This window comes from Sciurus carolinensis, chromosome 11, assembly GCF_902686445.1.
Source record: "Sciurus carolinensis chromosome 11, mSciCar1.2, whole genome shotgun sequence".
Lineage (NCBI taxonomy): Eukaryota > Metazoa > Chordata > Mammalia > Rodentia > Sciuridae > Sciurus > Sciurus carolinensis.
In genome coordinates this window covers 21,055-156,452 of record NC_062223.1, presented here as the reverse complement: position 1 = coordinate 156,452, position 135,398 = coordinate 21,055, and the positions used below count along the sequence as shown (strand labels likewise).

Genomic DNA, 135,398 nt, shown 5'->3' with positions numbered 1-135,398 from the left:
TGGCCCAGGACAAAGTAGGAGCAAAGAGCCAAGCTGCACCTGAGGCAGAGTGGCCTTTGGGGCACATGGAGCCCTTCCTGGGGGGAGGGCACCCAAGAAGCCCCGTGGTCCTGCTGGCTGGGGCTCTGCTTGCTGCTGAGGCTAGATGCTTGAAGCTGGGACATTCAGCGCTGTGCCAGGGCCCCCGCCTGGCCTGGCTCCAGCCTCCTCCCCCTCAGAGGCCGGAGGCAGGTCCTTACTGCTCCCTCCTCAGGCCTCCCTCACCCGGGATGGCACCCTGCCTTTCTTCAATGCAGGGGAGCTGCCCTGGCCTGGGGAACAGCCCCACTCAGCACACCCACTGTGGGTCCCCCAGCTCTGTGCATGCATGGTAGCAAGTCCCCGGCTGCAGTGCCTCTCCCTCCTTTGTTCACACTCCACCTCCTCAGGGGTCTCTGGTGCCTGCCCATAACCTGTGACTCTCCTCTTAGCAGCTACTGTGCTGGGGTCTGGGTCCTGGCTCATGACTCACAGACCACTCTGTGACCAGGATGGGCTTGTGGCACCTCTGGGCCTGAGTCTCTTCCTCTGTGCATGGACAGTTCCTGTTTCTTCCAGGGGCTGTGAACTTGAAGGAAGTGATACTGGGATAGGCAAAGTGCCTGAATGAACTCGGACTTCCTACCACACACCACATAAATCAACTCGCAAGGACCTACATTCAATAGTTAAAATCATAAAACTCTTGGTAAAAAAAATAAGCAAAAATCTTCAGAACCCTGGATTTGGCAATGAATTCTTAAACTGTGATGGGCTGACGGATCTGGCTCCATGAGAATGTTCTAGGCCAGACTCTAAGGGAAATGACTAAACAGACTCCACTTTGCTCTGAGACCCCATGTTATGTAGGAAATAAGCTTCTTCCATGGGAACACCCTCAGTACCCATCAACAATTGCTTAGCTTCTCCCATGGGAACACCCTGCCTCTGTCCCCATCATCAGTTACTTAGTGTGATGTTTAACAATATAAAATGACAATTCCTATATAATGAAAAATTGCTCTCTTTTGATCTCTATTGCTCCTAACCAATGTACCATGTAAATGTAATGGTGTGGTTATTAATAATCATTCTTTGGTTTGTACCTAGGTGACCCACTTCCCCCTCTGTTGATGATCTCATAATGTTAATGTGTAATTTCAAATCATAGCAACAGACACTTATGATTAATGTAATTTTTGGTATAAGAACCCCTACAACCCTATGGTTGGGCCTGTTCTCCCAATAGCCATTTTTTGGGGCATTGTGAGAGACAGTCAGTCCGCCGGCTCAATAAAGACTCTCAAATTTGGACTTCTCAGTGGTGATCGGTCTGTTCTTAAGTTGTGCCCCATAACAAGACATGATATCAATAGTGATACTGGTTTTACTGATGATAGGGACTGAGTTTGTGTTCCATGGAGTCAAAGAATGAAACTGTAACAGGGTCCACTTTATGCTTTGAATGTAACCCTTGCTGCTCTGCCACTGGGACTTAGTTTTATAAGGACACATTTCTTTCTCTTCCTCTCTCCCTGCTCCTCCCTAATCTCTCCCCTCCCTAGTCACAGGGGAAACAGGATCACCTTTCCTCCCCATCCTAGGTAGAGCGATCTGTCCTGAGCCCTCACCCACCACAGGAAAGAAGTAATATAGACTTTGTGTGTTATGCGGCACAACTTAATAACAGACCCATCACCACTGACAAGTTCAAGTTTGAGAGTCTTTATTAGTCAGCCGGCTGACTGTCTCACACAATGCACCAAAAATGGCTATTGGGAGAACAGCCCCAACCACAGAGTTGCAGGGGTTTTTATACCATAAGTCAGTACATCAAGCACAAGTGTCTGTTTCTATGATTCAGCATCACAAACTAACATCATGGGATCTAGAATCATCAGCAGAGGGGGAAGTGGGTCAAAGTGACCTTACTTAGGTGCAAACTAAAGAATGGCTACTAACATCTAAACCATCACTGTTGACATCACTGTTGACACGGTACATTGTTCAGGAGAAATAGGAATCAAAAGAGAACAATTTTTCATTATACAAGAATTGCCATTTTGTCATTTGTGCTGCCAAACATGCCATGCTGAGCCACTGATGATGGGCACAGAGGCAGGGTTCCCATGGGGAAGCATTTCCTGCATGACATGGAGTCTAGGGTAAAATGGAGTCTGTGTAGTCATTGCCCATATAGCCTGGCCTGTAACATTCCCATGGAGTCAAATACGTCAGCCTGTCACATTCCCCACTGGTTTTATGTACATAATCAAATCATTGATTCATTATTAGGATAGAGGTGAATGTAGTGGATACGTAACACTATTAGTTTAACAGATTGGATTCTATCTCTAACATATTTAGTTAAACAGTTTATCATGCATGGCCCGATTAAAAGCCCCAACATCACTAGGCTGAGAGGTCCCACCATTGAGGTTATTAGAGTAGTTAACCGGGGACCAAGAGAACAAATTTTGGTACCAATTTCCTCAGGTTTTTGACTTTCTCCCTTTTTTTGAGACTTTTCCTAATCAAAGATAAAGTATCACAAATGGCACCTGAGTGGTTAGTATAGAAACAATAGGTTTCTCCTAAGGCCATACATAATTTTCCTTATTTTAAAAACAACAAATTTAACCCTCTTTTGTTTTGTAAAACTCTGTAAGTGAATCAGGGGATTTTTAAAAATGACTTACAGAGTTTTTAAAATCACTTAAGTTTAGATCTGTTTGTGGGCTTAAGGTCTTGAAATTTTGGTCTCCCGTAATGAGTGCAGTGGTCCCTACGGCAGTGGGGCCAGCTCTACCTAATCCCACTAGGAGGGGAACTAATGAGGGGCCGCTCGTTTAGATCAGGGTATTAGCCCCAGGTGTTCCTTCCTCCCCCCCCCATCACAATAGTGCACCTGGGGAAGGATGTGAACAGTGACACAGGATTCATATCCTTTGGTAATCTCAAAAAGTTGAAGGGCCAGGCTTGGAGTTACTCCTGACGTACAAGTAAACCATGTTCCCTCAGGGGCCACAAGATGGTTGTCATATGGGCCCAAGGAAGTCCCAAGTACCACAGTAGAGGGTAAGAATACTTGATCTACCTTCTAAATTAGGTAAGGGGTTTCAGTGACCATGCATATAGATTAATTTGACCAATGAAATATGTCATTGTAGTAGCTCAGACCTTATAACACAGTAAGTAAGAGAAAAAACATGATTGACACTTTCCAGTCTTACCTTTAGAGGGTGGTTGGGGTCTCCGAGGGCTGTCCATTTTTCCGTTGTCTTGACTCAGATGTGATGAATCAACATTGTGAGTAAGTTCCCCTCCATCGCAGCCGGGCGTTAGTCCTTTTTTCCAGGAACCATTTAATGTAGATGTAGTCTTCTAACTGAAATGGGTGTAGGAAATCAGTGGTCCTCAGGGCTGGTTCTCTCATAAGCTGAACCTGTTGGAGAGACTTAACAGGTGGGAACAGGAGCAGGTTCTTGGTAAGGGTGGAGGAAGGGCTCTGAAAGCATTAACATTTTAATCTCTTAGAGTTCGTTGGCCTCCAACTTTCTGGGCCCAAACTGGCCTTTATTTTTGTGATTTAACCCAATTACCTATCTATATTGACTGTCTTTTTAAATTTTATATCGACCCTTTAATTTTAGTGACTTTTTACTGATGTAGGGAAAAGGGCGATGACTGCTCTTGCTGCTTTGAGCTGAAAAGGGGCAGCTTGGGATGGAGCAAGCAGTTCAGAGTCCCTTTTTAGAATTTGGGTCTATCTAGGGGTAAAAAATCTGAACAATGAAAGAAACAAAAAACCATGAGTACAGAATAAATAGTGTCTGGAACATGTCAATGAATATCATGAAGATGATAGAAATCAATAATCTCTTACCAGGAAGTGGAAGAGCTGAGACATTGTTCCCATAAAAAGACCTAACAAAGTCTAACAAGGCTGAAGAGGATAAGATATTTATTTGTAAATATCTAACATTGTTGGAGTTATCAGGAATGTAAACACAATGTTTAGTTAAATTACCTAATGTCATCTGTTTTTTGTAGAATAACTTTTTATTGGTATGATCTCTTTGTTTGGTAGAGATCCCTTTATTTTTGTTACTTAGGACTAGAGAATCATACTAGCGAACATTGATTAAGTCTACCTATATCAGAGGTTAGGAAGATCTGTAGGCCTTAAACTGTCTAAAAACTTATAATTCTCGCAGTTTCTCTTGATAGTTATCAGGCATTTTTGTGTAAGAATCTTTTTGTTACCTCTAGTTTTACTTATATTGGGGGGCTAATATAAGTGTACAACTCAAGTTACATTAAAATAACTATTTTTCTTTTTAAAATGCTCAGGAATGACTGTGTTTTGGTTTTAGCTGTTTTGCTAGGTGTTCAAGATCAAGTTGGTCAAATTGACCTTGTTCCTATCTGTTGTTAAGGGTCAGCTGAGTTCCCACAGGGGTCACTCATGGGGAACTTGAGAGCAACTTCTTAGCTCCTTTAGTGCCATCTGCTAGGTAGGGTCTCCTTGAGGAGGTGACTGTCTTTGGAAGCATCAGAGATGTCTTCCTTTTCCAATGACCCTCCTCTGCAGCAGGTGCACTGATTGGCTTCTCATCCTCTAGTGGTTTCATCAATCTCCCTGATTGGGAGGTTGTGTGGCCCAGAGTTGCAAAGCTCCTTAGAGAAGTTCTCTTGTTCCCTGGATTCAAGCTGACTCTGATGGCAAGAGCCAAATACTGGTTTTATTGGCCCCTTTATTTTAATCACAATCCTTAAGTCTTGATCTTAAACATCTAGCAAGTCAGTCTCACCAACCATACAATAAGAGTACTGGGCTTTAACTTTAATGTCTATGACTTTACAGTCATTTATCCACATTTATTTAATTGGGGTCTATATTATCTGTCCTATAGGTGATGGCTTATTATCTTAAATGAATTCAGATAGTTTGTTCTTCAAGCAGTACATCTGCAAAACATTAACCAGGCAACAGTTATAGAGTTTACAAGGAAAATTCAAAATGTAATTAACAATAGTAAAAACATATTTAGTTGTGTAACAGCTATCTTAAATTTTGGCTGAGCGCTATATCATATCCCCTGTTTGAGATCACAGTAATTTTACAGCAAAAACCCCCACAATCTTTCAATATAACTTTAAATGAACTGGTCTGGTTTATTTTGGAGCCAATGGAACATGTAGTGGGAGGCAGACCCTTATCTCAGGTAAGGCCAGACTCTTCATAAATCTTAGGTAAAGTGGTCTAGTTAGTTTTGAAGCTGATCTTTGTCTTCTTTTTAAAATATCATTTTATAAAGTTTACATATATTGTTTCCTAAGTCTACGTGAATGTTACTTAACACAATATATTACATCTAAAACATGAATCAAAGAAAACTGAGAGAGTGTTTAACTTTCCTTTTGTGTGGTAAAGTGGCAAAATGTTTTCCTGTTTCATGATATTAACCTTTGAATAGATCAGGTTTTCATTATTATTTACATTTTTATCCCAGTGTAGAAGGTAACATAAAATTCAGGTTCAGTTACAGAATATTAAATGATATAAATAAATCCCCAATAAAATTTGTGATTCTAATAAGTTTAAAATTACCATTACAACTTTAGGTTGGAGAATACCAGCTTGATAAAATGTTCTTTTAAACCTTTTATTTTAAAGACTTGTATACCTGAAAGATATGAACATATTTAATATATAAAGAAGAGTAATAGAATCATAATTACATTGGTGCTTTTATATTAACCAAGTTTAGTTTTTGAAGGAAATTTGTAGACTTTGTAATGTAGTACAATACTCTCAAATAACAGTTGTTTAACCACAGTTGTACAAACCCCCAATTTTTAAGACTAGTTGGTCTAGAGAATAGAACTTTATAGACACAATGTTAAGAGTAAATTAATGTTTTAAGAATTATTGGTCATTTCAGCATATAGACTGAACTTTGGTTTTTTTCAGTACATTAATATTTGACCTTAGGAAAAAACCTTGAATAGTTTTAACTGTTGTATTATTTAAATATACACATAAACTTTTAAAAATTTACCTTAATTTACACTTTTTAAAATCTCTTAATTAGACCTTATTTTTGTTTACTTAGATGTGTTACAGCTTTATTTTATCACATAAAGACATTTTTACCTAGAAAGATTGTTTTGCTAAATATATTTTTATATCTAGAATGTTTTAATTTTTAATCTGTTCATTCCCTTTTTTTTAAAATTTATATTCTGAAACAACCCGTGTAAATTTCTGAATTTAGAGAAATTACTCCATTTTAATAAGATGAAATACTGTTACTTATAGAACTCTATTTAAACATAGTTGGAATTTTTGGACCCCTTTATATAGAATAATACTTGTTGAGACTTTTAGTAACCTTGTTTTCAGTGATAACATAAAGTAATTTTAAATACTCTTTTTATTTACTAATTTATGAAAACACCAAAAATGTTTTAAGCATATTACCCTATGGAATTTAAGGAGTTAAGAGTACTTGATGTTATATTTAAGTTAGCATTTTAACTCTCCAAACCAATCAGATGTTTCTAACAACACATCCATGATCAATCCCATATATGTTAAATCTAATTTAGTTGTTTTTTAAAATTAATATATCAGAGAAGTGTATCGGGTCATCAGTCATTTCTTCAATGTCAGTCATTTCTTCCCTGTTGAATAAAAATGTAGAAACAATGAATATTAGAAATTTTATAAAATTAACATTTTATTATTTTTGACCACCTAGAAACAAAACTGTTGGTAACTCGAAAGTTATACTTTTGTTTACCCAATTTAAAAAACTTTTAAATCATGTGAATCAAAGGCATTTTGATCCATTTTTTTAAAATTTTAATTTATGAGTTCATATGTCAATTTTGGTACCAAACATGTAGACATGACAATACACCAGTGTACATATACATAAAATAAACAGATGGACAAAGGCCTTGTAGTTATTTTTAAAAACCCATTAGATTGAGAGTTAACCCTTGTACATTGGCCTCTGAATGAAACAGAGCATTAGAAAGACTTTATAGTTGGATAAAATAGGCCTGATCAAAAGATTAACCTAGGCACACCAGATCAAAATGATGAACTTAAAAAATAGGATTTTAAGTCTTTTTGGCCTCCATCCTGATGTAGACTGTCTCATTAGAGATGAAAAGAATTAAGAGCACATAGACAAAGTTTATGCCCCATCTCTCCCTGAAGGAGTTTCCTGAAGAGACAGCAAGGGAGCTGCTTCCATTGGTCTCCTTGGGAGAGCCCCCTCAGGTAGGGGTCTCATTCTAAACCGGTTTTCCTGGTCTCTTGGATAGTAGCCATCAGAATGTTAACCTGGCATTTTGGTGGGCCAACTCCAACAGTTGGAAGTTCCTGTTGGCAGCAGTTTACATTTTAATGTAAGTTTCAGTGAACATGGTTAAAAACTCTTTAAATAATTTTTTAAAAAAATTTGAATGTAAGACATTTGATCAGGATGTCCAGGCTGCCCAAAGACAATGGTGGGCAACTGTGAAAGTTGGCCATTCTCTCTCACAGCATTCAGAGAGAGAAAATATGTCACAGTGGGTCCTGTCATCAGTGGCCCTTCTCTGGAATTCCTGGAAATTGGTCAATATGCTTTGAAGTGGGTACATGACAAACATGAGGGAGATTGACCCATGTTCACACTCAAGGGCAGAAAAAGACAAACAAACAGAACAGGTAAGACACCAAAGACAAGGACAAGTGGCCACTCCTGATTCCTGACCTGAGGGCTTGGGCAACATCTTGCCAGTCCCAGACTCGGAAAGTAATGCTCTGTCCAGCCTTCTTCAGAGTCCCAAGAAACAGAATTACCTGTCCCCCGGGGGTGCAGAAACAGTGACTCTCAGAGAATTTAGTTCAGTCTTGGGGTGGGGCTCCACAGACCCTGCAGCCTGGGGCTGAGGAACATCTCTCAGAGGCCTTCCCCTGGGAGAAATGGTTCTTGTGGCCTCTCCCCTCCACAGGAGTTTCCAGGTCAGTGGTGAGCAATGGTTACTCACCAAGTAGCAAGGGGCCTCCAAATGCTATGGAGTGCAACTTAAGAACAGACCAATCACCACTGAGAAGTTCAAGTTTGAGAGTCTTTATTAGTCAGCCGGCTGACTGTCTCACACAATGCCCCAAAAATAACTATTGGGAGAATAGCCCCAACCATAGGGTTGCAGGGGTTTTTATACCATAAGTCAGTACACAAATCATAAGCATCTGTTGCTATGATTCAAAATTACAAACTAACATGATGGGATCTGAAATCATTAGCAGAGGGGGAAGTGGGTCAAAATGACCTTACTTAGGTACGAACTAAAGAATGGTTACTAACATCTAAACCATCACTGTTGACATGCTACATTGTTTAGGAGAAATAGGAATCAAAAAGAGAATGATTTTTCATTATACAAGAATTGCCACAGATCCAAGATGGTGGACTGGAGGGAGGTTGCGTTCCTTGTCACTCCGTAACTCGGATTTCAAGCAGAGGATATCTGTTTCTTGGTGAGGCAGTTTTTACTACTTACCTGCTGTTTATCCCATTTGTCTACTGCGATCACCTGCAGTCTGCCAGCATATCAACACCTTTTTGAGTGCAGATTGCTCACTGTCAGGTGCCTACCATCCGCCATTTGCCTGCCTCTTGCCTGTCCATTGCCTGCCTTTCAACTATGCATCACACACTGCCTGAGGTTCATCTCTCTATTGTCCAACAGCAGTCAGCAAACTGATCACAGACAGCCATTGGAGCACCAGCTGCCTGCTGCTGCCTGGAAGTTCACTGTCCCAGTACCTGCAGGTTTGGTTACATGTGGCTGCCACCATTTTGAGATAACAGCCAGGCCCCATAGGATCCCTGGCTGGACTGATTGCACCCCACCTCCAGGATCCTGCAACCAGACCGACCACACCCCACCTCCAGGACCCCTGTCTGACCAACCGAACCCTCCCTCCAGGACCTCCAGCTGACCATTTGCCAACATATTTGGAAGGCACAATGGCCATCCTGGAAGCTGTATCTTCCATCTTTAGGTGGGGCAAATCCCATCCTGAGATGCCTGCTGGAGACTGGAAGCTCATTGTCAGGTACCTCTCATACATCAGGCTACTGAAGACTGGGAGGTTTGAATACTATATGACTGTTGTAGTATAGATTTTCTTTTTTTTCTTATTGAAAAATTTTAAGTTTTTATTTCTTTACTTTTCTCGCTCTTTTTTTCCTTTTACCTGTTCCCTCAGAGTCTCTTTCTCCCTTTTTGCATGCTAACAACCAACTTCTTTTGATTACAGTCTCACTCTTTCTATTAACTAGAACTTCTATATACTCTTTTCTTATCCCATTAACAGTTACATCCTACACCCCTCCACATCCTCTTTGTCCTCCATTAGAAACTGCAAACCTTATTGCAAATATATTTGTTATACTGATGATAATAATTGAACTCATTCTGTTTATTATGACAATATTGTTAATGTCCTCATAGGAGTTATTTGGTCTAGGTTTGCATACTTTCTGAACTGGGCACTGCTAATATTGATCTCCCCCTTAAAGAAAAGGTTTTGAAAACCTATAGGGTCACTATAAGCCTATAGGGGGGGAACTGCAATATCCCAGATCTGCACTGCTAGAGGGGAAGATACATGAACAACATGAAAAAACAAGGGAAGAAAATGATCCAAGCAAACCTAGATTCTATATTAATAGAATCCAGTGACAGTATTATAGAAGAAATGTTGGAAAAGAACTTCAGATTATACATGATTAAGATGATTCATGAAGCAAAGGATGAGTTAAGAGAGCACATGCAGGCAATGAATGATCATACCAATAAGCAATCGAAAGAGCAACTGCAAGAAGCAAAAGATCATTTCAACAAAGAAATAGAGATTCTCAAAACAAACAAACAAACAAAAAAACAAACAAAAAATGGAAATCCTTGAAATGAAGGAAACAATAAACCAAATAAAAAACTCAATGGAAAGCATCACCAACAGATTAGACCACTTGAAAGACAGAACCTCAGACAATGAAGACAAAATATTTAATCTTGAAAATAAAGTTGCCCCAACAGATAAGATAGTAAGGAATCATGAACAGAATCTCCAGGAACTATGGGACATCATGAAAAGACCAAATTTAAGAATTATCAGGATTGAGGAAGGCACAGATATGCAAACCAAAGGAATGAACAACCTAGTTAATGAAATAATAGCAGAAAATTTCCCAAGCCTGAAGAATGAAATGGAAAATCAAATACAAGAGGCTTACAGAACACCAAATGCACGATATCACAACAGATCCACACCAAGGCACATTATAATGAAAATGCCTAACATACAAAATAAAGATAGGATTTTGAAGGCTGTGAGAGAAAAGCATCAGATTACATATGGGGGAAACCAATACGGATATCAGCAGATTTCTCAGCCCAGACTCTAAAAGCTAGAAGGGCCTGGAACGACATATTTCAAGCTCTGAAAGAACATGGTTGCCAACCAAGAATCCTATACCCAGCAAAGCTAACCTTCAGATTTGAAGATGAAATAAAATCCTTCCATGATAAAAGTTAAAAGAATTTACAAATAGAAAGCCTGTGCTACAGAATATTCTCAACAAAATATTCCATGAGGAGGAAATGAAAAACAACAACATAGGTCAGCAAAGGGAGGAACTACCTTAAAGAAAAATTCATTCAAAGGAGAAATCAAGCCAAGTTAAAAACCAAAAATAAGCCCAAATGACTGGGAATACAAGTCATATCTCAATAATAACCCTGAACATTAAGGGCCTAAAGTCATCGGTCAAAAGACATAGACTGGCAGAATGGATAAAAAGAAAGACCCAACAATATGCTGCCTTCAAGAAACTCATCTCATAGAAAAAGACATCCACAAACTAAAGGTGAAAGGATGGGAAAAAACACACCACACACTTGGACTCAGTAAAAAAGTGGAGGTTTCCATTCTTATTTCAGATAAAATGGACTTCAAGCCAAAGTTAGTATAAGGGATAAAGAAGGACATTTCATACTGCTTAAGGGAACCATAAATCAGGAAGACATAACAATCGTAAATATTTATGCCCCAAACAATGGTACACCCATGTACATCAAACAAATCCTTCTCAATTCCAGGAATCACATAGACCACAACACAATAATTCTGGGTGACTTTAACACACCACTGTCACCACTGGATAGATCTTCCAAACAAAAACTAAACAAAGAAACCATAGAACTCAATAACACAACCAATAACCTAGACTTAACAGACATATATAGAATATTCTATCTGTCAATGAGCAAATACACTTCTCAGCAGCACATGGAACTTTCTTGAAAATAGACCATATGTTATGTCACAAAGCAGCCCTTAGTAAATGCAAAAAAATAGAGATACTGCCTTGTGTTCTATCAGATCATAATGGAACAAAATTAGAAATCAATGACACAATAAAAAACAGAAATTACTTTGACACCTGGAGACTAAGTAATATGCTATTAAATGAAGAATGAATAACAGAAAACATCAGGGAGGAGATAGAATAAATTCTTAGAGGTCAATGAGAACGACAATACAACATATCAAAATCTCTGGGACACTATGAAAGCAGTACTAAGAGGAAAATTCATTGCATGGAGCACATTCAAGAAAAGAATAAAAAGTCAACAACTAAATGACCTAACATTATACCTCAAAGCCCTAAAAAAAGAAGAACAGAACAACACCAAAAGTAGTAGAAGACAGGAAATAATTCAAATCAGAGCTGAAATCAATGAAATTGAAACAAAAGAAACAATTCAAAAAATTGACAAAAAAAAAAGTTGGTTCCTTGAAGAAGTAAACAAAGTAGACAAACCCTTAGCCACACTAACAAAGAGAAGGAGAGAGAAAACTCAAATTACTAAAATTCATGATAAAAAAGGAAATATCATGACAGACACTGCTGAAATACATAACATAATGAGAAGCTACTTTGAAAATCTATCCTCCAACAAAATAGAAAATATCAAAGACATTGACAAATTTCTAGAGACATACGCTCCTCCCAAACTGAACCAGGAGGACATACACAATTTAAACAGATCAATTTCAAGCAATGAGATAGAAGCCATCCAAAGCCTACCATCCAAGAAAAGCCCAGGACCAGATGAATTCTTAGCCGAGTTCTACAAGACCTTCAAAGAAGAACTTATTCCAATGCTTCTCAAAGTATTCCAGGAAATAGAAAAGGAGGGAACCCTACCAAACTCATTCTATGAAGCTAATATCACCCTCATACCCAAACCAGGCAAAGACACATCAAGGAAAGAAAATTTTAGATCAATATCCTTGATGAATATAGATGCAAAGATCCTTAACAAAATTCTGGCAAACCATATCCAAAAACATATTTTAAAAATTGTGCACCACGATCAAGCAGGGTTCATCCCTGGAATGCAAGGATGGTTTAACATCCATAAATCAATAAGTGTAATCCATCATGTCAATACACTTAAGGATAAAAATCATATGGTTATTTCAATTGATGCAGAAAAAAGTTCAACAAACTACAACACCCCTTCATGCTCAAACTAGAAAAAATAGGGATAGTAGGAACATACCTGAACATTGTAAAGGCTATTTATGCTAAACCCATGGCCAACATCATTCTTAATGGAGAAAAACTGAAAGCATTCCCTTTAAAAACTGGAACAAGACAGGGATGCCCTCTTTCACCACTTCTATTTAACATTGTACTTGAAATACTAGCCAGAGCAATTAGACAGACTAAAGAAATTAAAGGAATATGAACAGGAAAAGAGGAAATTAAGCTGTCATTATTTGCTGATGACATGATTCTATATTTAGAGGATCCAAAAATCTCCTCCAGAAAACTTCTAGACCTCATCAATGAATTCAGCAAAATAGCAGATTATAAAATCAATACACATAAATCTAAAGCATTTTTATACATAAGTGATGAAACATCTGAAAGGGAAATGAGGAAAACAACTCCATTCTCAACAGTCTCAAAAACAACAACAACAAAAAAATACTTGGGAATCAATCTAGCCAAAGTGGTAAAAGATCTCTACAATGAAAACTACAAAACATTGAAGAAAGAAATTGAGGAAGACTGTTGAGGGCCATCTTGGACAAGATGGCGCCTGGCAGTGAGCCAAAGGGCACTGGCTACCAAAATAAGGAAGTACCCAAAAAGGCTGCTTGTTTACTAGTTCCTTGGAAACTTATGATGTGTTAACGCCAAGCTCAAGGATTGGCTATCTAATATCATGCCACGTGTAGACAGCTCATGATTTATATAGTGTTATGCTGACATTCCTCTGCATGCTCTCCTGTGTGCGAGAAAGCTTTGCTATAATTGGCTGATAAGCTAGGAGCCTAGGGGAGGAGAGAGGGAGAGGGAAGAAGAAGGAAGAAAGAGGAGAACAAAGGAGACAGAGAAACAGGGAGGACGCAATAAATCTTGTCAAACTAAAGATTAGTGGTGTCTCCTTTCTCCGCGCCTGTTCCGCTGGAGGGAACAAGTGGTGGCCTGTACGGGGAACTTCTTTCTCCTTCTGCATCCTCCCAGGTAAGTAACTGAAGGTAAGCTATAGGAAAACTAAGTAACTTAAGGTAAGCTATAGGAAAACTAAGTTACTTAAGGTAAGCTATAGGAAAACTGTAGGATAACCTCCTGGGAATCTCTGGCCAGAGTGTATAAGGGGGAGGTCACATAACCCTGGTGGAAGAGGTCACATAACCCTGGTGGAGGGGTCACATAATCATGGTGGAAGGGTCACATAACTCCAGAATGGGGACACAAGTGTCAAAGAATCAAATGATAAGAATCATACAAGATGTGCTTAAGGCTAATGGGACTGCTGTAAAACAATCTACTGTAGCAGCATACGTAACCACACTGACCAAGGTGAGTCCTTGGTTTTTGGAAGAGGGAGTCCTAAATATTTCACAATGGGAACTTCATAAATAGGATCTTATCAAAGCAGAAAAACAATCCCTGTTACCTAGAGGTACATTTCCCATGTGGCAGCTCATTAAGGAATGTTTAACATCTGAGAAAGGCAGAATAAAAACTTTAGTAGAAGAAGGAAATATGTGTCTGGAAGAGATAAAGGAACAACTAAGTGTAACTTCTCATAAAGAGGAAGAAGAGGAGGAGGGGCTTACCAGGGAGGAATTAGAAAGAGCATCAGGGACACAGTCGCCCCCACCAGTTATGTCAGGAAGGAACACCAATCCCTTCCTAGAGGCAGCAGCCTGCCCCCTACATCCCCCAAAGTACCCTTGGGAGGAGTTAGCTCATGCTATAAATCAGATGGGCTTTTCACCGCGGGGAGAAGAAACCCCCACTAAGGAAACCTCAGCAGTCCCACAATTCTTCCCTGTGCTAGAGGACCAAAATAGACAAAGATTCCACCAACCTCTAGATTTCAAAACAGTAAAAAAATTTTAAGGAAGCAGTAGCTACGTATGGTCCTCAGGCCCCATTTACAATTAGTATGTTGGAATCAGTAGTGGGGCTAAATCTAGTGCCAGAAGATTGGAAAAGGCTATGTAAAGCTGTGCTATCAGGGGGGCAGTACCTAGTGTGGAAGACTGCATGGCAGGAAGCCTCATTAGAAACGGCATGCATTAGAAACGCTGCCGCAGGCTTTCCCCAAAGAAATGTAGAAATGCTAACAGGAGAAGGAAACTATGAAGGTATTCAACAGCAGATTATTTACGATCCTGGGGTGTACGCACAAATTGCTGCTGCTGCCACTAAAGCCTGAAAATTCATTCAAGGGATAGGAGACCTGCAGGGACAGTTGTCCAAGGTGATTCAGGGAAGTAACAAACTGTTTGCAGATTTTGTTGATAGATTAATCCAAACTGCTGCCAGAGTATTTGGAGATTCAGAACAAGCAATGCCCTTAATAAAACAATTAGCTTATGAGCAAGCAAATAAATGGTGTAAAGAAGCTATAAGACCATGGAAAAATAAAGATTTAAGTACCTATATAAAGGTCTGCAGGGATATCAATGATGCAATCATAACAGGACAAGTAATAGCCGCTGCTCTTCATGGGCCAAATCAGGGGTCACTGAACCATTAAAGATAACATGAAAATCCTATAATCCTATCTGGGTCCCCCAGTGGCCCCTTTCTAAAGAAAAAATAGAGGCGACCCAGGAAATAGTCAACAATTAAAGGAAAACCATATCATTCCTTCCACTTCCCCTTGGAATACACACATTTTGTCATAAAAAAGAAGTCTGGGAAATGGCGACTCTTACAAGATCTGAGAGCCATAAATTCCAGTATGCAGGTTATGGGCCCGGTGCAACTTGGTCTCCCCTCATTAGCTGCTATTCCAAAACATTATCATATCATCTCTATAGACATAAAAGATTGTTTCTTTTCCATTCCTGTTCATCCCGAGGGCAGCCCTCGATTTGCCTTTTCCGTTTCTTCTTTAAATAATGAAGGGCCTAATACTAGATACCAATGGGTGGTCCTTCCCCAGGGAATGGCAAATAGTCCCACTATATGTCAAATATATGTTGGCAAGGCTATATCACAGATTAGACAGAATTATAAAGAACTTTATTGTCTCCATTATATGGATGATATTCTTTTGGCTCATAGGGAACAGGAGAATTTATTAAGGGTATTTGACAATATTATTGAAATCCTAGGAAAATGGGGGTTACATGTGGCCCCAGAAAAGGTGCAAACCTGCAGCCCTATTACCTTTCTAGGACACCAAATATTAGATACCTGTGTTAGGCCACAAAAAATTCAATTAGCCACAGAAAAGCTTAAGACTCTAAATGATTTCCAAAAATTATTAGGTGATATAAATTGGATAAGGCCAAATTTGGGAATCACCACTGGTCAACTTAAGCCTCTGTTTGATATTCTCCAAGGAGATTCAGACCCTACATTCCCCAGAAATTTAACTCCTGAAGGGAGAAAAGCCTTGAGGTTAGTAGAACAAGCTTTAAAAAACGTTCATAGTGATAGAGTTGATCTAGCCTTGCCTTTTAGCCTCATAGTGTTAGATTCTAAATATACTTCTACAGGTCTATTGTGGCAAACTGGACCCCTGATATGGATCCATTTGCCAGTGTCCCCCACTGTCCTGTGATGGTGGCAAATCTAGTTGCATTAGGACTTAAGACAGCCCTTTGAGTTTTTGGAGTTCATCCTCAGACAGATATTGTCCCATATATGACAAAACAAATTGAAATACTAGTTAACAATAATGAAGATTGGGCAATTGCCTATTGTTCCACCACGGCCACATTTGATAATCACTTGCCAAGTTCACCTATTGTCAGTTTCTTCAAAAGACATCCTGTTATTTTCCCTCAGGTTGTTAAGGTTCAACGTATCCCAGCAGCAAAAACAATCTTTACAGATGGCTCCTCCTCTGGTACAGCTACAGTAGTTTCTGACAAAGTACAGACTATTATTACTTGTCATAAGTCTGCTCAAAAAACTAAACTAGAAGCAATAATAACTGCCTTACAAACATTTCCTGAGGAACCTTTAAATATTTATACTGACAGTCTCTATATTGCCCAGCTTGTGCCATGACTTGAGACAGTTGGACCCATTAGTCCTCAATCTACCTTACAACAATGCTTTTATCAAGTACGAACTCTTCTGTGGGCTCACAAAGAACCTTTATATATAGGCCATATCAGAGCACATTCAGGCTTACCTGAGTCTTTAGCTCAAGAAAATTCTACTGCAGACTCAGTTACTCGAGATCCTCATGTGTTTAATATTGTACAAGAAGCAATTAATTTCCATAAAGATTTTCATTTCAATCCTATTACCCTCAAAATAAAATATAACATTACAAAAGAACAAGCCAGAAATATAATAAAACAGTGTCCTATCTGTGTGCCTCATTTATCTGTTCCTCATTTTGGAGTCAATCCTAGAGGACTCCTTCCAAATCATCTGTGGCAGATGGATGTCACCTATATCCCTGAATTTGGTACTTTAAGATTTGTACATGTAACTGTAGATCCTACTCAGGATATATATTTGCTACCACCCATACAGGGGAAAAGACAAAAGATGTAATCAGTCATTGCCTTCAAGCCTTTGCTACTATGGGAAGGCCAAAATCATTTAAAACAGATAATGGGCCTGCATATACTTCTTCTTCATTTCAACAGTTTTGCTCAAAGTTTAATATCTATCATTCTACAGGATTGCCCTACAATCCACAAGGACAAGCTGTCGTGGAAAGGGCTAATCAAACATTAAAAGTCTACTTAATGGGGGGTTTCAAGATGGTGGACTAGAGGGTGACTGCATTTCATGTTGCTCCAGGACTCAGGATTCAAGAATAGGAGATATTGAGACACTTGGGACCAACTCAAAGTCACCGGGTGAGTCTCTCCCATTGGGGAGGCGTCCTGGACGGGGCCGTAGTACTGGAATGCAGGGAACTTTGTGAAGTAGAGCTGCCCCATGAGACACCCCTCCCCCCGCTGAAGCAGTGAACTCGGACAACTGGGAGAATCATAGAGGAGGCCACTCAGCACGACTCTTGGACTTGGAGCAACCCACCGGGGCTCCAGGCAGCTGCCCCCAGAGGAGGAGCTGCACAGTGAGCTGTTTGGACTCAGAGCAACTGCTCCTGAACACCAGGGAACTGCCCGGAGGAGGAGGAGGAGCACGGCGGGTCGCTTGGACTCAGAGTGACCGCATCAGGGCTATGGGCGGCTGCCCAGAGGAGGAGCTGTGTGGCAAGCTGTTTGGACTCAGAGCAACCGCTCCTGAACACTGGGGAACTGCCTGGAGGAGGAGGAGGAGCGTGGTGGGTCGATTGGACTCAGAGTGACCGCATCAGGGCTATGGGCGGCTGCCCAGAGGAGGAGCTGTGTGGTGAGCTGTTTGGACACAGAGCGACCACTCCTGAACACCGGGGGACTGCCCAGAGGAGGAGGAGGAGCGTGGCTGTTCACTTGGTCTCTGGGCGGCTGCCCGGAGGAGGAGGTGTGCGGCGGGCACTTGGACTCAGAGCAACCACTCCTGAACACCCGGGGGGCTTCCCAGAGGAGGAGGAGGAGCGCAGCGAGCTGTTTGGACTCAGAGCAACTGCTCCTGAACACCTGGGGGGCTGCCCAGAGGAGGAGGAGGAGCGCGGCGGGTCACTTGGACTTGGAGTGACTGCACCAGGGCTACAGGTGGTTGTCGGGAGGAGGAGGTGAGCAATGAGTTGCTTGGACTCCTAGCGACCACACCGGAACACCAGGTGGCTGCCCGGAGGAAGAGGCATGCGGCGGGTCGCTGGGACTCAGAGCAACTGTACGGGGCTCCAGGTGACTGCTCAGAGGAGGGGCCGCATAGCCAGGCGATTAGGTGCAGAGCAGGGTCCCAGGACATAGGAGGCTTCTTGGTGGAAGAGCCACACAGAGACACATTTAGGGGCACAGCGAAGGTTCCAGGACTGCGGGCAGCTTCTCTGAGGAGGGGCAGCCTAAGGAGACTCGTCTGCAAAGGGCAAGGCTCCCAGGCCCAGTAGGTAGGTCCAGGCCCCTGGGAACATTGAAGAGGAAGGCAGCCCAGCTCAGGTGGTAGTTGTGGATTGAGGGGAACCTCTAGGAGGGGAACTGACCAGCGAGACCTTCCCATCGGGTGAGCCTTCCCTGTTGGGTGAGGTTTTCCCACAAGGACGGTAAAACCACAGACACAGGCACAAACAGGCCTTGCCTCAGCCCACAGCCTAGTTCCCCTTTGGATGACCATTGGTCAACAAGTGGAGGCACCTCTGCCCACTAGCAGGGAAAATACCCCATCTGAAGGCCACCACCCCTAGAGAGGCTGCTTCCTTGTGGAGCACCGCATTATCAACTTCCTCCAAGTCTGCAGGCTACTGAAGGATAAGAGGGGATATACTAGCAATCTTCAGGGACATTATAAGTCAATAGAGGAAATCTGCAATATCTTAATGACCCACTGATTCCTGAACAATATGAGAAAACAAGGGAAGAAAATGCCCCCCAAAATCTAGATGTTACATCAATAAAATCCAATGACAGCATGGCAGAAGAAATGACAGAAAGGGAGTTCAGAATGTACATAATTAAAATGATCAGGGAAGCAAACGATGAGATGAAAGAGAAAATGCAGGCACTGAATGATGAGATGAAAGAGCAAATGCAGGCATTAAATGATCGTACCAATCGACAGTTAAAAGAGCAAATACAGGAAGCAAAAGATCATTTCAATAAAGACTTAGAGATATTGAAAAAAAACCAAACAGAAATCCTTGAAATGAAGGAAACAATAAACCAAATTAAGAACTCCATAGAAAGCACAACCAATAGGATAGAACACCTGGAAGACAGAATCTCAGATATTGAAGACAAAATATTTAACCTTGAAAACAAAGTTGACCAAACAGAGAAGATGGTGAGAAATCATGAACAGAATCTCCAAGAACTATGGGATATAATGAAAAGGCCAAATTTAAGAATTATTGGGATTGAGGAAGGCTTAGAGAAACAAACCAAAGGAATGAACAATCTATTCAATGAAATAATATCAGAAAATTTCCAGAAATGGAAAATCAAGTTCAAGAGGCTTATGGGACTCCAAATACACAAAATTACAACAGACCCACGCCAAGACACATTATAATGAAAATACCTAACATACAAAATAAAGACAGAATTTTAAAGGCTGTGAGAGAAAAGAACCAAATTACATTCAGGGGGAAAACAATACGGATATCAGCAGATTTTTCAATCCAGACCCTAAAAGCTAGAAGGGTCTGGAACAACATTTTTCAAGCCCTGAAAGAAAATGGATGCCAACCAAGAATCTTATACCCAGCAAAACTTACCTTCAAATTTGACGATGAAATAAAATCCTTCCATGATAAACAAAAGCTAAAAGAATTTACAAAGAGAAAGCCAGCATTACAGAACATTCTCAGCAAAATATTCCATGAGGAAGAGATGAAAAACAAAGAAGCAAATCAGCAAAGGGAGGAACTATCCTAAAGGAATTGTCAAATAAAGGAGGAACCAAGTAATGTCAAAATAAATAAATAAAATAAAATAAAATAAAATGAACCAAATGACTGGAAATACAAATCATATCTCAATAATAACCCTGAATGTTAATGGCCTGAACTCATCAATCAAAAGACATAGACTGGCAGATTGGATTAAAAAGAGAGATCCAACAATATGTTGCCTGCAAGAGACTCACCTCATAGAAAGAGATTCCCATAGACTAAAGGTAAAAGGATGGGGAAAAACATACCATGCACATGGACTCAGCAATAAAGCTGGAGTATCCATCCTCATTTCAGATAATGTGGACTTCAAGCCAAAACTAGTCAGAAGGGATAAAGAAGGACATTTCATACTGCTTAAGGGAAGCATAAATCAGCAAGACATAACAATCATAAACATCTATGCCCCAAACAGTGGCTCATCCATGTATGTCAAACAAATCCTTCTCAATTTTAGAAACCAAATAGACCATAACACAATAATACTAGGTGATTTTAACACACCTCTCTCACCACTGGACAGATCTTCCAAACAAAAATTGAACAAAGAAACCATAGATCTCAATAAAATAATCAATAATTTAGACTTAATGAACATTTATAGAATACACCATCCAACCAAGAGCGAATACACTTTCTTCGCAGCAGCACATGGATCCTTCTCTAAAATAGACCATATATTATGCCACAAAGCTAATGTTAGCAAATACAAGAAGATAGAGACACTACCTTGTATTCTATCAGATCATAATGGATTGAAATTAGAAATAAATGAAAGAGTAAAAAACAGAAACTACTCCAACACCTGGAGATTAAACAATATGCTATTATATGATGAATGGATAACAGAAGATATTAGGAAGGAAATTAAAAAATTCTTAGAGGTAAATGAGAACAAAGAAACATCATATCAAAATCTCTGGGACACTATGAAAGCAGTACTTAGAGGAAAATTTATTTCATGGAGCGCATTCAATAAAAGAAGTAAAACTCAACAAATAAACGACCTAACACTACAGCTCAAAGCCCTAGAAAAAGAAGAACAGACCAACACCAAAAGTAGTAGAAGACAGGAAATAGTTAAACTCAGAGCTGAAGTCAACAAAATTGAAACAAAAGAAACAATACAAAAAATTGACAAAATAAATAGTTGGTTCTTCGAAAAAATAAACAAAATTGATAAACCTTTAGCCACACTAACAAAGAGAAGACGAGAGAAAACCCAAATCACTAAAATTTGAAATGAACAAGGAAATATCACAACAGACACGAGTGAAATACAAAACATAATTAGAAGCTATTTTGAAAATCTATACTCCAACAAAATAGAAAATTTCGAAGACATCAACAGGTTTCTAGAGACATATGAATTGTCTAAACTGAACAAGGAGAACATACACAATTTAAATAGACCAATTTCAAGTAATGAAATAGAAGAAGTCATCAAAAACCTACCAACAAAGAAAAGTCCAGGACCAGATGGGTTCTCAGCCGAGTTCTACAAAATCTTTAAAGAAGAGCTCATTCCAATACTTCTCAAAGTATTCTATAAAATAGAAGATGAGGGAACCCTCCCAAACTCATTCTATGAAGCCAATATTACCCTGATACCTAAACCAGACAGAGACACACCGAGGAAAGAAAATTTCAGACCAATATCCTTAATGAACATTGACGCAAAAATTCTCAACAAAATTTTAGCAAATCGCATAAAAAACATATTAAAAAGATAGTGCACCGTGATCAAGTGGGTTTCATCCCAGGGATGCAAGGTTGGTTCAACATCAGGAAATCAATAAATGTAATTCACCATATCAATAGACTTAAAGTCAAGAATATCATGATTATTTTGATAGATGCAGAAAAAGCATTTGATAAAATACAGCATCCCTTCATGCTCAAAACACTAGAAAAAATAGGGATATTGGGAACATTCCTTAACATTGTAAAGGCCATCTATGCTAATCCCATGGCTAATATCATTCTAAATGGTGAAAAACTGAAAGCATTCCCCCTAAAAACTGGAAAAGGCAGGGATGCCCTCTTTCACCACTTCTATTCAATATCGTCCTTGAAACTCTAGCCAGAGCAATTAGAAAGACCAAAGAAATTAAAGGGATACGAATAGGAAAAGAAGAACTCAAACTATCCCTATTTGCTGATGATATGATTATATACTTAGGGGAACCAGGAAATTCCACCAGAAAACTTTTAGAACTCATAAGTGAATTCAGTAAAGTAGCGGGACATAAGATCAATGCACATAAATCTAATGCATTTTTATACATAAGTGATGAATCTTTGGAAAGAATAATTAGGAAAACTACCCCATTCACAATAGCCTCAAAAAAAATAAAATACTTGGGAATCAATCTCTCAAAAGAGGTGAAAGACTCTACAATGAGAACTACAGAACACTAAAGAAAGAAGTTAAGAAAACCTCAGAAGATGGAAAGATCTCCCATGTTCTTGGATAGGCAGAATTAATATTGTCAAAATGGCCATACTACCAAAAGTGCTATACAGATTCAATGCAATTCCAATTAAAATCCCAATGACGTACCTTACAGAAATAGAGCAAGCAATTATGAAATTCATCTGGAAGAATAAGAAACCCAGAAAAGCTAAAGCAATCCTTAGCAGAAAGAGCGAAGCCGGGGGTATCGCAATACCAGATCTTCAACTCTACTACAAAGCAATAGTAACAAAAACGACATGGTATGGTACCAAAATAGAAGGTGGATCAATGGTACAGAATAGAGGACATGGACACAAACCCAAATAAATACAGTTTTCTCATAATAGACAAAGGGGCCAAAAATATGCAATGGAGAAAAGATAGCCTCTTCAACAAATGGTGCTGGGAGAATTGGAAATCCATGTGCAACAGAATGAAACTAAACCCCTATCTCTCACCCTGCACAAAACTCAACTCACAATGGATCAAGGACCTTGAAATCAGACCAGAGACCCTGCATCTTATAGAAGAAAAAGTAGGTCCAGATCTTCAACATATCAACTTAGGACCAGACTTCCTCAACAGGACTCCCATAGCACAAGAAATAAAAGCAAGAATCAATAACTGGGATAGATTCAAACTAAAAAGCTTTCTCTCAGCAAAGGAAACTATCAGCAATGCGAAGAAAGAGCCTACAGAGTGGGAGAAAATCTTTGCCAATCATACTTCAGATAGAGCACTAATCTCCAGAATCTATAAAGAACTCAAAAAACTCTACACCAAGAATGCAAATAACCCAATTGACAAATGGGCTAAGGAAATGAACAGACAGTTCACAGAAGATCTACAAGCAATCAACAAACATATGGAAAAATGTTCAACATCTCTAGTAATAAGAGAAATACAAATCAAAACCACCCTAAGATTCCATCTCACCCCAATTAGAATGGCGATTATCAAGAATACAAGCAACAACAGGTGTTGGCGAGGATGTGGGGAAAAAGGTACACTCATACATTGCTGGTGGGGTTGCAAATTAGTGCAGCCACTCTGGAAAGCAGTATGGAGATTCCTCAGAAAACTTGGAATGGAACTACCATTTGACCCAGCTATTCCACTCCTTGGCCTATACCCAAAGGACTTACAATCAGCATACTACAGAGATGCAGCCACATCAATGTTCATAGCTGCTCAATTCACAATACCCAGATTGTGGAACCAACCTAGATGTCCTTCAGTTGATGAATGGATAAAGATACTGTGGTGTATATATATATACAATGGAATATTACTCAGCCATAAAGAATGATAAAATTATGGCATTTGCAGACAAAAGGATGAAATTGGAGAATATCATGCTAAGTGGGATAAGCCAATCTCAAAAAACCAAAGGACGAATGATCTCGCTGATAAGTGGATGATGACACATAATGGGGGGTGGGAGGGGTTAGTGTTAGGGTTAGAGTTAGGGTTAGGGAGGGGGGCAAGAATGGAGCAAGGAAGGACTGTATAGAGGGAAAAGAGGGGTGGGAGGAGTGGGGGGAAGGGAAAAAATAACAGAATGAATCAAACAACATTACCCTATGTAAATTTATGATTACACAAATGGTACACCTATACTCCATGTACAAACAGAGAAACAACATGTATTCCATTTGTTTACAAAAAAAGTAAAAAGAAAAAAACTTTGTAAATATAAGCTATTATCATTGTTAAGAAAATTTAAAAGATTTTATGTCATTCACTCACTCTGCTTGGATGGACAGTGGCCGTTTTCCCAGTTGTGGCAACCTTGCTGCTGGGGCTGGTCCTGACTGTTATTTGAGCTGGTCCTGGAATGAGTCTGACTGTCCAGGCACGGCACGGCCACCCCACAAAGAGCTCCTTGCCTTGCCACACAGGGTCCTCTCGGCAGCTGGGTTTTCCAGCTTGAACCCTCTGGGTGCGAGAGGCTTGATGTCTCAGGGTTTGCTCTGGTTTTGAGGCTGTATTGATGGTTTCTGGCCACCTGCACCTTTGCTGCTGGGTTGTCTGAAACTCACCCACTACCTAGTGTGCCATGCACTCATTTTCCTGATCTGTTTATTGGAATGATTTCCTTGTCATTAGTAAAGATAGCAAATGTTTTCTCTTACCTGGGTTTTTCTTGGCACTCTCTTGCTGGAGGCTTTTAGTAAGTAGATGCTTCTAGTTGAATGAAATACAATATATCAATCTTTGCCTCTGGTGCCCTATTTCAGAAATCTTTCTCTATCCCAAGGCCACGAAGACAAGGTCCTATTGTCACAGAAAGCTCGGTCCTTGTCTGATGTCAATTCAGTAAAGAGGACAGTTTTGAGAAGAGGGGAAAAGTTTTCTTGCTTTGCTAGCAAAGGAGAAGCACAGGGACTCCCGTCCCAGAGGCTGTGATTCTGCCCATCAGCAGGAACAGGGACCTTTTAAAGGGGTGACTCAAAGGCCACATTCCTCGTGTTCTCTGCTGGAGTTGCGATGCACTTGTTCATCTGGGAGATGGTGACTGCCCAGAACTTCTGGTGCCATCCCCAAGTCTGGATACTTCTTTCCTGTGGGGGGTGAGTGCTCAGGACAGATGGCTCTGCCTAGGATGGGGAGGAAAGCAATCCTGTTTCCCCTGACACTAGGGAGGGGAGAGATTAGGGAGGAGCAGGGTAGAGGAAAAGAAAGACATGTGTCCTTTTAAGAATAAATTGTGGGGCTGGGGAGATAGCTCAGTTGGTAAAGTGCTTGTCTTGCAAGCACAGGGCCCTGGGTTCGATCCCCAGCACCAGGGAAAAAAAAAATTGTAGTGCCTGGCACTGTGGCACACTCCTGTACTCCCAGCAGCTCGGGTGGCTGAGGCAGGAGGATTGTGAGTTCAAAGCCAGCCTCAGCAATGTAGGGAGGAGCTAATCAACTCAGTGAGACCCTGTCTCAAAATAAAACAAAAGGGCTGGGGATGTGGTTCAGTGGTTAAGGCCCCTGGGTTCAATCCCTGGTACAAAAAAAAAATTAGATATGGAAAATGACAGAAACCCCAAAAAGAGTGAGATCTGGGAAAAGGGGAGTAAGAAAGAAAGCAATACACTAAAGCATTGATCCTTTCCTAGTGATAAAACAAAACCTGGGGAGGAAGTGTCCATCAAACCCAGAAAGGCAGTCTCTGGGGAGAGGCCAAAACATTGATCCTTCCCTAAACAAATCCTTTCCAGATACCAACCACTGACTCCCGGCCCTCCAGCCAGTCCTGTAAGATGAATCCCAGAACTGACCACTGACTCCACACTCCCCCCCAATTCTTGAGTGCCCAAGTGGACATGCTCACTAACCAAGTCACCTCTCAGTGTGCCCTACACAGCCAGGCCCCTCCTCTGTTCAGTGCTCATTTGCCACCAGGAAAACGGGTCCAACAGCATCACCCTGTTCCTGCCCACCCCATTCCTGAATAAAAGGCTAAAATGACTCGTGAAGTTTGCATCCAGCCCGGTCCTTTTGAGCTAACAGGTGGCATGGTCATTTTGACAACATGAATTCTGCCTGTCTAGGAGTATGGGAGGTCTTCCATCTTCTAAAGTCTCCTTCAACTTCTTTCTTCAGTGTTCTGTAGTTTTCATTGCAGAGATCCTTCACCTCTTTTGTTAGATTGATTCTCAGGTATTTTATTTTATTTTTTTGAGGCTACTGTGAATGGGGTAGTTTTCCTAATTTCTCTTTCAGTGGATTCATCACTGATGTATAGGAGCACATTTGATTTATGGGTGTTAATTTTATATCCTGCTACTTTGCCGAATTCATTTATCAGTTGTAGGAGATTTTTGGTGGAAGTTTTTGGATCATCTAAATATAGAATCATGTCATCAGCAAATAGTGACATTGAGTTCTTCTTTTCCTATCTGTATCCCTTTAATCTCTTTCTTTTGTCTAATTGCTCTGGCTAGAATTTCAAGGACAACATTGAATAGAAATGCTGAAATAGGGCATCCCTGTCTTGTCCAGTGTTTAGAGGGAATGCTTTCAGTTTTTCTCCATTTAGGATGTTGATTTGTTCTTTTTCTAGGGTTGTGAGATGATATTTTAGGTCATTTATTCGTTGACTTTCTATTCTTTTAAAGAATGAGCTCAGTGCAATGAACTTTCCTCTTAGCACTGCCTTCATAGTGTCCTAGAGATTTTGATATGTTCTATCAGTGTTCTCATACCTATTTACCTCTAAGTATTTTTTTATTTCATCCTTAATTTCTTCTGCTATCCATTCATCATTAATTTCATTCTGCTATCCATAATATGCTAGTTAGTCTCCAGGTGTCACAGTAGCTTCTATTTTTTATTTTATTGTTGATTTCTAGTTTCATCCTGTTATGATCTGATAGAATACAGGGTAGTATTTCTATTTTTTTGTATTTGCTAAGAGTTGCTTTGCAGCATACAATATGGTTTATTTTAGAGAAGGATCCCTGTGCTGCTGAAAAGAAAGTGTATTTGCTCATTGATAGATGAAATGCTATGGGGCGCAACTTAAGAACAGATGATCACCACTGAGAAGTCCAATTTGAGAGTTTTTATTAAGCCGGCTAGCTGACTATCTCACACGATGCCCCCAAAAAATGGCTATTGGGAGAACAGCCCCGACCACAGGGTTGTAGGGGTTCTTACACCAAAAATCACATCAATCATAAGTTTCTGTTGCTTTGATTCAAAATTACAAACTAACATCATGAGATCCTCAACAGAGGGGGAAGGAGTCAAAATGACCCTTACCTAGGTACAAACTAAAGAATGGCTACTAACATCCAAACGATCACTGTTCACATGGTACATTGTTTAGGAGCAATAGGAACCAAAAGAGAGCAATTTTCATTACATAAGAATTGTCATTCTGTATTGCTAACCATGTCACGCTAAGTAACTGATGATGGGTACAGAGGTGGGGTGTTCCCAGGGGAGAAGCTCATTTCCTACATAACATGGCGTCTCAGAGCAAAGTGGAGTCTGTCCAGTCATATCCCCCACAGTCCGGCCTATAACATTCCCACGGAGCCAGATCTGTCAGCACATCACAGAAATATTCTATATATGTCTGTTAAGTCCAAATTATTGATTGTATTCTTGAGTTCTATAGTTTTTTTGTTTAGTTTTTGTTTGGAAGATCTAACCAGTGGTGAGAGAGGTGTGTTAATGTCACCCAGTATTATTCTGTTGTGGTCTATTTGATTCTTGAAATTGAGAAGGTTTTGTTTGATGTATGTAGATGCTCCATTGTTTGGGGCATATTTATTTACAATTGTTATGTCTTGTTGGTGTTTGATTCCCTTAAGCAGTAAGAAATGTCCCTCTTTATCCCTTCTAACTAACTTTGGTTTGAAGTCCCCTTTGTCTGATATAAGGATGGAAACCCCTGCTTGTTTGCACAGTCCATGTGAGTGAGACATTTTTTTCCAAACTTTCACTTTCAGTCTGTGGATGTTTTACCTATGAGGTGAGTCCCTTGGAGACAGTATATTATTGGGTCTTGTTTTTCAATCTAATCTGCCAGTTTGTGTCTTTTTTTTTTTTTTTTTTTTTTTTTTGGTACTGGGGATGGAACCTGGGGCACTCAACCACTGAGCCACATCCCCAGCCATTATTTAGTATTTTATTTAGAGACAGGGTCTCACTGAGTTGCTTAGGGCCTCACTTTTGCCAAAGCTGGCTCTGAACTCACAATCCTCCTGCCCCAGCCTCCCAAGCCCCGAGGATTACAGGTGTGCACCACCGTGCCCAGCCCAGTCTATGTCTTTTGATTGATGAGTTTATGCCATTAACATTTTGATATTTCTGATGTTTGTAAATGTCATCGCCTTTTTTTTTTTTTTTTTTGCAATTTCTGCAATGAAGGCAGGCCCATTGTCTGACCCGATGGATAAGGGCAAGCCATACCTGGCAATGATCTCTCTTAACAGGGCTTTAGTCACTTCTCAGGCCACTCTGTCCTCATGGGTATGGCCTCCAGTCACCCTGAGTAAGAGCACACATTACCAGCAGGTATTGATATCCCTTGCTTGGTTTGACTTCTGTGAAGTCCACCTCTACATCTTCAAAAGGTAAGGGTCTGAACCCCTGGAGGCTGGGCTGGCTGCTGACTAGCATTATTTTGGACACAAGTTGCGCCTCTCCAGTTGATCTGGTTGCATGGTCTGGGGAGTTTAGCTATGTAATAGTACCTGCTAAGCAAAGAGTCCAGTTTAGTTTTTCCTAGGTGACCCATTTCACGGTGTTGAAGCACCACCTGATACCCCACACTCTGGGATGGAAACCCGGTGGTCTGGCAGTACCCACCATCCTTCTGGTGTTTTCTGTCTTCATTCACATTCACATTCTTCTCTGGTGTACTCAGGACGGTCCAGGAGCCTAGGGGCCGCAGTATTTGAGCTGCCTGGGCCACTTTAGGGGTCGGGTCCTGACGCAGAACTGCTTCCTTGGCTGCCTGATCAGCCATTCTGTTTCCTCGGCTTACCAGGTCTGTTACTTTCTGATGTCCACGACAGTGCAACCAGGCCACGTGGGTGGGTTTCCAGACTGCTTCCAGGAGTCTGAGTATTTCTTCCTTGTTTCTTATTTCTTTACCCCCTGCAGATAGAAGTCCTCTTTCCTTACAGATGGTCCCATGTACACGTAAAGTGGCAAAAGCATATTTTGAAGCTGTGTAAATGTCGACTCGCTGTTCAGCAGCATACTCTACGGCCCGTCAGTGCCCATGACTCAGCCCGTTGGGTTGACCGCCCTGAGGCAGTGCTCCTGCTTCCACCATGTTTCTCTGTAGTCACTCCGAAGCTGGCCCTCCTCTGTCCACTCTGTGTGAAACTGTTCCCATCCATGAACAGGGTGCGATCCAGGTTGTGCAGTGGCCAGTCAGCGCGATCAGGTCAACTAGAGTAGACTTCACTATCAGGTCCTGGCAGCTGTGGTTGCCCGGCTCTGGCCCTCTGGGTCCTGCTGCCAGGAGGGACAGCTTCTGTTCCAGGCATTTGTCTGCCTCTCTGTGTGTCGTCTGATCCCTGTTTACAAAGAGTTTGTTGGCTAAGACTGGGGGGAGTTCATACCCGCGAACCCCTCTAGCTTCCGGAGTTCCTTTCTGATATCTGGACTGCCTGGGCCACAACACTGAGAATGTGTTGGACTTCTGGGTCAAAGGTCAAAGGTGTGAAGATTCAAAGACTTCAGGAACCTCTCATAAAACTCCGAAGGAGGCTCTTCAGGCTTCTGGAGTTCTGTAGCTATTTTACACATGTTAGTGGGCTTCCTTGAACCTGCCCGGACCCCACGGGGGAGGGCATTTCGGCACTGCTTCAGCTGGTTGCATCTCTCTTCGGTGTTGTGATCCCAGGCTGGATCCTCCTCTGGGGCTGCTCTTCGTGCCCAGACTTCAGCATCTATCTCTTGGTCAGGGGTCTGTTTTTGGAGCCATTTCTGGGCCTGCCTCAAAATGCATCTTCTCTCCTCATGAGGAGGATCTGGTTGGTTGCTGGGTCTGGAAGTTTGACTTCAGGAGATCTATATGTGCTTGTGGCTTTTCTGAGTATGAAGGGGTATGGCGCTTCCAGTTCAGGAGGTCAGCAGTGCTGAAAGGCTGACAGTAAAAGATGGAGCGCCCTTTGTGAATGGTGCCATCTGCCCTGACCTGTGGGGGCCTCGAGTCTCACGCAGGGCAACTGCAGGGCTGTGGCTGCTGAGCAGACCTGAGTTGACTCCCCACAGGTTCTGGCTTAGGGTCTTCTGGCAGAGGGGGCACAACAGCCTGCAAGACAGATAGTGGCAGGTCATCAGGCAGTGAGGCTGGTCGTTTGGGGGCCGGTTGTGTAGCGGAGGGTAAGTAGGGTGGAGGGGGCATGCCCCCTCTTCAGAATCCCCTTGACGGGTGTGCTTGGGGTCACTGGGTTTTGGGCTAACATAAATCTATACTGACCCTTGGAGTTAACACCAAACCGCACCCATGGGGGCAAAGCCTTGGATTTCTGGAGCCAGGAGTCTCTGTAGGGAAATTAATCTGGACAACCTGTGGCCTCAGTGACAACATGGTGCACTGTGTTGGCAGTGGGGAAACGGAGAGTGCTTTCTGAAGGTCAGTCAACACCAAAAGCAGGCCATTCAACCTCACAGAGAGTGTGGAGTTGGCCCTTTGTGAGCTTAATACTGTAAGCCTCAGAGAAGCCCTTCTCAAAATCCTCAGAATTGGTAATCATGCAGTCCAGGACTGTAGGCTCAGACTGTGTGCCTCCCACGTTCCACCCTGAGCTGGTGTCACAAGACAGACCGTGTTGGTGGGGGCGTCACACAGGGCACCCGCCTGGCCGTGTCCTGAAGGGAAGAAGTGCTTCTTGGCTGAAGGCATAGCTGTATAAACCCTGGGCTGGGTCAGAGGCCTCACTACAGGGCTTGAAATGCCATTATGCTGTATGAAGCCACCACGGAGCCGCAGGTTAGGACTCACTCAGACTCCTTGGCACCAAGCCGTGGAGCGACAAACAAGCAGCCTCACATCCACTCGCACCAACGCAGACGCTCAAGAGTTAAAGCATTTCCTCCCCGGCCCCCTTCTGTCCTTACAGACAGGCCTGTCTGTGGTCTTGTGTCCCGGGACCTCACCTTCTCCAGTAGACTGCACAGGGGTTTTGTCCCACTCTCCAGGGCATCTGGGCACTGGCAGACCCTCCGGAGGTGCAGGCCTGGCAGGTGAAGGATACCCCAGAATTCCAAGGTAGCACCGTCCTATTCTGTCTGAGGGGCATTGGTGTGGACACTGGTTACACTGGTGGCCCCAAACCAGCACGATCGTCGCTTCCTGGCAAATGCATCAGAAATGTTGTGGGAAACCAAAGCCGCACTTGAAGTGTGGGGAAACCAAGCTTTGTTTTCCACAGTGGGCAGATATCAGCACTCCAAAACCCTGAGCACCCCTGACCAACTTCCCTGACATTTATAGGCCATCTAATGTCATAATTTTTCTGGTCTAAAACAGTACATAAAGGAACACAAGTTTTCAAAAAGCAACATATGATTGTGTATGTGTTTTAGGTGGGAACTGTTCACAAAAGAGACTGTGGTAAGGAGGCTGGCTCACAAGGTCCTCTGTATCCCCAGACTTGAGCCTTCAAGGGGTCATTGCACTTCAAAGAGATGTGCTTAGGTCCCAGGGAAAGGCCTTTACATTCTAAAAGGAAGGAGTAAATTGTGCTAATTAGCTTTCCTGAAGTACAGTAGGCAGGAACAGTGGGTGAGGAAAACTCACTCTCCTGGGAACTGTCCAGGCCTGGGTCAGTTACCCACTACAGTTTGTCTGCTCTTCCTGTCTGTGCTTACATCCAGGCCTGGGTCAGTTACACACTGCAGTTTGTCTGCTCTTCCTGTCTGTGCTTACATCCAGGTCTGGGTCAGTTATACACTGCAGTTTGTCTGCTCTTCAGGTCTGTGCTTACATCCAGGCCTGGGTCAGTTACACACTGCAGTTTGCCTGCTCTTCCTGTCTGTACTTACATCCAGGCCTGGGTCAGTTACACACTACAGTTTGTCTGCTCTTTCTGTCTGTGCTTACATCCAGGCCTGGGTCAGTTACACACTGCAGTTTGTCTGCTCTTCAGGTCTGTGCTTACATCCAGGCCTGGGTCAGTTACACACTGCAGTTTGTCTGCTCTTCCTGTCTGTGCTTACATCCAGGTCTGGGTCAGTTACACACTACAGTTTGTCTGCTCTTCCTGTCTGTGCTTACATCCAGGCCTGGGTCAGTTACACACTGCAGTTTCTCTGCTCTTCCTGTCTGTGCTTACATCCAGGTCTGGGTCAGTTACACACTGCAGTTTGTGTGCTCTTCAGGTATGTGCTTACATCCAGGCCTGGGTCAGTTACACACTGCAGTTTGTCTGCTCTTCCTGTCTGTGCTTACATCCAGGCCTGGGTCGGTTACACACTGCAGTTTGTCTGCTCTTCCTGTCTGTGCTTACATTCAGGCCTGGGTCAGTTACACACTACAGTTCGTCTACTCTTCAGGTCTGTGCTTACATCCAGGCCTAAGGTCAGTTACACACTACAGTTTCTCTGCTCTTCCTGTCTGTGCTTACATCCAGGCCTGGGTCAGTTACACACTGCAGTTTGTCTGCTCTTCAGGACTGTGCTTACATCCAGGCCTGGGTCAGTTACACACTACAGTTCGTATGCTCTTCCTGTCTGTGCTTACATCCAGGCCTGGGTCAGTTATACACTGCAGTTTGTCTGCTCTTCAGGTCTGTGCTTACATCCAGGCCTGGGTCAGTTACACACTGCAGTTTGCCTGCTCTTCCTGTCTGTGCTTACATCAAGGTCTGGGTCAGTTACACACTACAGTTTGTCTGCTCTTCCTGTCTGTGCTTACATCCAGGCCTGGGTCAGTTACACACTGCAGTTTCTCTGCTCTTCCTGTCTGTGCTTACATCCAGGTCTGGGTCAGTTACACACTGCAGTTTGTGTGCTCTTCAGGTATGTGCTTACATCCAGGCCTGGGTCAGTTACACACTGCAGTTTGTCTGCTCTTCCTGTCTGTGCTTACATCCAGGCCTGGGTCGGTTACACACTGCAGTTTGTCTGCTCTTCCTGTCTGTGCTTACATTCAGGCCTGGGTCAGTTACACACTACAGTTCGTCTACTCTTCAGGTCTGTGCTTACATCCAGGCCTAAGGTCAGTTACACACTACAGTTTCTCTGCTCTTCCTGTCTGTGCTTACATCCAGGCCTGGGTCAGTTACACACTGCAGTTTGTCTGCTCTTCAGGACTGTGCTTACATCCAGGCCTGGGTCAGTTACACACTACAGTTCGTATGCTCTTCCTGTCTGTGCTTACATCCAGGCCTGGGTCGGTTACACAAGTGCAGTTTGTCTGCTCTTCCTGTCTGTGCTTACATCCAGACCTGGGTCAGTTACACAAGTGCAGTTTGTCTGCTCTTCCTGTCTGTGCTTACATCCAGGCCTGGGTCAGTTACACACTGCAGTTTGTCTGCTCTTCAGATCTGTGCTTACAATCAGGCCTGGGTCAGTTACACACTGCAGTTTGTCTGCTCTTCCTGTCTGTGCTTACAATCAGGCCTGGGTCAGTTACACACTGCAGTTTGTGTGCTCTTCAGGTATGTGCTTACATCCAGGCCTGGGTCAGTTACACACTGCAGTTTGTCTCCTCTTCCTGTCTGTGCTTACATCCAGGCCTGGGTCAGTTACACACTGCAGTTTCTCTGCTCTTCCTGTCTGTGCTTACAATCAGGCCTGGGGCAGTTACACACTGCAGTTTCTCTGCTCTTCCTGTCTGTGCTTACATCCAGGCCTGGGTCAGTTACACACTGCAGTTTGTCTGCTCTTCCTGTCTGTGCTTACATCCAGGCCTGGGTCAGTTACACACTGCAGTTTCTCTGCTCTTCCTGTCTGTGCTTACATCCAGGCCTGGGTCAGTTACACACTGCAGTTTGTCTGCTCTTCCTGTCTGTGCTTACATCCAGGCCTGGGTCAGTTACACACTGCAGTTTGTCTGCTCTTCCTGTCTGTGCTTACATCCAGGCCTGGGTCAGTTACACACTGCAGTTTCTCTGCTCTTCCTGTCTGTGCTTACATCCAGGCCTGGGTCAGTTACACACTGCAGTTTCTCTGCTCTTCCTGTCTGTGCTTACATCCAGGCCTGGGTCAGTTACACACTGCAGTTTCTCTGCTCTTCCTGTCTGTGCTTACATCCAGTCCTGGGTCGGTTACACACTGCAGTTTCTCTGCCCTTCAGGTATGTGCTTACATCCAGGCCTGGGTCAGTTAAACACTGCAGTTTGTCTGCTCTTCCTGTCTGTGCTTACAATCAGACCTGAGTCAATTACACACTACAGTTTGTCTGCTCTTCCTGTCTGTGCTTACATCAAGGTCTGGGTCAGTTACACACTACAGTTTGTCTGCTCTTCCTGTCTGTGCTTACATCCAGGCCTGGGTCAGTTACACACTGCAGTTTCTCTGCTCTTCCTGTCTGTGCTTACATCCAGGTCTGGGTCAGTTACACACTGCAGTTTGTGTGCTCTTCAGGTATGTGCTTACATCCAGGCCTGGGTCAGTTACACACTGCAGTTTGTCTGCTCTTCCTGTCTGTGCTTACATCCAGGCCTGGGTCGGTTACACACTGCAGTTTGTCTGCTCTTCCTGTCTGTGCTTACATTCAGGCCTGGGTCAGTTACACACTACAGTTCGTCTACTCTTCAGGTCTGTGCTTACATCCAGGCCTAAGGTCAGTTACACACTACAGTTTCTCTGCTCTTCCTGTCTGTGCTTACATCCAGGCCTGGGTCAGTTACACACTGCAGTTTGTCTGCTCTTCAGGACTGTGCTTACATCCAGGCCTGGGTCAGTTACACACTACAGTTCGTATGCTCTTCCTGTCTGTGCTTACATCCAGGCCTGGGTCGGTTACACAAGTGCAGTTTGTCTGCTCTTCCTGTCTGTGCTTACATCCAGACCTGGGTCAGTTACACAAGTGCAGTTTGTCTGCTCTTCCTGTCTGTGCTTACATCCAGGCCTGGGTCAGTTACACACTGCAGTTTGTCTGCTCTTCAGATCTGTGCTTACAATCAGGCCTGGGTCAGTTACACACTGCAGTTTGTCTGCTCTTCCTGTCTGTGCTTACAATCAGGCCTGGGTCAGTTACACACTGCAGTTTGTGTGCTCTTCAGGTATGTGCTTACATCCAGGCCTGGGTCAGTTACACACTGCAGTTTGTCTCCTCTTCCTGTCTGTGCTTACATCCAGGCCTGGGTCAGTTACACACTGCAGTTTCTCTGCTCTTCCTGTCTGTGCTTACAATCAGGCCTGGGGCAGTTACACACTGCAGTTTGTCTGCTCTTCCTGTCTGTGCTTACATCCAGGCCTGGGTCAGTTACACACTGCAGTTTGTCTGCTCTTCCTGTCTGTGCTTACATCCAGGCCTGGGTCAGTTACACACTGCAGTTTCTCTGCTCTTCCTGTCTGTGCTTACATCCAGGCCTGGGTCAGTTACACACTGCAGTTTGTCTGCTCTTTCTGTCTGTGCTTACATCCAGGCCTGGGTCAGTTACACACTGCAGTTTGTCTGCTCTTCCTGTCTGTGCTTACATCCAGGCCTGGGTCAGTTACACACTGCAGTTTGTCTGCTCTTCCTGTCTGTGCTTACATCCAGGCCTGGGTCAGTTACACACTGCAGTTTCTCTGCTCTTCCTGTCTGTGCTTACATCCAGGCCTGGGTCAGTTACACACTGCAGTTTGTCTGCTCTTCCTGTCTGTGCTTACATCCAGTCCTGGGTCGGTTACACACTGCAGTTTCTCTGCCCTTCAGGTCTGTGCTTACATCCAGGCCTGGGTCAGTTAAACACTGCAGTTTGTCTGCTCTTCCTGTCTGTGCTTACAATCAGACCTGAGTCAATTACACACTACAGTTTGTCTGCTCTTCCTGTCTGTGCTTACATCAAGGTCTGGGTCAGTTACACACTACAGTTTGTCTGCTCTTCCTGTCTGTGCTTACATCCAGGCCTGGGTCAGTTACACACTGAAGTTTGTCTGCTCTTCCTGTCTGTGCTTACAATCAGGCCTGAGTCAGTTACACACTACAGTTTGTCTGCTCTTCCTGTCTGTGCTTACATCCAGGCCTAAGGTCAGTTACACACTACAGTTTCTCTGCTCTTCCTGTCTGTGCTTAGAATCAGGCCTGGGTCAGTTACACACTGCAGTTTGTCTGCTCTTCCTGTCTGTGCTTACATCCAGGCCTGGGTCAGTTACACACTGCAGTTTGTCTGCTCTTCCTGTCTGTGCTTACATCCAGGCCTGGGTCAGTTACACACTGCAGTTTGTCTGCTCTTCCTGTCTCCGCTTACATCCAGGCCTGGGTCAGTTACACACTGCAGTTTGTCTGTTCTTCCTGTCTGTGCTTACATCCAGGCCTGGGTCAGTTATACACTGCAGTTTGTCTGCTCTTCCTGTCTGTGCTTACATCCAGGCCTAAGGTCAGTTACACACTACAGTTTCTCTGCTCTTCCTGTCTGTGCTTAGAATCAGGCCTGGGTCAGTTACACACTGCAGTTTGTCTGCTCTTCCTGTCTGTGCTTACATCCAGGCCTGGGTCAGTTACACACTGCAGTTTGTCTGCTCTTCCTGTCTGTGCTTACATCCAGGCCTGGGTCAGTTACACACTGCAGTTTGTCTGCTCTTCCTGTCTCCGCTTACATCCAGGCCTGGGTCAGTTACACACTGCAGTTTGTCTGTTCTTCCTGTCTGTGCTTACATCCAGGCCTGGGTCAGTTATACACTGCAGTTTGTCTGCTCTTCAGGACTGTGCTTACATCCAGGCCTGGGTCAGTTACACACTGCAGTTTTCTCTACATGTCTGTGTTCGACTCTGTTTCCTTATTCTCGGAAGACCCTGTAAGAATGATGCTTCTTACCTAAATGTTAGTGAGCCTTGGTGGGTTCAATTTCTTTACTAGTACTGTCCAAACATAGAACGATCTATATTTTCTGCTAATTTTCATGACAGTTTTTTTTTTTAATCAGTCTTCTGTAGGTCTTAAGCTGTTGATAGAAATGTACCTTATATTACTTTATTTGGCAGTTCAGGCTGCTGGTGGTATTTTTTGCTGACTGCTTTCTTTGGGGATCTGGGCTACCCTATTCATTCCCCATCTTGTCTATCTCTACCCTTACTTTTCTTGACTAACCACACCTGGAACAGCTGGATTTTTTCAAAGATTTTTTTCAATTTTTTGTTAACTTTCTCTATGCTCTTGTTTTTAGCTCCTCTTCGCCTTAAGGAGTTTAATTTTCTACCCTCTCCCTGAAATTTTTAAAAATATATTTTTAGTTGTTGATGGACCTTTTTATTTTATTTATATGCAGTACTGAGAATTGAACCCAGTGCCTTATACATGCTAGGCAAGCGCTCCACTACTGAGCCACAGCCCAGCCCCCCCTCTGAACTCTTGAGGGTGATGCTTAGCTCATTAATTTTCAGCTTTTCTTTTTGTAATACTTACTTAAAACTATAACTTTCCCTCAAGGCATGAGGTTTGCTGTTTCCCGCAAGTGTGTGTATGCCATATTTTTATTTTCATTTTTAACTTTTGCACATATTCTTATATTTTTAACAACAAAACCCTTTAAAACTGTAAAAGCCATATTGTGCATACACCGGCCCCAGACGCAAGATGTGGGCTGGCTCTGACTCCTGGGGCCACGGCGCCCAGACGAGGCCTGCCGGGCGAGGGCCTGCGCCCTGGCGGCTTGGCGAGCGAGGGCGGGCTGCTTCATAGCTCTGTCCTCTCAGAGCTATGAGAACAGTTCCTTTTTAGAAACAGTGCTTATTAGCCATAGTCACCGCTGGGCGGGATGCCCTGATGGGCCGCACTTGACCTCCGCGCCCGCCCTGCTCCACTTGCAGGTCTTTGTTTTTCTGCTTGCTGTTCTCCCTTTGCCTTGCTTTGTTTTCAGTTTCCACGTGCGAGAGGAAACAAGCCACGCCTGTCGCGCTGCGCCACTCGGCGCCCTGCGCTGCCGGCCGCGTGCCCGCTGCCCGCCTAGGCCCGGGCAGAGAGATGGTCCGGTCACGCGGTCGTAGGACTTTCCCTTTCCTGAGGACCTGGGTGCTGGTTTTCACACTAGCAGGCTAATTCACATTTTCACAACGGAAGGGCTCCCTTTCCCACCTCCTCACCAGCTACAGTTGTTTTTGTTTTTGAGGTAGTGGCCACTCCAAATGGGGTGGGATTCTATCTCACTGCAGTTTTGATTTGCATTTCCTTGATGACTAATGATGCATTTTTTTCAAATATGCATTACCTTATTTACATTTCTTCTTTTGAGAAATGTCTATTCAGGTCATTTCCCCGTTTTAAAATTTTGATCACTTGGTTTTTATTAAGTTTTGGAGCTCTTCATATATTCTGGATATTAACCTGTTGGATGAAGAGCTGGAAAATATTCTCTCCCATTCTGTGGCTGTCTCTTCACTCCACTAGTTGGTTCTTTGGCTGTGCAGAAGCTCTTTGGTATGTTGTGATCCTGTTTGTCAATGTTTGCTTGTTTCCTGTGCTTTTGGAGTCCTATCTAGAAATCATTCAGGAGAATTGCTGGTTTGGGGGCAACCTCAGAGTAGCCAGAACGGTCTCTATTTCATTTTTCTTCTCTATTATTTCTTTCGTTCTACTGATTTTGGGTTTGGTTTGCCTTGCTTTTCTAAGACCTTGAGGTGCATTATTAGGCTATTTATTTGAGATAGTTCTTTCCATTTTTTTTGCCCGGTATGGGTACTGGAGATTGAACTCAGGGGCACTCAACCACTGAGCCACATTCCCAGCCCTATTTTGCATTTTATTTAGAGACAGGGTCTCACTGAGTTGCTTAGTGCCTCACTTTTGCTGAGGCTGGCTTTGAACTTGCTATCCTCCTGCCTCAGCCTCCAGAGCTGCCTGGCAAGATATTTCTATTTTTAATACAGGTGTCTATTGCAATAAACTTCCTGCTTAGTGCTGCTTTTGCTGTGTCCCACAGATTTTGGTATGCTGTGCTTCCATTTCAGTTCAATTCAAGGATTATTATTCTTATTTTTTGGCAGTGCTAGGAATCAAATGCATGCAGGCCACGTGCTCTATCACTGAGCTAAACCCCAGCCTTCAAGGAATTTTTAAATTTCCTCTCTGACCCACTGCTCATTCCAATATCCATTTTTCAGTCTTTGTGTATTTGACTAATTTCTACAGTTTCTCTTGTTGATTTCTAGAGTTATCAGAGAAGATACAGGATATTATTTTAGTTTTTAAAAATTTGTGGAGACTTCTTTTGTGACCTAATATATACTCTATTCTAGAAAAAGTTCCTTGTGCTGATGAAAATGTGTATTCTGCAGATTTTGGGAATATTCTGTAGATGTCTGTGAAGTCTATTTGATCTATAGTGAATTTAACCCTGCTTCTTTGTTGATGTTTTTATCTGGATGATCTATCTTGGAGACACTGGGATATTGAAGTCCCCTGTGTACTGGGGCCTCTCTCTCTCTTTCAATCTAGTGGAATTTATTTTATGAAATTGGGTTTGTCAGCATCCAATGCATACAGGTGTGTAATTGTTGCAACTTCTGGGTGAATTGATCCCTGCATCATTATATAGTGGCCTTCTTTGTCTCTTCTCTTTTTGCCTTCAAGTCTATTTTATAGGATGGAAGTGTAGCTACTTCTCTTTGCTTTTTGGATTCCATTTGCTTGGAACATCTTTTCCATCCTTTTGATGCCAGTCTCTGTGTGTCTTTACAGTTGAGGTGAGTTTCTTATACACAGGAAATTATTTGGGTTTGTTTTTTAATCCATTCAGCCAGTTTGTGTTTTTATTTGCAGAATTAAGACCATTGATATTCAGAGTTATGAAAAGGTATAGACTTGTTTCTGCCATTTTGTTGATTTTTTTCTACTTGTTTTGACTATCCTTTGTTTCTTTCTCTCTTATTCATCTTTGTAGGTTTGATGGTTTACTATATGATAATCTTTGATTATTTCCTGTATCTCAATCCACTCTTCTAGTGAAAGTTAGTTTGTCATGAGCTCTTGTGATTACTTCTTCCTCTTCTAGGTGTAGGATTTCCGTAAGCATCTTTTGTAATGGTAGTTTTGTGGGAATAAGGGAATAAATTCCCTAATTTATGCTAATCTAGGAAAGTCTTTATTTCTTTTTTTCCCCAATTCTGCAGAGTAGGCTTGCTGAGTTTAGCACTCTTAGTTGTCAGTTGTTTTCTTTCAGGATATGAAAAATATCATTCCATGTGCCCCTGGCCTTTAGGGCTTCTTCAGAGAAATCTTAGTTTAATCTAATGGGTTTGCTTTAAATGTAACGTGGTACTTTTCTCTTGCAGACTTTAATATTCTTTCCTTGTCCTATATGTTTTACACATTGACTATGTTATAGAAATGTTCTTTTCTGGTCATGTCTACTTGGGGTTTTAAAGGCCTCCTATATCTGACTATCCATGTATTTCCCCAAATTTTGGGAAATTTTCTGTTATAATATATAACTGAATAAATTATAACAATTTTTAGTAATTATGTTATAATTGAAATCTATGCCTTGACTTTTAATTATCCTTCTTCAGATATGCTGGTTTTACAGACGTTTAATCTCTTTTTAAAAAATTGTTTTTAGTTGTAGATGGGCATAATACCTTTATTTTTATTTATTTATTTTTATGTGGTGCTGAGGACTGAACCCAGTGCCTCACACGTGCCAGGCATGCACTCTGCCACTGAGCCACAGCCCTAGCCCCAGACATTTGATATTTTAATGCTGGCACAGATTGAAAGTTTCTTTCATTCTTTCTGATTTTCCCCTTTATTTCTGTCTTAATGTATTCTCTCTAAAGACTTATCTGAGTCTCACTTGTTCTTTCTTCCACTTGTTCTAGAATGTTGTTGAGGATTTCAACTGAATTTTTAAATCTGACATTAAACTCTTCACTTCCAAGATTTCTGTTTGATTACTTTTTCAATACCTCTGTCTGCTGAATTTCTTATTCACATCTTGCATTATCTTTCTTATTTCATTCAACTCTTTATCTGTATTCTCTTGGATTTCATTGAACTTTTAAAAAATCATTGTTTTGAGTTCTTTATCAGGTTTTCCATCCACTCTGATGCTTTTAGAATCTGTTGCTGGCAAGTCATGATCATTAGATGGTGTGGTATGACCTTGTTTTTTGTGTTTCTTGGGTTCCTTTGTTGGTGTTTGTGCATCTGTTGGGATGGATTGTCTTTTCTGCCTTTATATGACCCCCACTTCTTAATAAGTGACTTTCTCCCGACTATGTGTCCTGGGTTATATGTTTGTGGTGTAACGTTGGACTTATTTCCAGTTAGACACTGCACTGTATCTTCTGATGGCTTCTTTGACCATGATTTTGGATTTGGATGCCTGTATACCCTACTGGATTCTGAGAGACCCACTGTGTCTACAGGTGTCATGAGTGGGGTCACTTTTAATTCAGGCAGGTGTAAGGTAGATGGCATAAAGTGAAGGGTTCACCCTCTGTGGTTGTTCCTACAATGTGAGTGGTGTTCTTTACCAGGTAATGGGGGTCCCAGGGGCCATGTTGCCATAGGGTCTGTTACTTGAAAACAATTCTGATGCTGATTGTCAAGTTGTGGCAAAGGGCCATAAGCTCTTGTGCTTTGATTAGATACTGATGCGGATTTCTGGGAAGAAGTGGGGGCTGGGATCACAGCCTCCTCTGTGACCCTCATATCCAGTCTTGTCAGAAATGAATGATCTGACAGGCGTGGGTGACCAATGCAGCATACTCGTTTAGGTGTGATGTTAGCAAAAGTCGTCTTATTCCTCTCTGCTGCTACCATGGGACCTCAGCCTCTGCCCCCAACTGTGCCCACCTAGGGCCCAGGTTGATGGCTGGGAGCTGTTGTCCCCCTGGTGTCTGCCATGGTTCAAGTGGGACTGGGCACTGGCTGGATCTGGGCACGGTTCCTCTCAGCTGGGCTGGGGACATAGCTCAGAGGCAGAGCACCCACCCCATATGCCCAGGAAGACAGCTGCAGTCTGCCTCTCATTCACATTTCCCTCTGTGTTATCTTTCTGTTACTAATTTGCATGGTAGATAGATGATAGATGATGGACAAGACAGGAAAATGTGACAGAACAGATGATAGGAAGATAGATGGCAGATTGAAGGTAGATAGATGTTGGAAAAATACATAAAATAGATGAGAATAGGTGATGAACAGATGACAGATAAATGGATAGAGAGACCACAGAAAGATGCCATAGATAGAAGACAAATGATTGTCTGATAGGCAGGTAAGTAGGTGGGTACATAGACATACACACTGCTCCAGAAAAACACTTACCAAGGGAGTCTGTGCAGTTCCTTTGCCTGTGGTCTTCTCGTCTCCACCACGTCCAGTCAGATAGCTGCAGAGGCTGAGCCGTCCTAGGTTACTGCTGTCCCTTCTGTGAGATTGTTTCATACATTTATGACTCTGTCAGGTCCTTTCGTTGTGTGTTGCCTTCCATCCTGGGATTCCCTGATCCTCAACAACAGTTTAAAAACTGCATCCTTAGTGCTCACTTTGTGAATCTGACAGGTGCATGGTGTCTTGGACCCACCTAGTGCCCAGATCTGGGTTTCTTGCACCTTCGCCAAGAAGAGGAATCAGGGCCCTTTGGCTTGTCTAGGTCTGGGGCAGGAAACAAATAAGGCAAGTCTGGAGCATTTTATATGCCAGAAAGTAAGGAAGTGTTCAAAATAAACATGTTAAAAAACACTACAGTTACAAGGATACACCAATGGGTGCAGGTCTGAAAGGAAGAACTTCCAATACACAGAGCCAGGACAATTTGAGCAACAAAAAAAAGCTGAGTCGATTATAACCCAAAGTATGAAATAAGTACCAGGACTCCATGCTGACCTAAACGAGTGAATAAATAACAATAATGAGGGAGACACAGTCTCCCTGCACAGGAACCCACAGGAACTACACAGACACACCTGCAAGGAGGTACCACACAGCGCTGCCCCTCAGTGGGGCTGTGCAGCAGTTCCCTCCCAAGAGCACTGTCCCAAAAGGGCCCAGTGTGGGCTGTCCTGTCTTCACAGCTTTTCTAAAGGAAAAGAAAATCTTCGTGACAAGCCCAGAGAGTTTGAGGCAGGATGGGCTCTCTCGCTTGTCTTGAGGTAGACAATAGCATGTGGGAGCCACTCTGACAGGGACAATGGGGCAAATTTCTGGGTGGCCCCCAGGAGCAGGACAAGCCCACCAATAGCAGTCAGAAAACAGGCACTTCAGACCTTCCACCCTAGAGATTCTGCCAACAGGCAGAGCTTGGAAGAGGACCTGAGCTTGAAGGAAGTGTGGCCCACCCAATGCCTTGAAGTCAGCTGGTGGGACCTGAGCAGAGGACCCTGCCGATGGGCACTCAAGACTCTGACCAGCAGAAACACCGAGATAATGAATGTGCTGCTCCCAGTGACTGAGTCTGTGGTGCCTTGTCATATAGCACTGGAAACAGCACATGGGGAGCCGTAGGAACGCCAGGGAACATGCCTTAATCACAATCGACGATGTGCCAGGGTCGCATCATCTGACATAGCAAACATCAGAGGAAAGGAAGCTTGATAAATGTTATTTCCACTGCAAAGGTGAAAGGTCAGGAGAGCTTGTCTTCTTTTATGGCTGGGTTTTGCCAACTGTGTGTCAGGAGTCTGCAGAGAAGGAAAGCAGAAGAGAGAGAGAGAGAGAGAGAGAGAGAGAGAGAGAGAGAGAGTTGTGCGTGCATTTGAGTATGAGAGCATATGTGTGCGTGAGAATGAGTGAATATGTGTGAAAATGTGTGTTATTTGAGCACATGTGTGTTCATTGTGTGTGAAGTGAATGTGTGTATGCATGTTTGTGTGGATGTGAGATTAAATGTGTGTGATTATGTGTGCATGTCTGTGAGTGTGACTGTGTGTGTATGGGAATGCGTCAGTGTGTGTGTGTAAGAACCCCAAGACTGTGGAGCCTGACAGGGAGACAGGCAGGCTGGACACCAGGCAGAACAGGCGCTCAGATGGGAGGCTGGGGAGGCAGAATTCCTTCTTGCTCAGAGGGATCAGTCTTTGTTCTACTTAGTCCTTCAATTCAGTGGGACTGAACAAGGCCCACTCACATTACAGGGGTTCATCTACTTGACCAAAGTCCACTGATTTACTTGTTAATCTCATCCAAAAACTTCTTTGCTGAAACATCCAACCATGTCAACAAACAAAATCACAGTGCACCACAGCACTGTGAAATGCAGTCAGTCTCTTATGCCAAGGGATTGGGTTGCCTTTCAGTTTCTAGAGGGCAATGCAGTAGGACAGGGCAAGGACAGGCTGGAAGGCCACGTCCTTTACCCATAAGCCCCAAGTTCTAGTCAATTCTACTAAATAAGAAATACTGCGTGGGAGCGTGGTTTTGTAAATAAAGGGAAGGGGCTGGGCCTTGCAGCTTGGTGAGCTTTTAATTTTCTGGAAGCGGCTGTCTAGTTTTGAATGAAAATGTGATCCATTCTGTTTTTTAAGTATATTTTTTTAGTTGTAGATGGACACAATGCCTTTACTTACTTACTTACTTAATTAATTTATACATGGTGATGAGGATCAAACCCAGAGCCTCACACATGCCAGGCAAGTGCTCCACCGCTGAGCCCCAGCCCAGCCTGTGCATTCGGTTTTTATATGACAAAGTGATCTCAAAGTTGACAGTCTCAGAATCACAGCAGGCCACCCTAGCTCTCTGTCTCTAGCCAGTTCCCATGCACTGTTCCAGGGACCACACTGAGAACCGGCCTTCTGTTGAAGAGGACATCCAGCGCCATGAAGGAGACACTGCAAGTGCTCAGAACATGTGCACCCTTTCTGGGCCCTGGGGCTGCCAGCACCACCTAGGGGCCCTGCCCCCACTGAGGGCCCACCCCTATCCTCTGCTGCCCTTTCTCCAGCAGCTCTGTGGTTCCAAGTCTGGACACTGGGTGGTGCCCTGCGCCCATGGTGTCCACTTAGCTCTCCCAAGGTTTTCTGCAGGTTAAGGTGGCCTGGCAGCTTTGCCAGGGAGCATGTGCAAGGTGGCTGTCCCCTTTGCCCAGGGGCACCAGGGGCATATCCAGGCAGGCTCCACAGGTTCATGCCAAGTGTGCTTGGATGAAGGAGGGGAGAGAGATCCCAGCATCAGGGGAGCTCTGCCCAGCAGACACCTTGAGAACCCCAGGATGAGCCTACTCGGATGGGCCTGGTCAGCTATGAGCCTTCTCCCACCTCGGTTTCCCTGACTGCTACATGGGCCCTTCATCCTCACCCTGTAGCCTACTTGGCTGCCTTCCCCTTCTCCTGGGCACATTGTTTTCCTTCCAGTAAAAGGTAGGCCTGGGAAAGGAGGAGGTCCAGGCCTTGGGGTGAAGGAGGGTGAAGCTGCGACATGCTCCCCACCTGGGGCAGCCCTGAGCAGAAGGCAGCAGGGGTCTGTGCAGGTTTGGTAAGAACAAGTGGTTCAACCTGGGGACTAAAAGCCAGGTTAGGTTGAGGCCCAGCACTCATGGCTGCAGGTCCAAGGTCCAGGAGCTGAGTGGCTAGGGGAATGAGGAAGGCCTGCCAGGTAGTGCCTGGAAAGTTCTGGAAGCTCAATCAGGAGGTCCCTGATGAGGGACTGGAGCTGGTGAAGCCCTCTTAGCAGCGTCTTCTCCTTGCACTGCCCCTTGGCCTGGCCTTCACTGGGACCTCACCCACACAAGGTTGGGCTGACGGGGTCTTGTCTGGAAGCCCGATGCCCCTGGGTGCAGTGAGCCTCTCCACTGCCCACACCCCACCCTGCTGAGGTCCTGGAGGGCAGAAATGAACTCCCTTCCCCCAGAGGCTGGCCTTATCTGTGAAAGAAGAAACACCTCTGCTGGGAGAGTGATCCTCTGAGCAAACGCTCAGGTACCCAGCCTTATCCCTAATTGGACCCCAAGGCTGTAATTAAAGGTTCAGGAGGAAGGGATTACCACAGAGGAGGGGCAGAGCCCCCATGACCTGAGGCTGGCATCAGGAGCCCAGTGCTGCTGGAGATAACATTCAGGACACTCTCCTTTCTGTGCCTCCAGAGACTCCAGCCCTTCCAGAGAAACCAAGTCCCAGGAAGACTGTCTGGCTTGGACCCTGGGAGGCAGGAAGAGAACCTAGGAAGGAGCCCCACATTTAGAGCAGACATACTCTGGAGAAGAGCAAAAATAACGTTCCCCATCACCATCATTCTAAATAAACTGACAAGGGCATGATTGTCTTCAGGAAGGGTGGTTACCATGCCCAAGTCTGGGGGAGCAGGTGATGAGGTCCAGAGCCACATGCTTGGTATGGTAAAATGTTCCCTAATCTGATCTGGAAACAACCAGAGTATCCTCTGGGTTGTGGCCTTTATCATCATCATGACAATATCCTGGGTCATTTGATGGTGGAGTATCTTCTCTTCAGGTTCTCTCATGCCTGACTCAGCTTCATATCCCCCAAATATAGCAAAGTGCCTGGCACATGATGGAAACATTACACATCCTTACATCAACCTTTCCAATTGTCCAACAGACCATCCTTCCATCTATCCATCTGCACATCCACTCATCCATCCATCCATCCACATTCACTCATCCATCCATTTACAAATCCACTCATCCATCCACAATTCACACATTTCACTCGTCCATCCATCTATCCACACATTGACTCATCTATCTATCCACACACCAACTCATCCATCCATCCATCCATCCATCCATCCGTCTGTCCTATCTGCTCATCAACCCATCTACCCACTTACCCACCTCCATCCATCCACCTATTCACTCATCCATTAATCCACTTATCCATTTATCCCTATCTCCCAACTGTCCCACACTGAAAACTTAGGCATATTTTGCTGCTCTGAGCCCCAAAGAGTCAGTGGTGGACAAACAGCCTCAGGGGCTTCTATTCCAGCAAGTGGGGCAAGGTGTATCTGAGGAGATGTCATCTGAATAAAGTCTCAGAATCTGTTGAGATGCATGAGAACACAAAGGCACCAGCGTGGGGGTGGAAGTGTGCTATGTGGGAAATGGCAGTGGCCAGAAGACTCAGGGTGGTGTGGACAAGATGTGTGGAGCCTGTTCCTGGATGTGGAGCACAGGCAGTGACAAGACCCGGTGCTGAGTGGAGGGGCTGTGGTGGAAGAAATGTTTGAAGTGGGACTTGGGGAGGGTGAGGAGCCAATACTCTGGGGTGTGGTGCTGTTGGTGCGTGAGACCCGGAGTGTAAGCTCCAGGGGGAACTGAGGTTGCTGCTCAGACATTTTGTCTGCACAGTTGAAGTGGGTGAGGGAGGAGAGGGTGCCCTGCAGGGGCTCAGGAATGGGACCATAAAGTGGGGTTCAAGGTCTGTGGCTAACAGACTCCAGACATAATGATTGATGAGGAGCAGCTGCGGGTGTTGAGTCTGTCGGGTATAGGGCCAAATGAGGTCTGGAGAGGTGGATGGAGAGACTGAGAGAAGCCTGGTGCTACCAGAGGTCAGGCAGGGGCTGGAGGAGGGAGGGAAACCAGCAGCCAGGGTGAACCAGGCTGGGGAACTGACCTCACATTTGGTGGTGATTGTGGGGAGGTGATGTAGGTAGGCCCCCAGGGCAGCAGTGGGGTTAGCAGAGAGAGGAGACAGCTGCCCAGAGAGCAGGAAGACAGTATGCTGATAGTGTTTGTGGTGCAAAGGAACAGACAACCCACTGTCTGCAGAAGCAAGAAGCAAGCCAGGGGAGCTGTGGAGCCTGCTTAGTGGCCTGTGCACTGGGACTGGATGGCCCAGCATGTTCAACCCTGGGTGACTTAACTGGGGCCAGGTGTCTGGGGTCAGGTGGTCCTGGCCCATAGTTGGTACTCAGAGAGCATCTACTCCTCACCCTCATTCTCCTGTGCAGTTACGAGGCACCCACCATTCAGAAACACGGTACCTGCTGTCCCGGGCTATGCAAGTGGCCATGTGTCACTTGAGATGGGGAGGCTGGGCCGCATGGGGGATCCTCAGGTTAGAGGATTTTACAGTAACTCTGTACAGTACTGAGCGGCTGGCCCCCCAAGATCTAAGATTCACCTTTAACCGTCACTTACTCCTTGCATTCTCAAGCCTGACTCCTCTGGACCTGCTCTGTCACTGGGGTCCTTTTCCATAAGTGAAAGCCCTCTCCAGAAAGGCCCACTTCCGTGTCACAGCCGGGACAGCACGTCAGGCCAGGCCTCTCCCAGGTCTATTCTCTGCCAAGCCCTGTGACAGCAGAGGACAGCTGCAGTTCCCCTCCAGCTATAAAAAGACCTGACACCCAAGCAAGCAGAGGACGTGCAGCACTCAGGGCACCTAGCTGACTTGGGAAGGAACTTGGCCCCAGAACCATGCAGAGGTTGGCCCCTGTCACACAGCTGCTCCAAGCCCCCCTCAGATGCTGGGCAGTTCCCAAGGCCCATGTCTCTGCCAAGCCGGCCAGAACACCCACCTCCCCTATGGTAAGTGACCTCTAAGGCAGCAGTGGGCCATTCTTCGGAGGTGGCCCATTTCCTGAGTTTGGGGGCAGAAACACAAGTCCAGGTTGGTAATGGGGAGGAGACCATGGTGTTGGGTGTCAGCCTTATGGTTAAGACAATATCTAAATGCCAGAAAAGGGATCCTTCTGCTATTGCCTGCAGACCAGGCTGAGTTCAGTGGTGGGCCAGGCTCTCGCTCCTCAGGCCTCTCACCTTTTGGCAAAGGCCAGTGGTCAGAGGACACTCCAGGCTGGGACAGCCTTGCTGTCTGTGAAAGGGGAAGAGCAGGGCTGCTGAGGGTCAAGGGCACAGGTGGAAGTTAATGCTGTTGACTCTGGACAGTGCTGTGTTTCGAGCATAAACAACCGAGGTCTAGTAGGTCACTTACTCAAGGTCATGCAGCTAAGACTTGAGTCCAGGCTGCATTTGCTTAAGCCTCTGGGTCTCCAACCCACCACCGAATCCAGCTTTAGAAACTTGGAGGGTGGGAGGCCTGACCCTGGCCTTTTGGGGAGGGAACTGAGAGTGGAATTTGGACAGTGAGAATGTGCAGCTCCAGGTGGGGCCCCTCTGCAGGAACTGCACACACACGTGTAGCCAATAGAAGCTGACCTCCCCACCCAGGCTTCTGAACGGGACCACTGTTCAGAGAAAGGCTCTGTACTTATTTACAAGTAGTTTAGATGGCAGTTGTCTCTGCCATTCCATGCTGGAGGGGAGTGTGTACTGTTATCCTGCTGTGAGGCACAGCCAGGCAGCCAGGGTCTTGGGCTCAGAGCCCAAGCTTTTCCTCCTGGTCTTCAAGGCTGCCCTCAGGGACACCAGTGGATGTCATCGAAGGCTGCATGAACAGTCTGAAGGCATGTGGGAGAGAACTCAGCTGGCCCAAGTCAGAGGGAGTGGGGAGGGGGGCAGGCAGGCAGTGTCCTTTAGTGATCAGGCCTGATGCCTCTAATGGCCCCATGTGCTTTCCTCCGCCAGGAGCAGGCTGTGGGAATCTTCACCATGTTCGTCAGCTTCCTGGTTCCAGCAGGCTGGGTTTTAGTCCACCTGGAGAGCTACAAGAAGAGCTCCGTAGCATGAAGGCCCTGTGGCCACCCCGGCAGTCCTGGAAAAGCACATTAAACCCCTTCTTCTACCTGCTGTTCACACTGACTCTTCTATGTTCCCACTCCCAGCTCGGCACTGCAGGGAGTCTCCTGTGGACACCCAGAACTGGGTTGTCTGGGGCCTGGCTCATGTCAACACTGGGGATCCTGGGGTACAGAAGCAGTGGGCCACCAGTTAGGTAAGGTGGCACTGGTGGGGACACTGATGTCTGAAAGGGATCCTGAGTGGGCTGGAGAAGGGAATGGACACCCTTGTGTCTCCCTGATGACCAAGAGCAGCAGGCTCTGCCCTAGTACCCACCACATCCCCACCAAGCCCTCCCTAGGTTCTACTCAGGCCCTCTCATCTCTTTAGGCACAAGCTTGTCCTGGAAGCTAAACCCCAGAAGAGAAGCATAAGCAGTACAAAGTGAAGGCGTTTATTAGCGAAACATCCTGAACACACTGGAGGATCTGTGCACAGGGTGGATGGGGACAGAGACACACCTTGGGGCATGGGTAGACTTGAGGGCTTTCCCACTCACTCCTGCCCTCTCTTATGACCTGAGGCCTGGAGACCCCCTATCCCACTGCAGGTTATAAGACACCCCCACCAAAGAGCCTTCACCTCTGGCTGGGCCCCCATAAGTGACAGTCCTCCATTTTTACAGTGAGTAGTCCCTACTCCCATCACGATCTAAATCCACACCCCAATCCAATGCAGATCTTCTTTGTTGTCAGCTTCAGGGCCACAGAAGTGCCTCCCAGGTGAGGCAGGGCCTTGGGCACCGGGGTGCTAGGTGAGGATGTCATGGGCCTGGTGCTCCACCAGCATCTCCATGCTCTTCACATCAGTGCACCAGAACTCCAGGCGGTCCTTCATCCCCTTGATCTGAGGGCAAAGCAGGGTCACATGGGCATCAGGCATGCAGGAGCCACAGGCCAAGTGGGGCAGGCCTAAACTCCAGCTCATTCTTGGGGCAGCACTGAAGCTATCAGAGCTGGGGTGGGGTGTGCAACGGGATCACCCTGGTCAACTCTTATCACAAGAATATTTTAAAAACTTGCATTAAAGAAAACAGGCAAGAATAGAGGAAATCCACAGGATTAAATTTCTAGCAAATATGAATAATATGGATTTGAGCTCAGATCATGAAACCAGGAACATGTTTGATCAGAATACCAATTTTAAGATTAAAAGGTTTTATCAGCACAACCAGCACTGTTGTTGCAATAAGCTTCTAAGTGCAGGGCTCAGACCCCAGGCTTGCATTAAGCTGGGTTCTAAGAAAAGGCTTCAGTCCCCACAGTAATAATCCACTCCCCAAACCACGTGTCCAATGACCCTTCTTCCCAAGTGGCTTCCGCCCACAGGAAATCGAGACAGTATAGACATAACCCAACCCAGCAAAGGCAAACCAGGGGCTTGGTGGCTTCACCTGCTGCAAATCCAGCACACGGGGCTGCACCCAGGTCATGTGCACTCGCTTGTCCACCTCGTCTATGCTGCCCCTCACCAGCCCCACTGAAAGCGCCTTCATCACCAGCAGCTCCACCTGTGTAGGAGGGCTCCTGTCAGACACCCAGTATCCCACACTGCCAGGTGGCAGCTCTGCAGCTTGACACCCCACGCCCAAGAACTGTACCTCGTTCACTGTGATTTTAGCATTTTTGGCAATTTCTTCAAAAGTGAGCTGTCTGTGGTTGGCTGGCCGTGTGAATGTCATCTGGAAAAAAAAAAAAAAAATACTGATTAACTATTTAAAATTGTTTTCCAAATAAAAATGGACCAAGAACTGATTGGTGCAGATATTTTAAAAACATAGGTCATCTTCTTAGTACCCATACAATAAAATTTTCTTAATGTGTCACATATCTTACTAGGAACAAGCTTGCAAGGCTTAGATAAGGTTAAAGGTGAAAATAAGCTTTGCTGGAATTTTCAACGGTAGCCACTACTCATTTCTTGAACAGGTACTTGCAGCCATCAAGTTTCCTGAGAACAGGGGACACCGTTGGGAACCAAAAATAGAACCTCCAGCTCCTGAGGAAGTTCACATTCTGGTGGGGAAGGACAGACAAACACTAGACCAGAGGATGTGCCACATCAGTGACAGGAAGGAGCCGCCATCTCAGCTCAGACTGTGCAGCAATGAACCTGTCTGAGGGGGCTGTCTGTTAAGTGAAGGTGAGGAGTGGGACAACGAGGAAGAAACACCAGGCAAGAGAGGGTGAGCTCACTGCTCACCAACCGAGGTCCTGAAGCACAGCAGTGGCTCTGGGGTCACTTACCTCCATCAGGCACAAGAGCTGGATCTTCCTCAGAAGCTGTGCCTCGTTGGCTGCTAAGTCAGGCTGTGAAGCACAGAAAAAGGAACTGACTCTCATGTCTGTGCTCATCTGTGACCTTACCTGGGTTCTCCCCACATGGTGAATAGAACAAAAAGCAATGGGGCAGATGCAAACAAGTGCTTCAGACTGCTGAGGCTCATTAACAGCTAAGCCATCTGAAGTTTCTTTTTCTTATGAAATCTATAGAAATGACTGATTGACAGGCTGTTTCTCCAGAAAAGGGATTTACAAGGATATGTACTGATGTCAAACACCAGAAGGTCTTTCAAGACTGGCACAAGGTGCTGTCAGGCTGTTCTTAAAGACCTGGGCTCAAGCGACCCCCCTGCCTCAGTCCCCAAACATGCACCAGTGTCTGGCTCCAGCTCCCTTTTTGAGTGGTACATTTTTTGCGAAGAAGGGATGCTTCACCAGGTGCATCAGGCCTGACACATTCTGCCTCTTTGCTTGCCCTCACACACACCTGCCCTATTGCACTACATGACTCCTATGAGTTGTTGTGAACTTTGGGAAACTTTAGTTTCAAGAAGTACAAACACAAGACAACCATGATTCCCACGATAGTCAACATTTTAGTAATATCTGCTTCTAACAATTCCATTACAACCCCTCCCACCCAGCACCTACCCCCCTCTGCTGCCCCCCCTCCTGGAAGCTCTTCTCCCTACCATATGCACTCCTTCTCATCACCTGTCTGCTCAAGCTCATTCTGTTCAGCAAATGTGCTGAGTTCTTCCTGTGTCTTTCTACCCACCCCACAGTAACACAGAGCACAGGGCTTCTGCTGGGAGGGTTCTGACACCCACTCTACCCAGCAGAGATGAAGGGTACATGCTGTGTTCTGTTCCCACACACCCTCTACCTTCCTTTAGTGCAGTTTCTGCCTGTGAGATGCCTTGTTCTGTGAACAAGAGGCCTGGACTACCACTGTCCCTCCATGCCCAGGGTCTCCTGGGTACCTGCAGTGTGTGGGGAAGATGCTCACCCAACACCCCTGGAGAGTGGGCATGTGAGAGGACAAGTAAGGGCCAGAAGCATGTGGGACCTACCTGCTGGCCCCAGGCAGTCTTCAGAGTCTGGAACCTGTCTACATCACCACTGTTGAAGGCATAGAGTGTGTCGATCAGCCACTGCCGGTCAGTGCTCCTCAGGGACTCCAACACAGGGTGCATGAGCTGTGGGGATGGAGAGGGTCAGCTGGCAGAAAAGCCAGCTCCCCACTGTGCCCCTCCACCAACCCTGGTGAAGGAATTGGTGCCTGAGCCAACTTACGAGTTCTCCAAAGTTAAAAACTCCCTCTCCAAGAAGTCCTGCGAGTCCCAGTGTGAAGGCTCTCTCCTGCTGCTCAGACACTATGGCAATGACACACCCAAGTAACCAAAACCAGTCCAGCCTGGCTTTAAAAAGCTCACATAACACAAGTAAAGAAGCCATTCTTAGTAATGGTAACCCCCAAACGCCTTAGCATGATTTTAATTCTTCTAAAGTGCTGGATTGACTTGGATTACACCAGGGACCACACATACAAGTTCTGTGGAAAGAACATTCATTTATTACTTTTTCCCTAAATATATGCATCTCTTTGCTGTTCAGTGTGTATGACTTCCTGAAGTAATGAGTTCTTCCAATGCTTCGCCTGCTGCGGAAAGCCACACTGCCACTCAGCTGTCTCACACCTCAGTCAGCCCCTCTGCAAACGAAGATTCATTTGCTTGCTATTCCCATGCAGCCCAGTCCTGTACCTCTTGATTGCATTAGTTGCTTCTTCAGTACACTTTGAGATACAACAATCAAAACTTCAACATATTTAAGACTTCATGGTCTCCTTAGGTTCTGTGGCATATTTTGAGAAACATCTAAATTAGGTTGAAGATGTCTTTCTAAATGCATACTCTTTGCACTTTCCCCAAAATTACTTTGTTCCACACTCAGGCCCTTCAATGACTATAATTAATTCCCATGGATCTGGAATGTCATTTCAGAATGAGAGTCTCAGCTACAGGGATTCATCCTGCAGGGGATGAGGAAGTACTTACATTGCTGTACTTTCTACAAGATCTCTGACTTAGACAATAGACTTGGAGGAGGAGGAGCACAGGGGCTGGGAGGAATCAGTTCTGTCATCTGAATTAAATGCTGCAAGAAAGTGTCATGTAGAAACTAAAGCATAAACAAATCTTTCTACCTATTCTTCATGAAGGGATGAATCCATGTGGGCAAGCTCTGAGACTCACCTCCCCTGGCACCCTACAGCTGCCACACTTGAGAACATGCTCCTGAGTGACATGAACTTGTAAGGTCACATTACCTGGCAGATCCTTGATGTCGACACAGCCAAGAAACCGCAGGGCATCTTTGTAGTAGGATGCATGGTTTCCAATTGTTTGATAGTATTTACTGGAGAGATCGTAGAAACGACTGTGAACTGACGTCACACCAGGCAGGTTGTTGAGCATTTCTTCAACATCTTCGATTGTTTCCTATACACAAGTAGTAAAGTTGTCTTCCAACTTAAAAGTCTTTTTTTTTTTTTTTTTTTTGGTGGTGCTGGGGATTGAACCCAGGACCCTGTGCTTGCAAGGCAAGCACTCTACTGACTGAGCTATCTCCTTGGCCCCAAAAGATTTTTAATGTCATATAAAAATGAAAAGTACAAGCCACAAAGGCAAAGACAGATAAATGTAAAACTTCAGTTCATCCAAAACCCAGCAAAAAGTACATAGATAATATATAAATAAACAAACATATTTATAGTGTGTATGTGTATATTTCTTTTTTTTTTTTTTTTTTTTTTTTTGGTAGCACTAGGGATTGAACCTGGGCCTAGGTAAGTGCTCTGCCACTGAGTTACAGCCCTAGCACTATATGTTTTGAGGCAGGGTCTCACTAAATTGCCCAGGCTGGCCTCGAATTTGCCTTCTCTCCTGCCTCAGTCACCACCACACCCACAGGACAAGTTATATTACTAGGGAAAACATTTATAGCATGTGCAATCCCACAAAGGATCATAACCAGGGAAATGTAAAGAACTTTTACAAATTGGTTGGCAGAACAGGATAGAAAAATGGGCAAAATACAGTACGAGCAATTTTACAGAAGTGAAGACAGGAATGGAATGGTCAATAAGCCACCAGGAATTGAGAAACACGAATCAAACCAACAGGATACCATTCCACCTCCATTAGGTCAGCCAAGAGTTAAAGAGTGTCAGAGTATCAAGTGTTGAAGACCCGGAGCTTCGGAGTGCTTGTGTGGTATGTGGAGATGCACAGGCCTCACACCTGTTGCCACCACATACTCCCAGTGATACTATGTCCATGTGCACAGGGATGCTATTACAAGCATTTAAAAAAATTATCCAATCCCTTCACAGGAGACCAGATATGTATGTTTTAAAACTCTTAAGACAATGAAACACCATATAGGAATGAAAATGAACTGGTTACACATATCAACACAGTGACTCTCAACTCTGGCAAGTGGAGAATGACTCAGTTACACTCACGAACCCACTAAGAAAGGATGAGGAAGCAGGGCTGAGTGTCTTGCTGGGGAGGAGCATGAGCTGAGGGGCAGTGGTCTGCCTGTGTGTGCTGCTTCAGCCCTTAGCAGGCTGGGGCAGGAGAGTGCTCATCACAATATTCCCTACAGCTCTCAGTGTGTCTTCAGTACTTTAAAACAAAATGTAACAAATATGCATATGTGCTAGGAATGGGAAGCAATATGGAAGAATTACTTCTTAGCCCAATGAGAACAGGAACACTTTAATTCTTGTTGCTACATTTTCTTCAATGTTATGGTTAACAAAACAAACAAAAAACACACACAGGCTCTGGTTAAACAAGGTAGACCAACCACATGTGCTGTTTCTGCTGTCACTTACTGACACTTGCCCTCCAAATTGCATAAAAGTGAAAATAAGAAATAAATCCAGACAGGAAACTTCAACAACAATCTAAGGGGTAGAGAGAAAATGGGGAAGCAGTACATGACCTGCCAGTGCCCAGGAGGCTGCCCTTGGTTATTGTGAACCTAGCTGAGGCCCTGGGAAGTCCTCAGAGGAGGGACAAGTGGGGGCGCAGGTCTGCTGCTAACAGGAGGGGCATCATGTCAGCAACTTACTTGTAAACGATCTAGGAAAAACTACGTATGCCTGCATAGAAAGATGAGGCAAGGCAGTAAAGCAATGAGGAATTGGATCAGAGGCATGAGAACTGTCTGTGCTACTTTCCTGACTTTTCTGTAACCTCAAAATATTTTTAAATGGACAGGTAAAGAGGAAGACTGGGTTATTATTTTAAGCCAGAGATAAATCTGTCTAATGTGATCTCACCTTGGTGACCTGAAGGTCCCCGATGTTTAACTTCAGAGCTCCGATCGCTGTTTTACAGAGGATCACAGCCTCGTCACTGCTCTTCACCTGAAGACATTGAAGCACAGTTGAGTCTCAGAAATCTGGACAGTCAACTGCAAAGTGGGCTCTACCTGTCAGTGACCCAATCCCCAACCTGGGAGACACATAGTTTCTAAGAGTGTGGAGAGTCATACACAGTCCAGAAAGTGTTGTTCAGATCCCACATTCACCTTCTCACGAGTCTTTTCCAGAAATGTAAGAGCCACGTTAGGATCTAAAAGAGAAATAACGAAGTCAGAGAAACCACGAACAGCATGTTTCTAACAGCTGAGACACCTTTAGGCACAAAAGTCTTTAGGGTGGCGGGGTTGATAATGTCTATCCAATTATTCTTCAGTTCATTCAATTATAAATGAAGAGCGCTTTACCATTTGGATCTATTCCATTATGAAATAAAGTGAGGCTTACCAGTCATTTGTCTCACCACATGAAGAATTATTTCTACCAGAGACAAAGGGTTCACCCTGAAATAAAAAGCATTTCTGAGGGTCGAGGAGCATTAATGGACTCATTTGCAAAATAAAAAAGTGGGGTGAGTAAGGAAGAATGAAGAACTTTGGATTTTGAAGAGGGGAGGGTGGGGAGGGATGAGGAGGGATGGGAGGAGGTAGAATGAGACAGACATTACCCTATACATGTATGTGATCACACTTCTGGTGTGACTCAGCACCATGTACAGCCAGAGGAATAAGTTATGCTCCATTTGTGTATAATGTATATATTCTACTGTCATGTATAACCAATTAGAACAAATTAAAAAAAAAAAAAAAAAGGTTTACCTGTGTTCGAATTCACTGATGAAGTTTTCATAAAGCTGTGGAACCAAAACATGGACAGTAAGTAGAGAATGTCTTTCATTCTTCAAAATTAGACTCTTAACACCATTCTTACCAAGTTCTGAGTTTGCGAACCACAATGCTTACCACAGAAAGTGCTACATATGTCTGCTGAATGACAGGACACCCATCTTAGGGTTTAAGTTCATGTACATGATCACCAATGGAGTATTAAAAAAAAAACCACCAGGGTTTCCTTCTAGCTTGGAAATGAGAACACTGACCTGTGTGACTCTTCTAAAGACTAATTCCTATATTCTTTGTACAAGATACTCCAAGTACAACAGACTATCCATCTGGAAAGTCCACTAACCAAACAGAACAGAGTTCCTTCGGATTTTAAAAGGCTACAGGCTAGTTATGTCTTGTTACTAAATTTCTTAGCCACTAACACACACTAGGGTACTTCCTCAGACCCTGGGTAGGCCAGCAGACACAGAATGAGGCAAATCCTGAGCTTTCAGGGGTCTCCTGGGATAGTGGAGAAGAGTCTGCAATGATGAATGTCAATATTCTCAGTTTAGGAGCAATGGAAAAAGACATGTAAGAAGGTCAGCCAAGTGAGAGGCTTCAAAGGCTGTTCAAAGGCTCTGGTGACAACTGGGTTTCAAGTAATGAAGAGCAGTTAGAGTGGTGTATATTTGGTGTGGGAGAGAACATTCCAGATATGAACAAATTACACGTTTCAGGAATACTTTTGAAGGACAGAGTGGGAGGCACTGAGAATTGGTCTCTGTTCTAAAGGCAAGGCTGAACCAAGGAGGGAAGCAGGACTGAGGGCAGAGAGGACTGCAAGCAAGACAACAAGTAGCACCAGCCAGGGGTTAGGAGGAGCCAAGACAGTAGAGGGGGTGCCATGGTGGTGATGATGGACAGCAGGTCTGAGAGACATGTCACTAAGTTGAGTCAGACTTGATCAAAGTCGGCTAGTCACAGAGAAGGGGAACTGAGTGTCCCCTGGGCTAATGACCAGGTAAGTAGGAAAAGGGAGTGCCCAGTGTGGGCCAAGTAGGATAAGTTTGGATAAGGAGAGCCTGAACTTCCTGTAGGATATGCAGGGAGAAGGATGGAAATGTCCCTGTGGCAGTTAAGCTATTTAAATCTGGCATACATCCAGCTAAATAAAATGATCTGTGCATGACAAGAAACTATTTCAAAGACATCGTCCTCATTTAGAGGGACTGTTTTAACTTTTCTGACACCTCTTGTAATTTATGGAATTATCTAAAAAAAGAAGTCTACCAAGTTCAGAAACTCAAAAATTACTTCTGGTAACTATAACTTTATGAATACTACTCAGCTTTACACTTATGTGGGCTGGGTCTCAACAATTTTTAAGTTCTTATTTTATCCATGAAAAAAGTAAACAAATCTGTTGACCTGAATGCTTGAGGCTGAAGACATTCTTTGTCATCTGTGTAGAAGTGATTTAAAGATAAGAAGGTAAAGGGGGATGGGAATGGGAAAGACAGTAGAATGAATTGGACATAACTTTCCTATGTTCATATATGAATACACATGACCAGTGTAACTCCACATCATGTATAACCACAAAAATGGGAAGTTACACTCCATGTATGCATATGGTGAAATATATTCTATTATATATAACTAAAAAGAACAACAAAAAAAGATAAGTAAAGCATAGCAATATTTAGGAATTATATATCTTTATAGTGTGAAATCATGGTGAGCAAGTATTGAAACCTGTCTTATTCATCATTTTTTTTTTTTTTGGACTGATTTAATGCAGGTACACTTCACCACTCAGCTATATCAGGCTTACAGATGACTGCAAATTCCTTGGGTAGAAAAATGTTGAATGGATGGGTATAAACCACAAGGAAAATAGGTGTTATGGTAGGTGGTAAGCCTTACTATGTGCACTATAAAGTAACATATTCAGGAGAAATGAGCTAAAATTATAAGCTAGCTATCAATCTTTAATTCAAAATCAGAGAAAAGCACCAAAGAGTAAGATGTCAGGAAAGACCTCAAACAGGAGGCTTCATGTGTGAGCACACTCATGGGGGCTTGTTAGGGATCTAGGGAAGGCTGGAAAGAGTGTGCATCCTCTTTTTCCCTCCTGTTGAGAAAATCCTAAAAGCTCTATTAGAGAGGCAGCATGATATTGTGCAGTTCCCCTCCAACCACCCATCCTCGACTGTACTCTGCCTTCTACATTACTCTGGACAAAGATGTCTGTGTAAGCAGAGTCAGCAAAGGTGAGGAACAGAGTGAGGGGAATTACCTAGAAGATCCCTCCTCTGTATCCTACTCTGTACCCTAACTGGTTTTGAATTTTCCATTTTTGAGTAAGTTTTCCAAAAATGGAATACAAAAAAATTTCTATAAACAATAACATACCAGGTCATGCTATAAAGACAGTATTTTAGGCTAGAATCCTATTTATTTTTTGAAATTTATTTACTTTTTGAGACAGGGTTTTGCTAGGTTGCCCAGGTTGGGCACTGTGCCTCCTTTTTTTTTTTTTTGTGGTGCTGGGGATGAAAAGCACATACTCCACATGCTGGGCTATGCCCCTAACCCTGGTCTAGGATTTTAGAAACTGAATGTTTTTCTGTCACTTATTAGCTGTGACCTATGGGAATCCCTTACGCCTGTTTCTACATTGAAAAGGAAAAAGAGTAAGAGTAGTACTTATCTTTTGACATTGATGTGAAGAGTAGGACTAAACATACAAAGTGCTCAAAATATTCTTGGAGACAAAGTGATTTCTGAATAGGTGTAGCTCATTATCATTATCAGCTATTATTACGAAAAGTCCTTGAGCATATTCTTAAAAGTCACTTACTTTAATGAGACCATCTCCTTGAGCAAAGCATGGATCCTGCACAAAATCAAGCACCTGAAGTGTCAGCTGATGCCATAACCTAGAAAACACAAGGCCTTTCAGATTATCAACCAAGAGGTAGTTGAGATCCCTTAAGCATCAGTGTTCCAGCAGACAACCAAGCTGACCAGTCTTGACTGTACTGAAGGCTAGTACAGATGCTAATAGACTTGAATTCTTTGCCTGGTTGTCACACAATGTTTCTGTCACACTGAGTTGGCATATCTTAAGTCTCAGTTCCCCATGTATGAAATGGAGAACTTTTGTCTAGACTACTCCAAAGGGTTATCATGAAGTTAAAATGGAAACAAGAGTTTTGGAATCAAACAGTTAAGTTGAAATCCAGTCTCTCCTATTTATTAGCTGAGTATCTTAAGGAAGGTGAGAAACCAAGTCTCAATTTCCTCATTCATGAATGGGATGAAGGAAGAAGTAAGCTAATAACATTATTCCAGGACAGTAACAAAGCACACTTCTTCCAAAAAACAAAGGCCTATATTTAACAGTGGAGATAAAATGCTTTAAAAAAATACAAAGTACTGCCCAACAAAGCAATTACTTGCCAAATCCTAAGAATTTTCTCTAAAAAAACTTCTACTAGCAGACTACTGTACAGCATGAAACATGCTGTGCCTGGACTGGGGATGTGGCTCAGTGGCAGAGCCCTGCCTGGCATGTGTGAAACCCTGGGTTCCATCCCCAGCACCACAAATAACAAACAAACAAAACACGCTGTGAAAGATTCTATGCTAACTATCCCATCAGGAAGGTTACTACAGCAGGTGTGTTTCCCCATGAGAGAGCTCTAGCAGGACACTAACGATTTACTCTATTCATTTAAATAGAGGTTGGTGCTTAGCAAAAGAAAATTGTTCTAAAGTTCAACGTTTCTGAAGGAATTCAAACTGAGATCTCTGGGGGCACAAAGCCCAACATGTAGTACTACAGAAAGCAAAAGCAATGGGAGAGCGGTGTGGCTGCATCCTGCCGTAACCAGTTGCAGAATCAACAAGAAAACTACACTGACCTCGGCTTATTGGATCCAAACCGTGAGAAAAACAACCGTAGATGCTGTCACACTACGGCATGGCTAAATATAAGCCCCCGAGACCTGTTGCCCCAAAGGGGTGGCACTCTGACACTCGCAGTGTGCTTGTTTGACCGAATCAAGAGGTAAAGCACAGGCCAACACTGAGCTCTGCAGTAAGACCAGAATAAAGGGCGTTCGGAAGCCTCAGTCACAGCGCCCAGGGTGGGAAAGCGGTGAGCCCTCCATCCCCAGGCCCGGCTACAGCTCTGCCCTCAGGACTGCTCAGACCCTCCCTGGCCCAGCCCGCCCCGTCTCCCGCGGGCCTCCCCGCTCGCACTGCGAGCGCCCGCAGCCGGGCGAGGACGAGGTCCCGCCCCTCGGTTCGGGGCTCACTTCTTCGTGTAGAGCTCCTCCAGACGGTGCCACACGGCTGCCTGCCCGGGGCCGGAGCTCTGGCTCTGCTGTAAGAAGCCCGGTACATCCTTCATGACGGCAGGAAGAACCCGGGACAGGGACTGAGCAGAGATGTCAGCGCCGCGGGGATGGCGGCCGGAAGTGAGGGCCGGAAGTGAGTGAGCACTTCCGGCCCGCGTGGCGCGGGGCACGCCGGGAACGCCGCAGCCAGCTGCAGCTGCGCGCAGTTGTCAGGGTAACCGCGCTCCGCTGCGTTTTAGGCAAAATTCTCTCCTGGGTTTGTACGCAGCTTCCCGCACCTGGAGGTGCTCTTGAGACATTAAAGAGAACGGGCGCCGGTGGACGAGCGGTCCCGACTGGCCGTGCGGCCTCGGCCTCGAGACCGCAGATCCTCTCCGCGAGGCGCAGTAGCTCTTGCCTGGGAGTGTCTGGCGAGGACGGGGTGTAATGTAAAGCCTGGCCGTAGCAAGCGCTCAGAAAGCATTAGTTATCTCCGTCGCGGCCGAACAGAGGCGGAGGTGCGAGGTAGCGAAACGCAGCCTCTGGGCCTGGCCTCCGGGGCAAGAAGCCAGAGCTCAGCAGACCGAGGAACCGCCCCCACCCGCCGTCAACCTCCACCCGAGTGCGCAGGGACCCTGGGGTGGAGCAGGAGCTCGCAGTGATGTCGCTCCGGTGGAGCTGGGCGGGAGCTCTGGGATGGCGCGCGCGGCGCGCGGGGGGGGGGGCGGGGGGCGGGAACTGCGCGGGCGGTGTAGGGGGCGGGGCACGAGCGCACAGGCCGAGGCGCGGGCACGTGACCTGCGGACGCTCGGGAAGGAACATCATGGCGCTGTGGGGCCGGCGATCGCTAGCCGCGCTCAGGTTGTGGGGCCCGGGAGGTGAGCGGCCCGGCCCGGTGCGGGCCCCGCAGTCCCCGCAGTCCCGCGCCTGGCGGCCGGTGTGTGCAGGGGCGGACGGCGTCCGTGCGCGCGCGGCTACGGAGCCGCGCTGGCGGGAGCCCGGCAGGTGCGCCTCCAGAGGCCCCGGGGTAGCGCGCAGGGCTCGCCTCTGTTCTTGACCGGGTGCCCAGGGCCTGCGTCGTTGGCAGTACGGCCCTTGTACTGGCCTGTGGATGTCCATTATGTGGATGTTTCGTAACTTGTTCCACCGTTCTTGCATTGAAATAGTGTCCTGTCTGTAGCTGTTACAAGTAACGCTGTTCCATTTAACGTTTTACTGGCCTTTTATAAAGGTCGTGCAGTTAAAACCGCCGTGGGTAGGTGACTACACCCAATAACTGCGCCTTTCGGAATCCCACCACAATCCATCCCAGGGCCTTACGCGTGCTAGACAGGCACGCAGATCCTTGCCTAGCAACTGAGCACACAAACGGAAAAATCTTAAGGTCCTTAGTCGTTAGGACATGAACGTAGATGCCCTGTAATGGGGGAATATTCCAAGTAAATGGTAAATTCACGTGATACCTATTGAAAGTTTAATAAAGAGATTTTCATCAAAGATACCGTTATCGAGCTCTTATTCTGTATAGGCTGTGTTCTCGGTGCTGGGGATAGAGCAAGCAGGACAGACACTTGCGTCTATACAGCCAGTTCTACTAATAGATCATCTGCAAAATTGACTGTCATTAAACCAACCCCTTGCCACCATTGGTTTTAACACAGAAACTGTAGGTCAGTCTGTGAGAAGCAGTTCATTTGCCCAGACTTGCAACTGGCAATTTCTTTTGCCCCTAGATTTTAAGATTCTTTGTTAGATGCCCAGAGGACTCTAGGAGCCAAGACTGTCGCCTCCCAGGGCTTCTGCAGCTGCCATGCCTCCTGCCCTGACCTTCAGGTGCTGCTATCAGCTGTGTGTCATTTGCATTGCTTTGTTTTCTTCTTGTCTGCCCAGGTGTGGAGTCGTTTACAAACTCTTGAGGCCTCATTGAAGCCTGTGACTTGTTTTGTGACTCCCCATCTTTGCGCTTGGCTTCTGGAGGTGACCTAAGAACCTTCCAGAACTTTGTAGGGAGACCCCAGAACTGCAGTATACCTTCTACCTTGCCTGATTGTGTGTTTTTGGCTGTTAATATGAGCTTCCCCTGTCTGCTGCAGACATTAAAGATGAACTCTGTGCAGCAATTTGAAACCTTGTCAGGGCATGAATGTTTCTTTCTGGAATGGTCTTTAGAGACCAGCTTTTATCTCAATATTTTGATGCAAACCCTGAGAATATTAATTTTCTTTGAACATCACTGTATATTCATTTCATCCCAGGTATGTTAAGGTGTGTAGATCTGCTGAACATGTGCCCAAAGCCTTCACAAAGGGATGCTCTTGGCCCTGGCTTGGGTTTCTTTGAGGATCCCTGTTCTTAGCACTGCTTTGATGACCGGACTGACAAGTGATGCTTTCCTGATTACACAGCACTCATTAACTGAAAGTTTTACTCCCAAATTGTCTTGATTTCTGATTTGCGACTGCTTTCTGTTTTAGCCAGTGGTCATCCACGGTGAGAAAGTTGGTTGTTTTGGGGAGATTGGGGTGAAATGCATGACCTTTTTGATGGTGGGAAGGGTAGAGACTTGTTCTTGCTAGCATGAAACTGGTTGTCATCTGCTGCCTTTTTGTTCTGCTTTTGTTGTCAGTGTTATAGGTGGACGAAGGGCCATCTCTCTCTCTGTGGGTGCTTCAGGCATCTTTGGAAGTGGAGGTAACAGTGAGAAGGAGAAGCTGTCCCTGCAGGACATTGCTGAGCTGATCCGGGTGCGAGCCTGCCAGAAGGTGGTGGTCATGGTGGGGGCCGGTATCAGCACACCCAGCGGCATTCCAGACTTCAGGTACCACTGTGGCCCCTGCCGAGGCTTCCCCACTCTCTCCTGGTAGGCTCAGGACCTCTTCCTTCTCACTCTGCAGATCTCCAGGGAGTGGCCTCTACAGCAACCTCCAGCAGTACAACATCCCTTACCCCGAGGCTATTTTTGAACTGGATTTTTTTTCCCACAACCCCAAGCCCTTTTTCACTTTGGCCAAGGAGCTGTACCCTGGAAACTACAGGCCCAATGCCACTCACTACTTTCTCCGATTGCTCCACGACAAGGGACTGCTTCTGCGGCTCTACACTCAGAACATCGATGGGCTTGAGAGAGGTGAGCCTGTTTCCTCTCCGGGTCACGTCTCTGCCTGTTTCCAGGTGGCACTTGGCTGGTGCTTATACCTCATTTTTGATGCTGTTTCGAGCCAGCTAGACCTCTGTTGGGACCTCCCTGTGGGCATGTCTTCCTGCTGAGCTGTGAGTCTTGGACAGAGCTAAAGTCAATGTTATTTTGCTAATCTGAAATGATGATTTCTTTCTTTTATTTTAAGAAATAAATGAAGGGCTGGGGATATAGCTCAGTAGAGCTATAGAGTGCTTGCCTTGCAAACACAAGGCCCTGGGTTCAATCCCCAGAAAGAAGGAAAGAAATGGAGCTGGGCACGGTGGTTAGGCCTGTAATCCCAGCAGTTCAGGAAGCTGAGACAGGAGGATTGAAAATTCAAAACCAGCCTCAGCAACTTAGTGAGGCTCTAAGCAACTCAGTGAGACCCTGTCTTAAAATAAAAATAAAAAGGGCTGGGGATATGGTTCAGTGGTTAAGTACACCTTGGTTCAATCCCAGTACCAAAAAAAAAGGAAAAGAAAGAAATATATGACCCATAGAGAAATAAAACATCTAAGAAACCCTCTGTCCTCCCATTCACTTTCTATATCTGACACATGGAGTCCTTATTTGTCTGTTTGCCCACCTTCTCACCTCCAGGTTGTTTTCAAGTAAATCCTTCACATTGTAAATTTAATTTAGAAATAATCTATGAATGAATCAATGGGTATCTCTGGAAAATACAGGCTTTTAAAAACAACTGGTACTCTCTTGCACTAAAGAACCACTAGTGGCTCCTCAGTGTTGTCTGGTTCAGGACAGCAGTGATTCACAGAGGGGATAGGTCAGGCAGTGCTTCTCAGGGAGGCATCTGGGTGGGGGCAGCTGCAGGGCAGTCAGTTAGCCAGCAGCAAGGTACCTGATGCCAAAAAGAGGCCTTGCTCAGGAGCTGTTTCCTGTGAGGTGGAATCTCTGGCTTGAACTCACAGAGGCAGCAGTGGCTATCCTGTGGAGCTGTCTGCTTCTGAGGGGCAGCAGAGCAGGCCTTGGGGGAAAGTGGGAGCTGCCTGGCCATGGGTTTTAGCACTGCAGTTAGAACAGTGATGGGGAGGTGGGCAGCCACCTGCAGGTGGGACTGTCAGCCCCTATAGCCTTTTAGAACCAGGTAGTAAGACCAGGGATGATATTGGTGCTCTGAGTCCCGTTCCCCAGGGTTGAAGATTGAACACCAGAGAAACACAGAGACAAGAAGGAAAAGCTTTATTTAAAGGCTAGGAGAAAGCAGGGGTGGTGTGGGAGAAAGAGAGAGAGAGAGAGACTGCATAGAGGAGGGGGTCCAAAACTGGTGCTGGAGCTTGTGGGGGTGTCTGCCTCTTTTATAGATTTTAGATTTCCTTTGTTCTCATGCCCCTTCCTCTCATCTTGCCTATCTGACCAAAAGGTAGGGTGATCTTAGGGCAGGGACACAAACCACCTGCTCCCTGGGCAGGAGAGGAGCCACCCAGGGGACATTCATTAACAACTTCTTGCTGGGAGGAACCATTCCCTGGAGGCAGGTAACCTTGGCAACAGGTTGGAGGAGGGAAAATACTCTGGAGGTAATAGCATTTTATTTCCTTTTGAATCAGCCCCCATTTTCCTGACCCAGTCATTCATTATCTACACTGACTGTTCTTTTGCCCTGGGCCTCAATAGCATGAACAGAGAGCTTTCCTGGGATATTACTTTTTGTCTATTTTCCACCAAGCAAATTTTTGGAAATGTATTTATATCCTCATTTTTACTTGGTATCTGTAGAATAGGACATGTATTGGTAGATATTAGAAATGAACACACACATACATATGTATTACTTTGTTTTGTAGAATGGCAGGACTGCTCTACCACTGAGCTACATCCTCAGTTCTTCTATTATTTTAGTTGTAGGTGGACACAATACTTTTATTTTTTTATTTTTATTTTTATATGGTGCTGAGGATTTAACCCAGGCCTCACGCATGCTAGGTGAGCACTCTACCATTGAGTCATAACCCCAGCCCTTATTTTCTATCTTGAGACAAGGTCTTGCTAAATTGCTGAGGGTCTTGCTTAGTTGCTGAAGCTGGTCTTGAACTTGTGATCCTCCTGCCTCACTGTCCCAAGTAACTGGGTTCATAGGAATGTACCACCATGCCTAACAGTATCAGACATAATTTTATCTGAATTTATATCAAATGGAGTTTTTGTATTGAGTTTGTTTTGTTACTGGGGTTGGAACCCTGGACCTTGTACATACTAGCCTGGTGTTCTTTCACCAAGCCACACTCCAGATCTTTGTACTGATTTTTTTTTTTTTTTTATTTGTACCAGGGATTGAATTCAGGGATATTTAACCACTGAACCACATCTCCAGTCCCTTTTTTTTTTTAACTTATTTATTTATTTAGAGACAGGATCTCACTGAGTTGCTTAGGAACTCTCTAAATTGCTGAGGCTGGCTTTGAAAATTTGCAATTCTCCTTGTCTCAGCCTCTCTAGCCACTGGGATCACAGGCATGTGCCACTGTGCCTGGCTTGTACTGAGTTTTGAAGGCTTTGTTTTAATGTGGTTTGGCTCCAGCTGGGACCCCCTGTGCCTTACTCTGGTTGGTGGAGAATCATCTATTGGTAATATAGGCAAGGACACTGGACCTTCTAGAGGGCTGAGATCCCTTCCAGGAGGCCACCATATCCAAAAGTCATGCTTCTGACTTGGGACTCATGTCACCCCAAGGCTGCGACATTTGCTTTGCTTGGATTTCAGTGTCTGGCATCCCCACCTCAAAGCTGGTTGAAGCTCATGGAACCTTCGCTTCGGCCACCTGCACAGTCTGCCGAAGATCCTGCCCCGGGGAAGACTTCTGGGTGAGTGGTCCTACTAGGGTAGTCTCACTCTTCTGCAATTCAGCGGGGTGGAGGTGATCTGGTAAAGTGGTATGATATTTTTCCTTTTTTTTTTTTTTAGTATCAGGGATTTAACCCAAGGGTGCTGAGATGGTTCCCTAAGATGCTTAGGGCCTTGCTAATTTGCTCAGGCTGGCTTGTACTTGTGATTTTCCTGCCTTAGCCTCCCGAGTCACTGGGATTACAGGTGTGCACCACCTCACCTGACCTTTTCCTTTATTTTTAATTTAGAAAAGTAATACATGCTTATAAAAAAAACTAAGACAGTATGGAATGAGTCTTCTTTCAACCAGTTCCTACTGCCCGTCTTTAACAATTTGGTGTATGTTTTAGTCAACCTTCTCATTGCTGTAACCAAAGACTTGACAGGAAGAACCCAGGAGGAAAAGTTTATTTTGGCTCATGATTTTAGAGGGTCAGTCCATGGTTAGCCAACTCCGTAGCTCTGGGCCGAGGTGAGGCAGAAGGGTATGGTGGAGAACATGACAACCAGGAAACAGAAAGAGCTCTGCTCATCAAGGACAAAATATAAACCCCAAAGGTATGCCTGATGTGACCTACCTTGTCCAGCCACACCCTACCTACCTAGTTTATCTCCTGGTTAATCCATATCAGTGATTCAATTTGCAGATTAGGTCACACCTCTCATAAACTAATCATTTCAGCCCTGAAACATTCTTGCATTGTCTCACACTTGAGCTTTTGGGGGATACCTCAGGTCCAAATCATAACAGTGTACAATGTCCTAGACCTTTATTTTATTTTTAAATTTGGAGACAGGGTCTCACTAAGTTGCTTATTAGGATCTCACTAAGTTGCTGAGGCCAGTTGTGAACTTGCCCTCCTGTGTCAGCCTCCTGAGCTGCTGGGACTACAGGCATGTGCCACCACTGCTCCTAACTGTTCTAGGCCTTTAGAGAGATGTGCATACATGAGCATACATGTCTTGTGTCAGCATCTGCAGTTCTGCCTACTCTTTCTGATCTTTTTATTAACTGTAGAGTGGTAGGTTTAGACACTCAACTATTATAGGATATTTTTTGTTTGTAATTTTCACTGTTGAGCATAGAGCAGAAGAGGTACCTCTGTGAGATCCGTGATACTTAGGATGGGTTTCATAAAGAATAGGGTAGAGTAAGGAATCTGAGCACAGAGAGTACCCTGAACTGTGAACATGGCAGCTCTGTGAAAGCACCAAGGGCATGTGACCTGTGCTCTTGAAGAGGCAGCTGCCCGTTACTGGATCTCACTTCAGCAGCAGGAAGCAAGTAGAAGACAAGCCCCATGCCATGTGGACACTTCTGTGTGTGTTGTGCTCAGGGTCCTGGTTCTCACCTCTGTGGTGCACACCCAGGAGTGCACCTGCTGAGTCCCATGGGAACTCTGTAGCTGTTGGAGGAACTGTCATACTCTTCTCCACGGCACCTGTGCCCTTGTGGCATTGTCTGTTGCTTTATTTGGGGCTCTAAGAGTTCTTTATATCTGGAAACTAGATCCTTATCAGACACGTGATTTGCAAGTATGTGGGTGGGTTGCTTTTTTCCCTTTCTTGGTAATATCTTATGATATTCTAATTTTTTTTTTTTTTTCTTTTTCTTGGTTCTTGGGATTGAATCCAGGGGCACTTACTGAGCCACATCCCCCAGCCTTTTTATTTTTTATTTTGAGACAGGGTCTTGCTCAATTGCTAAGGGCCTCACTAAATTGATGAGGCTGGTTTTGAGCTTGCCATCCTCCTGCCTCAGCCTCCCAAGCTGCTAGGATTACAAGCATGTGCCACCATACCCAGCTATACAAATGTTTTTAATTTTAGTGAATTTCAGTTTATCTCTCTTTTTTTTTTTTGCTCATGCTTTTAATGTTGTGTCTATACAAACATTGCCAGTTCCAAGTTCATGAAGTTTTACCTGTTTTCTTTTAAGAGTTTTATAGTTTTTAGCTCTTATGTTTAGGTCTTTGATCCATTTTGAGTTAATTTTTGTAGATAGTGTGAGGTTGTTTGGTACCATTTGTTAAACAGACTGTTTTTCCCCATTGAATGGTTTTCACTGTTGTTGAAAACAAGTTGCCTACAGATGTGTGGGTTATTTTTGAATTCCCAGTTCTATTCCATCGGTGTATATGTACATCCTTATGCCAGTACCACACTGTTTTAGTTACTGTAACTTTGTGGTAAGTTTTAAAATCACACTCTGTAGATGCATGTTTAGTCTTTTCATCAGCTCATCTGTTGAATGACCAGTGCCTTTATCAGTTTAGACTACTAAGTGCCAGACCCTTGGGTGGGTGCAATGGATGTTAAAACAAATTGAGTGCCAGGCACTGGAAGTGGCTCTTGCACAGCTCTGACCAGGGATAGGCTTCCTGCTGCACCGTCCAAGGCCTGGGGTCCACCAGGTGTTTTCTTGGCACCAGCCCAGGTGTAGAGCAGGATTAGACATTCAGCCTGTGAAGGGATTTGTGGGTGAAACCATGTGATGTCCAGGATTTGTTTTTAAATACCCAACCCCTCCAACATTTTGGAGGATTATATAAAAATTGTTGGTAATTGCTGAAACTGGGCATGTGGGGTCTGTTGCACTATTCTCAACTTTTGTGCTTGTTTGAAATTTCCTTGAGGAGTTGTATTTTCCTCCTAAAAGGCATCTTCCTTGGTCCTACCTTCTTTCTGTGTCCCCAGGCTGACGTGATGGCGGACAGGGTGCCTTGCTGCCCAGTCTGCACTGGCATTGTGAAGCCCGACATTGTGTTCTTTGGGGAGCCGCTACCTCAGAGGTTCTTGCTACATGTGGTTGATTTTCCCATGGCAGATCTGCTGCTCATCCTAGGGACCTCCCTAGAGGTTTGTGGAGGGGCTTTTGGGGCATGGGCTGGAGGATAGAGAGGAGGTGGGTGTAGAGGAGTCAGCCCGGGGTGCTAAAGACAAAGGGATCCAGCTGGTGTGGTAGGCATGGGGAGTAGTTGTGTGAGAGGCTGGGGGAATGGGAGGGCCTGTGGTGGGGGCTCCAAGGGAAGGAGGGACAGGGCAGGTGCGGTGTGGCAGGCCTCCAGGCCAGATCAGGAAGACCAATGCTGTACTTCAGGCAGCTGTGACCCTGAAGGGACTGGCCTGGAGTGTGGCTTTGGGAGCAGGGTACAGTGGGGGAGGATGCTGGTCCTGAAGAAGGCAGAGAGGTGGGCAACTGCAGCGTGGGAGGGCAGTGGCTGGGGAGGGAAGGCACTTGGCTTAGTTTGCAGGCAGGGTTCTGCTGGTTAGGGTGGTTGGGAGTGAACATCCTGTGTTGGGTTCTGTATACCTCTGTTGAGGTGCCTAGGAGATGCCTGCTGGACACATTCAAGAAGCTGTCCTGTATCTCAGTTTGAATGTTAAGAAATTTCTAAAAGATGTGGAGCAAGAAATGAGGCTATGAACCAAGCTGGTACCTGCCTGGGTCACTGGGGACTCCCCAGCGGCTAGAGACCCCGTGTATGTTTTGCGCGTGTCACTGTTGCTGCCTGCTGACCCAGGCCCTGTCCCAGCACTGTGGACAGTCACAGCATAAATTGAGAAAATTCTATAGCTTGTTACAAGATGATGTGTGCAATGGGAAAAATACCAGGTGAGACAAGAAGGTTGGAGGGGTGGGGCTGGTTGCTTGTGATGGTGTCAACTGAGAGAGATCTGGCAGGGGTGTCACATGGCTGCTGTGCTGTGAACTGGCACAGGGAACAAACCCAGCAGAGGCCCTTGCAGGTGGTGATTGGCTGGCATTGGCAGGTGGCCAGTTAAAGCCAGCAGGGGCCCTTGGACTCTGGATGTGAAGGCAGAGGGCAGACCAGGGTGGGGTTGTGGAAGGGCCTGGACTCCCATAGGACTTCAGGGTTGTAGTCTGTATTTCCTGGTGGGCAGGTTCTGGGATCCTCAGGAATTCAGCCTCTGCCATGGGTTTAAGGCTGTTGAGCTGGTGAGCTGGAGATGGATGCGTGGGGGTGGAGTCCAGCAGACTGAGGTAGGAGCTGGGGTTTAGGGTCAGTGGACAGGACAGCCCAAAGTGCAGACAGATGTGGGCTGGGATGGAGGATGGACATAGGAGGGACATTCAGAGATGCCAAAGGCTGGGCTAAGGGAGCCATGGCAGTTGGGGTGTATGGGCTGAGCCAGGCACAAGATGCAGACACTGGAGCCACTAGCTATATTTCTATTTGAAGAAAAATGAAGATAGTTGGGTTTTCTTTTTTTTCTGGTTATAAAAGCACCATTCATATGTTATATAAAGGTATAAAATGCAAAGTCAGTCAGCTTTAATCCCATCAACAACTGTTAGCCTTTGGGTCTGTCTTCTTATGTTGCTCTTCTGTACAACGCCACGTATCCTACTCTTCACCTGGCTGTGTCCATGTTGGTGTGAGCATGTGGAGCTGTGTGGTAGGTGCTGGCAGTTTCCCTGGGAGGGCGTGGTTCCAGTGGAGGGCAGCCTGTCAGTGTGTGCCACTGTGAGCTGGATCCTCTGGCACCAGGCACAGGCTTCGCCCTGTCTGCTTTGTGAAGAAATATCCATGTGTTGGCTTACGGAGCACTACTTTGGATCTTGAGAGGTGACACATCATATGGTACATGAACCATATCTTTTCCAAAATCCTACATATTCTGAATTCTGAAACACACCCAGTCATAAGAGTTTCAAGATAATGAATTGTAGATCTGCAGCAAAATTTATTTAAGCAATTCTTGTTTATGGACAATAAAGGCAGATAGTATGTAATTTTATAGTGAAAGTGCCTGCAGTGAATATCCACATACACACTTTTACACTTATACAAACAGGGTAAATGTTGATACACATTAAGACTTAGTATCCAGGAAGTACCAATACAGTACCTTGACAGGGTGCAATGGACCATGTTCACATAGCCTCACCAATACTAAAAGTGCCTGTCTTTAATTTTTTGCCACTCTGATCAGTTAAGAGGTTTGCACTTTTGTAATAGTGCAGTTCCTCTTCTCATGTTTGTTGACCACTTACATATTTGTATCTCTTGCCCATCTTTCATTGGGTTATAAATTAGCAAAATAAATTAATTCATAAATTACGTTTGTAAATTAGCAAGAATGTAAATTGTCACGTGGTAAATATTGTAGTTGGTTTATGATGATGAGTTTAAATTTTCTACAAAGTGGTTCTATGTAGATACCAATGTGAGTGTTTACACAGTCCAATCTGTCATTTTCCTTTGTCTTCTTTTACTTCAGCTATCGTGTCTAAAACATCCTTCCCCAGCCTTATCTATAGACCCTAAATTTTCTTCAAGAACTGCTTTTGTTTACATTGAAGTCTTCAATTCATTTGAAACTTTCCCAGTGAAAGGCAGGACTTGAGCATTTTCCTCCTAGATACTAAACCAGTCTTTGTACCATTTATTTATATATCTACTTTTTATGTTGTTACTTTTTAAAAAAAATTTGTATGTAGTTGTAGATAGAATGCCTGTATTTGGGCTGGGGAGATAGCTCTGTTGGTAAAGTGCTTGCCTTGCAAGCACAGGGCCCTGGGTTCGATTCCCAGCACTGCACAAAAAAAAAAAAAAAAAAAAAAAAAAAGCCTGTATTTATTTTTATGTGGTGTTGAGGATCGAACCCAGTGCCTCACATTTTAGACAAGCACTCTGCCACTGAATCCCAACCCCAGTCCTACATTGTTACTCGAGAGAGAATTCCACTTTAGCTGGATGTCATTTTTATGCTTCTCTGTAGTCAGACGGTGAAGACCTGCCAAAGGAGAAGACTTGCAGGACAGGGTTGAATCAGGGCAAGTGGAGTGGTGCACAGGTGGAAGAAGATGTCCACCACAGAGTGTGCAGGAAAGAGGAAGGTGGGGAGGAACAGAAGAGGGAGACCTGGGAGGAAGACAGGGTCATCCAGATCAAGTGCAGGAAACTGCTTGAGCATGAAATGTGTGGTGGTCTCTCCTGACCCTTGAGGCCTTGTGGCCCTGGTGTGGTGTCTTGATGGGCTTGTGGAGTGGACACTGCTCCTTACATTTGGGCTATTTTTCAGGTGGAGCCTTTTGCCAGCTTGTCTGAGGCCGTACGGAGCTCAGTGCCCCGACTGCTCATCAACCGGGACTTGGTGGGGCCCTTTACTTGGCGTCCTCGCAGAAGGGATGTGACCCAGCTGGGGGATGTGATTCACAGCATAGAAAGACTGGTGGAACTTCTGGGCTGGACAGAAGAAATGCAGGACCTTGTCCAGCGGGAAACTGGGAAGGTACGAACCATGATGCTGCTGTTGGCCCTATACTGGACACTAATCTGGGTCCACCACCTCCACTGAGAGGAACAGGATGTCAGCTATGTGCTTCTGAGGCCTCATAGCTAATGGTGGCTGAGGAGGGATGGCAGTTCCTGTCATTCTACTCTGTTGCCTTTTCTTCCTGTAACAAAGCAGCCAGCCACATTCCCCTCTGAGGCTTGGGGTGACCGAGATGACCCTTGTGTAAGGACTTTGAGAAACTGAAGTTCTCTGCCTCTTCTATGGGTTGGCGCTCACACCTAGGATGCTTTTAGGAAATGGTCAGTGTGAATTGTTATCTGTACAATCCACCAAGGATAGCCAGTCTTGATGCTTTCTAAATGGTTCCTAGGAGAACCATGTAACTTCTAGAGGAGTCGTTAAGCATTTAAGGTCCAGCTGTAAGGGTACAGACAGGTCTGACATTGCCCAAGGGCAGGCACCCTCCTCTTGCCTCCACTGGCAAAAGCCCCAGTCTCTGGTTGCAGTCTGATTTCTTACTAAGACTGAACTGGAGAGACTAGTGAAGGTTGAGACTTAGCACTTGCTGTTTCCACACACTAGACGTCATTTACCACTATTACTTATGACCTTTCGTTCCAGTTTGGCTTTTAGGCCTGATGTAAGCTGGTGCTACTTCTCATCTCATTGTACAGGAATGACGACAACCCAATGTTATAATCACATTGGGCACTGCATTAAAGAAGCAGAGAACTCAGCCAACATGATATGGCACATTGAGGCAGGTGCCTCCTGGCCAGCTTGCAGGGCAGTAGAGAGCTGGTCTGGTCAGCCTGACAGGCTTGCCCTGGAGCCTCTCCCTGGTTGTTCCCTTCCCATTCAAAAGAATAGTGCTTAGTAATTTTCAGAAATGGTCCTACAGGATTTAACCTGTGAGTTCCTGGTTTCACAGAAATTTCTGTAAAATGGGTTAATTTCAGGGATTTATTTTTTATTAATTGCCATCCAAGGAGTGATAATAATGTTTTGAGCACATGAGCATCAGTACATCTCAACTGGGGACTTAAATATCCCTTGGAATGAGTTTCCTTTTAGCCGCCTTGTTCTGCCAAGCTTGCTGGAACCTGTTGCTTTTTGCAAAGAGAAAAAGCTCATTTCATGAAATATTTTACAAGATGTTTGACCCAGGCCTGAGATGTGCTGGTCTGCCTGGGTGTATACACTTAACCCATCTCCTCTCTTCTCTTCTAGCTGGATGGACAGGACAGATAGGAGGGTATGATTGCCTCATGCACAAGAAATGGCAGCAGGAGATCCACACCTCATTTCTAGTGAGACCGCATGTTTGCAGACAGCTTGGTAGGTTTACAGAATTTGGCCAAATCAGGACATGTGACCTGCAGAAACAGTGGACATCTGAGGCTCCACTGGATAACAGGTAGGGTGGTGCTTATATACTCAGGAACAGCCAGTCAAATGGCAAAGAACTGCCTGGCCTGTTTCCTGTGTCCAGTTCTTCACCGGGGCCAAGAAAAAAGAAGTTCTTAATACAAGAAGCTTTCTTCTGATGATGACTCTTAAACTGAAAGACAACTAGAATCCCAGACCTGGTTTGCTTTTACTGTGCCCAGAGCTTAGCAGCCCTCCTGGGGCCCTGGGGGTGCACTAGGGTCTTGTAGCATGTCGGTATCTGCAGTAGGATTATTTTAAATTAAAGCATGTCTGTTTTCAATTTGTAGCGTGAAATAAATTTTAAGAAGGCAGCCTTTTTTGTTTCCCTCCGAGGAACAGCAAGCTTTGAGAGGACCATGGAAAGTAAACCTCGGGGTATGGGCATCTCCCCTTGACAGGGGACAGAACTGTTCCCACCTATTCCTAGACTCACCCTGAGGGCACCCAGCCCCCATCTCTTCTGGAGGCAGTACTTCCTGTCCCTGAGCTGTACCTGTCCTGGCCTGGAACTGACAGGGACAGATTTAACTGACAGACTCCATGTCAGGGGACCCATGACTTTGCTCCTCAGTGGTGACAAAACATGCATGGTGATCTAGGAAAACTATTTCTGAAAAGGACAAAGGCAGTTTGTTTCTACTTGATGGTTCTTTGATATTTTACACATATTTTGTCTCTGTCTGTCTGTCTGTCTCTCTTTCTCACACACACACATAGTCTCACCTGAAACCACTCTTTATTCTGTGATGTTTTTGTGGCTTTTAGAAATCTTGAGATTTCAACTTACAGCCTCATGAGGGGTGTCTACCTTGATATAAGTATTTATAGTCTAAGCCAGTGGGTAGGACTGAGTCGGTTGTCAACCAGTGAGAGCTCAGATGTGTGGATACTGTAGAGCATGACTGAGCCAGGGCCAAGAAAAAAGAAGAGGCTGCCAGCCCTGTGCTCAGTGGGATAGACAACAGAGCTTACCTGGGTGCTCAGTGTTCCTGACATATTCACATATTCTAGCAGACTCCTTCCCTTGTGAAAGGTAGTGTGTGCCCCACATGTTAGCTTGGTCAGAATGCCAAGCCCAGACAGTTGCCTTGTGTGCTCCCTGCTAAGCCCAGCCTCCCAAGGCATGCTAGCCTGTGTGCCAGGATGGGCCTACCCTCAGCCACCACCCCTGCACCCTCAGCACTTATCAAAGACATGGTTTCATCTGTGGAAGTCAAGGCTGAGTTCCCAGGGTTACAGCAGGATAAGACCACTGAGGTCCTAAGTATAAGAAATCAGACCACAGGCAAAGCACTAACAGAACTTGGGTAGAGAAAGTGACTCCATGCTGGAGAGGTGGGTGTGGCTTCCCCAGGCTGAGGCCCCAAGGATGCCTCTGGAAGCAGCACCAGTTCTGGAGGGGAGCAGGAGAGCTGTCGTCCTCAGTCAGGATCTGAGTCAGGGTCTGAGGAGAGCTGCCCCTCCATGGTCTCACACATGGCATCTTGCAGGGATGTGAGGTGACCCCGGGGACTCATCCCCATGGGTTGTATGACTCTGTGCCTGTGGGGGAAAGGTAAGTAGGGCTGGGGAAGAAGCCTGGTGTGCTGGACTGGTACTGGGGACACCTGAGTAGGACCCTGTGTTAATGGGGTTCAAATCCTAACTGCTGCCCACTGGCTTCCAGACACTGGGCAATCTCTTACTTCCTTGGCATCATTTTCATCACCCTTAGGCAGGCACAATATCGACCTGACCTTAACTTTGCTCGAGGATTTCCAGCATCAGTCATGTAGCCATTCAGGACTAAGCCCTCCTCCAATCTCAAGTTAGGATGTGGGTCCATTCTCCCTCCTCCCAGCTGCAGGCCCTTCCTCACAACATACCTGGAGAGCTTGTCAAACATGTTCACCAGCTTCATGGCCTCATGCTCCTTCTGCTCCTCTGTCATGCCCTCCATAGGGTTGGGCGGCTTCTCCTCCACCCTCCCAGTCACTGGGTTGATGCTGTGTCCCAGAGGGGGAATGGACAACGTGTTAGTGACTCCAGGACAAGAGGACTACAGGGGTGGGTGGATGCCCCACCTTCCTGCTCAGGGGTAGAGTGGCAAGATACCCGTTTACCCAGTGGAGGGAGAGGAGCATGCAACTGCAGAGGAAACCTCCCTCCAGGAGAAGCTCCTGCCTGGTCCACTCCTGGTACCCCACAAGCCTGGTTCCTGTCTCAGCATGCTCAGGATGACGTATCCTGATGCAGGATGCATGTCCCTTGGGCACAGGTACCAGTTTTGGAGGGCCTTTCCCACTCCTCATCCTGCCCCACCCACCACAGGCCTCTGGATGGGTGGGGAAACCTTGGGTGTGTTGGGGTACACACCTGGCCTTGGCTTCCTTGTACTCGTCAGTGTCCGTGTCCTCATCCTCTGAATACTGGCCCTCAGGTCGCCCACCTGCCATGAGGCCCCTGGCAGCCAAGAGGCCTGCGGCGTTCCCGTAGCCTGTGTACTTGATAAATCGGGGTACTGGGGGCCAGGGTACAGGTCAGTGTGTGTTATGGCTGGGGTAGGGCAGGCTTGGGGCTCGGGCTCCCCCCCACTCACCACTCTCAGAACACAGCACAAAGAGGAATTCAGCAGCTACCCTCTTCACATCCGTGTCCAGGTGTGTCATGAGGCGGACAAGCTTGTTACGCAGTAGCTCTCCCACTTCAGGCCGAGTCTTCACGTCCCGCAGAGGCGGCAACACCTGGGGAAGCAGCTGGCCTTCAGCCTAGGCTTGGAGCAACTTGAGGTCTGTGACCAGGGTCCAGCCACACCCCCCACCCCGAGCTCTGGCTCCTCTGCCAAGTACCTGGGCCTTCAGGAATTTCCTGACCGGTCGGTGCATGCGGGCACACTCTGTCAGCACACTCAGCACAGGAGCCACACTCTCCTTTAGCCTGTGGGTCTGTAGAGAAGCCTGTCACTGGACAGCACCCCATCTGACCTGGGGTGGGAGGGTGGCAGCTGTGCATGCCCTGGTTACACCTGGCAACAGAGGCTTGCGAAGAGGTCCCGTTGCAGTGAGTCCCTAAGGGTGGTGGGCATCTGTCAGCTTTGAAAGGAATGGAACAGGCTGTAACTCAGGAAGTTACCTGAAAGTCTTGTGAGCTGAAGCAAACAAGTGCTTTAGGTCTAACTTTATCAACTATAAACCAGGGTTGTAAGCAAAACACAAAGTACTCAAATTTGTCTGCACATCACTGGCATCTTGCTCTCAGGAAACAGCAGCAAAAAGAAACAACAAAACCCTTACTCTGTGCCTCCTGGACAGACAGCAGGGAGCTCCTGTCCCTGCCTGGTCTCCCTTGTTATCTCCCCAAAGCCCACCACCAGCAGCTGCAGCAGTAAGGACAAGTGGGCACATACAGGGTGCCCAAGGTCAGCCCCCCTCCTCACTCAGTTCACATGCAAGTGAGCACTGCCTCAGCAACACAGCTCCCAGAGATCTGGCAGTCTTGGTCTGTGGCTCTTTTGCTAGTTTAATGTCTGTAAACTCTGGTGGGACTAGAGCTCCAGCTGTCTGGATGTCCGGTGGGTTCACTAGGAAAACAGGGAACCTCTCTTTAGAGGCTCCTCGAGTCTCCTTAGGATGCTGAGGGACAGCTGTGCTTACAACCAAGGGGGGGCTGCCCATGCATAGGCATACTAGGAGGCTGAAGGTCACAAGCAGGGACCAGGGGCTTTTCAAGGTCACTGAAGAGGGAAGCACAAAGGGACCTGAAAGATAACAAGCACCTTGCTAGACCCTGAAAAACTTGTCTCCTTGTAGCAATCAGAGGAAATGAAGCCTTGAATGAGTAAGGTTGGCCACATGCAGAAGCAATGGCCACAGCTGTGCAGGACAGCCAGAGCCACTGCAGAGGATTGCCCAGCAGGTCCCCTGCCTACCTGGTGCAAACGCTTTTCTAGGAAGGTGAGGAGGACACCAATCACATCCATATTCACTCCCATGAACTCCAAGGAGCCTTCATGCAGCTCTAGGGCGAGGAGGACGTCCAAAGACTTGAGAGGCAAGTTCCCCAGGAGATTCACTGTGTGGCTAGGGACAGATGGAGAGAGGCCTTGACAGGGCTAATCCCCCAGGGAAGGTGCAATCCCTAGAGGGGCCACAGAGGTGCGCCACAGTCTGGGGGGCCTGAAGAACAGTTCTAGCGATCAAAGCCAAGGGTAGGACTGATCTCAGGGTATGCCCAAATGTGTGGTGGTGCCCAGAAGGGCAGCACCCTCTGCAGACACCCCACATGTCCCAACCTTTATGTGCTGAAGTACCAAATGATCTGTCAAAACAGGCCAATTCAGGCACAGTTCACCAAAAACAGGAGCAAGGGACTATGCTGCCCTAATACCATGCCAACCGTTGCCACTGCCCAAGGCCCTGGCCCTAACTTCATGGCTCTTATCCTAGTCACCAGAAGCACCTGAGGTTCTCTGCAAACACACAGATGTCCAGTCCCACCCTAATGTCAGACTCTACGGTAGAGCCTGGGCTCCCAGATGGTTCTCGTCTACAGCCACGGTTGAAGACTGCCATCCAGGTATCAGAGCATGTCCCTCCTACCAGGACAGGCCCTGCCCTCACCCATGGAACTCCTCCGTGCAGTCTCCAGCAGCAGTAATCATCACACAGTGCCGCAGAAGGGTCCCCAGGTACCGGTAAAGGGCAGCATCTTCCTGACAAAGACAGAAAGGAGTTTCTGTGGGAGGGAGCCCTACTTGTCCCAACTCCTGCACTCCAGGGCTGTGGCACTGATCATGGCACCTTCTCAACTGCACACCTTGACCAGTGTTTGTCAACTGCTACTATTTTCTCAATCAACCCATAAATGCACTTTTAGTGCACTTCCCAGACTAACTTCATCCACTAGCGATGAAGTCACACCAAACCTTCATGGTGGAGAATGAACTGTAGCCTCTTTGTGCACTGCACAATCCTCCTGTCAGGTCCCTACCTCTCTCAGAATCCTTCCTTGAGGTCCCTGCCTGGAACAAACATCTCCTGAGATGTCTTCCTGACTTCTCCTGATACCCAGGAACTGTGGGAGGGAGCTCCACCAGATGTCCCAGCAACTGCCCATGGTTCAGGCCATCACTCACCTCATCCACTTCCCTCTTGACAGAGTCAAAGGTGATGTTGAATAGCACCTTAAGGATCTCCATAGCCCGCTCGGTCTCTTGTGGGGGAAGGAGATCAGGAGGGCTCTCTTCTGGGGTCACCCCCAGTGTCAGCTCCAATGTGTGGGTCAGTAGGTGCACGCCATGCAGCTCCTGAAATAGCTGCTGGCGCACATCAGTGCGGAGTGCTGTTAGCAGGAAGAGGAGCCTTAAATCAAAGAACTGGACATCATGTGGGAAGCTCCTCTTGCTGTACAGCCCCACACGCTCGGCCAGTCTCACCACCAGGTGGGCCTCTGCTGCCAGTGTCTGTGCCACAGGGCTGCTGAGCACGAGGTTGCAGAGGCACTTCAGGGACTCTAGTATGACATCCATATCTGGGGGCTCTGGGACAGATGCCTCGGAGGCACAGATGCCAGCATAGCAAGCTAGTGCATGTAGGCTCTGGCGACTGGTGAATGGGTCCAGGCAGCAACGGTCCCGAGACAGTATACGGACAGTCTGTAGCCAGGTGACACGATGTGAGGGTGGCAAGCCCCGCTCCAGCACAGTGACCAACAGCTCTGCAAGTCTCTGTGGGCAGGAAGAAGAGTGATTCCACCAGGCCTCTTCCTGGGCAGCCCATCCCTGCACCGTTTCCCCTTGGGATGGTACCCACCTTCCTGTCCTCCTGCTGGGCATCATCAAAGGTGAAGCTCTGGCAGTGCTATAAAGAGACCCAGTGAGGTTAGGGCCACATGCAGGTAGGCCCTGTGCTCCTGGTGGGGCGGTCTGCCTGCTTCTAATTCTAAGGCAGCAAGCACCGCTCTGAACAGATGGCAGAGTCTACACTCGGTGTTCACACACAGGCCGCCCAACCAGAGCACCCCAGACCTGGCTCCCACCCCGCCGCCGCACTTCCAAAGATTCCCTGCAGCATCAACACACTCCCTGCCCACCCCGCAAACGCAACGGGACGTCCCTCAGCCACCCGCTGCCGCTCACCTCCCGGTTGTACGTTCGTAGAGCTTCCGTAATCATGTCTTCCTCGCCAGTCTCCAGGGCATCCGCAACCGCCCGGGGCTCCATGGTCTCCGGAACCTGCCCGGCAAAACCCGGGCCCGGAAGACGCCAGCCGCGGAGCCCGCCGGCCCCACCCTGGCCAGGGAGCTCTGCGTCGGCGCGCGACGGACGCCGGGACCCGCTGCGTGGGGCGGGGCCTCAGGCTGCGCGGCTTAAGGTGGCTGGGCCGAGCAGGTGTGGCCCGAGGCACGGCGACCGCAAGGCTTGGCCTCCAAAGCAGCCCGACTTGGCGACCTGCCGACCTCGGTCCGCGTGGTCCGGGGATCGAACAGCGACCCCTCCTCTGTGCCCCGGCGTCTTGGGTGCGAGTGTCCGACAGGAGAGGCGCTCAGACCGAACGCAACAGGCTGACCTGCGAGGCCGCGGCGGGGACTTGGCCGTCCGGAGCCGCTTGCTCGCTCAGACTGCAGTCTCTCGAGCGCCTCCCGCGTACGAGACGCGGGGGATGCGGGTGGACGAGACTTGGCGGTCTCTGCCTTCGTGGAGCTCGCGTTCCAGAGGGGAAGAGAGGGGAAAACAAACAAGGCGGCTTGAGGCGCTCATAGTACCAAGGTTATTTTTTAAAAGGTGTCCGGTGGCCTGCAGCGGGCCTGAGGAAGTCCCATTTTTGAGGAGACAGGACAGTAGGAAGTAGGCAAGGAAAGATCTGGAGGAAGGCACGGCCAAGCAGAAGGAGCAGCAGGTGCAACGGTGGGGTGGACTGGGCAGGAGAGAAGGTGGGGAGCGGGAAAGGAGAGCAAGGTGAAAGCCAAGCCTGACCGTGGCCTGGCCTGGACTTAGTTCCCTTCTGAAAGCAGATATTTTTAAAGAAAGGTGCCACGTCGATGGGCTGTCCTGAGGATTAAAGGACACACAGGCAGTGCTCCATTTGGTGGGCACAGCGCGCTCACTCTTAACGAGCGGTCAGCGAGCACCTGCTCTGTGCCAGGCTCTCGCGAGTGCCGGTCCAAGGCTCCTACGGCCCCACATCCATCCTTACTTCATTTCTTTCGGTAGTTCTTCACACCTGCGTATTATGCAGTGTCTTCGGCACCCATCTCCACTTTACAGAGACGGTTACCTTGCTCTGGTAGTGCCAGGCTCGCACCCAATTCCACTCTAACCTCCCCAACCTGCTAGAACGCCCAACCCGGATCGCTCCTGGGTCCAGCTCCTACCTGTGAGCTTCTGGCCGGAAGAACGCCGCTGACAGATCACATCCGGGCAATAAGAGCACCAACCAACAGAAGGTCGTGAGAGCGGACGGCCCTCCCCTTTCGTCATTTCCGTTCCCACGCGATACTGCCCATAGGCCGGAAGTCGGAAGAGCTTGAGGTAAAAGGGGCGTGGCCTCTGAGAGGCGGAGCCGGGTGCCTCTTGAGGTGTAGGAGCCACGTCTTCGGCGCGGTTGGCCGAGCTGGGCACAAGCTGTGAGGCTGGAGCGGGGCGCGATGGCGGACTGGACTCGAGGTGAGCACACTAGAGCGAGCCGGGGTCTCAAGGCAGGCCCAGGGCCGAGTCGCCGCCCACCTCCCTCGGCGGAAGGACCTTGCGCGAGGACTTGGCGGCGGCCGGGGCCTTTCGGGAGGCGAGCGGCCAGATTGCGGCCTCTCCTGCGGCGGAGACGGCAGTCAGAGGTGCAGAAGGTGCTTTGTGTGAGGTGGGTGAGCTGGAGTCTGGAGGGGCCTGGCTGGGCCCGTCCCTAGGGTCGAAGCTGTGGCAGGGGAGATCCAAGAACTTGGGGCCTTGGGCACCTCCGGTCCCTTTCAGAGCTCGTGTTCTCATCTCCAAAAGGGGATGGTGGTGCCTGGGCTGTTGTGTCAACTAAAGGGAATAATGAACATGAAGTGCTTGCTGGCACCCCTTTATTTGGAGCTTGTACACCCCAGTGATTTCTGGGGCAGCGATCCATGTCGGTTCTGCCTGTCCGTGGGACCAGCGGGAATTTGTACTCTTTTTGGAGGAAAGCGGTGCTCACCCACTTAATCTGATGGGAATTCTGCATCATCTGGTTCAACCGTCACAGACAGGTTCCTGCACCCGCTGTGCTTTGGGTGTGCAGGAGGCCCTGTGTGGGATGCAAGTTGGGCTCATATCGGCTCCCATTTTGGGGGAGGGGGCTTCGGTCATTTCCTCTGGGTGATAGGCCTTTCTGATGTCCTGGTGTGGCTACTTGTCATTTCCTCTGAGTGCAGTTTGGAGCTCATCCCTGCAGGGCCTTCCTGCCACCTTCCTGGGTGCTCTTTCCATCTTTCCTGTGATCCTACCAGAGTTTATTGAGTTTATTGTTTTCCTTTGAGAATGGTTTTGGCATCCAAAGATGGTGATATCCACCGAGGCAAGTGTTGCGACTTCCTAACGTTTCTGGGATTAGCTCAGGTTCCTACTCAATATCAGAAAAGGCTGGTTGGACTGAGTATGTTGGGGGTGCCTGCCCACCCTCACCTGGGTACTATGCAGGATGTGTGCTCTTGTGGCATGTGCTACACAGATAGTCTCGCACATACTTGGTTCAACTTCTGCACTTGGGTTAGGGTTGGACTTTCTCAGCACACTAAGTTGTTTCAGTCCGTCTGATGTCTGATTAGGCCAGCATCAATTAGAGTAGAGGGATCAGGGCTGCACTCAAACTCCCCAGCCTCTCTCTTCTTCTAGCTCAGAACCCTGGTGCTGTGGAGGAGATTCTAGACCGGGAGAACAAGCGGATGGCCGACAGCCTGGCCTCCAAGGTTACCAGACTCAAATCGGTCAGTGGTGGCCCTTTTCCCTCCTTTTCCTTCTACCTGGTGCCCTTGAAGAGCAGGCCTCAGAGGGTGGATAGAGGGGCCCAGAGGGGTTTCAGGCAGTCATCCATCCTCTTTTTTCCTCCTGTCCCTGGCTTTGTTCACCTGACTGAGGCTCAACGTGATACCTGGGCTTTTGCAACCTCTGTTGGTGACACCTTATCTAGCAGAGTGTGGGCAGGGTTCTGGCTGGTCTCGAGGAGAGGGTGAGTGCTACATTCTGTGTTTGCCTTGGCCTGATCCTTCCCTTTGTGTTCTTTGACTAGCTGGCCCTAGACATCGATAGGGATGCAGAAGATCAGAACCGGTACCTGGACGGCATGGTAAGGGTCTACAGTATGCACGAGTCACAGCCAGCTCTGTCTCTACATCGTGATCTCCACAATCTCTGTCCTCCAGTGCTGGTGTGGGTGGGTGGTCAAGGTATCGCCTCTGTGTGATCCTGCTGGGTCCCTTCCCCAGGACTCGGATTTCACAAGCATGACTGGCCTGCTCACTGGAAGCATGAAGCGCTTTTCCACGATGGCACGGTCTGGGCGAGACAACCGGAAACTTCTGTGTGGTATGGCTCTGGGCCTGATCGTGGCCTTCTTCATCCTCTCCTACCTCTTGTCGAGGGCAAGGACGTGAGCCAGTAGGAGCCAAGGGCAGCCAGGGTTTTCTTCAACTGGTACCCTGGGCTCTTCAGGACTTAAATCTACAAAATATTCCTTTGAAATTATCATCATGAATCAGGAATCTTTTTCCTGTGTGGTGGGAACTGTGACTGCCTCTGACCTGATGAACTTGTGTTGCCTGGTCCCAAATGTGAAGGGGACCCTTTTTTTGCCTAGGGGAAACCAAGGCCCAGCCCCCATCCCCACTCCTGGATGCCAGAGACACCCATTCTGAGCAGAGCAACTCTGAGTCCTGAATGAACCTCCCCATGGCCAGAAGCTCTTCTCTGAGCCTCCCAGTCCTCAGCGATATGATATCTTATGGCTCTTCTGTCCTGTTTTGTCTGTGCCTGGGTGAGGCTATTCCTGTGATCTGAGAAGTCTGAGGCTGAGACAGGAAGGGGCTGTGACTGAGAACCCCATTTGAGCTGTCTCCTCCAATGAAGTGTCCTCAACCTGGATATGGCAGTTATTTGAGAGGAGCAGTATGGGCCAAGAGCCCTGTTCTAAGGACTGTGCCCTCTAGTTCCTGAATTACGTCGGTTCCCCAGGAAGATCAGGGGCTATGGATGCAGGAGTGTACCATAACCTTGACTGAAGGCACTGGGCTGGGAGCCTTCTGGGTCACACAGTTGTATGTCCAGGAGCAGAAATGCATGTCTTCAGGATTCAGGAGCTCCCCAGTGCGAAAGATGTATACCCTGGAGAATAGCCCAGAAACAGGCCAGTGTGGATTTTTAGTCAGGCAGTTCCTTGGGGAGGTCTTCCCTGCAAGCACCCTCCTTGTAGGAGTGCAGTCCACCTGTTGAGAGACCCTGTGCTGTTTGTGGTGGGACCTTTACCCCTCCACTGTGCTCTGCCCTGCCTTGCTTCCCACAGCCAGTCTGCCCTCCCTCTCACTGTGGGTGTGCTCTGAGCTACCTTCCTTGTCTCTGCCTCTACAGACTGCCCTTGCCACCTATCTTTCCCTGACCCTCATTGCCCACTTGGCCAGCCCCAGGCTCATATAAACTGAACTTTGGGACTGACCAGGCCAGCAGCTACTGAGGGTCCAGCACCTTTTTCTTCACATAAAAAGTATCTTAAAGGACTGAGCCCTACAGCTCAGTGCCCTTTTTTGTCTTAATTCTGGTCTCCCTAGAATTAAGGATCAGTCATTCCCAGTTTCCCAGTCCCAGGTTGACACAGAACAGCCATAGCCTGTCCTCTCAGTCTCCCGGCCCTGCTGTACTCTGACCATAGCCCCGGGCACCATCCACTTCCTTCTCTATTTAGCAAGTCTTCTTTTCTCTATACATCCTCACCACAATCCCCTTTTCTCATCTCCTGGCCCTTCCATTGCACCTACTGAATTCCTAAGCCACTGGAGGAGGAGGGTCTGCTGCCTTCTTTTTTTTTTTTCTTCAGTACAAAGTCACTTCTCACTGTCTTCCCTTCTCTGTGGCTTTGTTAATTCCCAGATGCCTTCCCAGCTGGGCTGGTCCGGCTTCTGCTTCCTTCTTGGGCATCCCTTCACAGACCCTTTCACTATTGTCAGCCTCCACAACTTTGACTTAGCTCTTGGTTCATCACCAAACCTGGTAGCAGCTACCTGTGTTGTTTCCCCACCTGATCCCTTCAGGCACTTCTGTAGAGGGCACATCCATGTTCCAACTCTGTGTCCCCATCATCCTGGGTCATGCACTGCTGACTTCTACTTTGAGAACATAGCCGAGCTGTGGGAACCACCAGACTCCAGAATACACTTGCCATGACCAGTGCCCACTCATCTTACTGGTTATACTAAGAATTTAGACCTGCATTTCATGGTGACCTTCCCATGGAGAAGTACTTTTGCTATCTCTGAGACCCCCCCCCCCCCAATTGGGAGGCTCAGTTCTCCATCCTGGTCCCCACCTCACTGACTCCACAGTTCTTCCAGTTCTCCCACTTGTTTTCAGGTCTGGTTTATATTACCTTTCCAGTTGAATTGTTTGCTCCTCATTCTCCTCCTTGCATTCTATGCATTTTGTGAAATGGAATGGTAGCCCAGCTGCCACTGGGTCCGACCAGTTTCCTGAGGGGCTCTAACCCTGGTTCTCCAGCTCAGTCCTGTGTACCTGGCACTTGACCCTATGGGTAAGTGGGTTTTGTTGACTTGGTGTCCAACACCAGTAAACCAGAAACAACCTTGGGGGCCCAGTATGAGGGGCCAGGCTATGCCACGATTTAGGCACATCTCAACAATAAAATTATGGAATAAATAGCTTTGTGAAGAAGGAAGCACATATTCTTTGTTGTTCTTATTTCCTGCGGATCCAAGGAAGTCTTCAGGTTTACCCTGGTCCACAGGTTCTCCCTTCCCTGGCTGCTTCTGGGAACCCCTTGTCCTCCTCATTTGCCCTTGAGGCAATACAAACATAGACCACCACTTCTGCAGTGTGTCCCTTCTCTGCCCAAGTTCCTGCCTTTCCAGTAGGGAAGATGATAGTGTTACTTCCTAAGGGATAAGGGGATGAGCATGAAGTGCTTGAACCGTGTAGCCTGGCATGGAGCTAAGTGAGGATCAGCAGCTGAACTGTGCTTTGTGATGGGGCAGGTGATGGTATCACAAGTGCATTGGATAGGGCCACTTGCCCTGCACTGACCTCCCCCAAAACTGAAATGAGATCCAGATCTTGCTTCCCAAGGCCTGGCCGCAGGCTGCTGGAAGCCTCTGCAGATTCCCCTCCTGGAGCCCAGCTGAGATGCCAGTGACACTGTCCACATTTTCCTCATGTTAGATGTTAATGCGTAACAGATGCCCTGAGACTTAGCACGTTAAAATTGCACTAATAGTCTTCATTTCTCCTTGCCACTATGGTCAGAATTTGAGGCATCATGGCATGGCTCCCTCCACTCTGCCACGTTGAGGCCTCAGCTGGTAGATATGTGGCTGGGGCTCCATCCCCTGAAGGCTCTCTCACATGCTAGGAAGTCAGTGCTGGTGTGAGCTGAGGACCCGGTTAGTCTGCTTGCCCTAGATGCTGCGTGTGGCCTCGTATGCATTAAGCTTCCTCTCAGGACCCATGGGGGTGGTCAGGTAATACCACTTCTGCTGTACCCCATTATTCAGGGTGGTCCAGATTCAAGGGGATGGGAACAGACCCCGTTTCTCAGAGGGAGGGCTGTACTGAGGGAGAAAAATTCATGGGAGGATAGCACAGGTGAGGTGCAGGGCTCAGGCTCCTGAACCTTCCTGTCTTCCTGGGAAGACTGCTGCTCAGGAAGCCAGGATGGGACCTGTGTGGGCCAGCAATGACAGCCCGTGGGCACTCCTTTCTGGATGAGCTTGATTCATCCCCCAAGCAGCCCCTTTCAAGTGGAATCCGTGATTTATTAAATAATTCAGGCACAGCAGGAAACAAGATTAGCAAATGGGAAGGTAGCATAGAAAAATATCACTTGTCACAACTGTCCAAACAGGCGTGCTCTGCCCTACAGGTGCAGGGCAGCCATGGCCCAGTGGATGGGATTTTCAGCTCACTGTTGGCCCTGCACATCTCTCGTGGGACCTGATATGCACAGGCCGATAGGAATGGCTGGGGCTATTCCACATCAATGACCAGGGGAGTCATGTAGTCAGAGTGTTTGATGCCAAAGGTGACAATGGGGGCACAAGGCTTGGTCAGGATCACCTAGGAGAGGAAAGATTGTGAGAAGAATCCTCAACCCTCATGGGCTGGGCTGCTGTTCTTCCTGAATGTGGGGACATGGGGACAAGATGTCCAGGAATGAAGGCCACACTGTCTAGTCTGAACACAGCACTCAGCATCAACTGGCACAGTATCAGGATGCAGAGCCAGCCAGCTGGGGGAAAGGACTGGGGCACTGGGTCCGTGTACCTGGAGGGTTGTCTTTGGGTGAGTGCTAGAAATTTACAGGGTCCTGAGGATACAGGCCCTTCCCCTCCCCGCCCACTCTGGGCTGTGTCCCCTGACCCTCACCCAACCCCTCTAGTCTGCTTGTCCTGGACCTTCTCAGGGCTGTGGGCTCCAGGTCCTGGCTTGAGGGTCTTGTCCCCTGGAGGTTCCACCCGGGCAGCCATGGTGTACTGTGGAGCCTTGAACTTGGTCACCTGCACGTCAGTCTGGCGGTATGCTGCAGGACCTGGGGTCTGGAAGATGAAGGGGGCTTAGAAAGGGTTGGCCTGCCCTGGGCTCATGGCCCCAGAGGGCAGGGACAGGTTTCAGACCCTGAATAACCAGTGACAGCTCCTAGTTGTCTGTCAGTATTACAACACCCCACTGCTCATGGGACACCACTGTGGGATGTCACCCCCCTCAACTTTAGCCTCACTATGGTAATGTCCCAGTGTGTGCCAACCCTGGGCACACCTCTTCCATGAGTGTGTGTGAGGCACCTTCTCATGTGGGACGCTGTCCTCTTGGGCTTGAGGGCAGTGGCCTTGGGCTGGTGGATGCTGTTGATGCTGCTTCACCTGCCCGCCCTGCCACCTGTTTCCACAGCTGAACCTCTTCCCCCGAAATAGCTCAGGCTTGTTTTTCCCCTTTCTTCCTCCAGGTAACATTCCATAAACCCCTTCTGTGCTCAGTGCTGCCACTGTCTCCCATGTTGGGGCCCTGTCCCTTCTCACCACTAAATGTAGCCCCAGCATGTGACAAGGGCAGAAGGGGCATGGGGCCTCAGCAGAGCTGGGCTGGTGGACCCTGGGGGTGGAGGGGAAGGGCCAGGCAGTTCATGGGGTCTGTGTTCAGTCCTTGTCTGGGGTGACCCTTGCCTTGTGCAGATCATCACTGAAGCTGCCCAGCTTGCTTCGGCCCTTGATGGAGAAGGAGGGCTGGGAGACCTTGCCGACAGTGTGTGGCCCCATCACCACAGGAAGCATGTATGCGGCAGGGCCTGTGGGGTGGACAAGGAGCCTAAGACCAGAATGTGGCCCACTAGTTCCTTCTCAGGCCTTCTCCACCCTGGATGAGCAGCCCTTGGACTGCTCATCTGCCCCCTGATGGGACCCTGGTTCCAGTCAGACAGGTGATTATGGGGGCTGCTACAGACCTGGGGTGCTGTCCACTCGGAAGGTCTTGGTTCGGGCAGAGATGGAGTGGCTGGGTGCTGAGTCGAACACATGCTTGGTAGATTTCTCTGGAAAGTAGTCACCTGGGGGGCAGTGGAAGGAGGTACACGGACAAAAAGGATGTGGGTACCCCCACCAGCTGTAGCTCTCAAGGAGGGTGTTCCAACATGCCAGGCCTGAGGTCTTTGGGCCCCAGTGTGGGTGGTTGATGAGCTTGGTCAGGGGTGTCCAGGATGGAGTACTGACTTCTGGACTGTGTTTGGGTAGGGGGAGTAGGGTGTGGTGTGCACCTGGCCCCAACACTGCAGGTCAGAGCAAAGCAGGTTTTTGTTTCTGCACAGCAGAAAGGTGACAGGAAGGGTGAGGCCCCTGAGCTAGTGCACACCTTGTCCTCAACACTAGGCCACCAACATTGGCCACCAGCAGGGAAGGGCAGGGCTAAGGCAGGGACAGCCCCTCTGCCCAGGTTAGGAGTCTAAGGTGGGGTCACTCACCCGGGCCGGGTGTCAGCATGGTTTTGGTGTGGTAGCGCCCCAGGATGGAGTAGGCAGGGCCAAGGTCCTTGCCAGTCCTCAGTATCTTAGGGTTCACACTGTAGCGGGGCCCTGGGGAACAGTTCTCTGCCAGGAGCATGGGGGCCCCACGGAAGCTATAGGCCGGAGCACGCTGCTTGGTGGGCGTGTGCTTCATGAAGCCTGTGGGCACAGTGGCTCTGAGCAGCCTGGAGCCACAGACCCCTTCTCCCCACTTGGAGTCAGGGGCTAAGCCCTGGGCCACTGAGGTCACCTAGACCCACTCCAGGCCATCCCAGGCCTGGTTCCTGGCTCTTCCCCCTCCCCCTGCCATACCCCCCAAGCTCTCAGGTTCTTACCCGTGGTAGGTGGGATCAGGTACTTGGGTCCAGGGCTGCTGTAGAGGGCCATGATGGGCCCCCTGGGGCGATGGGGCCTCCAGGTTCCTACCCATACCTCCTCTGCCATGGCTGACTCTGTCCTTGGATAAGAGGGTGACCAGGTGCTGGGGAGGTCCTGGCCCATCTCATCCTAGCCCCCCATGTCCCCACCCCTGGTCTCATTGTCACTGATGGGACAGAACCACAGGCCGCAACCCCCTCTGTGGGGTCTTTATCAGTTATGGGCAGTGGGAGCTTTCTGCTTCATATAGTGTAGTGAGCTCACCCCTAAGGTGAGGGGTTTTAGACTCTGGTGCAGGCCCAGAGGAGCTCTCTGTTCTGTCCCATGATGGACTCTTAAGGGGGCCTGGGCAGTTCCTCCTGCTTGGAGGAGCCTGGGTGGGATGCAGCAGTGAGCTGTGGACATGGATGGGCAGCTTCCTGACTGACACCGTGCAGTGGGCAGAGAGGGGCCCCCTTGGGATACCTCACCTCTTCTCTGCAGGAGCTGGCTCAGAGCAACCTGTGACCCAACCTCCTCACAGGTGGTCCTGTCCCCCTGGCCTCAGTGCCAGGCAGTTCCCAAAAAAGGAGCATGGAGAGAAAGACCTCCTTCTCTCCCACAGGGCTTCAAGAATTGGGGAAGGGTCCGAGCTCCTGAGCTCTGGAATGTGACTCTGTGGGATGGGGTGTTCTAGATCACAATGTATGTGATGGAGACAATGGCCTTTGCTCAGGCCCCTTGCTAGGCCCCTACCCTCGCCAAGAACTCCACCCTCCCCAGGCCCCACCCTTACCAGGGATTCCATCCTTGCCAGGGACTTTCAACCTTTAAAAGGTCCCATCCCCACCCTGGGTCCCCCAACCAGGCCCTACCCTCACCTGGAACCCCATGGTCTCACCCTTGCCAGGACCCACCTTTCTCTCCCTAGGGATCCCAGCACCCTCACAAGACCCCACCTTTGCCAGGCACCACCCTTGCTAGGGACTGCACCCTGGCCAAGCCTGACCTCTGGTGTCTGGGACAGGTGCCCAGGGGAGGAACAGAGCAAGTGAGGTCACAAGGTCCAGAGCCTGGGTGACCAAGGAGCCAGCTTGATGATCCCACTCAGCCCTGCCCCCACTAGAATCCACTGAGCTGTGGAAACTGAGGTGCAGGAAACTTCTGGCCATCAGAGGTCCTGGGTCCAGGCTTAGGGTTTGTGTTTATCATGGTGAGCAAGAACTAGTGCAGTGCTGTTCCTGGCTGACCTTCAGACACTACTGGCCTGCAGCCCTGGTTGCATTCCACTGGTGTCCATGTGGCTGCTGTCCTGTGTCTCAAACTTAGAGTAGCCCTGGGTGCTTCCTTTGCTCCTGCCCTGGTCCTTCCACTGCAGAGCTTCTCCTTCCTGGAGGCCATTCATGTCCACATGGCTGCCTGCCTGTGTTCTGTGCTCTGTTCCCTGCTAGGTGGTGTCTGTCTGGGTCCTGTCTCAGTCAGTCCTGTGTGCATATTCTTGTGCTTCCCTCTGGGTAGGGTTTCTTTCATGTGTGTGCTCCTGTGAGTGACCCCTTGTGTCTATGTGTGGTCAGGTCCCCAAGTGCACTCTTTTATTTTGTTACTGGAGATTGAACACAGGGGCACTTTACCACTGGGCTACATCCCCAGCCCTTTTTTATTTTTTATTTTGTTTTGAGATAGGATCTTGCTAAGTTGCTTAGGGCCTAGAACTTGGGATTCTCCTACCTCAGCCTCCCAAGTCTCAGGGATTATAGGCATGTGCCTCTGTGCCCAGCCTGAGTATACTCTTGATGTGCCCTTTTGTGTGTTCCTGTGTGGGGGGAGAGACGAGGAGCCAGTACCTGGGCTGCAGGAGGCTTTATTGATTTAGTGGTTCAAGGGTAAATTTATTCTTAGTAAAACAGCATTGAGGCAGTATGCTCGTGACTGCTTGTGTGGCTGGTCCTGTGGCTGTCAGGAGCCCTGTCTGAGGTCCACCTAGGCGTCATCCTGGCTGCCCAGCACTTGCACCTGAAAGGCAGACGAATATGGACCAGGAGAGCCGTTGACCAGTGACTGCAGAGCCAGAGCTCTCTGCAGCAGACAGACCCACCTCTTGGGGAAAGAGGCTCTGGCACATTGCAGCCCACCCCTCCCTGAACCTGGGAGGTGTTGTGTACATGCAGGTTGTATGAGTACACCTGTGTCTGTGCATGTCTATGTACACAAGCCAGTGTGGGGCTTATCCCACAGTACACAAGCCAGTGTGGGGCTTATCCCACAGGCTGTGGGGGAGCAGGTCTAAGGGGCCTGGGGGTTTCTCTGTGGGCTGGGAGGTATGGGATATCCACCTCAGTTTACCAAGGCAGGCTGGGGTATCTGTGGGGGGTGGGCTGCAGAGTACTTTGTGGGGCTGGCAATCACAGGCATGTGCTGCAGAACTGCAGGTGTTTAGGGAATGGGATCCCCCCAGCTCCAGTACCAGCAGCTTGACCAATTCTGCCTTGTGCATGGGCTGCAGGCCGTCGATGCAGGACTTGAGCTCTGCCAGTGCTTCCTTGGCATCCTCGTTGATGTTGTACTTGCCCAGGGGCCCCTCGTAGAGTTCCTCTGGGGTTCCCACCAGCAGTGTTTGCAGGAAGTCCATGAAAAACTCACTGTCATCCTCCCCTGTAGTCAGCTCTGCTTTGTGAAGAGAGATAATGCCCTTCCCTAGATCTTCCTCCATGATGCCCCCAGCCCCACCTGCCCCAGACGCCCCCCCCTCCCCCCCATCTCAGTTTCTCCAATTTCCACTCCCCAGAAGGAAAGTGAAGACCGGACACAGGGATCATTTCCTTGCCTGATGTTTAGCTGGTCTGAAACGGTGCTCAGAGGGTCAGGGTCAGGTTGGATTGGACCGAAGTGGGAGACATTGGGCATGATGGTGACACTGAAGCTGGGGTGGTCTGTGGTTGGGGTGGGGTTGAGTGGGGACTGGGATCAGCAGGGTCCATGTACTTCTGTGGGTGGTGTGTGCTGGAGGCAGGCGGTATCCACAGTGAGGGACCTGATGTTGGGATTTGAGCTTCCTAGTCCCCCCCACCTCCCAAATGTGCTGGAAGTGTGGCCACACTCACCGCAGATGAAGGACAAGGTGAGGACCACCAGCAGGATGGTGCTGCTCCCCTTCATGGCGACAGTCTCTGGAACTGCCCTGGTAGATCCAGGCTTTTATGCCTCAGTGGTTGGCACCTTGCCCACAGGCGGGCCAGACCTGTCCATCAGGACCTGGCAGGCAAGCTTGGGCCAGGCATGTTCTCATCCACCAGGTGCCAAGCAGCACCAGGCTGGGGTGGCTGGTGAGGGGCTGTTGGCAAACAGTTGTGGTGAGGGAGTGAGCCTAGGGGAGGGAGACCCTGCGTGTGAGTCAGTGAGGAGCGGCAGTGGAGCCAGGTGCCCAGGGCCTCCAGCTACCCTTGGCCCTGAGGCTTCTGGTGGTGGGTCCCAGACCATTCTGTGGGAGTGAGAATTCCCTTCACCCCTCCACTCAATGTGCTGTGTGGCCCCTTCCATACTTGGGGAGGGGTGGGGGCTGGGACCTCTCCACTATTCAGATAAAGTGACAGGCAGGAGAAAGGCCTGACATGTGTGGACACAGGGGTGGGGCACTTCCTGCAGTGAGCAGACCTGCCCACAGAGTCCAGGGAAAGGAAGGTGGCCTGAAAGGCTACAGGAGCCACCACTAGGGGCTGGTCAGAGCAGGAAATGAAGAGCTGTAGTCTGGTGACATATCTTCCCTCCGTGTCCAGACCAGCCAGGGCAGATAGTCCCAGCACCTCCACTGTGGAAATGGGCCAGGCTACCTGGGCCACCAGCGGAACTGTCCCAGATGGGATCCAGACACTCCCACTGCGGCCTGGCTCCTCTCCTCCTGTCCCCTGCTGCCACCTGGTGGTTCCTTCTGGAACCCCGCACACTCCCCTGCAGAAGCGCTGGTTCCAGAGCCTGCCCAGCCCCTGCAGACCCCTCTTTCAGGACCTAATTCCACCCCAACACTGTATTGTCAGCAAAGCCCATCATGCCCACGTCCTTGTTTAGGCCCATCACCATGTTATCCCTGGTCACCCTGCTATTCATTATAAACATTCAAAGTGAGTGAGAACCTTGGCATCAAGATGGTGCTCCAGGGACAATAAGCAGGATTCTGGAGTCTTCATCTGGCAGGAGATACTCCGGACCAAGTAGAGGCAATCACTACCTGTGGCTCCTGGAGAGCCTGCAGCTCTGTGGACGTGGCTGCTGCCCTCCAGCCTGTGGGAAGGTGGCACGAGGAAGCTGAGCTGTGCCGAGTGCTCAAGTCTGTCACCACCTCCCAGGCCCAGAGGCAGCTTCACAAAGGCAGTGAGTTATGACATGTGAAGGTTCCCAGAACTGTGTTATTCTGAGTGTACTTCAGAATTTGAAGGGGAAGAGAACCAGCAGTAGCAGCACAGGGTTTATTGAGCTGGACATTTCCCAGAGATGTGGAATGGGATTGGCCTCAAGGGAGTGGATGCTTTTCTGCCTGATTCTGGAACATTTGTGGGGGGTACCAGGGATTGAACTCAGGGGCACTCAACCACTGAGTCACATCCCAAGTCATTTTTTGTATTTTATTTAGAGATAGGGTCTCACTGAGTTGCTTAGTGCCTTGCTGTTGCTGAGGCTGGCTTTAATCTCTTGATCCTCCTGTCTCAGCCTCCCAAGCCACTGGGATTACAGGTATGCACCACTACATCTGACTGATTCTGGAACTTCTACTCTAAAATGTGTAGAAACACATGAGGAGATCACCAAGATGTAGCACAATTTTGAAGACTTGCATGTGTTGTAGGATGTGTCAGACCCCTCTCCATCCCAAAGTAATTTGCCTCCAGCACTCTTAACTCACAGCAGATAAACCAGATTTAAACAACCCACATGCAGAGAGAAAGAGAGAAAGAATGGGACATTGATAAACCAAATGGACCCACTCAGAATCCCACTGCATATTCTTGTATGAGTTTGGGGGCTATGATTACCATACACTTTCCCACTCCTGTATAAAATTGGCAGTTAATAGCAGGCAGGAGTTGTTCAGTCTCCTGGCCTGAGAAAGCTTCAGCTGCAGGAGTTTGTGTGGCTTTTCTAATCAAGCCCTGTAGTCTAAGGATGGAGACCGTGTTTAGCACCCACCGGATCTGCTGACAGTAAGCCTTGGGAGTCCCAGTGCAGGCATCAATTAGCCATACCTGTCATTGGCAAAGGAAGGCCAGCAGTGGCCCATGGAGTGAATATGTCATCCATAGCTGGGTACGGTGACGCACACCTGTAATTCCAGTGACTAGGGAGGCTGAAGCAGGAGGACCACAAATTCAAGGCCAGCCTCAGCAACTTAGTGAGACCCTTAGCAACCTAGCAAGATTCTCTCAAAATAAAAAAAAAGGACCGGGGATGTAGCTTACTGGTAGGCACCCCTGGGTTCAATCTTCATTCTAATAATTTTAAAAAGGGTGAATGAATCACCCATGAGCATCATCAGGGAAAGCTCCACCTAAGCCCATTCTGGTTTTTGGAGCTAGTGTGCACAGCCTTTGTTCTCCAGGATGGGAGTTCATGGCCCGTTTACATGTTCATGGATTCTCATAGCCACAGGGCACATGTTCTTGCTCTGCTCAGATGTTGTGTGTGCTGCTGCCTTTCAGAAATTGAGGCCAAGAATGACAAGCAGCTGAAGACAGACTTAACCCGCAGAGAAACTCAGATCCACAAGGTGGAGGACAGGAAGAGCAACCAGGTTGGTACGTGGTGCAGCATCACTGTCATCAGGAGTGACTACAGCAACATCATGCTCAGCAACTGGCCCTCGCTGGCTCCCTCAAGGTGCTGACCTGGAGGTCGGAGACACACTGGCTGTCCTCAGTGTGGGGCTGCAGACCCCAGCTCTCACCATCCCCTGAACCCAACACCTCTTTCTATGAAAATATTTAACAATGCCCCTTTGCTACTTTCAGCTGAAATCCACAAGTAATATAATCTATCTGAATCCATAATTGAAACCAATAGGGCACTTCCCAAACTGCGTGAAGGGAAGTAAAAACACAGAGAGTGTTCTGACATGCAAACACCCAGGCAGAGTTGGCACTGCAGCATGGCCACATGTGGCCACAGTGGGCAGTTGTCATTGTCTCTCAGATGCTGGCACTGGCAGGGTTTCCACGGTGGAGAGCAGCCCTGATGGAATCCTGAACAAAGTGCCGCCTCTCACTTTGCACAGAAGCTGCATTCCTAGAGAGTTCAGAATAAGTTAAGACTGAAGATTTGCTGTTAATACATAAAATGAGCCTAAGTCCTCAGCATGTGTGAGGCCTGCAAGACCTGTTTGTGGTCAGGAGAACACCCAGCCTGTGCAACACAGGCCTAGCTCTGCTGCACTCTGAGCCTGTGCCCACAGGAGCAGTTGAGGACATGAGGGAGAAGGAAGAGCACTGGCCTGGAGAGGGCAGCAGTGTCTGTGTAGAACAGGCCCCTGGCAGACCCTCTACTGAAGGTGTGGGAGATGAACAAGATGCAGAGGAAGTGTGGAAACTGCAAAAGGGACAAGCGGGTCCTGTTGTGAGTTTTCTATTACACAGCCTCCCAAGTGGGGCTCAGACCTTAGGGCAGGCAGGGAGGTGTGCAGAGGCTGGAGTCTCCTTCCTCTGATTATTCTGATGCTGTACAGTGGGTGGGTGTTGAGGGAGATGAGGCCCTTGTCTTCCATGTGTCCCATCAACTGGGTGGGACCCAGCTGCTGGAGTCTTCAAACCAGTTGTTCCTGGCCAGGGAGCCTGTGGTACATGGATGCCTGTGACTCCTGAGTGTGTTCTGTCCCCCACTCCCTGTGCTGTCTCCAGTGCCCGACAGCACGTTTGAAGGTCACCAGAGAGTGCTGCGAGGCCTGCAGTGGGAGTGTGAGGTGCTGGGGCAGTGGTTCATCAAGGTGAGTGAGGCATGAGGCCCTGACTGGCCTCTGGGTTTGGAATCTGAGGTCCTCCTGTTCCTCAGCCCATGTAGATTTTATGAGGAGAAACCTGTGGTGCTTTGGGAGGCCCAGGGCTTCATTGGGAGCAGGCTTGATAGGGAGTGGAAAAGCTCCCCTTGGCACCTGTAGACCTGTCTCTGTCACTTGATGATAGACCCAGACCCAGGCCTGGGGATGCTGCACACTCGGAGGTCCCCTGGGATTCGTGGCTTAGGGCTGGACAGTCAACAGTGGGGAATATGTAGGACCGTGGGTGCCAGGGACATACCTGGCCTTTGTGGGTGTCAGAAGACTGAGGTCTGAACAGAGCTTGAAACTTCCACTCATTCTCATGGCACTGCTCTGCTGGGACAGTCCCCAGCATGGGTGAGGACAGCAGTAAATAAAGTAGATGAGACCTCAGTGCCATGTCCTAGCTGGGAAGGCAGAAGACCCTGAGTCAGCTGAAGAATCAGGAGGCTGGAGCCTCCAACAGAACCTCCTAGCTCCTCTGTCACCTGCTTGTCAGGCTTCTGGAACTGGGCAGGTCTGCTCCCTCCACCTGGCTGGGAGGATCATGGAAGGAACAGCTGATGCAGGACAAGGGGTGTTTGACTGACACTGGAATCCTGGCCAGCCAGGGTGACTGGTGACTCCTAGGCCCATGGCTAGCCCCCAGCACCCCAGGTGTGGCTGCCCTGGGGCCCTTGTCTGCCTCCCAGACATGACCACTGCTCCTGAGATAGGAACAGCTGGGAGGCCAGCTGATCCAGGGGAAGATCCTTCCAGTGTAGGGGTGCCTGTTTCTGCTGCTGACGCTGGGCTTGCCTCAGAGGCAGATGTGGGGCCAGGGCTTGAGGCTTCCTTCCTATCTGTGGTACTTCAGCCTGAGAAGTACCACAGGGAGCTTTTCTGTGTGTCTGTGTACTGTTCTCTCATATTAATATTCTCTCATATTAATATTTCTCCTACTTCTAATGTACCATCTAAAAAGTGACCTCTGCTACTACGGTGGTGTCCACACAATGGCTTCTCCTGACAGATTTTCTTATAAGTGTAATGGCTTCACAGCTTTGCTTGAACTGAGTTTGTGAGGGTCAGCCTCTCTATGACATCAGATGTATCTGTTTCCTGATCAGGCACAGACAGGGCTGTTTTAAAAGCAATTGACTTCCCAACAGTGCTAGGGTTACAGAAACCCTGCCATGGTGGTGCAAAGTGCTGTGTCCTTTCACTCACCTTCCCTGGTGGTCACTTCTTGACCAGATTTGCACCTGTACTTGAAACAGCACAGTGTATTTTACTCAATGCAGGGCCACTCCCAGGTGACTGTTACATAACCTGCAGAACAGGACACCAGCAAATTTCTCCATGGAAATCAGTTCTCATTCTCACCACAGGCCCCAACTGAGAGAAACACACCTTTTCCACTGAGGTCCAGGATTCCTTCCCTGGAACTCTCTAAGCCTGTCCCTCACTTTCATGACTTCAACAAATGGAAAGAGCACATGCATACTTTTTTTAACACCTCCTTTCAGTTATTCGGGGGCAAATACCTAGGAACTGAGTTGTTGAGTAGTAAGATAATTCTATTTTTAATTCTTTGAGGAAACAGCAAACCATTCCACACACAAGTGCATAGTTTGTATTCTTTACCACTTATCTTTCCCTGTGTTGTCATCTACCTATTCAAGTATATTATTTAAGATATGCTTTATGATGAATTGGAAATATTAATTACACTGCTTTTCTGGCTGCTGTGAGGCACTTCGGCAAATGACTCAAAAAGAGAAGGGGATCATGGAACCTCTCATTTATGTCCAAGTTGAACAGGAGTTGTAGGTCACCTAGGAACCTGCTGTTTCAACTGGCATCTGAAGAGGAATCTGTCTGTGGGCATGAATCCTTAGACTGTGGGTGCTTTTGCCATCAGCAGGTAGGTAGTTTTAGAGTTAGAGTTGATATTAGAATTGGGGTTAGGGGTTGCAGTTGGGAAAGGGGCTGGGGCTGGGTTAGGGGAAGGGTTAGAGGATTAGGGTCAGAGTTTACAGTTGGGTTTAGGGTTAGGCTTAGTGGTCAGCATTAGAGTTAGAGGGTTAGAGTTAATGGTAGGTTTTGGGGTAGGGGTTTAGGTGTATGATTAGCAATAGTGCTTGGTTAGGATTTATGGAATGAGTTAGCATTAGGTTTAGAGATTTAGAAAAAATATCACAGACACAAGTTAAATCTTTGAAGATAGTTTTTTTGCATAAGTAGGATGAACTAATTAGAAGATAATTTTGACCTTACAAAATTGAAAATGAGTAGTTCTAGTAGCATGTATTAACAACAATTCCAGAAGCAGAAGCTGTGGAAACACATGATTGAAGGTGTACCAACCAGCCCTGAGTGAACAAAGTCAGGACCATGAGGAAAAAAGAAGGGCTAAGAGGAATGGAAAGCCACTGAAGACACAGAAGAAAAGTTGAGTTTCTCTCTTTTTTGCCACCTTAAATAAAAGCAGCACAAAATAGAGAAATAAGGAAAGAGAGGGTGGAAGAGGAATAAGAGAGAACAAAATGATTTTTACATATCTGAGAATTGAACATAAGTGCATGATACTTTGTAGCACCAGCCTCTTTTATGTTTTATTTTAAACATGTTCTGGTGTTGGTGCCCAGGATCACTTTGAATCTGTCAACTTCATTTTCTCCAGCCTTAGCCTCCCTAGTCACTGGGCTATTTTTCTTTTCTTTTCTTTTCTTTTTTGGGGGGGGGGGGGTTGCTGGGGATCGAAACCAGGGCCTTGTGCTTACAAGGCAAGTACTCTACTGACTGAGCTATCTCCCCAGTCCCACTGGGCTATTTCTTTAAATGCAAACATGGATATCAAAGAAATCTGGGCTTTATCCTTAAGTGAAATAAACAAATTCAGCATGCCTCTGGTTGTCTATCATGAGCTTAGCATTGTTGGGTAACACTGGGTCCTGTGTACATTGACATGCTAACCTCCTGGGGATTGGTGAGGACTCAGGGCTAGAGCCTGTCTTTGGAATGTGTGATGCCTGGGATTATATTCCCAGGATACAATATAGAAATGAGTGAATGCAGGAACAAAAAAAAAATAAGGCCCAAAAAATGTTCATGTGATGCTCATAATCTACGGAATTTTTTTTTCTAGCAGAGAGGTTAACTATGATTGGTGTCAGAAGTATCAAGGTGTGTTCAAGAGGACACAAGTAAAATATGTGTAGAGAATTTTTGTACATTATCAGGGTGAATAAATGACAAGATAATTTTGACCTTCCATAATCAGAATCAGGTACGGGTGGTAGCCTGTGGTACTAGCAATTCCAGAAGGTGGAACTAGGGAGTGCATTAGTGCAGGTGTATAAGCCTAGCTTGGGCAACACAGCCAGGAGTCTGAGGAGAAAAAGAAAGGATGAGAAGAATGAAAAGTCATAGAAGAAACCATGAAGGAAAAGTTGAGTGTCTCTCTTTCATGCTAATACTACTTTTCTTCCCAGGAGTGTCATGTTGTTGAGGAATATAGAATCTCCCCTGGCTGGGGATGGAGCTCAGTGGTAGAGCCATTCCCTGGGATGTGTAATGCTGGGAATGATTCTCAGGACTGCAGTATAAACTAGTGAATGGATGAATGATAAACTGAAAAAAATAAAACCCAATATGGGATGCTAGTAATCTACAGATTTTTTTGCTAGTGGAGAATTGAACTGGAGTTGGTCCTGGAAGAAATGTCCATCAACAGACGTGGCAGTCTGTGGCACCAGCAGCAGGAGTGGTGGCCTGAGGTACCAGCAGAAGAAGTGGTGGCCTGTGGTCCAGCTTTGCCAGCAGCTGAGGCTGGGGTCTCGTGAGGCAGGAGTACAGGCCTGTGATCAGCCAAACCAGTGGAGAAACTGGGGAGAAAAGGAAGGGGAGAGAGTCAAGTTTCTTTCATGCTGTCTTTCAAGAAAGCTAAATAAGGAAAGAGTGGAAGAGAGAGGGACAAAGAGCATAAGATAATTTTTTTGTTGACATGAGGATGGGGCATGTTACCTCACAGCCCCAGATCTTTTTGATTTTTTTTAATTGAATGTTTTATTTGTTTCTAATTTTGCTGCAAACTTGTCACTTTAGTGTATAAAAATAACACCAGCAGATATAGTATATTATAAAACTAAAATGGTATTGTTGTTCTGACACTGTACAAAAAACACTTTCCTCCATTCCCAGTTTTTTTTCCAATGGGAACATCATTAAGTATATAGGCCCAAATCTGGGGATAGGTGTAAGCAAGTTATAATACAATATAAGGGTTATAACAAGATTGTCCTTGAATTACATAATTTTATATGTAGTTTTTACCAAAGATAATGTAATGAACTCTGAATACCAGAGCCTAAAGTCTGCTCTAAAAATCATAAGGAATTGTAAAAGGTTCATTTTTTTTTTTTTATCTGCGATTGTTGGGAAGTTAAGGGTTACCTTCCTCTAGTAGCAGTGTTGAGTTTTTTTCTCTTTACGTCTTCTCTCCCCCACTGACTTAAGGCAACTATGCTGAAGCTATTCCACATGAGTTTACTTAGGGTGCCACTTTCACTCCTCAATAAATTTTGCATATTTCTCAAATGTTTCTTCACTCATTAAGTCATCTAGTTCTGAAGAGTCACTTAGTGTCATATTCATTAACAAACCATCTTCATAAAAAGATTTGTACACAACCCTGGTTTTACTGCACATGCCTCTTTCTAACTTAACTAATTTCAGTTACTTCTCTTGATAGAAGAGAACAGAGTTCACTGGCAGTTTTCACACTTTCCAAACTCATGCTGTTTTTTCAATTTTGTCCCAACTTCAGGTGGACTATAGTAAACATCTCCCAGAGTTTCTTGTGCACAATTGCTGATTCCCATTGTTCTAATGTCATTTTTCTGTTGTTATCCACTCATGTTTCTCTGTGAATTTGTGCACTAAGAGCGGAGTGTGTCGTGTGCACAGCCATCAGGGCCGAGGCCCCCATGCTCTGTGCCACTCACAGCACTGTGTCCACAAGATTACTGAGGGTCACCACACTGCCCCTTGGACACTGGCTGTCCCAGCCATAGTGAGTCCTTTACAAGATAGCCTTATGTATCTTCCCAGAATAACTTGCAACCTGCCATCCTCCAATTCTCCATTCTCAACTTCCCTGGTCACTGGCCAGGGTATCCTTTAAGTTAACCACGAAAAGAAAATATGCACAGCCACCCCAGGAGGTCTTGGCTTCCTCTTAAGGCTATCTAAATAAACTCTGTATGCCTCATGATGTCTTTCCTGGTCTTAGTGGTATCAAGGAAAAGGGAGTCTTTTGATCCTTGAATTGCTCACCTCCCAGATTGTGAATGGAGCTCAGTGGTGGAGCCTTTCCCTGCAAGTGTGATGCTTGGGGTTGGATTCCCAGGACTGTGATATACATGAGTGGATGACAAGCGAGAAACAAAATCAGGCTAAATTAAAATGTTTATGTGATGCTAGTACCCTACACAATTGTTTTTCTAGCTGAGAAGTTAACTACAGTTATTATCAGAAGAAACCTCAGAAATGTGTTCAAGGGTCAGAAGTCAAATCTTCAAAGAGAATTTTCATGAGGGATCAGGCAGAACAAGGTATAAGATACTTCAGACCTTTCAAGTCAGAAACAGTAGGTTAGGAAGCCCGAGGTACCCATGGTTTCAGAGGCTGAGGCTGGGGTTTGACCTTAGTGCAGGTGTTTGGGCCCAGCCTCTGGGAGCACAGCTGGGACACCAGGGAGACAAAGAGGGTTTGTGGGAAATGGAAATCATGGAAGAAACAAAAAGAAAAAGTCAAGTTTCTCTCACTCTGCCTTGCTTCATCATGAGAGATAAGGAAAGAGATAGTGAAGGAGAGAAGACAGGAGAAGTGAGTGATGATAACCAAAGAAACAACATTAGAGAAAGCAGACATTTATGGGATGTGAATTACATATAAAATGTATCTTCAGGCTGAGAAGTTAACCACTGTTGTTGGCAGAAGACACATCAAATTGTGCTCAAGAGGCTATAAGTCAGACCTGTGAAGAGGGATTCCACGTGGGATTAGGGGGAACAAATTAGAAGATAATTCAGACCTTCCAAAATTAGAAGTGGGCAGGGGTGGAGGCCTGTGGAAGCAGTGATTCCAGATGCTGAGGCTGTTGGGTCATGTGAGCACATGTTCTGGCTGAGTATGATTGAATACAGTTGGGATCCTGAAGAGAAAAAGAAGACTGAAAGGAATGGAAAGTCATGGAAGAAATGAAGAAGGAAAAGCTGTTTCTTTCTTCCTTGATGCCATGATTAGAAGCAGTACTATGAGATAAATAAAGAAAGGAGTGGAAACTGACTTCAAGCTGCTCAGGTAAATCTCCAAATGTCCCGAGAGTCTCTGACTTCTCTCTCTCTCTCTCTCTCTCTCTCTCTCTCTCTCTCTCTCTCTCTCTCTCTCTCTCTCTCTCTCTCTCTTTAATCAAAGGTCCTTCCTGCAAACTTTTGTGAATTCAAGAGAAAAATGAGAACCTGGCCTCCAGCCCTCCTCCTTTGCCTCTCTCACCTCAATCTGGTCACCTGCAGCTTCCCCCAGATCTATCAGCCAGCTGCTGGAGCACGAGGAGGCACACATCACACCTGCAGAAAGCAGGTACTGCCTGTCCTTGCAGAGGGTGTGTCCTTCCACTGGCCTATACAGGACAATTGTGCTGTCCAGGCTGGGGCTCCACAGAACCACTGTCGAGTCCTAAGCCTGGCCAACAGCATGGAAACTGCAGGCACATGGAGACAGTGGCCTGAGGTCTGAAATTCAGGTTCAGAAGATAAGAGACCATGGTGGGGTGGGGGCGATGACTGTCACTGCACAGACTACACAGGATGCTGCTTCCAGAGATCTCTGAGGCACCCCTCCACTCTGTTTACCTTCAGGAAGCCTCCTTCAGCTCACTGAATTGGAGGGCAGTGCTGCTGTGAGCATGGATCAACTTACATCAAACAGTGACCACTTCAGGCCTGTGGATCCAGTGAGGTTCCTGTGTCCAAGACTGTCAGAATGGATGATCTCCACCCAGTCCTGAGTCCTGAGTCTGTGGCAACGAACAGTGTCCTCTTGATTCTGTAGCCAGGACTCAATCACAGTGAACGTTGTACACCCAGCCCTATGTGTACAGAATTCTCAGTCATAGTGGACTGTGTGTACCTGGTCCCATGCTCAGAATTCTTAGTCACAGTGCACTGTACGCACCCAGCCCTGTCCAGGACTCTCAGTCACAGTCTCTTTGTGTTCAGAAATCTCAGTCATGTTGGACATGTGTACCCAGCCCTGTGTGTCCAGGTTTCTCAGTCAGAGTGGACTTTGTACACCCAGCCCTGTGTATCCAGGACTCTCACTCATAGTGGACTGTGTGTTCCTGATCAGGTGTTCAGGATCCTCACTCATAGTGGACAGTGTGCACTCTGCCCTGTATGTCCAGGATTCTCAGTCACAGTGAACAGTGTGTGCCTAGTCTTATGTGTTCAGGACTATAAGTCACAGGATAGTGTGCATCCAGACCTGTGAGTCCAGGACTCTCAGTCAGACAGTGTGCACCCTACCCTGTGTCCAGGAATCTTAGACACAATGGATTGTGTGCACTCTGTCGTTTGTGTCCAGGCTTTTCAGTCACAGTGGACAGTATGTACCCAGTCCTGTGCATCCTGGACTCTTAGTCACAGTGGAAGTCTCCATCTAGCCCTGTGTTAAGGATTCTTCTGCAGTGGACAACATTGTCCCAGTCCTGTGTCCAGGACTCTCAGTCACAGTAGACAGTGTGTACTCAGCTAAATATGTCTAGGATTCTCAAAGTGGACAGACTCTACCTGGTTTTGTGTCCAGGACTCTTTCTGCGGTAGTCAGTGTGCATCCATTCCTATGTGGTGAGGACTCTCAGTTGCAGTAGGTACACCCAGCCCTGTGTGTCCAGGATTCTCTCACACTGGACAGTGTGCTCCTGGTCCTGTGTTAAGGAATCTTACTCACATTGGACTGTGTGCACCCAGACCTGTATCCAAGACTGAACTGCAATAGACAACATTCTCCCAGTTTTGTGTCCAGGGTTCTCAGTGGACAGTGTGCACTTGGTCCTAAGTCCAGGATTCTCACAGTGGACAGTTTGTATCTGGTCCTGTGTTTCCAGTACTCTCAGTCACAGTGTCAGTGTCCTTCTGGCCCTGCAGTTCCAGATGTATTCTCCTGGCACTGTTTCTCCCTCATCATACCCACAGGATGTCCCCATGGGGGTGGACAGCAAAGCCCTTCTCCTATGGGAGAACTGTTGAGTGGCCTAATATGGGGACAGATGTGGCTGCCTAGAATCCAGGGCTGGAAGTGAGGGCATTGTGCACATTCTCCTTCATGGCAGCTCAGCTGCCTGGAATCAGGGAGGTGGCAGGGCAGCAGACAGACACAGGCAGGGCAGCGGGGAAGCCAGGAGAGAAGAGAGTCACACTGGGTTAGGGTTGAGTTTGGATGGAGACTTGGTTTAGGATAAAGTTAGTGTTTAGAGCTTACCCAGCAAGAATGAGGCCTCCACTTTCCCTCTTTGACAAAATGACTGCATCCAGCATGAATCCACACCTCCTATTCGGCACCAGAGCCCTGCTGCTTCCAGTGTAGACATGAGGGAGCAAAGTGAGTCCTGGGTCAACTGAGTATAAATAGAAAACCATGTTCTCAGTCAGCAGAAGGTAGAGTAGGAAGCTGTGTCCTGAGTCAGCTGAGTGTAGATATAAAACATAGTCCAGTGAGTATAGATAGTAGGGAAACAAATCCTGCCAGGTTGATGTAGAGAGGAGGAAAATGTGTTCTGAGTCAGCTGAGTGTGTACTTGAATTGGACACTGCCTGACCCTAGCCCCAACCCTTACCTAACCCTAAACTTGACCACTATGATTGTCCTAAGTCAGATGAGTATAGACAAGAGGAACCCATGTCCTGGGTCAGCTCAGTGTAGACAGTAGGAAACTGTCCTGATTGTGGTGAGTGCAGATGGTAGAAACTGTTTAGAGTCAACCAAGTGTAGATAGGAAGGAACCATGTTTTGAGTCTACTGAGTGCAGGAAGGAAGAAACTGCATGCTTAGCTGAGTATAGATAGAAGGAAAAAGGTCTGTCATGCAGTATGTGAGTGTAGACAGTAGGACAGTATATCCTGAGTCTGCTGAGTCTAGTCAGGAGGAGGGCTCTATGTCCAGAATGTTCTGAGTTAGACAGGAGGGAATCATGTTTTGAGTCTGCTGAGTGTAGAAAGGAGGAAACTGCATGCTTAGCTGAGTATAGATAGGAGGAGAAAGGCCTGTCTTGCAGTATGTGAGTGTAGACAGTAGGACAGTATATCCTGAGTCTGCTGAGTCTAGTCAGGAGGAGGGCTCTGTGCCCAGAATGCTCTGAGTGTAGACAGGAGGGCACTGTGTCCTGAGTCTACTGAGTGTAGACAGGAGCAGGCCATGAGCTGATTCAACTTAGTGTAGTTAGAAGGAAACTGTCCTCAGTCTTCTGGGTGAAGACAGGCATGGGACACAGTCCTGGGTACACACAGCATTCTGGCCCTGCCAGAACTCTTTAGGCTCTGTGCCCCTGAGCTCCATCAGACCTCCTGTGAGGGGTGTTGGGCTGGGTACTTCTGCAGGGAGGCTTCCTGTGGAATCACAGAGGCTCTCAGATCTGTCCTCTTCCTGCTCTACATAGTGACCACAGCGGTGAACAGCACTTCCCTGTGATGGTTTCTATACTTCATCTGAACTGGAATGACCCTAATGAGGCACTCTTAAGAACTACTCAACATCATTAAGTACAGAACTCTGGGTCTCCTCATGCATAAAGGAGCTGCAAATACCTTTGCCGCTTTCACACAGGCAGTTGGAGAGTCTCTCTATGGGAAAGCACTTTGAAATTTGCTGAAGTGTTTAAATGACTAGCAGAAAACTCAGGAAAAACTATTTAAAAAGTCCCAGAGCAAACATCATTTCTCTGATGATCCTCACAGATACTTGAGTAAAGAAGCAAGTCAGTCAAGTCTTGTAGATCTCTCTGCTAGCTCTTCTCCACACTTACCTCTTGGGGAGGAGACCAGAGTCTTGACCCCTTGACCTGCATACAGGTGACCAGTGACTGGTGCAGCCTGGGTTTTGGAGGGTCTCTTCAGTAATGTCCCAGAGTCTCCACTTGCTCCTCTCCCTGCCCAGGTGGAAATTCCTCGTGTGCCACCAAGCCTCTGGAGTCCTGAGGGCTCTGATCACACCTGGGCTCCTCAGGGATTCTGCCAGCATGGGGTTAGGCACTGTCCAACAGAGACCTTGGCAGTCAGTGCACCTGGTCTCTCTGCGTGTCAGCCCCTGAGGACCCTGGACTGCGCCACTCTGCTCCAGGGCCCCTCCCCTGGCCCATGCCCTCCAGTTCCTCCCTGGTCTTTCCCCATGGCCCCCAGCTCCCCACCCACTCCAGGCTCTTCCTGTCACCCCTCCTCTGTCCCAGGCTCTCCTGGCCACCCCCTGCTCCACTCCATCCCCTGTCCTGCCCTGTTCCTGGCCCTCCCTAGTCCTAGTACCCCAGGCTCTCCAGTCCCTGCTTCCATAGCCTGCCTGTTGCCCCAGCCCCACCTCCCACCTGTGGTCCTCCAATCAGCTGGGGCCTCTGGTTGCTCCGTGCCTTCTACCCTTTCTTTGGCCCCTGGTTCTTTCCATCAACCTTCCTGCCCAACATCAGCTCTTTCTGCCCCTTTTGCCTATCTTCAACCCTCTCCTTAGACACTGATGAGGCTACTCAGCTCTCTATGCACCAGCATTCAGGCTCAGCTGCCCTGGGCTCCTCCTGTCTATTCTCAGCCCTCTTCCTACATACTCAGGCCTTCCAAGACCTCCTAGGTCCTTTCTGTCCTGTTTTTGAACCCTATTCTTGATTTTTGTTCTTTCTGTATACATTTCAAACCTGGTATACATTTCAAACCCTAGGATCCACTACTTCTCACTGCTCATTACATTCCGGGCCTTGGCTGAATCCTACCTTCTGGAGGAGTCTCCACTGACCATGCAGCTGTCATTTCTGTGGCTGTGCATCTCTGAGGAGTGCAGTCTGCTTGACAGCTTCACTCAGACCCAGCAAGCTCTGGAGCTATCTGAACAGGTCCCTGTGAACTGAAATGTAGCAAGGGCCCACCCTCGATGACCCATCATGATATCCAATCAGGTTCCTCACCCTCCATCCTCTCCAGGTAATGTCTAATTACCCCAATATCTGACCAAACCCCTCACCCTCCCCAAGGCACACAGAGCTTCCAGGGCTGCAGATCCTCTGCTCTGAGGGCTGAATAAGCAGAATATTAGACTATACTACCCAGAATCTTTGGGGACCTGAGTGTTCTAGGGGCCTGAATCTTCCAGAAGCCATCATGATGAGGGCTACCTGGGTGGAACAAGGGAGTACAGTGTCCAGAATCCCTGGGGATGCCCAGGTGAATATGCTTCCTGTGGTTCCTAGGGGCCTCTGTGGTGAGGTTTACATTGGCAGAACACTGAAATGTACTACCCAGGAGCCTTTTGGGCAGAATGACAGAATACAATCCCCAGAATCCCTGTGGAGGCAGGGTCCAGGTGAGTATGAGGGCTGCATTGGTAGAATACCAGATGACACTACCCAGAGGCCAGTAACTTCCAGAGGCCATCACAGTGAGGACTGCATGGTCATAACACTGGACTACCACTACTACTGTCCAGAATCTATGGGCAAGCCTGGGTGAATGTGCCCCTGTGGCTCCTAGAGACCTCTGTGGTCAGGGGTACATGGGCAGAGCACTGAAACATACTACCCAGCATCCTTAGGAGTGCACGGCTCCTAGGAGCTTTTGGGGAAGGGTGGGAGGAGGTATTGGTGGGCAGAACAGACTATATTCCCCAGATCCCCTGGGTCGGGGCAGGGCCCAGGTGAATATGAGGGCTGCATTGGTAGAGCACCAGACTGCACTACCCAGAATCCCCAGGGATACACAGCTCCCTGGAGCCTCTGCAGTGAGGTGGGTGATGACAGGAGAACTGCATACCTAGAAACTTAAGGGGCCCACAGCTCACAGGAGTTTTTGCAGAGAGGTAGGAGGAGGTCACAGGCAGGAACATGGAGTACAGGGAAGGCAGATGTTCAGCCTGCAGCTCCCAGAAGCCTGAGTGCAGATCCTCCTCACCTTGATACTGTTGACTGGTCATGATCCTAAAATGGAGAAAATCCTTGGCAAAGTAACTGTCTCAAAGACTACGCTTCCCAGAGGCTTCTGTTTCCAGCCTGTGGTCCAACACTTGGGTGCACAGAACATGAGTCCGTTGCATCCTGTGGGCAGGTGCTTACTTATGTGCACCTGCTGAACGTTATTCCTCTACCTACCTCCTCCATGGCTTCAGCTGTCCTTGGAGGCACTGGGTGCGGAGGATGGAGCTTAGGGATATGGTCTCCTTGAATGTACCCTTGCAGTGATGTAACAGACAAATACAAGACATCAGGTACAGCAGTGGGAACAGATTTTATTAGGTAACTAGTCACGATAGAGGAAATACCTGAGCTCCATTATGATCTGTGCAGAGCTAATTTGGGTATTATAAAGGGGAAAGGAGAGTTAGGGAAGAGTATGATCTTGGAAGTCGGTGAAGTAAAAAATAGAGTTGGCCACTGTAAATGCAATTAGGCCAGCTGTGTTTGTGGCAGTTGTCTAAGAATTCTGTCTTCCCACAGAGACTGGGAGAGAGACCCTCTCCTGCTTGATGATTATATTTCAAGAGAATGGCTCTCAGGCTCTGAGAGAGGCATGTTTCCAATTGAAAGCCCTTTCTATTAAATAATTGGTCAAAGGGAGGTCAGGGGCTGTCATCAGGTGTTGGTTAGGAGTCCATAAGTCTTCCTGGCAGCCTTGAGCTTTCCTCAGGCAGTTGTTTTAATGGAGGTGGTGGAGGTGAGGGTGTTGCACATAGGCACAGACTATGCTGAGTCCCTGAGCTCCGGGGATTTTCTTCCAGCAGGGTGTGTGGACTTGGGGGAACAACCATCTGCCCACGTGCCTCAGGAAGACTGGGCACGAACATTCACCACCAGGAAGGTCCCCCAGACTCAAGGGGACAGTGGCAGTGACTGCTGAGTCTTGGACTGCTATGGGGAATGCCAGTTCTCAACCCTCCCAGGAAACATGCAGAGTCCTGGACCATCCTGTCTTGGCCTGTGGCCTTTTCTGTAGCCAGGGGACCTGGAGTTCTAGCAAGGAGATGCCTATAAGGGAGGCACAGTTGGAGACATGGGCTATGGGAGGGCATTTTGCTTCCTCCTGTTCTGAACAGGCAGTGTGCTAATGCTGAAAGTCAGAATCCTGACTCAGCCAGCTGCATCATGCCCATTTTGGGGAAATGGACTGAAGACACTGGAGCTGACCCTTGACTGGGGCTAGGCCTCCTAAGAAGAAGTGCCTATGCAATTATCAGAGGCCCTACATGAAAACAGGAGTTCCCTCCTCAGCTCCTGAACTCAACCCCTGTGGGAGAGAGATCCACCCTCAGCATCCTGACAACCAGCCCCTCCCTTCCTCTCTCCCCTCCAGGTTCTCTCTGGCAAGTGTTGCCCTGTGGGGCTCCTGCAGTTGCCTCCCATCTGGCTGTCCTTGCCCAGGAGTTTCCTATGGGCAAAGATGCTTGCCTGGGTCTTTCTCCCTGTGTTCTCCTGAGTTTATCACCTGTTTCTATAGGCTTTTTGATACAGGACCCAATTTGCCCCACAGTGGGGCACAGAGTAAGTGTAAGCCAGGTGGTCTGAGTGTGGACTAGAGCAGAGGCCTAGGGGAGATCAGAGACCCCCAGGACCTCCATGGCAAAAATGTTCTGCAATTCTCTTATTCACTCACCTACTGAAGTAATGTCTGGTTTATTAAGTACTTGGCCATTGTGAGCAGAACTGCTGTGTGTAATTGCATGCTGAATGTAGACACATTTTCAGATCTGTTTTTGAGGCAGTCGTGTCAATTGTTAGGATCAAGAATGTTGAGTCCTATGGTGAGACCACATTTAACTCTGGAAAACTGCCAAGCTCTTTATTAAAGTGGTGAATTACTGTGCCCTCCAGCAGCAATACATGTGAACTCCTATTTTACACAAAATTGATATTGCATCATGAAGGTCTTATCCATTGATAGGTGCTTGGTGCCATGGGATTTCTGGATTCCAGGTCTTTAGGAACATGAAATGTCCTAAAGTGTCTTAGTCACCTCATCCTCAGGACAAGTGGTGCTCACATCATTTCCTGTGCTGCTTTGCCATCTGCATTTATCCTCTGGTGAGATGTCAGATCTTCATCTATTTTTAAATTATTATTAAGTTTCTTATTCTATTTCAGATACAAGTCTTTTTTAGATATGTAACTTTCAAATATCTCTCCCAACCTGTGGCTTGTCTTTTTCTTTCCTAAGTCTGACTTTTTCACAGAGTAAACATTTTTGTAAGTTTCACATTATCAATTTTCTTTCTGGATTTGTTTTGGAATTGCATTTAAAAATCATCATGAAACATGTAATCAAGCGTGTTTTCTTCTAGAATTTTTACAATTTCACAATCTAAATATGGGTCTATGGATGTTTGGTTGACATTTTGTGTAATTTGTAGCTCACCTTGTCCATTTCCTCATATTGTTTCCAATTGCTATCTGTGGAGCAGAAATTTCTTTCTCCATCAAAAGTCTTTGTCCCTTTAACAAAATACAGCAAATATATTTACACCTGTTATTTGAATTTTAACACATCAACTTTCGACCTTTTTCAAGTACTTTAACACTGTGAGGAAAATGAGTCTATTGAAGTGTGTGTACACTAGTGTGTTTGTGCTCACTCATCTCTCTCTGTCTCTTCACAGCAGAATGTTTTCTCCAGTGCTTCAGCTGTCTGACTGGTTCTGGGATCCAGATGTTGAGTCTAAGGCTTGTGCTCTTGCAGTCAGTGTCATCTCTTCTGGGCTTAGAGAAGTGAGTGTTGTGCTGAATGTGCAGATCAAGCTTGAGAGAATGCCATCTTAACATTGAGTCTAACATCCTGATCAAGGAGTATCTGTGCACATATTTGTATTTAATTTTCTTTTTTTCTACTTTGTTTCAAGTTTTTCTGAAAGTACAATTGTACTTTAAGACATATTTAAGGACATTGGTTTGGGAGGATGCTATTATAAATGAAAATGCTTTAAAAATTTCTTATTCTAGTTTTTGAAGTCCAATTTTTCCTATGCATTATTGCTGATACACAGGAAACAAAAGGACCTTTGTCCATTGGCATTGTACTTTGCTTCTTGCTATTTCCATCCACTCTGATCAAGGCATGGGTTGGTGAGCTCTATTTCTGCTTCATTTCTAAAATCATGACCTAGAATAATCAGAATAATGATTCCAGAGCTTCACTGGGACTGCCACAAGGGGGCGCAGGGTCACCACTGAACAGTGAGTGGGGAGTGTCCTGCAGTTCCCACAGGTCAGCAGGCAGCAACTGGAGTCACTTTTCCTGACCCCCTTGAAGTTCCCTCTTCCTTGGATTATGGATGATGTAGTCCCACGATTAGGATTGTGGGTAATGTCATCCCATGGTTTGCCTGCTCATTGTAGGGGACTCAGGAGCGTCCACCCCCTTAGGATTTGCCCACTCACTTTTGCCTGGAGTCACATGGAAGCTGCTTGTCCCAGTATCCTGAGGATTCTGAGCAGTGTTAGGGACAGGGTTAGTACAAAGGCTAGGGTTCAGGTTAGCAATGTGCTTGCTGTCCGCTGGGGATCCTTATGGCTTCTGTTACATAGAATTGTGGGTAATGTAAGATCAGACTGGGGTAACCTGATCAGAGGATGGTAACCAGAGAACAGACAGGCCAGATGTGAATCAAAATGAAAAAAATTTATTGGAATGGCTCTCAGGTGAGGTTCATCGGTCCACCAAGGTGCTGGGCTGGAGAAGTCACACGTGGCCCTGATGGGGTGGTGTTTTTACAACCTGGGGTGGGGAGGAGAAGCTTGAGGATTCTGTGTCCTCCTGGGATTGGCTGGGGTCATTTGTCCTGAGTGGGCAGGGAAGACAGAATAGGTAGCCCCCGTGTCCACAAGGAAAGTTATGGACTTACCTGCCACCTGGAGCGTTACCCTGGACTCAGTGAGGGTGATGGGGGTCCTTGAGTCTGGGCACCCTCAGTCTTCTTGTGGATCCCAACAGCTGACTGGCCACACCCCCACGTGGAGGCACTGGGGAGGGGCCAACCATCAGGCAGTCACTCTTCCAGTGTCCTGCTTGTTTGCAGATGGGACATGGTCTGGAGGAGGGCCGTGGGTTTGGGCACTGATGGGCCCAGTGACCTTCGTGACCACACTTGAAGCAAGTCCCTGGTGGAAAGGATTGCCTGTCCCCATTTGAAATTCTCGCTGGAGCCGCAGGCTGCAGGGCAGCTACCAAGGCTTGGGATTGGAGTGTCATCTTTTTCTGTAAATGAGACTGCCTGGCCAATTTGGCCGATTCTTCTTGGGCATTATAGACCTTAAAGGCCATTTTTACCAGGTCTCAGATAGGAGTTTGAGGGTCCTCCTCAGCTCCTTTGAATTTTTTCCTGATGTCAGGAACCAATTGAGAAACAAAGTGGGTTGCTAGAACTGTTGCCCCAGAGAGAGGCTCAAGGTTCTGTTTAGTGTACTTGGTAAGGGCCTCTGTGAGACGATTAAGGATAAGATTGGATTTTCACCTGGATCCTGGGTAATTTCCCTTAACTTATGAGATGACCACTTTGTTGGACACTGCCTGCATGCCTGCTGTGAGGTATTGGATCATACGGGCACAATGGCAGCGACCCTGCTGGCCATCTCAGTGTCCCCAACCTGGTTTGGTTGTTGGGACTGCTGCTGCCCCTGTGGGCAGGGTTATGTCCATTAGGCAGACTTGGTCAGCATGATCTTGTGCTACCTGCTGAATGAGGGTCCATTCGTCTGGGGTGAGAGTGGAGGAAAGAATGACATAAACATCAGGCCAGGTGAAATCTGAGAAAGATATCTAAATTCCTTAATAAAAGTAGAGGAGTCAGCACAGAAAGCGCCTAGGCGCTTTTTGATCTGGGAAAGATCCTGAAGTGAGAACCCAACAGGGACCTGCACAATGCCTTCCGCACCAAGGAGTTCTGAGTTGGGGGGGGCGATGAGATCGGGTGAGCGCTGACAGAAGAGGAGAGAGAGAGGGAGGGGGAGGGATCTTCCAGGGAGAAGAGGGGGAGGAGCAGAAGTGGGTGGGCCCAGGAGCAGCATGGGTGGTGGAGGAGGAGCCGGAGGAGGAGATGGGGGAGGAGCTGTAGCTGTAAGAGGAGAAGAGGAGGAAGTTTGCCCTGAGTAAGGAGGGGGAGGATGGGTGGGTGGAACTGAGAGCAGCTCCAGTGAATCTGTGAATGAGGAAGAGGACACAGAAGAGCAGTGGGGGAGGGATTGGGGACCGTCTCTGGCTAGTGTTAGGGTATGATATCGACCGATCCCTAGAGAGTCAAAGTGCACACCCAGAGAGTCAGAGTGCACACACGGTAATGCAAATCAAATGACGAGGTTTTATTTAAAGCAAGCTTGAGCCTGGATGCAACTAGTCCCTCAGACCACTACAATGGCTGAGTGGGGAGCAGCCCCAAGGGGTGAGAAAGCATTCTATTTAAGAGATTTTCAAGCATCCACACACAAAGACCTGTACATTATTGGTTAACATTTGATCAGCTAAACATTTGTCCTCTTTTGGTTGGGTCCCACCAATCAATTTGATTCTCATTGGGTCCCACCAGAACTGAAGGGTCTTGGAGGAAGAAGGGAGGAGGGAAGGGGTGAACTGTGCAGGAGATGAGTTGGGGCTAGGCCCCCCTGTCCTTGATAGACAAGGTTCCCGGGCAGCTGCACATTCCTTGGACAGATATCTCTTAACAGCCTTGATAAGCCTGGGGGCCCAGCACATCCAATTTGTCCTGTATTGGCTCTTGAGGGCGCTGTAGCAACCGCTTGCATCCTGGTGATTAAGATAGTTTCTCATTCCTTAGTGTTTGTGTGCCCTTTCCTGTGGGGGGTTTTACAGATGTCACCCTGTTCTCAAAACTAGGAGAATTTGGGCAGTGGAGCAGGTAGACCAAAGGGAGGGGCAAGAGCGCAGATCCCAAAAGCCTGAACATAGGGCACCTGTGACCATTTCTCTGTCCGGTGGCAGTTATTGTCCAAATCAGCAAAGATTTGAGAATCAAAGGTTCCCTCTGGAGGCCATTTTGAGGCATTGTCTCACACGTACTGGGGCCAGGCCACAGTCAAGTAAAGGACCAGCCACTTATGGCATATGTCTTGGGCGAGTCCTAATTTAGTGAAATTAAGGTACAGACAACCCAAAAGAGTCTTGGGGTCTAGGGAGGACCTGGTGTTTCCCATGACCTTTCAGTATTACCCGGGGGATGAACAGGAGCAGAAAGAGGCGTCCCAAATTCTGATGGTGTTCACCTGAGGAACACAAAGTGGGTGAGCCAGAGGCCAGATGTCTCCTTGGCCTACAGGGGCCCAGAATAGAAAAAAGGGGGATAGCCAGAGGCTGGGATGTCTCCACAGTCTATTGGGGCCCAAATGGAATGGGTGTGGGTCTGTGGTGCATGCGCGACTTATGGACAGACCCTCGTAATGGAGAGTGCAACCAGAAGACGAAGGGAAATGCAAGGGAACTTGCCCCACTTCTGTAGGCCCAGATGAAGAGAAACAGAGTGGTGGGGAATTTCCTGGTCCATCTGAGGGAGAGGGTGGACCTCAACCCTGATGGGGGAGGCTTGAGGACCCTTACGGGTTTTGGCACCAAATGTAAGATCAGACTGGGGTAACCTGGTCAGACAGTGGTAACCAGAGAACAGACAGGCTAGAAGAGAATCAAAGAGAAAAACTTTATTGGGATGGCTCTTGGGCGAGGTTTGCTGGTCCACTAGGGTGCTGGGCTGGAGAAGTCGCACGTGGCCCTGATGGAGTGGTGTTTTACAATTTGAGGTGGAAGAGGGGAAGATTGAGGACTCCGTGTCCTCCTGGGATTTGCTGGGGTCATTTGTCAGTGCCTGATTGACTGCTCCTTTGGGCCTGCATAGGCTACATTGTTTCTCTGTGCATTCGCAAGTTGCTTGATGTCCTGCCCCCATCCAGCCACCCCAAACCACACTAACAGGTGATATAGTCCTGTGTTTTGTCTGCTTACCAAGTGGAGACCCTGGGGACTTCCACTCCTTGGCATTGTGGGCAACAGTTCTGAGTTTTGCCTGCTCACATTTTCTGAGAGTACCACAGAAGCTGAAGGGCAGATTACTCTGGTAATGTGAGGATTCTCGGCAGTGTTAGGGTTAGGGTGCCGGGGTCCAGCCCTAGCAGCAGTCGGGGGTCCGAGGTGGATGAGAGGCGTCGGTGCGGTGGAGAAACAGCAGACAGAGACACCAAGTGTTCTGAGGCTGAGTCTGAATCTTTATTGTTCACAGAGTCTTTTTATATGTTTTTTTCTTTGGTATTGATTACATCATTTCATGGTTAGTACAAGGAAATGTTAAGTAAAAAATCTTCAAGAGTATAATTAATGATCTTATTCAAGAAACATGCTTTTACTGTATGATAGCTTAAATAAAAAGAAAAACAGTTCCCAGCAAGGTAAAGGGCACCATGCTCCATTTAGTTTTAATTTCCCTGAAAGAATACATCATTAAGTTTCTGTACAAATTACCCCTTTCAAGAACTCTAATGTTAGTTATTAACAGTGGAATGTTTTTTGTTATTGCTAACAGAGAATAGAGGAATCAGCTTATAGTTAATATTTATTCTATTTCATGTACTCAATGATGGACTAAAATTCTAAGTAGACATAGGAAGAATACAAATTGTACCTATGATTAACCTATAACTAAACAATAAGACATATTAATATTGTTTAACTAATCATAAAGGTTAAAGCAAGCTCAGCAGGGTTGAGTAAACTTCAGTTGCATGGCTACTGCTGTGGTTAATAAGTGCTAGACAGGTTAAGCTAACAATAATATGATATCATCTTATACTGTGTGAACTTAATGTTGAGGAACTTCTCTCTGGGGGATAGGTGGCTAATATTTATAGCATTTAGTAAATCCTAATCTTTAAGAAATGGAATATCTTGCACTCTTGTATGTTTTCCTTCAAACCAGATTATAATATGTCCTGATTTTATATCTAAATATCCTATGGGAGATAAAGGAGGGTCTAAATCCAGGGGCTTAAGAGGCATCCCTCTGGGAGGATGTCATGGCTTTCCATTAATTAAATAAGCATTGCCATTAACTGTAGGAACTCTATTTTCTTTATTTCTTTTGTTCCTGTTAATCATTCCTGATAAGGTTGGAGTTATTTGCCTACGTACTTCAGGTCATCTGAGAGTAACCAACAGGGGATTGGCAGCTAGAATCTGTTTTTGTATTTTCTCATAGCATTCTTGGTTACTCAGAGTTTCATTGCAAATGACTAAATCTGAAATCACTGTTCCATTAGAAGTCTGGTTTTTATGTTTTAACCCTGGTTCTGTTAAGACTCCTGTTTTCAGGGAAAACACATAAAATATTAATAGTAAACCTACACATATTAAGCAAACAAGGAAGGAAAGCCCGCAACCCAAATTCCCAATGAGATGAGACTTTGCAAACACCTTTATTACTCAGCAGAATCCTTGTCAAGCACTGAGAGGAATTGCAGGTAGCATAACATTAGGGTTAATATTAGGACAGAGGCTAAGGTAGGGTTCACATTTTGCCAGCTCTCTGTTGGGGATCCTGGCAGCATCTGCCCATTAGGGTTCTGAGTAATGTAATTCTGAGTTTTGCTCACTGACCTCTCCTAGGAGTCCCATGGAAGCTGAAGGCCACATGCTTACCCTGATATCCTGAGGATTCTGAGTAGTTTTAGGATCAGGTCAAAGGTTATGGTAGGTTTAGCATTTGGCAGGTTGTCTGCTGGGATCCTGGCTGCCTCCACCACTTAGGATTGTGGGTAATATAGTCTTGTGATTAACCCACTCACTGTGGGTGATCCCAGGAGATTCCTTGGGAATGTGGGTAATGTTGTCTGTGTTTTGTCTGCTCACTGCTCTAGGAGGGGGAAACTCTGGTGATTTCTATCAGTTGGCATCGTGGGTAATGTAGTTCTGAGTTTTGCCCCCTTACCTCTGCCAAGGGTCCCATGGAAGCTGAAAGTCACACACTCTGGTGCCCTGAGGATTAGGTCTATAGTAGATTTAATGTTTGTTGGTTTGTTTGTTTCAGCACTAGGTATTGAACCCAAGGGCACTTAACCACTGAACCACATCCCCAACACCCTTTCTTTTAATTTTGAGACAGGGTCTTCTTAAGTTGCTTAGGGACTCACTAAGTTGCTGAGGCCAGCTTTGAACTTGTGATCCTCCAGCCTCTGGTGTGCAACAAAGTTTAGTGTTTTGCAGATTGTCTGCTGGGGATTCTGGTGGTTTCTGCCACTTAGAATTGTGGGTAATGTAGTCCTATGATAAGTCCACTCTCTGCAGGTAATCCTAGGAGATTCTTCCCCTTTGGGAATGTGGGTAATGTAGTCCTGCATTTTGCCCACTCACTGCGAAGGGAGGACCCAGGTAACTTGTATACCTTCACATCATAGTTCTGAGTTTTGCCCACACATCTCTGCTATTAGTCACATGAAGCTTAAAGTCACATACTTGTCCTGGTACACTGAGGATTCTGAGCAGTGTTAGGGTTAGAGCTAGGATTAGTGCAAAGGCTAGGGTTTGGGTTAATATTTTCCCTTTGCTGACTGTCTACATGGGATCCTAGCAGCCTCTGCTACTTCAGATTGTGGGTAATGTAGTCTGTGTTGTGCCTGCTTATTGTGGGGGATCCTAGGAGTTTTGGGTGCTCCCTAGCATTGGAGTGCAAGGAGAGTGAAGGATGAAGAGGGACTGAAGGAAGCTGGGGCAGGTGCTCACTGTGCTGCTGGGAGAGATTGAGGTGCATGGAGAGTGAAGGGGTGATAATCAGGGTCAGGTTGGACCACAGGACGTGTTGCTTTGGGGCAAGTTAAGTTCACTGGTGGAGAGGACAGAGGAGCTGAGGTATGGTTAGGGAAGGAAGGCCACTAAAGTGAGGAGAAGCAGGGTCTAGGAGGCTCTTACCATGTAGTGAGTGAGGGGTGATGGGACCAGCTGCACTTCAGCTAAGCTCTGCACAGGGAACTATTGGCCAAGGACCCCCTTTAGCACTAAAGGGGATTTGGGTGAATGAGATGAAGCCTCTTCCCTGCAGGATCAGGAACAAGGATTCTGTTACCCTCAGGTTTGGTCATTATCCCAAACCCACCCATTGCTGACCTGTTAGTCCCACTCAATCACAATTACTAATGCCAGATGACCCCAAAATCATGCTCTACAAAGCCACAATCCATAGACCTATAGCATTTATAACACAGATTTCCTGCAGAAGACACAAGCTCAAGGCTAGGAGCTATCAACCCCTCAGGCAGTGGGGCCATCTCTCCTGCTCATTTCCCCTCCTTCCTCAGCTGGAGACCAAGGTGTAGAGAGGGAGGCTGAGGTATGGGGTGATGCACGTGTCTCAGGTGGCCTGTGTTGGCTGTCTGGATGCCGTGCCTGCCTCCCTACTTGAGGCTGTGTTGCACCACATGTGGACTGTTCTCTCTCCTCCCTCCAGTGGGTTGTGGAGTGTCTGCTTGCAGAACTTACCATGCAGCAGCAATCACCAAGTGTGCCTGGAGGAAGGTCCAGGCCCAAGTGGTGAACTGGCACCACTCCGGGCAACTTCCTGGCAACACAGACTTGCTAAGGGTCTTACTAAGTTTCCCCAGTAGCTAGAACTACAGGCATGAACTACCATGCCCACTGACAATTTCAACTTTAACTTCAATTTCCACATTATCATTTTTTTTCTTTCATGGATTTATTTTAGAACAGTATTAAAAACACATTATGAAACATAGTCATGAGTATTTTCTTCTACAATTTTCACAGTTTCACATTTTCAGTGTAGGTCTATGGATGGTTTTGAGTGAGTTTTGAGAATCTTATAAAGGTTTTCTATGTCCATTTCTCCCTTATGTTTTCCAAATGCTCCATCACCATCTGTGTAGCAGACACTCCTTTATTTATTGAAGGTCTTTGCCCCTTTGACAAAGTCATCTGTCTGTATGTAGTGGGTGTGTTTTGGACTCCCCACTCATCTCCATTTATCTATTATTCCTCCACAGCATCACATTTTCTTCACCACTTTAACTTTCTGACAAGTGTTGGGATACAGATGTGAGTTCTTCTTTTGTCCTGTAGTCTGTGTCACCTATTCTAGGTTCAGAAAGAGTTTGCTGAAAAATTGAATATTATTGCCTTAAATCTGCAGATCAAGTTTGAGAAAATTTTATCTTAACTAGGTAGAGACTTGAAAAAGTAATATCTCAGCATTTACTTATATTTTGTTTGATTTATTTAAATTGTTTCAAGGTTTTCTGAAATTGCAATAGCAATTTAAAACGTACATGTTAAGTGTTCAATTTGGGGATGCTATTATAAATGAAATTGTTTACATTTTTTTTCTTATTCTTGTTTTTGAAGTCCAATTTTTCCTATACATCATTGCTGATAGATAAGAAATCAACTGACTTTTGCCTATCAACCATGTATTTTATTTTTTGCTATATTTATCCATTATGATCAAACATGGGATGGTGGATTATATTGCTGTTTGATTTCCAAAATTATGGCATAGAAAAATCAGAACCTTGTATTTCAGAACTTCACCAGGGCTGCCACAAGGGGACGTAGAGGCACTGCTGAACAGTGAGCACTGAGCATCTTCAGCTGCCCACAGGGGGCAGCAGGGGGTGCTCAGAGTAACTTTTTCTGATATCCTTGAATCATCTGCTTGCCAGAAATGGGTGTCCTGTGCCCACAGCAAGCTTTCTTCTCAGGACTCACCTAGGGAAATGCCATGGCTGGGTCACATAGGGTCTATATGCACAGTGAGGTAACCCTAACCCAAACCTTCAAGACCTGTCCTAACCCTCACCTTTGTGATCCACCAGAGGAGAGACCATGACTGTGGACACCTTGGGGCTATGGCTGTGGTGAGAAAAGTTTCCTTCACCTTGGGAACCACACGGGGAGATGCTGTGATTGGGGACACCTGGGGGCCATGTCCACAATGAAGTAATCCTAACCCTAACCTTGGGACCCACCTAGGATGAGACCATAACTGCAGACACCTTGGAGCCATGACTGTTGTGGCAGAGACCCCTTGATACCTTCACAGGGAGATGCCTTGGCTGGGGACCATGTGTACTGTGAGATTTCTTCTTGGCATCTATATGTGGAGATGGCTTGCAGTTGAGGATAACTGAAGTCAATCTGAGGAAAAGGTGGTGAAGAATGAGGAAAATTCTATTATCTACTATCCCATGCACTGAGGAAGAAGTTCTGCTGTGTGTTTTTGTTTTTGTTTTTTTTGTTTGTTTGTTTTTATTTTGTAGGTAATATTTTAGTGGAACTTAATTTTTTAAAACTATCCCTCATTGAGACTTTGGCTGTTCATTGCCAGAGTATCCCAAAGTATATTTTATGGGGAGAAATCCCAGGAGACTGAAAGGAGAAACACTAAGACAGAAACTCAAGATAGTGGAGGGGAAATTGTCTAGCATATGTGAGGCACTGGGTTCAATGATCAGCACCACATATAAATAAATGAATAAATTAAATATCCATCAACATCTAAAAAATATTTTTCAAAAAAGATTTTAAAAAGATAGTGTAGGGAGGCATGGGGCTCCCAGCACCTGGAACTTCACTAGTGCCTGAGGGGATGGGCTAATGTCACCTCATTGTTTTTATTTATTTTTATGGCGCACTTTTTTCAGTGTTAAAGTGACTTGAGAAATATGGCGAAGTTGATGTATCAATGTGATAATAATATCGTGGCTGCATTGAAGAGATATTTCCACTACATGACTGAGTTTTATAGACAATACCAGGGGACTGGGGAGATAGCTCAGTCAGTAGAGTGCTTGCCTTGCAAGCACAAAGCCCTGGGTTCGATCCCCAGTGCCACAAACACACACACACACACACACACACACACACACACACACACACAAAGACATATAGACAATACCAGGGATTTATGGGTAAGTCTGCAAATTCCTAGAAGCCACTGTCGTGATCACTGTGCCAGACCACACTGCCCAGAATCCCTGGAGTGCCTGGGAAAACATACTGCTATAGCTCTCACAGTCCTTGTGGAGAGGGTTGGCAGGCAGTCACTGAGCTACACTACCCACAATCCTTAGGATACCAGGGAAATGACATGACCTGAACCTCCATGGCCTCCATGTGGTAAGGGCTGAGTAGCAGAAGACCAGACTTCCCTGGTACAACACCAGACTTCACTGGTACAATCCTCAGGGTTCTCTGGGTAACCATGTGGCATGCAACTGCCAGCCTCTGGGGTGAGGGAATGCATGGGCAAAACAATATACTACACTAACCATGAACCTTTGGTGCCCACAGGTCCAAAAGGTCTCTGCAATGAGGACTGGACTTCACTGCCTAAAGTGCCTGAGCTTACCCATGTGAATGTGTAGCCTGGAACTCCCATGGCCCTCCATGGTGAAGACTGTACAGGCAGAATACTGCATTAAATTTCTCAGAATACCTGGGGATCCTGGGGGGAAATGTGCAGATTGTATCTCTGTGGTGAGAGCTTTCTGGGTAGGTCACTGGACCATAGTACTAAGAATCTTCAGGGTGCCTGGGCAAGCATTCAGCCTGCAGGTTACAGAGACATCTGGCAGAGATATATATGAGCAAAACACTGGACTACATTACCCACAATACTTATGGGCAGCAGAAGCTCATATGAGTGCTCCAAACTCTGAGCTGGCAAAATGTGGAACTACATCACCCACAATCCTAAGGGGGGGCGTAGAGGCTCCCAGGTTTTCCCACAGAGAACGAGCAAAACATTGGACTACATTACCCACAATCCTCAGGGGTTGGGGATGGGAGGCTCATAGGAATGTCCCCCAACCATGAGCTGTATTAATGTGGGACTGTTGTGGGGCACAATTTAAGAACAGACGAATCACCACTGAGAAGTCCAAATTTGAGTATTAGCTGACCAGCTGACTGTCTCATACAAAGCCCAAAATGGCTATTGGGAGAGCAGCCCCAAGCACGGGAGTGCAGGAGTTTATAAAGGCAAAACCACAAGAATAATTGAGGCACATGTAGGTCACAAAAGACCTTGTTGAGACAGATATTTTGATTACATGAGAGAATAGTTTTGATTGCACATTTCAGAGGCATTTTTGTTATACATCAGGGCCATAGGGACACAGGAAAGTCCTATTGTACTTCCAACATAGCTACAGCTTCAGGAGGCTGAAAGGAAAACACTACAAGCAAGAATACAATAGAGTCAGGTCAGAACAAACTGGTGTTATTTTGGTTCTTTTCCATATCAGAACTACATTACCCACAATCCTTGGGGAGTGGAAATCGTAGGCGTTCCCCCCACCTGTGAGCTGTTAAATGTGGGACAAAATTATTCACAATCCTGAGGTGGTAGAAGCTCCCAGGTTCCCCTAAAGGGAGCCAGAAAATTGCTGGACTACATTACCCTCAGTCCTTGGGGCAGAAGTTGTCAGGAGCTGCCTTGCTCCCCCCACTCTCACCCTATGAGCAGGCAAAATGCTGCTGAGCCATAAAATACATGGGACTTAATTATCCACAGTCCTAATGGGGTAGAAGTTCCCTGGGTTCTGCACAGAGAACCAGCAAAACACTGCACATTACCCACAATCCACAGGGGTTGGAGGGGGTGGGGGACAACTCACAGGAGCCTTCCACCACCCAAAACTGGCAAAACGTTGGACTACATTACCCAGAGTCCTCAGGAGCAGAACCTTATGGGAGAATTCCTTCCACCACTTCCGATGAGTGGGCAAACCCCTGAACTAAATAACTTACAATCCCAAGGGGGCTGAAGCTCCCAGAATCCCCCACGAAGAGCCAACAAAATGCTGAATTACATTAAAACTGTCAGGATTAGAGTTAGGGTTCATGTTTGGCTCACTCTCCATGGGGGATTCTGGGAGCTTCCTAAGGATTATGGGTGATGTAGTCCTGGATTTTATCCACACACCTCTGCCAGGAGACATACAGAAGCTAAATGCTACATGCTTGCCCTCATACCCTGAGGAATCTGAGTAAGTTTAGGGCTAGGGGTAGGGTCAGGCAAAGATTAGCTGCAGAGTTAGGGTTAGTGAGATTGATGAAACCAAGGAGTTTCCCTCCATTTCTGCCACTAAGGAGCATGGGCAGTGTAGTCCCAGGTTTACCACGTACCCCGAACATCCTGGAAACTTCCTCTTCTTAGGATTATGAGTAATGTAGTCCCAACATTTACCGCTGACCGCTTGGTATTCTGGGAGCCCCTCCTCTGAGAATTGTGGGTGAAATAGTCATGGACTTACAATGGGGAGTTCTGGAAACTTCCTCCCCACATGGAACTGTGGGTAATGCAGTCCCAACTGGGGAATTGTGGGAGCATCTTCCCCTGTTAGAATTGTGGGTTATATAAATGAATTGTCCTTTCCATTCAAAGGATCCTGGGAACTTCCTCCCCACTAGGATTATGGGCAATTTAGTCCAAACATTCACCCGCTCACTGCTTGGTATTCTGGGAGCCTCTCCCTTAAGGATTGTGGGTGAAATAGTCATGGGCTTACAGCTCGCCTTGGTGAATTCTGGGAACTTCCTCCTCCCCATAGAATTATGGGCCATGTAGTCCCATGTTTTCTCCACTGTGAGGACTTATGGGAGCCTCCTCCCTTGTTAGAATTGTGGGTAATGTAGTTTCATGATTTGTCCTCTCTATGCAAAGGATTCTGGGAACTTCCTCCCCCGTAGACTTGTGGTCATGTAGTTCTATGTTTTATCTCCTCTGTGCAAAGAATCCTGGTAACTTCCTCTCCTTCAGGTTATGACTGACATAGTTCCAACATTTGTCTGCTCAGCACTGGGTATTATTTAGGCCTCCTCCTCTAAGGATGGTGGGTAAAGTAGTCATGTGCATACCATTCACTTTGGGGACTTCTGGGAACGTCCCTCCCCCATAGAATTGTGGGTAATGTAGTCCCATGATTTGTCCTCTCCAAAGGATCCTGGGAACTTGTCCCCTTAGGATTATGGGTAACATAGTCCCAATATTTGCCCGCTCACTGCTTGATATTTTTGGAGCCTCCTCCCTTAAGTATTGAGGGTGAACTAGTCAGGCTTACTGCTCACTTTGGGGAATTTTGGGGACTTCCTCCCCCATAGAATTGTGGGTCATGTAGTCCCACATTTTACACTATCTGTGGGGAATTGTGGGAGATTCCTCCATGTTGGAATTGTGGGTAATGTAGTCTCATGATTTGTCTTCTCCAAAGGATCCTGGGAACTTCCTTTCCTTAGGATTATGGAATCCTCACTGTAGTTCCAACATTTGCTTACTCACCTCTGGGTATTCTGGGAGCCTCCTTATCCCTTGGCATTGTGGGCTATGTAATCCCAGGTTTTGCCTCTTATTGCAAGAGATCCTGGGAAATGACTCATGTTAGAATTGTGAGAAATAAATTTCCATGATTTGCTTGCTCACTGCTGGTTGTCGTGGGAGACTCTTCCCCCAAGGATTATGGGTAATCTAAGGTTTACAACTCATTTTAGGAAATCCTGAGAACTTCCAGTCTATATAATTGTGGGTAATGTAGTTCTAGATGTAACCACTTCTGGTGGGGGTGATACTGAGAACTTCCCCCCTCTTAGGATCATGGGTAATATCCCAGGATTTCTTGGATAGCTGCAGGGACTCATGAGAGTTACTCTCCTCAGGATTGTGGGTAATGTAATCTAAGGTTTACAACTCACTTTGGGGAATCCTGGGAACTTCTAACTTGCCTAATTTTGGGTAATGTAGTTCTAGATATAACCACTTATGGTGGGGGATACTTGGAAGTGCCTTCCTTTTAGGCTCAAGGGCAATGTTGTCCCAGGTTTTTCCTGATAGCTTCAGGGACTCATGGGAGTTACTGTCATCAGGATTGTGGGAAATGTAGTCTTGGGTTTATCACCCATTATGGGATTCTGGGAGATTCCTCACCCACAGAGGTTTTAAAAGTGTAGTCTCAGGTTTACCACGGGTAACAGGGGTTCCTAGGACATCCTCACCTTAGGGTTATGTGTAACATACACCCCTCATTTTCTTGATCACCATTGACTATCCTGGGAGCTACCTTCTCTCTTGGGATTGTGGGTAATGTAGTCCAGGTTTTGCCTGCTCACTGAAGGGAATTAGGAGTTCCTCCCCCTTAGTCTGTAGGTGATGTATTCCTGGGCTCACCACTCATGGCAGAGGATTCTGGGAACTTCCTCCCCTTAGGTCCTTTGATAATGTGGTCCCACAATTTTCTTGGCACGGGGTATCTTGGGATCTAGCTCTCTTTAAGGTTGTGGGTAATGTGGCCCCAAGTTTTACTTGATCGCTTCAGGGAATTTTGGGACTTCCTGCACTTATTAGGGTTGTGGGTAAACTGGTCTTGCCACAAGAAATTTTGGGAGCTTCCTTTCTTTAAAATTATGGATAATTTAGTCCTGTGTTTAACTACTCATTGTGGGGGATTCTGGGACCTTCCTACTTCCTTAGAATTTGGGGTAATGCAAAAGTTACTTATACACTTCAGGGATTCCTGAGAAACTTGTTCAAAAATTATTGTTGGCAGTGTAGTACAATTTGACTACTCATTGGACAACTTTAGTGCTTAATACCCCTTAGGATTGTGGCCAATGTAGTCCTTAGAATTGCCCTCTTCCTGTTGAGGATCCTGGGAACTTCCTCCCTAAAAATTGTTGGTAATGTAATCCCAAATTTTGCCTGCTTACTGCAGGGAAATTTTTCCATGTAGGATTTGGGTAATGAATATTAGTAATTTGTCCCTTCATTGCAGAAAAACTTGGGAACTTCCAGCACTATAGCATTGTGGGCAATGTAGTCCTTGAAATTACCCTTTCAGTGTCAAGAATCCTGTGAACTACCTCACTAAGTATTGTGGTGAATGTTTTCTCACAATTTGCCAGCTAACTGTAGGGATTGTTGGGAAACTTGTTCATAAAGGATTATTGGAACTGTAGTAAAATTTGACTGCTCACTGATGTCCACATGAAGGATCTTAACCCTCAGAATTGTGGGCAATGTAGTCCTTGGATTTACCTTCTCAATGTAGAAGATCCTGGGAAATTCCTACCTAAAGATTGTGAGTAATGTAGTCTCAGTTTGCCTGAACACTACAGGGATTCTGGGAAACATATCCATGTTGGATTGTGAGTAATGTAGTCTTGCAATTTTACCACTCATTGCAGGACACCTGAAAACTTCAAGGATCATAGAACTGTGAACAATGCAATATTCAAAACTGCCACCTAGCTGTAGAGAATTCAAGGAGATACCTCCCTAAGTATTATAGGTAATGTAGCTCAACAGTTGTAATGCTAACTGCAGGGTTAGGGCTAGGGGTTAGGGGTTAGGGGTTAGAGTTATGGTTAGAATTAGTGAACTGGGTTCTATGAAAACAGGACTCACAGTAATGTTCAAGTCTGCATGGAGACCTGGGGAATTCAGGCTCTGTTGATTTTAGCATGCCAAGAGTTGTTGTGGTATATGTATAACCAAGAACAGTGTATCTATGACAGGAAGTTGTACCAGCTCTTAAATTCTGTTAACAACCACATAACTGGTGCTTTTTTAAAAATGTTTTTTAGTTGCTGATGAACCTTTATTTTGTTTATTTTTATGAGGTGCTGTGGATCGAATCCAGTGCCCTACATATGCTAGGCAAGCACTCTACCACTGAGCTACAACCCAAGCCCTATAACTGGTGTTATATGATGGTAGGACACAGAAGACTGCTAAGAAAAATGTGGAGATCAGGAATCTGGTTTCTATTATGGCAGAAACTCTAGAACTGTTGGGATAAACCTATGGTTCTTGGGATGTGTGATGACAAACCTCCCATATCTTCTTTGCTAGACTGCCTCCTATGATGGCAAGATTCATAGATTAACTGACCTCTATGTGTAGAAAAGGGAAACATTTTCTCTTGTTGGAGGAAACAGATGCTGCTGTGATGTCCAAGGAGAACTAGAAAACTTGGGTGCTGTGATGGAAGGATTCCCAGGTCTTCTGCACTCTACTTGGAAATCCAGATAAATAGTGTTTTGTCATGACAGGTTTCAAAGATCTGCTGGTCTCCATGTGGAAAGCAAGTAAAATTTTGTTCTATTATGGCAGAAATCAAATGACTGATTTACTCTATATTCAAAACCAGGGACCTTGGTTTCCATGATGTCAGGTCAGCTCAGCTCTATGAGCAGAGACAGAGGATTGGGTTTATATGATGCTAGGAATCCCAGGTCTCCTGAACTTTATCTGGCCAGTCAGGCATCTGAGTTTCTTTTGTTGGCAAGGTGATTATTGTTGCTGGTTCTACTATTGTAACTGGCATTGTAGAATGGCAGGACGTGCAAGACTTCCAGATTGCACTTTGAGAGTCAGGGAAGTAAGGTTTTATGATGATAGGTATTTGAATGCTGATGGGTTGTGTGTTGAAATCCAGATAATGGGCTTTAAATTAAGGCATGACTCTCAGAACTGCATGGCTCTTCATGGAGGCCTGATAAATTGTATTCTATGATGTCATGATACCCAAAGCTGCCTGACTTTATGTGGAGAGCCATAGAACTGGGTTTCTTTGATGACAGGACACCCAAATCTACTTGACTTTCTGTGGAGAGTCAGCGAATGGGGTTTCTATAATGACAAAACTGATAGGAATGTTGGACTTTTCACGGAGAACCAAAGAACAGGGAATCTGAAATAGCAGGCCTTCCGAGTCTTCATGGTCCGATTTGGAGAGTCAAGGAACTGGCATAATGATTGCAGGACTCTCCATGCTGCAGGACTCTTTGTGGAGTGCTAGGGAATCATTTCTATGATAACAGGACTCTCATGTCCTTGTCTCTCTGTATCACAAGAGATTTGACACTTCATAATGAAGTTACTGAGATCTGTGTGTCCTAGGGAAATGGGATTCTATTATGACATGATTCACATGTTTTCTGGCCTCCTAGTGAAGATTGAGAAATATTGATTTTGTGTTGACAGAACTTACAGTTCTTTTGTGGTTCATGTGGAGAACAAAGAAATGGAATTCTATTGATGGTAGAATTCCCAGTGTGTTTGAACTGTACATGGAGAACCAAGCAAACAAACAAAAACCAGGTTTCATGTGTATGGCAGGACTCTACCTTGAGAGCTACAAAACTGGTGTTCTGTGATAGCAGGGCTCTCAGGACAACTGAGCTCTGTGTAGAGAATATGATGGCATAAACCCCAAAGCTGCTGTGACATATGTAGAGAGGCAGGGGACACAGATTGGATAAAGAATGGCCTCCCATATCTTCTTGGATCTACTTGGAGACCCAGAGAAGTGGTCTTCTATTATGTCAGAACTCATAGTTCTGCAGGTCTGTATATGGAGAGCAAGGGAACTTGGTTTCTATGATTGCATTACTTTCAGGACTGCTATTCTCCATGGCTGTAGCTAGTGAACTTTTAAAAACATTTCCAGTACTCTCGAGTCTGCAGGAATTTATATGGAAGTCCCAAGGGCCTGGGACCATATGAAGAAAGAACTTTTGGGCTCTTGGTTGTTGCTCCCTGTCAAGCAACAAGGTCCGATGTATCTCCTCAGGGCCCGCCTGAGGAGAATACGGGGCCGAGCAGGATGATGAGTGTCGGCAGCAATGGAAATCCACCAGAATCGGGAGGTCTGTCAGTGCATGAAGCACAGCAGGAACTCGTTTATTGAGGGAGTTACACAGCTTTTATGTAGGGTGGGGGCTAGGTGGGAACCAATCAGCTTAAAGGTCAGCAAGGCATGGGGAATTCACGAGGGAGAGAGTCCCATAGGACTAAATGGCAAGCACGAGTTGATCATGTTCACGGAACTGCTGCTAACCAATCCCAGACAGTAGGGGGTGGAGATGAGCAGGCCCATCAGGGAATTGCTGGGTAAGAACACATTTTTCAGTTTCCAGGGGAGAGTGGCAGTACAAAGAAGTCTGGGTAAACTGTTGGTGGATCAGGCAGTGCCACGTTTGAGGAAGAGGTTGTCACGAGGGTGCAGCCACCATTAGGGTGCATCCCCTGCAATTCCCCCTTTTTGTTTTATTAGCTCCCCCCTGGAGACAGTTGGAAGGTGGAACTTCTGTCTTAGGTTGTCTCCTCTTTAGAGATCTTACCCGTCTCTGAATACCCCACGGCGCCTCAACAGCTCAGGGGGGAGGGAAGCCACATCAAGAGCCTGTCTTAGGTTGTCCCAGTGCACCTGGGATCTTACCCGTCATTGGCTCAAGGGGTCTCCGGGGGTTAACCTTGCATTATCATTATATGCCTCCTCATAACCAGTGGCTAGCCATTGGTATTGTACTTGGACATTTATTAATTGTACTGCCTTCAAACGTTTCTGTACGAACTGTATGACCTTATTGAAAATGTAGGGGCCAAAGGTAGGTGCTATAAGGAGAAGGAAAAGGGGACCAAGCAAGGGAGGTAAGTAAGGGAGCCAACCATGCAAGCTCATCCAGAAGAAGCTAGATTGAAGCTCGTACACCATTTTTTCAGATTTTCTTGCAGTTGCTTGATCTTGTCATGGACAATTCTGGACCGATCGGCATAACAGCAACACTCCTCCTGAAGAAACAAGTAAAGCCCTCCTTCCCTGGCAGTTAGTAAATTAAACCCTTTCCCAAGTTGTAGGACTACTGCTGCAAGGGAATCTAATTGTGCCTGGAGGTCTAAGATTGCACCAGCTTCTTATTGCATATCATTTATTAATAGTTGTGAAGGTTTATTATATAAGGTAAGAGAGGTGCCTAGTCCAGCAATTTTGGCTCCCACTTTAGTAGCTACCTTGTTAACATGTTGTTCATAAAGAGGAATCATGCTCATTTGGGTATTGTGCATATCCATCCTCTGAGGCTGGTACTCTTACATATTGTTGCCTCAACATCATTAGTTGGACTGTGCTTACATGGTCCTTGATAAAAGCTATTAGCCTATTTATAATGCAGGGGCCAAAGGTTAAGAGTAAGAATAAAATGATAAGTGGCCCCAGTAAGGTAGAAATCAAGGTGGTTAACCAAGGGGAGGAATTAAACCATGATTCAAACCAGCCTTGCTGTGCTTCTCGCTCCTTCTTCCTTTTGGCTAGTCCTTCTCTAACTTTAGTCATAGATTCTTTAACTACACCTGAATGGTCAACATAAAAGCAACATTCTTCACCTAGGGCTACACATAATCCTCCTTGCTGTAGGAAAATTAAATCTAATCCCCTCCTGTTTTGCATTACTACTTCAGCTAGGGAAGTGAGGGATTCTTGAAGGTGGGAAATGGAGTTTTCTCTATTCTAGTTTCTCAATATCTAGATCAATAGCTGCTCTTAAATCAGAGTAATGTTGGTTCTGAGTTATCAAGGAAGCTGTTCCTGTTCCAAGTATGCTCCCACGAGTCCCATACCCAGAATCATGCTTAGGGTTATGGCCATAAGAGGTTCCCTCTTAGTTCTAGGGGGGCTTCCTCTTAGTCATAGATAGAAGTCTTCATCTGAATGATATAATAGCCTGGGAACTAACCTAACAAGCACACAAAAGCCATGGGAGTTATTGATCACTTCTGTATGGGCACATGGTGTGAGTCCTGTAGAACAGGCCCACCAAGTGTCCTGCTGGGGGATTAGATACTGACTTGAGTTGCTTAGTGTCACAGTTTGTTTGCATAGAGATTGATGAGATGCAGGGATATAGCCTATCGAGCACTTGTCCAGTGACTTGTTGTAATGTTAGGGAACCTTTTGATTGCCAGCAGCATTTGTTAGAGTTGTGGGAAGAGGTATAGTTTCCTAGAGTTGCTATGCCTTCATAATATGGTGGGGCTGTATCATAACACAGCCAACAGGATTTAGTTATATTGGGATTAGAGCTGTTTAGGACTAAGTAGGATTGCTCTAGAAGAGCTACTGGGGGGCCTCGAGGGTCCCCATTGGGAGAGTGGTAGGCTTCAGTAGCAAGGTCTTGGTGCTAGGAGATGTGGTTGAGAAATGCGTTAGGCTTGGTTTTGGGGTACTAGCTTGCTGAACAGATTGTCTGCTCGGGTTAAGTACCTGGTTGGGGCCCAATGCTGTTTTGCTCAGGGGTTTCTGGACTAATTTAATTGTGAAGATTAGTCCAGGATTATACCCACTGCGGTAAAGCCTTAGTCCCCAGGTTTTTCCAGCCTCCCAGTTTGCCTTTTTTCCCACAGGGGTGAACTTTATGACTAATGGGTTGCAGTGTCCCCCTGGGGTAGCTAATGGGAAGGCAGACTATCCTAATTGGTCTTTGTTATAACATGGCCCACAGTTCACCCTTTTACCATTCTGTTGGCAGTAACCTCGTCCCACTTCTTGTATGTTTCCACCCCTTTCCACCGAGATTAGGTCCCCAGTGATGGGAGGGGTCCACAGGATCCACCCAGTAGATTCACAACCCCACGCTTTACAGTAGGCACTTTCAGGACCTCTGCACTTGGCAATTTGCTTTCTGTCTCTCAAGTGAGCAGGGCAGACATAGAACCCTAGGCTTCTGGTATTACTGCGACCCCCGGGAGTTATGCGGTATTCAACACCCATACCCTGGGAAGGGTTCCTGATCTGAAGTGTCCCATGTATTCCCCACAAGGTCACACAAGTCCACAAGGAGGTCAGGGAACCAAGTTCCTAGAGGGGCTAAATTTGAGGAGGTGACATTGGCTACTTTGCTAGTTTCCACGTTGATGACCATCCAGGTTTGGTTCCATGGGAGGTGGGGGTTTCCTTGAACTAGTATAGTACTTACAGTTAGGAAGCAAAGGGCTACTAAAGGTCCCATGGTAAGCAGAGGGATTTAGGGTTTAGTATGGTTTTGATACTTATGGTATAGCTCCAGGTGCTCCAAGAAAACTTGGATGATGATGGCACTAATGAACACCAACAGGGAGATGATGAGCAATCCAGTAATGATGAGGCAAAGAGTCCACCAAGGTCTTTTCATACCTGTTAAAGACAAGAGAATACCATACCTCAAGAGGAGGAGCTCCTTGGGTCAGTATTATCATTTTGTGAGGAGAGGGCATCATTTGGAGGGGGGTGATATTTAATATTTTTTGCAGGGACCCAAATGGGCTTGCCCTCATCAATAGGAAATACACATCTGAATCCCCTTCCAACAGTTATAAGGGCCTCTCCAGGCCCCTGTGAGAGGGTCTTTCCATTGGACTTTGATGTTGTGATATTTTACTGCGGATGCCCAATGCTTCTGGAAAGGGGAGAGATGATCATTTTTGGAAAAAATTAAAATATTTAGAGTGCATAGTGCCATGCTTAATTGATCATGGGGGGATGATACTCCCCCTTTTTGTTTTAATAGCTGGGTCTTTAGGGTTCTGTTTTGTCGTTCGACAATTGCTTGACCAGTGGGATTGTAGGGTATGCCCATATTATGCTGGATGCCCCAGGGTTCTACAAATGTGGAGAATGATTTACTGGTGAAACAAGGGCCATTGTCAGTTTTGAGTTGTTTGGGTAGGCCGAGGACTGCAAAACATTGTAGGAAATGATTGATAGCATGTCTTGTCTTTTCTCCGGCATGGGCTGTGGCCCAGCAGGCATGTGAGAAAGTATCAATGGTTACAAAGACGTATTTGAGCTTTCCAAAAGGAGCATAATGGGTGACATCTGTTTGCAACAGATGGTTAGGTGTTAACCCACGGGGATTGACTCTAGCTTTTTGCAAAGGAGGTACTTGTAGAAAAGGTGAACAAGATTTACAGGTCTGGGCGATTCATTTTAACTCCTTAATAGGGACCTGGGGATACCGGTGGTGTAAGGCCCACCAATTAACATGAGTGAGCTCATGAAAGGAGGTAGCCTCCTCTTGAAGAGGATAGCTTTGCAGAGAAGATGCTAAGGAGTCAGCAATTGTATTGCCTCGAGATAAAATACCTGGGAGGCGTTGGTGCCCCTGGAGGTGCTGCAGGAATATAGGTTTAGTCCTCAACTTTAATAGGTTTCTTGCCTGGATCATTAAAGGGGTGATGGGATTATCATCAAGCTTAATGTATAACCAGGGGAGGTTAGGGAGCAGATTGGCAGCATAGAGGTTATCAGTGAACAGGTTGAAAGGCTCTTGTATCTCACTTAAGGCCAGAATGATTGCATAGAGCTCTTTGAATTGTGCTGAACCTTAGATGTCATGGACTAATGTCCTGGGGGTTTCGTCACCCTGCATAGAAGGTGGAAAAAATAACTATTGCTGCT

General features: G+C 46.8%; 6 protein-coding genes across 26 annotated transcripts; 2 read left to right on the top strand and 4 right to left on the bottom strand.

The window, feature by feature from the left end:
- Positions 1 to 50,132: 50,132 nt before the first annotated feature.
- Positions 50,133 to 62,248, bottom strand: Psmd13 (proteasome 26S subunit, non-ATPase 13). The gene is made up of 13 exons (XM_047516513.1): positions 61,593 to 62,248; positions 60,131 to 60,209; positions 57,259 to 57,293; positions 56,888 to 56,943; positions 56,650 to 56,693; positions 56,399 to 56,485; positions 54,374 to 54,545; positions 53,338 to 53,417; positions 53,115 to 53,240; positions 52,006 to 52,068; positions 51,360 to 51,440; positions 51,153 to 51,269; positions 50,133 to 50,605 (listed from the first exon to the last, which is right to left on the bottom strand). Exons 1-13 carry the CDS (start codon positions 61,685 to 61,687, stop codon positions 50,510 to 50,512), a joined length of 1,131 nt encoding a protein of 376 aa, XP_047372469.1. The 5' UTR covers positions 61,688 to 62,248; the 3' UTR covers positions 50,133 to 50,509.
- On the top strand, positions 61,726 to 75,610 carry Sirt3 (sirtuin 3). 8 transcript variants are annotated; one of them, XM_047516519.1, is made up of 7 exons: positions 61,726 to 61,848; positions 64,240 to 64,431; positions 64,508 to 64,740; positions 67,514 to 67,614; positions 70,334 to 70,495; positions 73,688 to 73,897; positions 75,134 to 75,610. In XM_047516519.1, exons 2-7 carry the CDS (start codon positions 64,385 to 64,387, stop codon positions 75,152 to 75,154), a joined length of 774 nt encoding a protein of 257 aa, XP_047372475.1. In that variant the 5' UTR covers positions 61,726 to 61,848; positions 64,240 to 64,384; the 3' UTR covers positions 75,155 to 75,610. The 8 variants fall into 8 exon arrangements, with proteins under 8 accessions (XP_047372475.1, XP_047372473.1, XP_047372476.1 ...); XM_047516517.1 differs by having other exon boundaries at positions 61,844 to 62,131; XM_047516520.1 differs by lacking the exon at positions 61,726 to 61,848 and adding an exon at positions 61,953 to 62,235.
- Positions 75,611 to 76,051: 441 nt separating this feature from the next.
- On the bottom strand, positions 76,052 to 82,699 carry Ric8a (RIC8 guanine nucleotide exchange factor A). The gene is made up of 10 exons (XM_047516512.1): positions 81,450 to 82,699; positions 81,124 to 81,171; positions 80,448 to 81,038; positions 79,933 to 80,024; positions 79,242 to 79,392; positions 78,163 to 78,258; positions 77,913 to 78,057; positions 77,690 to 77,834; positions 77,200 to 77,319; positions 76,052 to 76,876 (listed from the first exon to the last, which is right to left on the bottom strand). Exons 1-10 carry the CDS (start codon positions 81,531 to 81,533, stop codon positions 76,756 to 76,758), a joined length of 1,593 nt encoding a protein of 530 aa, XP_047372468.1. The 5' UTR covers positions 81,534 to 82,699; the 3' UTR covers positions 76,052 to 76,755.
- On the top strand, positions 81,479 to 123,862 carry Bet1l (Bet1 golgi vesicular membrane trafficking protein like). 13 transcript variants are annotated; one of them, XR_007103891.1, is made up of 8 exons: positions 81,479 to 82,976; positions 84,162 to 84,253; positions 84,556 to 84,612; positions 84,752 to 84,851; positions 96,582 to 96,673; positions 104,372 to 104,536; positions 104,815 to 112,217; positions 112,793 to 113,078. XR_007103891.1 is itself a non-coding variant. In XM_047516524.1 (7 exons), exons 1-7 carry the CDS (start codon positions 82,958 to 82,960, stop codon positions 104,857 to 104,859), a joined length of 570 nt encoding a protein of 189 aa, XP_047372480.1. In that variant the 5' UTR covers positions 81,479 to 82,957; the 3' UTR covers positions 104,860 to 112,371. The 13 variants fall into 13 exon arrangements, 10 of the variants coding, with proteins under 10 accessions (XP_047372480.1, XP_047372481.1, XP_047372482.1 ...); XR_007103890.1 differs by having other exon boundaries at positions 112,790 to 113,078; XM_047516524.1 differs by lacking the exon at positions 112,793 to 113,078 and having other exon boundaries at positions 104,815 to 112,371.
- On the bottom strand, positions 88,512 to 90,981 carry Odf3 (outer dense fiber of sperm tails 3). Of its 2 annotated transcripts, XM_047516522.1 has the most exons (6): positions 90,873 to 90,981; positions 90,496 to 90,696; positions 89,983 to 90,084; positions 89,705 to 89,826; positions 88,940 to 89,080; positions 88,512 to 88,601 (listed from the first exon to the last, which is right to left on the bottom strand). In XM_047516522.1, exons 1-6 carry the CDS (start codon positions 90,979 to 90,981, stop codon positions 88,512 to 88,514), a joined length of 765 nt encoding a protein of 254 aa, XP_047372478.1. The 2 variants fall into 2 exon arrangements, with proteins under 2 accessions (XP_047372478.1, XP_047372479.1); XM_047516523.1 differs by lacking the exon at positions 88,940 to 89,080.
- On the bottom strand, positions 92,740 to 94,067 carry Scgb1c1 (secretoglobin family 1C member 1). The gene is made up of 3 exons (XM_047516534.1): positions 93,996 to 94,067; positions 93,359 to 93,558; positions 92,740 to 92,907 (listed from the first exon to the last, which is right to left on the bottom strand). Exons 1-3 carry the CDS (start codon positions 94,048 to 94,050, stop codon positions 92,875 to 92,877), a joined length of 288 nt encoding a protein of 95 aa, XP_047372490.1. The 5' UTR covers positions 94,051 to 94,067; the 3' UTR covers positions 92,740 to 92,874.
- Positions 123,863 to 135,398: the final 11,536 nt, after the last annotated feature.

Excerpts from the sequence above, each read along its gene's own strand:
- Psmd13 (XM_047516513.1), bottom strand. The coding sequence starts at position 61,687 with ATGAAGGATGTACCGGGCTTCTTACAGCAGAGCCAGAGCTCCGGCCCC. Across the intron at positions 56,486-56,649 it reads TGGAAAAGACTCGTGAGAAG|GTGAAGAGCAGTGACGAGGC; the intron begins GTGAATGTGGGA and ends CAATGTCTTCAG. Across the intron at positions 54,546-56,398 it reads GGGACCTTCAGGTCACCAAG|GAAACAATCGAAGATGTTGA; the intron begins GTGAGATCACAT and ends ACTTGTGTATAG.
- Sirt3 (XM_047516514.1), top strand. The coding sequence starts at position 62,437 with ATGGCGCTGTGGGGCCGGCGATCGCTAGCCGCGCTCAGGTTGTGGGGC. Across the intron at positions 64,432-64,507 it reads AGCGGCATTCCAGACTTCAG|ATCTCCAGGGAGTGGCCTCT; the intron begins GTACCACTGTGG and ends CTCACTCTGCAG. Across the intron at positions 73,898-75,133 it reads TCCAGCGGGAAACTGGGAAG|CTGGATGGACAGGACAGATA; the intron begins GTACGAACCATG and ends CTTCTCTTCTAG.
- Ric8a (XM_047516512.1), bottom strand. The coding sequence starts at position 81,533 with ATGGAGCCCCGGGCGGTTGCGGATGCCCTGGAGACTGGCGAGGAAGAC. Across the intron at positions 81,172-81,449 it reads TACGAACGTACAACCGGGAG|CACTGCCAGAGCTTCACCTT; the intron begins GTGAGCGGCAGC and ends GTCTCTTTATAG. Across the intron at positions 78,259-79,241 it reads TAGAAAAGCGTTTGCACCAG|ACCCACAGGCTAAAGGAGAG; the intron begins GTAGGCAGGGGA and ends GCTTCTCTACAG.
- Bet1l (XM_047516524.1), top strand. Across the intron at positions 96,674-104,371 it reads AGGACAGGAAGAGCAACCAG|GTCCTTCCTGCAAACTTTTG; the intron begins GTTGGTACGTGG and ends CTTTAATCAAAG. Across the intron at positions 104,537-104,814 it reads ATCACACCTGCAGAAAGCAG|GAAGCCTCCTTCAGCTCACT; the intron begins GTACTGCCTGTC and ends GTTTACCTTCAG.
- Odf3 (XM_047516522.1), bottom strand. The coding sequence starts at position 90,981 with ATGGCAGAGGAGGTATGGGTAGGAACCTGGAGGCCCCATCGCCCCAGG. Across the intron at positions 89,081-89,704 it reads TCAGTGATGATCTGCACAAG|ACCCCAGGTCCTGCAGCATA; the intron begins GCAAGGGTCACC and ends TTCATCTTCCAG. Across the intron at positions 88,602-88,939 it reads GAGCCCACAGCCCTGAGAAG|GTGATCCTGACCAAGCCTTG; the intron begins GTCCAGGACAAG and ends TTCCTCTCCTAG.
- Scgb1c1 (XM_047516534.1), bottom strand. The coding sequence starts at position 94,050 with ATGAAGGGGAGCAGCACCATCCTGCTGGTGGTCCTCACCTTGTCCTTC. Across the intron at positions 93,559-93,995 it reads CACCTTGTCCTTCATCTGCG|AGCTGACTACAGGGGAGGAT; the intron begins GTGAGTGTGGCC and ends TTCACAAAGCAG. Across the intron at positions 92,908-93,358 it reads CAGAATTGGTCAAGCTGCTG|GTGCAAGTGCTGGGCAGCCA; the intron begins GTACTGGAGCTG and ends TCTGCCTTTCAG.